Source organism: Aquila chrysaetos, chromosome 4 (assembly GCF_900496995.4).
Source record: "Aquila chrysaetos chrysaetos chromosome 4, bAquChr1.4, whole genome shotgun sequence".
Lineage (NCBI taxonomy): Eukaryota > Metazoa > Chordata > Aves > Accipitriformes > Accipitridae > Aquila > Aquila chrysaetos.
In genome coordinates this window covers 61,206,902-61,329,721 of record NC_044007.1, presented here as the reverse complement: position 1 = coordinate 61,329,721, position 122,820 = coordinate 61,206,902, and the positions used below count along the sequence as shown (strand labels likewise).

General features: G+C 38.0%; 1 protein-coding gene and 1 long non-coding RNA gene across 2 annotated transcripts; one reads left to right on the top strand and one right to left on the bottom strand.

Moving 5' to 3' along the window:
• The first annotated feature begins 9,357 nt into the window (after nt 1–9,357).
• Nucleotides 9,358–64,967, top strand: LOC115340470. The gene is made up of 4 exons (XR_003923066.2): nt 9,358–9,811; nt 57,046–57,120; nt 58,692–58,791; nt 64,532–64,967. It is a non-coding gene; the product is annotated as an uncharacterized LOC115340470 (long non-coding RNA).
• Nucleotides 64,968–86,314: 21,347 nt separating this feature from the next.
• Nucleotides 86,315–87,829, bottom strand: LOC115340467. Its single transcript, XM_030012120.2, has 2 exons — nt 87,712–87,829; nt 86,315–87,643 (listed from the first exon to the last, which is right to left on the bottom strand). Coding segments are annotated over exons 1-2 (1,260 nt in total). The 5' UTR covers nt 87,713–87,829; the 3' UTR covers nt 86,315–86,384.
• Nucleotides 87,830–122,820: the final 34,991 nt, after the last annotated feature.

The window sequence follows — 122,820 nt, the reverse complement described above, 5'->3', positions numbered from 1 at the left end:
TGTTAACTCTTACTTAAAGGGAAGTATCATAGCTGCTTTATTAATCAGGGGTTTTTTTTAGTCTGTTATATATTGAGAATGTTGTCCCATCTAAGTTGTATTTCTGTTTCTTCTGGCTTAAAAAGATATATCTCTTTGCTCATTGCATTCATTCCACTTCTGCTCAACATAGGGCTAACTTCATCTTTCTTTGAATGTATTTTGTCATAATTTCTTCCATTCATTTGAAAATGCAGTTATTATACGTAATTAGACCACACATGAGAAGAGTCAGAGCTCAAAATCTATAGATTGCTCATTTAAATTGCAAAATATTTTTTCATAAAACCAAACCAAAACCCCTCTTTTTTTTTTCCCAAGCTCACTGCCTAATAGTATTAATTTTCAATTCTAACACCATGATATTGAGTCTCTTAATTCTGTTTGCTTCATTAATTAAAGCAAACAATTGGTGTTTAAGCTAAACAGTATGCAAATGAAAAAAACTCATTCTTTAGTTGTCTCATTGTGTTTATTGATTTATACTATGGAAATTCTACCAGAAAGCAGGTCGGATATGTGAACTCATGACCAATCCTCCTCATCCCATTATTCCTTCTTTTGTCACTACAGCCAGACACATATAATAGCCCAATGGAGGCAAGGAACTGGCATTTCTTTTTTGGTTTATCAGAGTGTAAAAACTGAGGTTCAAAAATGTATTCTTCACCTTATATTAATCTTGGCAGTTTGTAGTAAGGCAGAAATGCAGTGCCTTGTTTATAATTAATCCTTTACTTGAAAATAGCCAACTTCCAAACCAAATTCTTTTATGGTCAAGGTAGTCTAGTTACGAATTTAAAGTTTTTGGTATAAGTCATGTGTTCTGTTACAGATATCAAGGCAATGAAAAGTAGGCTGATAAAAACTTTGCGTCATATGTTGCTGCAATTTCCTTCTTTAAAGTTCTCAGCTTTATCAGTTTGTTCTTACAAATGTGGGCAGTGCTGGTATGTAACTAGTAATGCTTCAAGTAGTGATGAAACCAAATACTTTCAAAATAATCATATCGTGAAATATGAACACTGGACTTCTGCAAACATCTAAAATCAATGAATTGGTTAATTTGCATTTAATTTCTACTGATTAATACATGAAAAAAGGTTGAGGTGAAAGCTGGTCAATTTCCATTTCTTTATTTTATCAGTTTAAAATCTGAATAAAAATATATGTCCCTTTTGGAACGCAATCTTACTAGCAATGTCAAATAGTAGCAGTTCTTCTAATTAGGTATTATACAACTTCTGAATATATTAAAATAATTCCAAGGTCATGTGACTCTATATTTAGGATAATCCAGTTTGTGAAGGAATGACAGAACTCACCTGTGATTTGTACCAGTGCAAATTGGATAAAGTACATATTTTACCCATTTTGATACTTATGCCATTAGCTTACACATTTCCTTGCTAGAAATATACAGAACTGTCTAAGCTTGACTTATTTACCTTTTTTCCTTAACTTTTTCTTTTCCTTTTTTTTCTTTTTTATATACTACTATCATTATTTTTATCATTATTTTTATCAGTGTTGACACATTGGCCTGTGTCTAGCTTAATGGAAATATGTCCTTGTAATTTTCAGAATGACTGTTTTTACTTCTGTACTGCTGCTATGAACATTTATTCTATACAGAGTAATCTCTTACCATTAGGTATAACTCATGATAGCTGTTGTTTTCCTCTTCTTTTTTTCTTTATTGTGCTGGCAGTCTCAAAAATCATGTAATTTGTTAAAGTTTTTTAATCTTTTCCCAAGCAGTAAGAAGTTTTTGGTCTTTCATTCTTTGCCTTTTTTTGTGAAGTCTTTGTCTTTTCTTGCGGTACTTTTGGTTCTCTCAGTTTAAGACTGCTGTCCAGACTCTTAGCTTTATTCATTACAGGTTTTTTTTTTTATAACTTAACAGATTATAACCGTTTTATTGATTAGTATAGGTTTTTTTCAGATTTGTCTCCAAACACATTGTTCTAGGTACTCATCTAGAACTCATCTGATCTCATCTGATTTTTAATATGCACATATATTTTATAATCTTATTGTAAAGGATCACTCATACACTTCTTTCCATAAAGAGTGGTACTCCTCAAATTGAGGTAATAGTTTTCAGTGCTAAAAATAAGATCATAAACTTCCCAGAATAAATTCAGTTTCTCTCCTTTGAAAAGTTCTGGAATACATATTTGAAGTGTTTCCACAGTATACCACCATCATCAAACCTGTTTTGACCACTGATGCTTTCACAGTTGACCTTCACTGCCTGGATAACTAAATATTGTTCAAAGTCACTCACACAAGTCTATTTCTGAAAATAGATTGCTATTGTCAGCAGTGTGCCCTGGCAGCCAAGAGGGCAAACTGCATCCTGGGGTGCATCAAACACAGTATAACCAGCTGGTCAATACAGGGGATTATCCCGCTGTATTCAGCGTTGGTGCAGCCTCACCCTGAGTACTGTGTGCGGTTCTGGGCCCCGCAATTTAAGAATGATGCGAAGGTCCTTGAATGCGTCCAGAGGAGGGCAAGCAAGCTGGTGAAAGGGCTGGAAGGCATGTCCTCTGAGGAGCGGCTGAGGACCTTGGGCTTGTCCAGTTTGAGAGAAGGAGGGCAACCTCATTGCTCTCTACAGCTTCCTGAGGAGGGGATGTGGAGAGGGAGGTACTGAGCTCTTCTCCCTGGCATCCACTGGTAGGATGTGTGGGAAGGGTTCAAAGCTGTGCCAGGGGAGGTTTAGGCTGGACGTTAGGAAGCATTTCTTTACCGAGAGGGTGGTCAAACATTGGAAGAGGATTTCTAGAGAGGTGGTTGATGCCCCAAGCCTGTCAGTGTTTAAGAGGCTTTTGGACAATGTCCTTAACAACATGCTTTAACTTTTGGTCAGCCCTGAATTGGTCAGGCAGTTGGACTGGATGATCGTTGTAGGTCCCTTCCAATGGAACTGAACTTAATTCTCTCTTCTCTTCTCTTCTCTTCTCTTCTCTTCTCTTCTCTTCTCTTCTCTTCTCTTCTCTTCTCTTCTTCAGTACTTTACAATGAGTCTTTGGTACAGCTGAAGAAGTTTACAGTGTGTTTTATAAGAATCGCTTAAATATAATAAAAGCTCCATATACCCTGAAGAGCGTTCAATTCAGAAATTAGTGTCTTCTTCAGATCCTTGCTGCATTGTTGGCTAGACACATAATTTAAGTTTTCCCTAACCCAGCTCCCATCCATAGAGAAGATTTGTAAATGAAGTTAGATGACACTTTAAACTTGAGGTAGCTAGTCTAGAAGGACTGTAACAAAGATTGGGATCTCCTGTTAATGTTTTATTTGGTAAGGTACTCAGTGTATAGTATGCCTAATGAAAATAACTCATCAATTTCCAAACTCATCTGTATGCTAATCCCATAACTTTGTGCTTTTATTCTGTCGTGGTTTAACCCCAGCCAGCAACTAAGCACCACGCAGCCGCTCACTCACTTCCCCCCCCACCCAGTGGGATGGGGGAGAAAATCGGGAAAAAGAAGCAAAACCCACGGGTTGAGATAAGAACAGTTTAATAGAACAGAAAAGAAGAAACGGATAATGATAATGATGACACTAATAAAATGACAACAGCAATAATGAAAGGATTGGAATGTACAAATGATGCGCAGTGCAATTGCTCACCACCCGCCGACCGGCACCCAGCTAGTCCCCGAGCGGCGATTCCCCGCCCCCACTTCCCAGTTCCTATACTAGATGGGACGTCACATGGTATGGAATACCCTGTTGGCCAGTTTGGGTCAGCTGCCCTGGCTGTGTCCTGTGCCAACTTCTTGTGCCCCTCCAGCTTTCTCACTGGCTGGGCATGAGAAGCTGAAAAATCCTTGACATTAGTCTAAACACTACTTAGCAACAACTGAAAACATCAGTGTTATCAACATTCTTCTCATACTGAACTCAAAACATAGCACCGTACCAGCTACTAGGAAGACAGTTAACTCTATCCCAGCTGAAACTAGGACATATTCAAAATGTTCAAGAGAAAATAACTCTGCAAAACATCAGAGATGTGCAGAGTCTATTGCCTCTTGTCCTATCACTGAGAACTACTGAGAAGAGTCTGTCTTCCTCTTCTTTACTCCCTCCCATGAGGTATTTATACGCATTGATAAGATCCCCTGAGCCTTTCCTTCTCCAGGATGAACAGTCCTGGCCCTCAGCCTCTCCTCGTAAGACAGATGCTCAAAGCCCTCAGTCACCTTTGTGGTGGCCCTTCATTGGAACCATTCCAGCATGTCCATGTCGCTCTTGTGCTGGGGAACCCACAACTGGACCCAGCATTCCAGGTGGCCTCACCTTTCCTGTGAGAGTGCACTGATGGCTCGCAATGGCTTTGTTGTATCAAACTCATCAAGGAGACAGGCAGGCAGAGCTCAAGTCACATTACCTACTGAAAGTGAGTAAATGCCATTTATAACTAGTGCAGTAAAATACTGTTTTGCAAGCTATGAGTTATGACTGATATGTGATACTAATATAATACAAATAGCAGTAGTAATAAAAATTACAAATACTAGAATTTGATGTTAATCTAGTAACAGTATAATTGAATGGTAAGTTAATGCTAAACAACACCTGCCCATTTATAGGCTATTCCAAGTGCACATGACATTAATTAAAAGTAAAAATTCATGAAATAGTTTTAAATGTGAGAAATTTTGAAAAATTCAGAGAGAAAAATTGTGGAGCTCACAAAAATTCTGAAATGAAAAATCTGTACTGGTATGTGTCTTTCTGTTATTTCATTTTTCCATTTTTGTGATTGGTAACTCTAAGTCAGTTAATTATTTTTCCAAAAGTGGTTTTATGTTTATGACAATTGTCTGTATACTCCCTTTCTTCCTCCAATACTTTGATCCTATTTACTTAATTGGGGGATTTTTATTTTTTTTTTATTATTTGATTTTGGCCTGATTTTTCCCTTTAGTTTTATGTTGCATTTTAGGTTTTTTAGGTTTTTGTTTACCATACATCTGTAATTTTGCTGGTTGACTTTCTTTTCTGGTTGAATGAGCCCATATTCTCTGGATAGATGTGTTTATTGACTGCATTTTATGAAGCATGTTGTATTCTACCTCTGCTATTTTATTTCTAAGCTTATTTTTTTACTTCAAAGCAAATTTGATTTCTGGGCTGACTTGCTGAGTTTGCTGCTGCCAAACGTTGCAGTCTTGTTTCGTTCATCACTGAATTCTCTGAGGCTGCAATGTTGTGTTACTGTATTTACATCTCAGTATAAGGTCTTTTTGTTACTAGTTTCTTGGATCATTTGCCAGGAAGTTCTTTCAATTAAATCTTTGATACTGAGGCCAACATATTTTTGAGAATAACCTTACTCTTGCTGCTGAATCTAGTTTCATAGAACAATTTTCTGCAGAGTTCTGTATTGTCATGCAACTAGTTGTTATTATTTTTTTTATTCTTGAAATAGAACCTATCCTTTACTTTTTTGTTTTGTTTGAAAGTATGAGTTATCTAACTGCTTCACCATTAAAAGTAGGGCACCAGAATAAGAGGATATAGAGTTGTGCTGATTGATACAGTATTATGGGTGACATCTTGCTTTCATGTAAGGCTTCTATCATAGTTTCTTAGTGACTAGGCTGTGTTTTCTTCAGGATTTGTGACCATCATATTGGTGAAAATTTCACTAAAATTTTGTAATTTTACTCCGTTTATGTTTATGTACAGCATTTTCTCTTGTATACTATCAAGTAATCTCTAGCTCATCACTGATTAACATTCAATATATGCACTTTCAACACTCAATTTTTTTTAACCTGTGAATGAAAATAATGGCTTGAAATTTGAATATTATATATCTATTAGCTACACCATCTTAAAACTCCAAAAGGCTAATTTGCCTACTTTTTCCTCATGGGAGGCAACAGCACCATGATTAAATTGTCTGCAGTGCATAAGCTGCTTTATTTAAAGGTTTCTCAGGCATTTGTGTCCTTCATCATTGTCGTGGTTTAACCCCAGCCAGCAACTAAGCACCATGCAGCCGCTCACTCGCTCCCCCTCCACCCAGTGGGATGGGGGAGAAAATCAGGAAAAGAAGTAAAACTCGTGGGCTGAGATAGGAACGGTTTAATAGCACAGAAAAGAAGAAACTAATAAAGATAATGATAACACTAATAAAATGACAACAGTAATAATAAAAGGATTGGAATGTACAAATGATGCACAATGCAATTGCTCACCACCCGCCGATCGACACCCAGCTAGTTCCCGAGCGGTGATACCCCCTGCCCCCACTCCCCCCACTTTATACACTAGATGTGACATCACATAGTATGGAATACCCTGTTGGCCAGTTTGGGTCAGCTGCCCTGGCTGTGTCTTGTGCCAACTTCTTGTGCCCCTCCAGCTTTCTCGCTGGCTGGGCATGAGAAGCTGAAAAATCCTTGACATTAGTCTAAACACTACTGAGCAACAACTGAAAACATCAGTGTTATCAACATTCTTTGCCTACTGAACTCAAAACATAGCACCATACCAGCTACAAGGAAGACAATTAACTCTATCCCAGCTGAAATCAGGACAATCATTTTATTTATTTAAGACAGCCTATCAAAGGAATCATAATGTTGTATAAAAATAATGAAAAAAGTGTTAATTTATTTGGTGAAACATACAATTATTAATTTTAGATACACTCTAAGCCTACTTTTTTCTTTTTCCCTTGAAGAAAATTTTCCAACCAGATCTCTTTCTCTCCCTTACCCTTGAATAAAAGCTGTGATCGCTGAGTTGTTATCACAGATGTGAATTAGAAGTTCACATATCTACATGGTTTAAAGAACAGTTTTCTCGACTATTGCTGACTGGAGCACTTCCTGTGTTAGTGAGGCATCTGCTGAGAAGGTGTGCTGGATCAGGCTCCACCAAGGATTAAATAGTCTTCAGCCTGTCCTCCAGCTCAATATGCTTGGCTGTGAGGTCTGGTCTCAGGGTGCAGAAAGAAGTGCAGCAGCTCTCAGCAGACTCTAGACTTCTATGAGGCCTAACACTGAAATGATGAATTAAAACTATTCAGGTTTAGGCTATAGGCAAATACAGAAATTTTGGCCACCAGCAACAGAATTCATTTGAATTGTGTCCCCCACTTTTCTGTGTTTTATGTTTATGCTTTCATTTAAGAGTAAGTATAAAATGAATTTATATAAACTCAAGCTATAAAGATGGTGTCTGGGTTCTGAATCATTCTTTTACTGTTATGAGAAAATACATGCAGAAGGTTTTCTTGTACTTTCATTGGGTGAGATGAGATATATACACTCCCTTGAATGCTCAGAGAGATTTCATATGCTAATAAGGATGAGTTGTAGAAAACAGCTTCTTTCTCAGCCAAGTACTTCCTCTGCCCAAAAATAATATTATGGAGGGAAGAAGTGGAAGCTGTGATATAAGCAGTTTTTACAGATTAATTTGGGGGGAACTGGTGATGCTGTAATGCCTAGCTATTGTGATGTCATCTGTTGATCCTACCTGATACTCTAATTTAGCTGCAGTTTCTGCTGGGATGTATTTCCCTTCTGATGTGAAATGTTAATCACAGTTGAAGTAAAAACTGCATGTACTTATCTCTTGGCATGAAAAAGAAGGGGAAAAAAGGCCAAAAAACAGATTCTGTGCCTCTCAACTGCTATGCATAAGTTTTCTAGGAAGATGGAGACCACCGATCACTGGGATATTTCAAAGCGTTGTTGCTTACTTCTGTAAACTTGTGTCAATCCCTGCCCTAGACTGTAAATGGAAAGTTATTTATTTCCTCAGTAGGTGTATGTTCAGATAGCTCTGTATTTCTAGGGGTTAGTAAGAAGACAGCTCTAAAATGAAAAAAAAAACCCGCAACTTTTTTTTTTTCACTCTAGAATGCAGTTGTTTTGACAAGCATCAAAGTGGGATGCTTTAACTGAGACAGCTGATGAAACTTGCACATGACTGTCAAATTACTTATAAATTCACTTTCAAATATCTTCCTTCATAAAGTCTGAAATCAAATGCCATTTCCAGCAATACATTTTTTGGAATAGCCGTCTGAGCCCTGCATATTTTTTCAAGTACAAAACAATTCTTTTAATCCTGTAATCAGTCTGAAGGCTTCATATAGAGGTCTAAACCCCCTTTGTGGGTTTAATACAAGTAGGAAAAGTGCTCATTTTTAATTACTAGGTGCATAATTTTTAACGTAGATCTGTTAGTCTTAGAATTGTACTCCTGCAGATGGCTGGCTGTTACGCATTGTGATTTTAATTACATCTTGCCTTTTTGTAGTCAGTTATTGTGGTTATGTATTGGGTTCACATGGCAAGGTGTTGGTATTGGGGCTTGTTGCAGGGGTAGCTTCTGTGAGAAGACACCAGGAGCTGTCCCCATACTCAACAGAGTCCATTCCAGTTAGCTCCAAAATGAACCTGCCACTGGCCAATGTCGGGCGCGTCAGCATTGCTGGTGGTGTCTCTGTGATAACATATTTAAGAAGGGGGAAAAAATGCCGTGCAACAGCAGCTGGGAGCGAGGAGCGAGAACATGCGAGAGAAACAGCCCTGCAGACCCCAAGGTCAGTGAAGAAGGAGGGGGAGGAGGTGCTCCAGGCGCCAGAGCAGAGATTCCCCTGCAGCCCGTGAGGAAGACCATGGTGAGGCAGGCTGTCCCCCTGCAGCCCAGGGAGGTCCACGGTGGAGCAGATATCCACCTGCAGCCTGGGGAGGACCCCACACTGGAGCAAGTGGGTGTGCCCCAAAGGAAGCTGTGACCCTGTGGAAAGTACATGCCAGAGCAGGCTCCTGAGACTGTGGCCCTGTGGAGAGAGGAGCCCAAGCTGGAGCAGGTTTTCTGGCAGGACTTGTGACCCCGCGGGGGACCCACGCTGGAGCAGTCTGTGCCTGAAGGACTGCAGCCTTGGAAGGGACCCACGCTGGAGAAGTTCATGGAGGACTGTCTCCCTTGGGAGGGGCCCCACGCTGGAGCAGTGAAAGGGCAGGAGGAAGAGGGAGCAGCAGAGACAAAGCGCTATGAACTGACCATAGCCTCCATTCCTCATTCCCCTGCCCTGCTTGGGGGGAGAACGTAGAAGAGTTAGGAGTAAAGCTGAGCCTGGGAAGAAGGGAGGGATGGGCGAAAGGCATTTTTAGTTTTTTTTTATTTCCCACTATCCTGCTCTGTTATTGGCAATGAATTAAATTAGCCTTCCTCAAGTAGAAACTATTTTGCCCATTACAGTAATTGGTAAGGGGTCTCCCTGTGCTTATCTTGTCCCACAAGCTCTTTCATCTTATTTTCTTCCCCCTCTGCTGTAGAGGGGGGGCAGTGATGGAGCGGCTTGGTGGGCATCTGGCGGCCAGCCGAGGTCAACCTGCTACACTGGCTATCTATGTTGAATTCAACAAGCTTGTCACTGTTCCTCATTCACTATTGTATAAATATCAGCAGGAGCATGTGTTGGAGGAAACAGAATAGGAGCTGTTGCATAAGACAGAGCAGATCTAATAGGGTGCTGTAGCAATCATCCTGTGCTCAGGAGGTGGGGATCCAGAAGATGCACAGCACTTCATGTAAAGGGAAATTATGATAAAGGGGATGTCTTCCTCCCTCACTGGCACATGGCCAGGGTGAAACCTGAAGAGAGAAACCAGTGGAATGAAAGAAAGCTGCTAAATTACAGACCTATGGGCATTCAGGGTACTGTGCGAGTAAATTAAGCAATCTTGGGCAACCTTCCTGCGCTGAGTTGCTGCTGGTAAGTTAGTAGAATTGTTTCCAATAGGGCCAGCTTGCACTTTTCCAGGCAGTTGTTTAGGCTTGCTTGGGAGCTGACATGTGCTCCAGTGCTTGATTTTTTGGGTTGGTTGGGTTTTTGGGGGTTTTTTTTGTTGTTTTTTTTTTTTTTTAATTTAATCTGCTCTCAACATAAATCTCAGCTTCATGCCTACCTGCATATCTTTCTGTTGCATTACTTTTCACTCTTCTCTTCCTGTATATCCTGTCCCACCCCCTTTTTACGTACCTTGCCTCTTAAGTATTTCACTATATTTTTGAAGTAGCTTCAGAAAAATGAATAAACATGAGCTAACATGATATTTGGTGTTCTAACATTGTCATGTGTAATGTCTCTTTCTTCACCTTGTGTTACGTAGCTTGTAAACTCTGTGCAAAGCCTATGTTTGCATAATGGGACTTCAGTCTCATCTGAAGGCACCTGTGTAATAAATGTGATTAATATAGTGCATCATTGTTAACTGCTAATTATGCAGAATAATAACAAAGGTGCTTTTTGAAAGTCCAGATTCCTTCCCTGGATTTGTTTAAATTTAGTAAGCTTTATAAAAGCTGTAAAATGTTCCTGATTTGCATTTCAGAATGGTGAGAAAGCATAAAAATGGGTTTTTAGAAGTGCAAATTTCGTTAGTGTCTTTCTTTATCAAGGGATGTTCTTGGATTACAGAATCAAACTTGATTCACCAAAGAAATAACATAGAACTCCTTACCTAAGTCTTAGATTATATGAAGAAAGAAAAATTTTATTTTTTGTTAGCCACTATTCAAGGACAATATTACAAACCTATTTTGCGTTTTGGTATAATGTGATACCTCAGGACTTCACAACTGTATTTAATACCAGAAAGCTCCAACCCATCTCATGCTACAAATAAATCCTTTAAGTATTGTATTCATGTAACCTATGCCTATGTATGTATTACGAAAAGTAATACACACTGCTATATTTTATTACTACTTTTGTAACTGTATTTGTCCATTCCTACTAACATTATATATCAAAGATGATTTTTTATTTTTTTATTTTTTTTTTTAAGCTGTAAAGAATTTATCTTTTTCTGTACCTGGTCTGAATTTATTCTTTCCTAAAAAAATGTGGCTACTTTGTTACATTATTTCACAAATTATGGGTTTTGAATGAGGTCTTATTGACCTTGACAGATGAAAAAAATATTTTTCTACCTGTATTAGAAGCTTTTTTTTTTTTTAATTGAAATGCTTGGTAGGATTTTTTTTTTAATTTGTCCTTTGGTCTCTAGTTTTGCCCCATTTCTCTTTTTTACTTGAAGATTAAAACTTTCTTAAGGGGCCATAGCAGTTTTATTCTTGATTCTGCAACTGGAACTCAATGTAGTTGAACTAGTGTATCAAAGTTGAGCATATACTATTTCTATGGGGAATAAACACTCTAAGTTCTTTGGGAGATTGATTCTAAATTAACCTGTGATATCAGAAAAAAAAATGAAGGCTGCTTTTATGCCTGCAAAAATTCTTTTCCATTAAATAGAATGCAGCTAGTTTTCCTCACTTTTTAAAGATTTCTAAACATTAAATTTCAGTATTAAGTCAGAAATAAATGCTCAAATGGGTTCTCTCTATAGCACAACTCGATCACTTCTGCAATCTAATATGGTATTCCTACTGCATTAGAAATTGGTTTTTAGACAAGAAAAACTCATTCATTGCCGATGTATGCAGTACAAATAAACTGCTCAAAATTGAATTCATATTCATTTTATATCCAAGACCAGAGCTAACACCTTTTGTAAAAGTCTGCATGTGTGGTTTGAAAATGGTGACTGCTGTGATGTATCCAGGGTTTTAATTTAACTTTATGGATTATATAGTGATGAGACAAGTGGAGGTGGAGTATAAGGAAATAAATGTTTTTCCTTTTTCCAATTTGTAGTAGATCTTTGAAGTTCTGTTGCATTTAGCTGTCATTTACACTTATTAAATAATGCAAATAGGTGATTGACGTAAAATCAATAAGTACCATCATACAATTTTTTCCATTCAACTCTTGTCACTTGTTTAAGAGCTTCACCTCTTAACCATAAGAGTTGTGTCAGGATATCACCTTGGGGCACTTAGTTATTTTCATAGATAGCAATTACGGCCGTGTGTTTCTGTTATTGCCATTTCTCCTGAGAAAGATAGTTGATAAAATTTACACTGGGAGGGGAGTTCAGTTTTACTGTCAAATTTAGCATTTGTAACATGGTTTGGTAGCAGTTTTCAGTTTGTAAGTGTATTTCTTTGCTGTGGAGATATGCAGTGTTCACCTGCGAAAAATCTGGTGGCAGAAGGTCTGGTAGGTGCTCTTCATGTTAGTGTTTGCTTTTCAGGTGACTCTGGTTAATTCAAGGATTATGTGATTTCTAGTCCTGTCCCCATTCCCTGCCCCCTGCCTGATGGCTCTCTTTCTTTTGTAGTTAGTGGAGATCATATGTCTACATTAATGAATACTGGAATTCATTGCCAAAAAGGATAAGCAACAGACATTTCTTTGTCATGCTTTTTGCATGTAGATTTTTCAGGAGGGGAAAAAAAACCCAAAACAACAAACCAGCCTGCTTTGGAGGATTTGGTCATATTATACAGTATAACATACAGAAACCCAGCATATTTTCAGATCCCATGGGTTTGTATTTAACTTTGGAAATAGTCTTCTCTGGGGTGGTGAGAACAACGATACCTGTATATTCAAATTATTATAACTAGATTAATATTAATATGAGCTGTCACATAGTAAATAGCTTCAGCTGAAAAGTTCTAGAAAATTTTATCTGAGCATTAGATATAAGGGAAGGTCTGAAGCGTCAGTCGTTTGGGCTGTAGCACACAAATTCGGGGCATCTTTTGTGCTGTACTCTTTTCTGATGGGCTTTTCCCAGTTGATACTCTTTGACTAAGACCTGTTGTTAACAGAATGTTTGTTTGCTGTAGGGCATCCTACGGATGAGAGGTTGCTTATACTTGTTCTTTAGTGTTTCTACTTTTTTTTTTTTTTTCCCTGCCTATTTACTCGCCAAAGTGTCTGAACACAAAACTAACAGCTTTTGTTATTGCTTGAATTGAAGTGCAACATTGGTTTAGAAGCCTGTTCATCAATACTTTATTATAAATCACTAGCAGGGTTTCGTAGAACTGAAAGCAAACTTGTTTTTGTAAGATCAGGAGCACTTCTTCTGTGTGGATATATATCAGCTTGAGATGGATAGATTTAGTATGGTAATTAAACTAATTAAGACACAGCCAATTAAGAAATATTACTCATTTTTATTTGAGCAAATTAGCATGTTTTTTGACTTTTTTATAAATGTCATTACATAAAAACATAATTAATGATCTGATTACAGGGCAATTATTTTGATTGAAATCCCCTTGCCAGAAGTCCCTATCTTGAGGCAGAGAAACTCTAAATCAAACAGAGCAGCTCTTCATTAAGCAGAGCAGAGCCTTAGCAGAATTCTTAAGACCTGTAACACATATGTGCCATAAACAGGAAGAGATCAATATCAGCCCTCCATTTGGATGACAGTTATAATTCGCTAACATCGGCTGCTTAAACAATTTAGCAGTTTTACAGTGTAAGAGAAAATTAGTTTCCAGAATCTGTCAGGTATCTTGTACCTCCCATCAAGAGTTGATGGTAATGAGTTCAGTGTGACAGAATAGGGAACAGAGCAGCGTTTCTTCCTCTAGAACCTGACTCATTTGTCATTTAATTCTGTGAAAGTGCCTGTAATTCTTTATTATAACTGAAATGGCTCATTCTCCCTCTCTTCCTTTCCCCTTCCCCCTGTCTCCCAGAAATCTGTATGATCATCCTGTTCTTTAGGCACTGAGAGCTGAAGAATAGTAATTGTATTTGTAGTTCAGTGTTCACCGATGACAAATTGTAACCTTTAAGAGTTCTTGGTTATTGTGGTAGGTGAGTTGTGTTTTAAATACATAGAAGCAGCAGAACAATTTAGCTCTCGAAGGAAGAGGATAGAGGCATTTTGCAACATGCACTTCATTCTCAACGATAGACACATCTTCTGTCTTCCATAGCCTTATCATCATCTACTACTCTACAGAGTCAAGCTGTTTTTCCCCAGTCTGCAAATCAATCCTCAGAGAATATCCTCTTTGTGAGTCATTTCCTGAATTTGCAAACTTGAATGCTAACCGTCTATCTACAAATGGCAATGCATATGATTGCTTATGCAGAAATAGAGTGCAAGGAGTAACATGCTACAAATAAATTCTCTTCATTGCAGATGCAGCCACTGCCTTAATGAACTCTTATCTGTATTATTTCTTACCTTTCAAAGACGGCAAGAGTGGGTTATATTTACTTATTTATCTTTGTAATGAAAATTGTTCTGGATTTCGCATAGTCCATTTCTAGAGAACCACTGGGGCAGAATAATGAATAACATAATTCAGAAGATGGAGTCAAACTGGACATCAGTGAGAATGTTGCAGACAAATTATTCATCCTTCATTCATACACAATCGTATTTGTCTTTGAAAAGGGTGATATATTTGGTTTTCACTATTTTCCTCAGGATGTAATATGACATAATTGAGAACAAGTCTGCAGGTAGCACTTGCTGAGGTAACAATCCAGGTGATGGGAAGATGAACCTGAATATTTTACTTCCTGTAATTTGGTCTGAATTTGTCCTACTGATTATGACTGTAAAAAAAAAAAAAACCCTCAGAATATTCTTCAGCCATTCCTAAGGTAAGTATGGTAAAATGCTGTAGTATTTTTGCAATAAGAAATCTCACAATACTTCCTTCACCTACTATAGTGGAAGTAATTAAATGTCACTTGTACAACAGTGAACTCACACACTCTTTTTGCAACACTCAGGATATGCATCATGATCTATGAAATATATACCATTTGAGTTTGCTCAAAAATCGTTGGTTCTGTCAGGAATCTCAAGAAGACAGCCCAGCAACACTTCCCCATTTAGAATGTTTCTGGTCTACTTCAGTTCTTGCCATTCTGGCATATATCAAATTAATACCAATTTAAAGACTTCTTAGTTGACAATACAACAGTTTGTGACACCAAAATAGGTAAAGCAGTGGTTTATGGACTTGGTTACTGTTAATATTGCTAAGATTGGTATAAGTGCAATTCGAGACATGCAATTTTCAATTTTTGCAGAAATATAAATAAATTTAAAATCACCCAGAAGGTCTCTATGGGGCATATTTTTCCTAGATTTCAAAGCAATGTCAAAATGATTGAATTGCAGTTTGTCAAAGGAGCACTTCAGAAAAAAATAAGTAAGATGCTGAAAGGCTGGGTTTGATGAGTAAACATTATATTTGTTGGATTTTACTGCCACAGAAACAATTATGGGAAACTGGCATTTCAAAGCAAGCAAAGTTTTCACTAAAAAGATTATTTAGATGACTAACATGTGGTAACTTATGTGGAAAGAACATTAGTGTTCAAAAAACCTTTTTCAAAGTTGTTTAAATGCCTTACAGAAAAAAAGTATTTGTAACAAAAGGAAAGGGAGGAGACAGGCTTAAAAAACAATTTTTTAAAAAAGTCTTATACAGCTGTCTTCTTGCTAGTTTTATAGATATATAATGAAAATGAAATTAAAGTCTTAAATTGAATTTTATGAGCTCAGGAATTTTTTTTTGGTGTATGTTTACATTGAACACATCATAGAGATTTTGGCCCATATCGGTGACTCCTCGGCACTGCATGAATGTGTACAAATGATAACTTAATGTTATATTTTTTGTCTAATAGGTAGTTATTCTAGACCATTATAATCCAGAATCAGCTCAGGATCATTGTCTGGAATCCTGGGTGAAAAAATATAGTTGGAAGCTATTATTATTATAATCATACAAGTTACAGGGTATGTTTCTGACACTTTCTGATTTTTGAACTCTTGACTTTCTGATCTTTAAAATTCCTTTTCACCTTAACGTTAACATTATTACTGTGGTAAGGAAATTACTTTTAGATGCTAATAATTTCCAGGTGTTTATACTATATCTGTCAGTATGTTCAATGAGTGCTGACAAGTTATTTAGTTTCAACTCCCCTGTTCCTGAAGTACTTAAAGGGTGAATTTGATTTTCTTGAAATTTATCTCCTTCTATTAATTGTTATTTAATCTGCTTTTGGTAGAGAAAGTGGATTTAGATGTTACGTTAGGACATTCAAGTTTCAGACTCAAAAAAGTATGTTTCTAAACGAAATCAGAATGTCCAGAGAATTACCGTATAGCCAGATTATGTTGATGAATTTGTTCTCATATGTATCTGTAAACTTAAAACTAAGTGTAGCAAAAAAACAGATGTTCTTCATCAATTTGTAATTATGGTTTAGGGAAAAAAAGACAGCTGTTGTTTAGATCTGAGGTGAGATAAATAGAAAGCTGGAAAATATCCATGAACTCTTGGCATTTGCAACCTTATCATCACAGAGTCATTGATCATATGTTGAATGATATGGAAGTGAAGCTGCTGCTTCCAGAACAGTGCGATTGACTGAAAAGTGAGATTACTCATCCAGAGTTTTTGGTATTAATGTGAATAGCATTGTCTTTATCCTTTTTTTATATTCTCTTAAAATTCTGAGGTTTTTTGCCAACACTTTCTTTCATACAAGAAACCATGTGTAATGTAACATAGTAAACCTGTTCTAGACAGTGTGGTGGTTTTTAACTTTTGATGAGACCTTCTTTCTGTACTTCTAATGGCAGTCCTGGAAAAGTACTGCCATTAGTTTACTGGTAAACTATATAGGCATGGTCCTGTGGACTCTGATAATGCTTATTTTTAGCACAGTCAGTAACATAGTCTTGGTGTATGCTAGCTACCATTATTGTAGATGATTACCAGGCATGGTTTGGGATTTGCAGAGGTCAAGACAGGGTAGTGTGATAAAACCACCTTGTTTTGAAGGGGAAAATTCACCTTATCACCTTATATATAATGAGTTTTACATCCCGTGATGGTTTCAAGCATGTTTTATGGTTAAAAGAGCAGTGCATGTATATCTGTACATTTGTACAAATGAGCTGTCATGTTTGTGGTATTGAGCAGGAACTAATAGCACACGCTCTAAAAACCTCATCCTAGCTTTTTTAGCAAGAGGGGATTTTAGCATCATGGCACAAGGTCTTCTTACAGATGTGTTTTATGTAAGTATAATTTCCATGTGTGTGTGTATATATATAAAAATCTTAGAATCAGATTTGATTTCTAATCCATGCATTTTTCATTGTGGAACACAGTTTTTGTGGTGTTTAAGTGATTGATACTATACTCCATAAGAGGCAGGAATTACATGGCAAATTGTAACCAAAACCAAAGAAAAAATATTGGTTTGTAAAACCTTTTAAATTCAAAGAAACACACACAAACATATGACTAATGAAATGGTTGTTTATTGTGAAATGAATATAAGACTGAGGCTGAATAACAGTGGAATATTTACTAATTTTTCCAATATACTCTGGAAAACTTGTGTTAATAGTTGTTATTATATATAGTTATTTTTTGTATGCATCTTTGAAACAGAAGAATGAAACCATGACCCATCTGAAATCAGGAAAACAACTCCATGAGTGTACCTTTACTGTTCAATGGACTTGAGTATACTCATCCAACAACATGACAAAGTGGATTGTCTCTTTAGCTAAAGTACCTATTGTTTTTGCACAAATAATTTCAATTTCATTCTGGTACTGTATAACAAAAAGCAGGATATTTGGAACTTTTATTTAGTAAGGAAGGGGATTTTTTTTTCCCGTGGAAGCTATATAATCTGGAATTTCAGAGCAGGAGTGGTGCTGTTTGCCTACTCAGGTGCTCATCAGAAAATGAAGAATTCATTTTAAAAGGGAAACATATCAAAAGTTCCATCCAAATAATTTTGTATTCTCAGTTTACATTACAATAGCTATGACTATAGTAAGCTCTTCACACAACATACCTGTATTCTCAGATTTTAAGACTAAGATTTTTATTATGGTGATGAATTAATATGAACAATTGGGAAGATGAGCCATGAGGTTTTCATGAATCCTTCTTTTGTCTTTTTAAGGGACAGATGGTTCCATGCCGGGCAATTGCAGAGCTGCATTAGCATAGGAGGAAGGCTAAAGGCAATGTTGCACCTCCTCTGAAGAATACAAGTTAAAGTACAGTCTTTGTAGCTAAGCAACAATCCTGTCTGATGCTGCAGGAGGACATCATCTCTTGTGCCTAACTATTCCTTTATCGTGAATGAACCCCTGGAGGCACTTGGATGAAGACTTGTCTGTGCTCAGGGGCTGCCATACTGCAAAGTTTCAAATATAGTGCCTTATTTCCTTAGTTTAACACAATTCTCCAAACAATCACAGGAGAATTGAACTAGCTCAATAAATGACTGCATTCTCATCAGCTATTTAGAATAATACTATGTCAATCCCTACTTCACTCAAAACAGTTGGGAGTTCTTCTAAATTCAGAGTAGAAATCATGACAACCAGGTACGGTGACTGCCATATGGAGTTCTCTTCTGAGAACCAAAACTAATTCAGTCTGAAGGACATAGACAGCCCTGCAGCTCTGCAGAAGTTGACAAACTAATGCAGTGGATTCTTCCCCAACATCAATACTGTACATTTTGATAAATTATTGAGATTTCTTCAGGAAGAATAGCAATAAAATCATACCACTGAGAATGAGAAATCATCTTTGTAATGTTTCCATCTTTTTAAAAGTTTGAAAAGCAAGAAGATGGTGCATCAATGCATCTTCTAATCAGCATTTTCACTGTTCCTATGAGCTTGAGATGGATGAAATACTGTTCTTTATGATGTAAGAAGCATAGAATGGAGATAAAACTGTTTAAAACAGGCTAGAAGTATTGCCATGGACTCATAAAGGGTTGTTTTTGAAAAATGAACTGGAAACTGTGGCCTAATAGTTACAAACTGAAAGAGTGAGCATACAGATGTGTTATGTGGATCTATGCATTGACAGAATGCTCTGTGAGATTAAAATGTTTTTAATCCTAAAAGTGGTAGTCATTGTGCTCTTCCATGTTGACTTTTCAAAGTTGTAAAAACCTACTTTGGAAGCAAATTTTATATTAAAACTCCAAGTTCCTTTTAGATCATGAGCAGACTGCAAATTAGTGAAACTGGTGCTAATTTTGCTCACTGAGGAAAGATAGAGACTTACTGGCACAAACAGGGAAAAATGTTCTCATTGACAAACCTGCTAGCTTTACTCTGGGCCCTGGGCATAACTGCAGGGTTCATATGAGACTTTAGTTGATAGTGTAGGCAGATACTTGCCATTTTCTTTCTTTGAGCTTTGAGAGGGCAGGGTACTAGAATCTCTCGTTCTCATTGGTCAAAACCATGGTTACCTAGCCTATGTATTATGTCAAGGACAAATTTTACTAATTCCTAGAATGTAGATTTATCTGGGGTTTTTTTGCTTTAATAGCTGAAGAATAGCTTGCTGTAATAACTCTCTGTAAGCAAGTAATTACATTCAGTGCTATGCTCTTGAAGTGAGAAAGGTGTCTGCATCCAAACCACTGCCTGAAATGAGAACAAGCTAAGGAGCAGATGTCTTATTTGTGTAGCCATTTCCCCAGCAACAAGTTGCATGTAATACTGTTAATTAAACCACAAATGTCTATAATTTTCTAAGACCTAATGGATCTATCCTTGGAAGCTATATAATCAAGGATAAAATCAAGATCTGTAAGACATACTAATCTTTCTTTCCTTTTTCTACTATAACAATATCTCTTGGGAGAGCAGCAGCCTTGAAAGATAAGTCTGAAAGATAAGGAGTCAGGTTGCTTTCTGTGGTTGCTGAGCCAGTCTGAACACCTGCTCTGCTCTTGTGTAATTTCTCTGCACACAGCTTCAAATAGTGTTTAATGATCACCCGCAGCATTTGTAATAAAAACTGAATAAAAGCTCCATACAGAGAAAATAAATGCATCTCTAGTGAGCTTGACTGTTGACTTGAGAAATAGAAGAAAACATAGTTCTTCAATATTAAATAAGACTTTCTCCCTGAACTAGAGGTAGACAATTGATTTTCAGTTCTGTGTCCAACGAAGAAATATGGGGAAGACTGGTTTTATTTTGCTGGGACTGGCAAAGGAAATCTAATTCAAGAATGAACAGCAGCCACAGAAAAACAAAAAAACCGAAGCAAAATCATTTTCAGGAGTTCATTTGGCAAAAAGACTGCATCACACTCTACTGCATGTGGACCTTGCACTGGTTATCTGGGGTTTGTGGTCCCCGAGCTCTAAAGTCACAATGGCCAAGCTTAAAAAACAGCTAAGTCTTGATCTGAAGAGTCCAAGAGGAGGAGTACCAGCACAGACAGGGTGACCTGCTTACCTTGTGCCAGTTTGTGCACCTGTGTAAAATTGGATGATTCTACATTCATGGCATTGAGACCCTGTGCTTTATTTGCACTGTCAGTCAGTTCCTGTAATCAATTCAAAGTTTTTGTTTGAGCCTGATGTTTACTTCAAAACCACTTGAGAAAATGGATGATTTTTTTCACAGTGGATGGCCTTGAATAGCAACGGGTCAGAGCTAGAGAGTACTTTTCCAATAAGTAGTTCAGGGGTGAGGGAAGATTAGTGTTGTGTTAAAATTCTCTTCAAAATCGTTTCAGCTTGTTGAGTTTGACTGTCATGGTTTTGTATCACAAAACACTTGCCTACATATCTCATAAATATTTAGATTGCTTAGATGTGGTTTGAGCAAAATATTTTTAAATCTAAGTGTCTTGTATCCCATAGCCAAAACCAGTTTAATTTCTAAATTTGAAAGCTATGATAATACTCTGCTAACAGTATTTAAAGACATTTAGTCCTAAGTGCAACACTCAATACCTGCTGATATAAATAATGGATGATAAATTGAAAAGCAGATATGAAAGGAAACTCCATTCCTATACCAAATTCAATTAAACGGCATCTGAAAGCTTGAAGTATCTTACTTTCTTTAGCAAAAGAATCTTTTTTTTTATTTCAGTCAGAATTTGCTGAACACAATTTCTGTCTTAAATAAAAAGACTATCTTCAACCAACCATGTTTGATTTCTGCTGATGACCTTTATGAGGCACCCCCAACAACAACAACAACAAAAACACCAAAAGACTTTATTCATAGTAGAAAACTATGGTTGTTACAAATCTCTGCTCGGTCTGGTAATATGTATTTCAAATCCCATTAATTAACTGCCTTCAGCAAAACCAATTTGCCTTGTTGGAGTTTTCTGCTAGTCTATCTTAAATGTCATCAACATACAGAAGAGACCTCTGGGCTTTTTGTGCTGCTGCAGCACGCAGATTGTGCAGTGTATCGTGGAAGGGCACTGTCTCACCACAGTACCATCTGTTTGAAAGTGCAGGGGGAAATGCTGAACACTTTCCTGAGTTTCATGCCATAAAAACAGTGAATAGGAGCTCATTAGCCTACAGCAGTTCCCATTGTAATCACATTATATTCATGCAGAGAAAATTGCCTGCCTGAACAGTAAGTCCTTCGTATTGTTTAACACTGGTTGGATGCTTCCTGCCATTTCTGCAACATGGATCTCTTCAATTGTTTTCACTACAGGAAAAATATTTTGTGGATTTTCGACTCAAACAACATTCTGCAATGTCTAATGGAAGTTAGCATTTTAGAGAAACAGTCTAAAATGGAGTACAGTTTCTTAGCTTTCTGACATCGTATTTTTGGTTTACTGAAATAATTGTCTTCAAGGAAAAGATAAATGATCTTGGTAAAAAGAAAAAAGCAGTAGTTCAGATATCAAAAAGTTAATCTTAAATTGTGTAAGGAGTAATTAAGTAGATTACAAACTCTCTGAAGAATTACTCCAGTGCTTTTTTTTTTTCCCCTTGAGTTGCATAATCCTTGTAATTTAAAGAGTTGTTTGACTTTGATAATTTGTGTAAAAAGAGGTAAGCAAATTATGCTCTACAACACTTGAGTTTCATCCTGATAAAGGCTAAACAGAAATGGTGGATGAACACAACCTTTTATTCTTCAAAGTGGTAGCCACTGTTGTCCATAGAGCTGTGCTGGTTTGTTCTAGTTATGTCTCAAACAGAATTATGCTACTGCTTGTATAGGCTGAGGATGGAAAGGCAACCCAATCTATTGCCCTACTAGCAGTAAATACCAATGAATGAGAGGTTAAAAGAGTCTAATAACATTGTTCCATTCTTTCTATTTAAAACCTTGGCCTTTCTATTTCTTCTGCTGTGCTGTGTGTGACCTAAGGATAGGCGTTGCGAAGCATAGTTTGCTGTACTGTGTTTGGCTGCATGTACGCTAATAAGTTGCAGGGAGGTAAATTCAGTTGTGGATTTCTTGCATGTCAGCTATTCCATGCTAACTCTCCTTCTGTATACTCGTTTGTAAATTCAGCTAATACAGTTAGTGGCTCGTACGTTTTGTTTAACTGGGGTCATCAGGAGGCTAATATGTAGAATGTTTCACAGCCTCAGATTTTTCACATTTGTAATGAAAAATAATTACCACGCAACCTGCACTAAGGGTTACCAAATAGGAGGGTTAAAGTTTTTCATTGTTTTATATTTTTTTCCCCTTCTCTCTTTGTATCTCAGTTATAACTAAACTGAGATATAAGAAAGCTCTTCTGTAACCTTGCAGAATCAAACGTGGTGATGGTGGTATCAAATGTGGTGGTTGTGGTGATGATATATAAGAAAAAAATAAGTATGTTCATTTTGTTTCCCAATACGCTCATCCTCAACATCATGCTCAGGTATGTTTAACATCAGTCTTTGCTTGAAAGGGTTTTTATTTTGTTTGTATGCTTTATCAGTGAAACTAGTTACAAAGAGAAAATTTCTGGCCTTACTTGAGTGAAAGAGGGGGTTTATAGTTTTTCATTTGAGACAGAGAATGAATGTCAGTAATCTGATTATTATACAACTTTGCTTATGTTTAGTTTTTTGGTATAACCTAAAGAATATGAAGAGGTAGAAAATATTTAGAACCTTTGGGCTAGGTATTGTACTTCACCCGAGCTACAAGTGAAGTCCAAAACTTCATCCTTTTCTTGTGGTGTTAGGAGAAACAGGGGGGAACATTTTGACCTATGTATTTTTTTCTCCTGCCTTTGGGCCCTAATTTGCTTGCTTTTACCTTGCTTTCCCAGCATTTTCCTTTGAGTCCATGCTATATTAATCCAATTCCTTCTGGCAAACATTTCAGATTGGCTGGAAACAACCTTGGAACTTCATTTGGAAGAATTGCCCCCCAGCTGGACACTGGGTGCATCTAGGGATCCCAGATGTCTCTTACCTGGAGCACTGGGACAGAGCTGGAAAATCTTTCATTTCCATTAAAAGCTACTGTGATGTTTTTTGGTTTTCTTTTGTGGGTTTTTTTTTTTATTATTATTATTTTTATTATTTATTTCAAGTAAAACCCAGTGAAACTCATCTAGTCCTTGAGTTTGAACTTTTTGTGCAAGCTTGGTATCTAAGGTACAAGTTTAATGGAAAGACCTGTTCTCTTCTTAACCACCCCAATTTTGTCATGCATTACGGAAGTGAACCTACCTTACCCTATGTTTTCTGTGGGGAAAAACTCTTAGAGATTCCTCAATATTTTAAGATTTTTTGAAAAGCTTTTTAAAATCTGTTTCACCTTAGTGATATGATTAAACCATGAAGCCCAAATTCATGCTTTTCCAATTTGTATTTGAAAGCAGAATTCTGGACTGTTAGAGGTTATTTATGAGTAATTTTAGCTGTTAGCAAATGCTTTTGTTAGTTAAATTCTTATTTGTTTTCAGTGAAAATAATTGTAGTCATCGATTAGATAAGCTTGATCTGAGTTATTATTGTAACAAACTAAAGGTAAAGATCATGTTGTAATTCCTAAATTCTCATTCCTTGCCTTGTTTGTTTTATTTTAGCAGATATGCTGCTTTTCACAGCACTTTGTGCATCAGAATTGTTTAGAGTCCCATTTTGGCTAATTATAATACAAAAATATTATTGGTTGTGGGTAAGGACAGAGAAATCTACAAGTAGTTAAATGTTTGGAATAAATATGCCATTTTCTTTAATGCTTAAAGACTTCTAATCTCTTATCTACCTTCATTAAATCTGTGAAATTGCTGTAGTCATCATTTGTGGGCATACATGTTAATCTTGATTATAAAATAAATGGGGATGTGGTTTTTAATCACCATATAATTAAGGAAACAATCATAATCTCATGAAAGATGGTAAATACAAATTAAGCTGTTGAAGTCTTAATTGTAAGTGCTAATGGAGTGAAATGTGATTTAAGCATGACCCAGAGAAAAACCGAAGATTTCTGAGACTGTATTTTTGAAGGTTGAGAGTTTTCCCGGTATAGACTCAGTAGAACCTACTTCTTCAGTTATTCAACAAACACTAGACCAATTTCTTCCTGTGTTTTGGTGGTGTTTCAGTGGCCTTTCTAGGGAAATCTATGGAATAGATATATTCAGGGAGAATAGATGTATGAAAAGATAGTTCTTATTTGAGATAAATCTCACAATTATGCTATCTGATAAAATGTTTCATCACGAAGTGAAGGGGCTCCTAGCCCTCCCAAAACAATGCAAACTGTGTAAGCTGTCTTTTTTTCCCCATAATTTTCCATACAGACTTCCACTAGAAGTTTGGATTTGTAACAATACATGGAAAGATGGCTCTGAGTATCTTTAAGATTTATTCACGGTAGAAGTCTGCAACTACTTCAGTTTTGTGCTGACTTTTGAGGTCTCACTGTTTCATCATTAAAATTTTAAATTCTGCTCTTGTTCATCACATTGCTTTCACTTCTTTTTATCTTAGTGTTCTCAGAAAACTTTCAGAGTGTATTCGTTATTCCATCACCTGCACCATCAACGTGTGAAATAGTGCTGGCACTGAGGTTGCTCAAATTGACCTTCTGCTGACCTCTCTTGGAATGACAGCCCAGTTGACAATTCATGTTTATTAATTACCTTTGGAGGGTTTTGGTTTGGTTTGTGTTTGCTTTTGCTTTTAAAAATATGTTTACATTGTCTTTATGATAAATTAGCTAGATGCATCTCTACTGATTACCTTCGAGCATGCTACTGAGACAGTGTCAAAGCATTATAGAAGAAAGATATATGAAGGTACTGGTTGGTAGGATCTCTCTCTCTCTTCATAGCTAACTCTTGGTATATTTAGCTGCAAGAATTTTTAGATGAAAATGTATTGTCTTTTTCCTTAAGTATAATTTTTTCAGATTAGTGTGCCCTTAAAAGATTTATTTTCTTGGTTTTATCTTGTCTATTAAACTAATTTGTTATTTTAGAAATTGAAAGGTGATCTTTTCACTTAATTTTCTTCATTCCTTACTCTTCAACCACTCTCATACAGGGTTTTTTTTCTCTTATGTTTTGTTTTATAGAACAAAATTTTATTTGCTATAAGCAAGTCAGTCCATAGAAAACTGAAACCTTTTTCTGCCAGTAGCAGGAATTAGTTTTGGACAGCCATCTCTAAATTGAATTAGTTTGCAGATGGTCCTCTTATCTGTATGCTTTAGAGAGATTAAAACCTCAGGGTTCAGAGTACTGACTGACCTCTGCAACTTTAAATTTTTCATTCTTCTTTGTTTTAAAGCAATTTATTTATCAGTCCTAATGTCCAGGGTTTTATCCATAAAGCTTTTAAGCTTATTAGGAGCCTGCCATCTGGAACATTATATTAGCAAAAGCTTCTCAGAGGAATCTGTTGTAACGTATTTGTTTAGATGTGTGTACTTAAAAATATATTTCTTCTCAGTAAAGTTTAGAACTCAAGGTGGATTTCACTCCTTTCAACTATGATTTTCTACTTTTAACATTACAATTTTTCCCCCTTTTCCCTTTGATAAATCTTTGCTTTGTTTTCATGTTGGATTAAATAATCCTGAAATAATCTGATGGTGAATATGTAATTTAAAGCAGAAATTGATCTTTCAAAGATGTATATAGAGTGAACTAAAAATTTAGGGGGGCAGGATACATAATCTAAATGAGAGCTGATGATATATTTGGAGGGTAAGTGTTGATCTTGATTTCTATGACACACATGGACAAATAGCAAAACACAAGCTCATCAAGTCTCACAGTTGCTATTATGTAAACACATTCTTCACATTGATACTATATATTTTTCCATTGAGTATAACTTTGATAAATATTAAGCGCAGGTGATTAAACTTAATAAACCTGTACTCTTCTTCAGGCTAAACTTATTTATTATAGTTGATATAACATCACTACCTATCATATTATTAATCCAACCCCTTTTTTTTAATGATAGAGTTAATTTTAGCAATTTTCTAAATTTAAAAGAAAAACGACAGATACATTATTTTACAATTCTTAATTTTTTCAATTATTTCTTTAAGTGAAGAATCTTGGCTTACTGTTCAAAATGTACTTATTAAAACAGTTACATTACAAATGTCAAACAGATGTTAGCATGAAGTTATTAAAAGGAAATGGGAAATCAAGTTTATTTGAACTATTTCCTTTCTTGAACTCAGTGAAAAATCTTTCACATTTTTTTGTTCCTACTCATTAGGGGTTTTTTTCCCTTTATAATATCAGCATTTCTCAAAAGATGGTAAAAGCATTTCTTATACAAGAATGATATTTGCAAATTATATAGTATGGAAAACGAGAGGCCACAATTTTGCAGTAAGTCTGTTTACAATTTCATTCCACATTATGCAGTAAAGTGCAGAAATACCTGGATTTACTTGGAGCAACACTGCTACATCTACACATCCTAGGGCTGCATTGCCAAGATATTATAACGCCACAGTTTGGAAACCAAGTAACTATGTTAATGTGGAATTGGACCCAGATATGTTGACGCTGATTCTTCGGTCTCTTGAATGACTTTGAAATGCTTTGTACTGTGTAAAGTAGGCATATCATCTTCAAACTACTGTAGCTCAGATCGGTGACAAAGGAAGTGACCTGGGGTCCCTGTGGCCTGTTGCTCTTTCTCTCCTGAGTCTGCCCACAACTCAGTCCTGAGGAACATTGATTCTGGGCTACTGGGAGTCTTTTACGTTAAAACTTTGCATCTTCAAGACCATGTTGTCATCATGACTGGAGGATTTTAAAACTCGCAGATCTTATTAATGCCTTCATTCTTTTTTTTTTTTTCAGGGATTGCAGGAAAACTGTTATGTTTATGTCTAAGTATTTTACCAAAGCCTCAGCTTTACTGTAAAAAAAAAAAACAAAAACCATCTAGTCATTGTATATGCAGCCCATGAGAAACAAAATAACAGTTAGGCAGCTAAGAAAAACCTTTTTATATCCAGGCTTAATTTATAAGTTAACTATTTCAAACATGATGCTTAATCTTTAGTGATATTGTGATTTAAGCAGAAATTTAATAATTATTTCGGTACTGTCTATGTGATTTATTTATAAGAGCATTTTGGGAATATTCTATTAATCAATTTTATAGCTTGGTTTATGATGCTAAATATCCCATATTCATCTTTTAATCATTTGCTAGTTACTGCATTATGGAGCTGAGATACCTGTTTCTTGGCTAACAGTTACATTATTTTTCTGTTGGGAACCTTTTTTTCAGAACCCTCCTTTTGGTAGTCTCTGAGCACAAATTGATCGCTGGTGTTCTGCATGCATGATAAGTTTGATAAAAATCTGGAACCGTTTCAAAGCTCAGGGGTCCCTTTTTTGGTCTTGCTGGAAAGCTGTTAGTATAAATTTAGAGGATCATGAGGCGGTTGGAAGCTAGTTTCTAGTGATGTCTGAAGCAGCCCCCAAATTTATTGGACTGATGTTAAAGACAGCTTCTAGAAATTCTTCTAGCTTCTGGCAAACTTGGAAGCTTCTTGCCAGCCCTCTCTAGATAACATGAGAGAGAGCATAGAAACTATAACACTGGGCTCTGTGTTACTGCAGGGTTTCTCCAGCCCTGAGAAAGTATCCACAGGAAAATTCAGTACAACTGATGCCAGTACTCCAGTGGATGAAAGCAAGAGCATTCAGATAATTTCAGTTCTTCAAATTATGAAGGTGATTGTCACTTATATGTAGATGTCAGTGATGTTGAACATCTAGAGTATAAAAAAAACCCCTACATATTTTTTCAATGATGAACAATGAAACTTTTTTTCCCTCATCTCAGGATCCTTTAGGTTATTCAGACCATATTGCAGTGTCCAAATTGTGCAGTAAGTGGTCAGCTGAAAAGAGGTAAACTTTCCAGCAGTTTAAGTCTGACAGAGTATTCCCATGAACAAAAAGTATCACAAAGTGGAGGAAGCATGTGAAAGTCGTGTTTCAGGTTAAGAAACATACATTTTCTTATGATTGCATGAGCTTGGGAAAACTCTATGAACTCCATTGACACAACTATACATTTTTCATAGCTTCCATATGAAGACTTCTCTTTTGAAACTAGTGTATTGTGTGTATAATGTATGAATGTAGAGAGAGAGGCTTCACCTTTCTTAACTGCTTCCAGGCTCTTCGTTTTAAAATGTTAATCTGCTGAGTTATGTTTGTGACAAATATTTTAGAAAAAACTGGGGGAGGGGGGACTTTCATTGTAGTTTTTCTCAAATTTTATACCACTTGAGTGTAAACACTGCTTCATGTGAGTTACAAGAAGGGAACCGTAAGAATTGAACCCTTGAATTATGGTGTGGAACTACAGCAACTTTGATCCTTTTTTGTAAAGTTTAGGGCAAAGAAGAAGCACGAGGTCATGACAGTATGTTCTCTTGTGACTGAAGACTTTAATTTTCATCTACAGTCAAACTGGACTGTGCTTTTAATATTTTATGTCATAAAATTTTTGTTTGATGAGATGAGGAATCTGTCACTCCCCTTGGAAGCTGTTCCAGTGACTAAACAGTCTCATTGTTAATAGAAAACCTTACTTATTTACTAAAAAGAGAAGTGGATAGCAGTTACTATCAATTCTGCAAGTTCTGGAATTTATTTCTAGGTTCACTAGGAATAAAACAAAATCAGTGCTGAAGAATTAAAATAAAAATTACATTAATGGTTGATAAACAAGAAAACCTTTGAGGGGAATGAATAATTTTCTGCCCAAAGCTGGGAAGGAGGCTAAAAAATGTTATTAGAACATTATTAAGCTAGGAGTACTCCAGGTTGCCATTATCCCCTGAGTAAGATTTTTTGTTTCCTTCAGTGAATATAGGGTTCTCAGAAGCATGTCTTGTCTTAAAAGTATCAGTGTTTACTTTTTCTTCTTGTTATTTACTTTGAATTGGTACTTCACAGGAAATCCTGCAAATAATTTAAAAATAATAATAATAAAAAAATTGCTGTCCACTGGAATTCTTCTTAGATCATAATCAGTTATATTCACATCACTAAGTTCTGAACAATCGATAATCCTAAAACAAAAACCCCAAAATCCTAATACAAAAATAATGCTACTCACTCTTACTAATGCACCATTTTTATTATTGTAGTTTTACAAATAGGTCATACTAAAGATATTAAAATTGTACTACGCAATCCACCTGCAGAGAATTTCCTCTTACTGTAGTAAATATCCTTTTTTGTTGTTGTTGTTGGCAAGCAGTCTCCCTGTTGTTATTTTAGTTGCCCTGTTCATGTTTTCTTTGGCTTTCTGAATATTAATCTCCTTCTGAAACCGCCTCTCAATATCTCTCACTGAATGGAATTTCTCTGCACAAACCCTTATACATGCTAATAGATCCTTTGTCATATATAATCTATTCAATGCTCTGATTATTAAATTTTTGGTATTATTTCATGAAACCTTCAGAGCTCCTTGGAGACAAGTCCAGCAGCACTCATAATCACCACGTTGACTATGGTGTCCTGTGAAAATATGAAAAAACCCCACCAAATTGAAGTTGTTTGGAATAGATGTAGTCATAGCAATTAAAAGGATCCACTCCCACTCCCTTAAATTTGGCTAACTTTACAGCACAGGGAATCCTTGTTTTTCACTTTGTCCTTTTCAGACAGATTGCGTAGCATCTGGCAATATTTGTTAGTCAAAATGTTATTCAGCTACACTGATGAGATTGAATTACTCTGTTGGATAAAAAAATGTCTGTCAGTCATACAATATATGAAATTTACAGGAACTGTTGTCCTGTTCAAAAATGTTTTACAAGCTACATGCATATTATTGAAATTCAGTTTGTGTATAATAGAGGGTAGCATCCTAGATGCTTTCAGCCAGCTCCACAAATCAAGCAATTGCTTCTTATGCAAAATTACCCAACACTAGTTATAATTTTCATCCACAGTAGTATGTTATTTGCCCAAAGTACAGAAAGGATTTCACACTGATAGCAAGTACAATTCTTCTGGTAAGTACTATATGGCACAGTTCGGCAAATATTCTCCAACATTCTGATGAAATCAGATCTTTTATTTTATATTTTTGGTTCAGAGGTGGCTATCGGTGGCAAATTGAATACAGATGAGATAGAAATTAATTAAATTCAGTTGTTCCTTCTGTGAAGCCTGCCATCTGATTTATATTTCTTCTGGACCCACACACATTTTCAGAGAAGGTGTTTGTGCCAAGTGAATCTTTTTGAGAGTGCATCGGCAATGACATGTTCTCAACCCTACTGTCACAATGAGGGTTTTCCCACTAACTTCACTGAAACGAAATGAGCCTTTTCATGCAGTGAAGATGGACCAGAGATCTCTCTTCATCTAGACATCAACATCTGCCAATGGCTAACTTCATTAACCACTGATCTTAAAGTATCCCTTAGTGTTTTAAAGGTTTAGATATCTGGTACCATATATAATTTTATTTATAAATATATATATATATTTTATATACACACATGCACACACACATATGTATTGTTACCATGTATCACTATTTAAATTTTTACAGCTGGAACATTATTTGTGGCACTGAAAAATTCAGAAATCTATGCACTATGTGCAGACATTCTGGGTTACAGAAGATGCAAGAAAAATGAGGACCAATGTGTGCGTCTTGACAGCTCTTGATCAGTCTCTTTCAAAAGGGGATGGCTTAAATGCCCTTACAGAAAAGCAGAGCATATCACTCTATGCATATGAGAAAAGGGGCACAAATGTTACTATTTGAACTCACTAATAATGACACTCAGCTGAGGCCACCACAAGAGTTCATGTCCTCTCCAGTCAGCAGCTTTGATTTCCCTTTACCTGTTCTTCCTTGTTGTATGTTACTTTCCTTCCAGATTAGAGTGATTTTTGCTCTAGTTTAATGGTTTATGTCCAGATTTCTTGTCAAAATACAGATGAAGGTAACACGTTGTTTATGGCCAATGAAGAGGGAAGGAAGGGTATTCTCTTAGCTCACTGTTGTTCCTGGTACGCTCCTTGTACTGACAGTACACATCAGCGCTTTATTCCACTCCTTACTAACAAACAACTGTATTAGCAGAAGTTGCAAGGTCTGAACTGTTGTGTAGGAGCTTGCTGCAAAGGTCTTTGGATAGCACACTAAACCAGTACACTAACCTTGTAAGATTAGCAGCATATAGAAAAACTTTTACGTTTAAACTCTTAAAGTTTTAACTCTTGAAGTTATTAAATTCAAAATTCCAATGTGCACCTTATATTTGTAATGCGGTATGTAGTACAATGTAATATTGTTATACAGACCATTTTCATAATCTAGATCAGCACATGTTGTGTCAGCAGTAAGATTCATAAGTTAAAATTCTGCATTAGAAGCCTCCCGACCTGATTAGATCTTTCTGCCATCCAACAAAAAACTATGACAATGACCAAGGTCACCTTCAGCAGAGAGAAAGCCAGGTGAATCCCGTGGGGTCTGAAGCGGGGTGTGTTTCCAGCAATGCAGTAGCCCTGAACACCAGCTTGTGCCTTTGTTGCAATTCAGACTCTCTCTTGCCATGTAAGTTCAGATAGACTTCATCTGAGGCATCCAGCCAGGTGGGAAGACTGTTTGTGGCCAGCTGGACAGAAATACACAGGCAGCAGTGGACTGTGAAGGCTGTAAAAAGAAGACCTGAAGGGACTCTGCCCTTAGGCTTTAGGGTAAGGCTCACATTCCTACATGTAACCACAGCAGGTCCAATTCCCTCATCACATGAGCTAGAAGCACATGTGGAAATCGAAAAGACAAGAAAGGCTGGCATGCCTTGTCAGGCAAACAGCACTTGATTGTTTTTGCGTATCTGTATTCTGCTATCAATTGTCTTTAATTATATATTCAAGGGCCTTTTGGAACTATACTTTTTGATGGCTGGATTTCATATTATTTAAAATTTCATAGCAAGTCTAATAAAGAACCGTTACATTTGCCTATTTTTAGCTGGATCCAGAAGTAGCCACAAAACACATATTTCTTTATATTGACTGGTTACAGTGGGATCTGGCATTTTATCTTTGTGGTTTTGAACAAAATTTCAAAGCTTAGATTATCTGCTCTCTTGGGAAAGCTTATGATCTGGAAATAAGTCCAACCTCAAAGCTCTATTAAATAAATAAAACCTTAATGCTAATAAAAATAATATCAAAGCTCTCAGGTCAGCCAAAAATTATACTGTAGCTTATATTTTTTAATGAAGATAAATAAGAATTACATACAAAACCAAACCAGTTTGATACCTCTTGCTTTTAACAGGCTATAAAATTTAATTTATGTACTTTTAAAGGCGGTCTCTCCTATTATTTTGACAATAACATGAATATTGAGATGACTGTCCATTTATTCTAGAGGCTAAAAGAAGTTCAGATTCCCCATTCATTTAGAACATCTCATTCAATAACAATGTTTCTTTTTTCCCAATGAATTATGGTGATTTATGTGTAGTACTTTTCTGGGAAGAACTACTGTTCACTAGAGACTTGGTTGAGCTCAAAAAAGTACATTTAATTTAGGACTGCAGGTTTCACTTGAATAAGATTGATGTAGCCCAATGTCCACTAGATATGAACTGAGAGAATGAAACCTATTTTCTTCAGAAGTATTAGGAATGCACCTGGGAACATTAGAGACAGGACTGTAAACCCTGTCCTACTGCAACAGATAATATTTCCTAGAAGAAGGGAAAATACAGAAGTTTTCCTACTGTAGGTACAAATGCATACTCAATAGCGGCATATTCACATGTAACAGGTCAATTTGAATGTTCAGTTTACCATGTCGTTTAGGTATACTAATTGCCTTCAGAAAATGTATATTTTTGTCCCTTAGAAAGAACTGCACTAGAGATGAGGTACCAATGAAAAGCTTGTCTTGAGTAACCTGTGAAGCTTAAGATGCCTCTTCCAAAGTTAACGTATGAGAGGTTCTGTCTGGAAATAGTTCCTCTAGCTGCGGACTCCTACTTCATTTTCAAATAGGTATTGGTCACTGGCAAACTCAGCTGAGCACAGATCATACAGTGATTTCCATCTGAAATGTCCATGGTGGCCACATTTCCTCTCTGCAGAAAACAGGGAAGGGAAGAGAAGAAAAGGTGGAGGAACATACCCTTTTGAGGCTTTGGTATGGAGAGAGAAAGCCATGGCAGAATGCACTATGATGTAAAAGCTAATTTTTACATTCCTGCTCATTGTGTGTGTTCCTATTCATACTCTTTCCTGCTTTGACTTAGCACTGCTCCAGGAGTATAACAAGGTGAAGTAAATAAGAGAACAACCTGTGTATGTCTTGTAGGGTCTTGCCATCTCCATGCCTTCATCCACTATCCTGCCCGTGTGTGTGCAGTAAGCTGTCTTCACAAATATCAGTTCTGCTGTGGCCAAAGGATCCTCTATTGTTTTTTCACCAGTAGATGCATTGCAGATATATCCTATGTATTTTCATAATTCCCAAAGTAAAACTGTCAGGGTTTTATAAGGAAAGAGATAAGCATCTTAGCCTGCAGCCTGCTGTGAAAATCAGGAGATGCACTTTCCTAGATGTAAATTACCCTCCATCTCAATAAGGTAATTTCTCTATCTGTTAACTGGGTCTCTGCAAGAAACACAAGATAATAAAATATAAAATTAACATGGATAATCTTAAACCACACTATATTAAATGGATGCTGCATGTATTTTGAGGTATTTTGGGTGATGTTAATAAATTCCAGCTCCATTTGCCACAGGACATTGATGTAGAAATGAGAATACTGCTTTTGGTCAGAAAAAATTCTGTTAAATATAAGTACGAATTTCCATTTGTTTTGGAGCTTATGTAGCAAAAAATGCAATCAATGAGAGTCATTAACAGTCCTGTAAATACACACTACGGAACTGGATGGTTGGAAGTTGTGTTGAAATGGATTCAGAAGATGAGAAATGATGACGGTTCAGAATTTCACAGTTGAACTAGTATATCTTGAAAGAGCCTTTGCTTTTGATAAGAAGCACAACATTAAAGAGTTGCTTCAAGCATTTTAGAGGGTTTTTTTAAATGTATGAAGTTAAAAACAGATATGCAATACTTTTTTCAGCTGCTGAGTTCCTGGATAAATCAGGGGCAGCAATACTGAATGGCAATTTATATTTAAGGACTATAAAAAAAATTGGAGGTGGGGGAGAGGCCTTTACATGGCTAACCCTTCAGGTGAGTTAATATGGATCCCAATTTGAGGGAGAAATTGCTCTCCAGACCAGCGTAAATCATAAACATCATGATTTACTTTGATTCATAACACCTCTTTCTCAGGCATGTCTGCTACTCAGCTCCCTGCTCGGTGTGGTACTTTCTGTTTGAAGCTGTAAACTTCTCCTATACATTACGCACAGTTTCGATGTCCCTTCAGGAGGCTGTTACAGGATTGGAGACGCTGCATGCTTGGGGGCATGCTGGAGTCCCTTAGGTTATTCTTAAAAGTCAGGAGCCCAGCCTTTAGATTCGGTGTGCTGTGTACACATCCATCCCCCGTGTCAGAGCTGAGACTTGGTGCTCCCCTGCACCCCCTTGTCCCCAAAGAGAGCCGTGGTTTCATGCTGCCGGCGGCCTGCTTGGCTGGGTTGCGATCGGAGGCTGTAAGGCATTCAGCGTAACGCAGCAGCCCGTAGCCCGGATGGAGTTCTGCGGGTCTAGCCTCTTCTAGCCGTTTCCATTGACAGATGAAACGAGCAGGCGTTGCTGTGTCACCTCATGTCAGCAGTAAGTCAGGACCTATCTGCATATCCCCCCCCTTGTAATGAATCTAAGCTTTCTAAAACATTTTTAAGCTTTTTTAAAAAATATGCAAGTGTTGAATGGCTTTCCAAGTATTTTACAGTGGATTGTTTTGTTGTTCTGTTTTTCAGTCTCGTATTGAATCTGGCTGGTTTTCTCAGAACCCGGCTGCTAGCAGCTTTCACTTCAGATTGGTGGTGCTGCTGTTTTAGCCAGGTGCTGGCTGATGTTGCCAATAGAAGCATCTCAGGGGTAAAGCTACTCTTTTCAGAAGTGTGCTCTTAATTTTGACTTCTGAGGATGTTCCCTGGGAGGCTTTGGCACTGCTGCTTTCTCTATGAACCTGCTGGCCTGGATACAAATTCTCCCATTCTTTGGTCAGTGTGATTTGAGAAATAACATTTTCATCATCCTCTCCTCTCTTATCTGTATGTAATGACTTGGGTATTGTAGTTTTCCCCAGTCAGCTTACAGGACACATGATTGTGGCATTGCTGTGGTGTGATGACTTTTATGGGTTTCCAGCTGTTTTTGAGGTAAATAGTTGTCAGTACAAATTGCTGTTTTTTCATGTTTGTGCTTGATGCTTTTTTCTTGTGCATACAACAGTATATTATTACCTAAGTATTACTTTGTCAGGCTTTTAAAATTTCAAGTTTGGTAATGTCAGATGGGCAAGTATATTGTTAGAACTTAGCAGATCAGACTCTTTTTAAATGAAATAGCTTGGTCTGGGAGTTAATCTCTCTCCTGTAAATACTGAAATAAATTATGACCTACTTATTGAGAGCAGCTAATGAGCTTTTGGCCTTTCATATCTTATTATCTGCATATCTCCTTTAGGTGCACTTTACATCATGTGCTGAACTTTTCAAACACTGATTTGAATTTTTTCTGTAAGCCAGAAAGCAGCTTTGTCTTCTCAGCTTCTTTCAAATAAAAATTTCCACAGGGAAAAAACATGTGCAACTTCAAGCTCAGTTTAATTTGTCTTCTCATGTTCTCTGAAAACCTACCTAAGCTGTTTATTGTGAATACATAAGGTCTCTCTTGCTCAGTTAAAACATTCTTTAAATAGCATATTTCAGTGCTTTGTAATCCTTCTCTTTCTGTGAGATAGTTCAGGTATGGAACAGCAGCTTAAGAATACATTTAAATACTGTCACACATCTGACATTTGATTTCTGCATGGGCATCTCCCATCACACAGATGGGATCAGATCACATCACACATCAAATCTATGTTTGAATCAAGAAACCTAGCACCCTACTCTTACATTATTCTTCCTGTATCTTCAAAGTGCATTAGTCCCGTTTACCAGTTCATCCCTACTGAGCAGGTTGAACTGAACTTCATATTCTGTGGCAGACTGACTTTCAGGTTATACTAGCTTAGTGAACCTATCAAATCAAGAATCCGTTTAGTCTGGCTACAAAAGATAAATAGCAAACAAAAATAAAAACTCATTAGACGTGTAGGTGTTCTGTATTTACTAATGACTTTGATAGGTTTGATTTAAAATATTTGCTGGAGCTGAAGTGTCTTTCCTGAAAAAGCTCTCCAGATCCCTTTCCATCACAGAACTGCAAGAGTGTGGACAAGAAAATACTGTATTTCCTAGGTTTCCAAGGCAGGATCAAGCATAACCAACTATCTCTAGCAAATGTTTGTTAAACTTCTTCATCAAACAATTAAAGCCATTTCATCAAATAATTAAACGATGCCATGTCTACCTTGAGTAACCTATGTTACTAGTCCAGCAGTATGAGAAATTTTCTTCTTCCAGTTTGTCAAATCCTGTTCTTTAAGATTCTATCTGTCTGTAATCTTTTCAAAATGGTTTTAGAAAAGATTAAACAAGATTTACTATTAGTAGAGAGGCAGATTGGGCTTTTCAAACTCCCAAACTTAGGGCTTTAAACAGTATTTTCTGTGCAAGATGCTCTCATCAGAGAGCTGAAAAGGGCTGTGCTAGATTGTAAGTGCACAAGATAAATTACATTTTCATTTATTGAATTGTTATTGTATCATTTTTATATTAAAAATAAAGCAGTTCCTGTGGTTCAAGTGGAAAACAGTAAAGAATAATTTTGTAATTTGTATGTATATGTATGGAGATAAATCATCATTTTTCATGGCAAATTTCTGAAGTCGTGTTTTATCTAAGAACTAAGGGTCATTTCCCTTAAATGCAATTTCAGATACTGTTTCTTTATAGTATATCTGCTATCTTACTATTTACCAATTTACATTGTCTTTGCAGTGTCTGAATACAGTGTTCGGTCTATAAATGTCACAGATTTGTTGAAAAAAGTTCAGATGTTTAATTTCCTATTTGTGGATATACGTAGGTGGTAATACTATTGGAAAAAATTTTGCTTTGTAAGAGTTTTCTAAATTACCTGATTCAGAGGGACAGAGTCTTCAAACTATCTGTGATAATGTTGGCTTAGATGTCCACTTGTATTATAGTCTCTTTCCTAAGAGTGACTTGATTGAATCTGTTTATAATATTATTCCACTTATAACTGATGTTCTACGAAACTTCAATTGTATAACAATCAGATGTGCAGATGTTAGAAATGTCCAACCTATAGATAACTTTCCTAGTTTCTCACATCAGGTTAGCTGTAGATATGGTAACTTCTTTAGGGTAATTAAGTTCCTATGTTTCCAATAACACTGTGCTGTTGGATTATTTTTGTGGCCGCCATAATTTACAAACTTGGTCATGACTGATAGTATGGTTCCTTCTAGCAAAATAAAGGAGCAGTGAAGAACCTTTTGCACAGTGCTCGGTGAAGCAAAAGAAGTCACCGCCCTGCATGAAAGTCTGAGTAGAAATTAGTGAACCGAGGTGAGCTGATGGACAGTGAATGCAATTGGAAGAAACGAGACTTTGCTAGTCTGCGACAATGTGTATGTGTGCATTAGCCCCAGAAAGCCAGCAGGCACCGAAAGAGCAATCCACAGCAATATACAGCGAGCAGGCAGTATAGCAGACTACGGGCTTGGATTGTGGCCTTCCTTTTCTTTTTTTCTCTCAGCTGTCCAGCTTCATATACAGCAAATACAGCCATTGAAAGTGAGGGTCTGTCACGTTACTTGTTCACCTTTGAATCTGCATCTCATACTGTGGTTGAATAAGGAATTTTATCAGGTTTGCATGGCAGGGTTTTGGTAGCGAGGGGGCTACAGGGGTGGCTTCTGTGAGAAGCTGCTAGAAGCTTCCCTTATGTGTGACAGAGTCAATGCCAGCCAGCTCCAAGTTGGACCTGCCGCTGGCCAAGGCCGAGCCCATCAGGGACGGTGGTAGCACCTCTGGGATGATGTATTTAAGAAGGGAAAAAAATTACTGCACAACTGCAGCTGGAAGAGACGACTGAGAATGTGTGAGAGAAACAGCCCAGCAGACCCCCAGGTCAGTGAAGAAGGAGAGGGAGGAGGTGTTCTAGGTGCCAGAGCAGAGATTCCCCTGCAGCCCGTGGGGAAGCCCATGGTGAGGCAGGCTGTCCCCCTGCAGCCCAGGGAGGTCCATGGTGGAGCAGATCTCCACCTGCAGCCCGGGGAGGACCCCATGTCAGAGCAAGTGGGTGCCCGAAGGAGGCTGTGACCCCGTGGGAAGCCCACGCTGGAGCAGGCTCCTGGCAGGACCTGTGGCCCTGTGGAGAGAGGAGCCCAGGCAGGAGCAGGTTTTCTGGCTGGACTTGTGATCCTGCGGGGGACCCACGCTGGAGCAGTCTGTGCCTGAAGGACTGCAGCCCATGGGAGGCACCCACGCAGGAGCAGTTCGTGAAGAACTGCAGCCCGTGGGAAGGACTCACCTTGAAGAAGTTGGTGGAGGACTGTCTCCCATGGGAGGGACCCCACGCTGGCACAGGGGGAGAGTGAGGAGTCCTCCCCCTGAGGAGGAAGGAGCGGCAGAGAGAACGTGTGAGGAATTGACCCCAAACCCATTCCCCATCCCCTGCACTGTCGGTGGGGAGAGGAGGGAGAGAAAACCAGGAGTAAAGTTAACCCCAGGAAGGAGGGAGGGGTGGGGGGAAGGTGTTTTAAGGTTTGGTTTTATTTTTCATTACCCTACTCTGGTTAATTGGCAATAAATTAAGGTAATTTTCCCCAAGTCAAGTCTGTTTTGCCTGTGACTGTCATTGGTTGAGTGATCTCTCCCTGTCCTTATCTCGATCCATGAGCCTTTTCTTATATTTTCTGTCCCCTGTCCAGCTGAGGAGGGGAGTGATAGAGCGGCTTTGGTGGGCACCTGGCAGGACAGAAATGCTCTGAAATTGAACCAGAGCTTGTAGTAAATAAGGCCATCACCAAAAGAATTTGGTTCAGTCTCCTCAGAAGTGTCACACAGTGAATTTAAGAAACTCTGTGTCCATGATGGTTGATCACTGCCTGGATTCTGTGGCTGTCAATTTACTGTGTGGTGCTAGGAAAATTACATAAACAAAGAGCCTGCAGCAAGTCACTGATGTCTTCCACACATCTGTTTATGGAACTTGGGGCCTGGAATGCATGAATAATTAAACTATTTTAAGATCTGTGCTATGAACATGAAAAGTCTCTTATGTAATTGCAAACTTTAAAAAAAACAGATGGCTCAAATATGTAGACATGTTCAACGATTTTAGCAATAGTTTCTCTATGTCAGCTTCTGATACATTAAATAGGGCTAATAATGATCACAAGTAATTTTTATTTCAGATGGGATTTGTGGTGATAAATGCAGTGGTAGGAGAACCACAGAAAGCCCCATGACAAAATTAATAACTGTGTATTCAGTACAGAGTTTGGATAATGTGCAGTAAATAATGCATGGATCCACACAGTGAATGATAAAAAAACCCCCACTAACAAAAACCCCAAACCCCAATACAGAATAGCTCCACAGTCAGTGAATACCATCCATCTCAGGGACTGAATTAGTTAGGGGCAGTATGTTGGTGACAGTATTCAATTGTTGAAGTGAAACTTGCACCATAAAGCATAAAACACTAAAAGGTAGACTATAATTCTGACATTTTCTGGCTCTCAACTTTTCAGAGTTAATTATGATTTTTAACATGGTTTTTGTGTGCGTATAAAAAGAAGATTGTTATGTTCTAGTTATATTCAATTACATATTTGGGAATGAAAGCACATTACTTGCAGTAATCAAACATGCATTCCAGTTCTCAAAAGAGATAGTACAGTATAACTCAGTGGATCACAGCTAATGCTATGGTAAGACTTTCCAAATAGATTTATCGTTAAGAAAATGAGGTGAGGCATCAGGATACTCTGAGTCATTACAAGTGCTTTATAATTCAGTATTCCTATTCTCAGAGAATGCTTTGAAACTGAAACATCCTTTCAAAGGATAGAACAAAGCAGTTCTTTTGGATTTTTACTTTAAACAATAGCTCACTTAGTAAGCACATTTTCATCTACAAAGATGTAGGCAGAATTTTATATAACTAGATGACAAGCTTTTGTATGTGTGAAAATGTTCACTTTGTGTGGAAATACATTAATATATGGAGTAATGCATCTGAAGAAGATAAGTACATTTACTTTTTGTCTGATTGCTTTTCATACCAAGGTGTGCAAGTGTTTGGTTTCTAGCTATGGTGTATTTCAAAACTTTTAATCAGAAAATTGAATTCCTTTAATCGGTTTGTTCTCCTTATATTATATTATTTTTTAAATTTGATTTGATTTAATTTAATTTAAAAGTATTTTAATTTTATTATTTTCTACAGTGCTATACTGTGTGGAAGACAAAATTTAGATAATCATCTTTTGCAGAATAACATAATAGTTCATCTATTGTCCTAGTTTTGTATCAAGAACAGACTAGTCTTTAAATTGTGATTTAGGTGAAAGTTCCATTGCCCATTTTTAATTTAAAGATTGATTTTATTTATGTGAAGAGAGATTCAGGAAATATATATTTAGGGCCTCACTTTGATTCTTGAACGTGTTGCATCATCCAAGAGGGAAAAAGGAACAAAACAGGGATCCTGCTAATGAAGAAGTCCCTCAATAGCTGAGTGAGGATAGGGGAGGCTGAAGTCTGCGAGGCCAGTCACGGGCCTCCTCTGGAGCTGGTGGAGCACCTGAAAGCAGAAAATATATTTTAATAAAAATGTAACTGTGTCCAAGAAATCTTGCTGCAGGTCCAAGTTTGGCACACTGCCTGTCAACTCATCCTTGGCAACCATTACCTATATAGTAGATTGTGCCTGGCATATAGCATGTTATGACTCTTATTACCTCTGTGATAGTGTGGGTATTTTGATGGTGGGTTTTTTTGCCTAAGCAGTTTTGAGACAGGTATAGCCTACAGGGCTTCTTCAGTCCTTTCAAACGCAAGTAAAAATTTTCAAGCAGTTTCCTGATATAGTTAAATGAACTTTTTTTCTGCAACAGCTAAAAATTCTTTTAATGTGGAATTGTTTTAAATTTGCTACACACATTTTGGATACTATGACCATTATGTATTCTGTATTTCCTATGCTACATGGGATGCTAATGCTTATTCTCATATTTTATTTAATTTCTTCTTTAAATGGCAGGGCATTTTTCAACAATTGATGAAGAATGTTGCAGATATTTTAAATACAAATTATATATTTGGATATGGTTTGGGCCTAAGGATTTCTTTTCCCTTCTGGTAGTATTTTTTAAGAAAAAAAGAGCTTTTTCAATGCATATAAATTGATGAATTACATTTTTGACATTTCTAATTTACAGCAGTTCAGGTATAAAGACATGGAATTTGAATGTCTCTTTCTTCCTACTCTTGAATCTACATAGAGATTAATCTCCTACCTAAGTAATGCTCAGTTATCAATCATTCATGCTTCTAAATGTCAAAGGCAAAGAACACACTATGCAGTAAGATTGAACTCTTTTTTTTTTTTTAAGAAAAAAAAAAATATTCTATTTCTTAAAGAGAAGGGAAAAATATGTTTCAATTATTTTAATCATAATTACTTGAAAAATGCTAAGGCTGGAAATTTCCCTAGATAGTTAAATCCATGTTGTGTTGTTGAAAAAGGTTATTTTAAGAAAGACTGAACAGATTTCAGTTGTACCCTTAGTTTGACAAAGAGGAAAACAGTCTGCTGCCTAATGAGAGAAGGGCATTAAAATAGGAGACTACTAAGAGTGATGACTCAAAGGGGCTGTCAGTGAGATAACAGATGAAGAGGCAGAAGGGTGTAAGGCCAGAGGATAAAATACTTCAAGGTTTCTTTAGCTGTAACACATTCAAGGATGCTGGAAACTTTCATTCCCCCTTTCCACCTTCCTCTCCTCACTATGATGTGCCTGGTTAATGCAGTTAATATGGTGTTTAATGTGAAAAAGAAATGGTTTCAGGCACTTGCACTTCCTGTTGGCCAGGAGGTGAGATCAGAGCTAGTGGAAACATTAACTGAATTATATATAGAACTGAGACGAGAAGGAAGAATCTGAAAAGCATACTGCTTTCTTGGTACCGCTGAGAAAATACTATTTCTGTTTTGTTTTGGGTTTCTGTTGTTTTTTTTTCTCCACCTACTGTGTCTTTTTACTGCTATAACCTCTCTGTGAGAGAGCTCAGAATAACCGGAAAATACTTTCAAGTATGGAGAGTTCAGGTAATATTATGATCCCTCTGTGTGTTGCCTATGATCAGATGCTTTCCTACTTTAGAACTAAGAGAAAAATAGATCTTCCTTTAGCCCCAAAAGTATTTTAAGGTAATGACATTAAAATTTTGAATCTTTGAATGAAATATTCAAGATATTTTGGCCTAAATGCTCTTTTTTGTGTGTGTGTGTGTGTGTGTGTGTGTGTGTGTGTGTGTGTGTGTGTGTGTGTGACATGACAAAGCTTTTTTTTGCAGTGCTTGGAGATATTCCTTGATTGGTATTGTTCTCTCTACCATATTTCTCAAAGTTTGAGTGCATCTGAAATAAAAAAAAAGTATTGTGGGGTCATGTCAAGAGAAAAATCACTCCTTTTTTCAAGATGGGTAATACTTTAACATAGTTCACTGTCAGTCTTTGAAGACAGAGTTACTTTTGTCTGCTCTTTAGTCACTTCTCTCACTACCTTTGGCCCTACAAAGCAAGCAAATACAGCTTTCAAATTTTTGTTTGAAAGGTTGACATTTCTATTAACTTGAATGAATAAGGCTTGGAACTGGAATAACAAGTTGAGTTTGAGGAACTTCTGCTGGTGTTAGAGCTTTTAAGCCTTTTTAACAGCCCTAATTGTTAGATTGCATGCAGCGAGAGATGCTATATATATAATGCATAGTAGATATATGTTTTTCGCAAATGTTCATCACTGGTTGGCTTTTTTTTAACAGAAGTTTGTCTGAAGTGGCAAATAGTATGTATTTAATACGGGGGGGGGGTTGTTGCTGCTGAACACTTTGAGACCTATTAGCTTTGGATCTTTTATTTCCCCCAGCAAATGGGAAGGAGGGGAAACAAAAGGAGGAGAGAATTGTCTTTCATTATCTAATAATATTTATGCTAGCTATAAAATAGAAGCAGGTTTTAAAGGGTTTTGTTATTATTAAAAATAAGGAAAAGGCTAAACATTTCAAAAGGACAGCTAGAAGTCTATATACTCATTCTGAAACTAATTTTATGTAGCAGAACTCAGTGACCAGAAAATGTATATTAGTCACTGTATGCACATACATCCTTCACCTTTATGTACAGCTGTGACAAGCAGAAGTGCAGGTGCATCTATGTGCTCTCTTACTTTCAGAAAGATAAAATGATTTACCTTAATTCTTATAACAATATCAAAGTGCTTCCCAGAATTATTTTTTGCAATAAATGTACCTTATTCAGCAGAAAGTGCATCTTAACACTGATATTCTCTAAAGCCAAACTTCCTGAATGTGTTGGAGAACAGTCATTAAGGTGTTATTTGGAGTCATCAGAATGAATTGGTCTGCATTAAATGACGTTAGAAGTGCAGCCCCCCCCAACACTCTCTGGGTTCACAAGCACACTCACACTCGTGGATCTCTGCAGTACCAGCACGGCCCCTCTGTCTGCCCTGGCACACCTGCCCGGATCCTGGCCCCCCTTACCTGCTTCATGGTCCCTGACTCACCAGCTGGTCCAGCTCGATGCTCACTGGCAAACTCACAGCACTCACACACTCGTCCCTCATGCACCCCACATTCACAAGCCCTCCCAAGAGCATGGACCCCCTCCCCATCTAATACCTCGGCCCATAACTGAGGGTCCAGCTTAAAGTTTGAAAGCAAGTTGTCCATGCACAAGCCCATGCAGGAGTGCAGACACAACTGGTTTGGGGAAGACACAGACACTGCTCAGCACCCAGCAGCCAGCACCAGGCACACAGGCTGTGCCCAGTGGTCCTGCTCCAGCTGCCCACGCAGAGACCCTCTCTCACTTTGCTCACACCAGTCCCCTCTGTAGCTGGTTTTGGGAACACAAGCCGTTACAGCCCCTGTGGCTGGAAGTTAAAGACCCCCCACTCACTCCAGTAGCTGATGCTGAGACCCTACTTGCTCCAATATCTGACACCAGAGGCCAGGGGTCCCTACATCCCCCAGTCTGACTCCAGTAACTGACACCCAGTCCACTCACACCGGTGCCCCCAGCAGCTGTCAATGAGTGTCTGCAGCACGCATACACACAGGATAGAGAGTGACATTGCGCAGCGAGAGAGTTGAGAAAAGATGTAATGAGGTGATAGGACAGACTGGTGAGCAGGCGGAGGGCTCAGCCACACAAATGTATTGACCAGCCCCATTTAACAGGCAACCGGCCCCTTTTATACTCTTTTACATCTACCTCCTCCCCCTGGTTCCCCTTCCCTTGCACATTGCCTGATCAGTTGTCACAGTCCCCCTGACCCCCCCCGGCCCCGCAACGTGCTGGACCCTCAGGTTTGCATCCTTATCAGTTGCAAAGTCCCATTTTGCCTGCAGTTTCTTGGTAGCCCATCAGTTAGTGTGACTGACCAGGTTCATTTCTGGTTATTGTCTTTATTAAGGCTAATTGGTCAGGTTTTATATCTCTATGCATTGGTCTCCCTCCCTGCCCTTATCATCCCAATTTGGCAAGGTCATTAGTCAGACAGTCTTATTGGAGAAAAACAAAACTTTCTCATGCTCCACATATCCTTACCAATCAGTGTGACTGGCTGGTTTATTCTTATCACGACTTCCCTTATCAATTGTCAGTCAGGTTTGTCTCCATATGTTCTTGTTTCTGGCTCCTTTGACCAGATATCCTTAAAAAAGCAGACACTCTCCTTCCACATACCCTTGCAGAGTATTTTGTTAATTAGTAAAAGGGTTTTACAGATAATCATTCATTTACTGCAAGCTTTTATGGCAATGGGTGAGTGCTGCCTAAACAGCTCTCCCTTTGGACTCTCAAAGACCTGGTTCGTTCAGTGCATCCAGTCAGAATGGACATTAACCTGAAATACCATATTCTTTGCAACCACTTTGGGTATATATCTAGGCATATAATTAATTTGAAATGTTGTCAGTGATATACTGAATATGGGAATACAGTTCACTCTGGCTTATATTTTCCTTTTTGCCACAGGAAAAATCTAAAATTATATTTGTAGAATTACTCCATATTTATCAAATGTTTCTGAAACTAGACTGTGCCCACTGTTTATAACCATACTCACTGGAAATTGTAAACCTCACAAATTTGTGCTTCATTTCCAAAACAAAGGAACTTTATACTTTCATGCCTAAAACAGTAGTTGTGTTGTCGGCAACAAGACTGATGGGTGCAAAAAAGCTGTAGGAGACTATTCGGCATCCATATTGTGGGCTACAAGAATGAGAGATAACAGTGAGAAGATAAAAAGATCACTTACACTGGTAATGCTAGATTTAATTCCAGCTTTTGAAGAATGTCAGAAATACTGTCAGACTGAAAAGGCTGAGTGACAACGCAATCACTTATATCTAAAGAACTAAGATGAATTTTATGTCTGCAGTTTAAAAAAGTATTTGCAATTAGAAAAGCATTTATCTTGCTGAGGTAACAAAAGAGACTTGGATAAGATTAGAACAAAAGCTTAGTTAAAAAAACAAAACAAAATACCAAAGCCCCCTACCCACCCCCACCCCCCCAAAAAAAGCCCCACACCAAGAAACAGAAAACCAGACGTTTGAAAAAAAGTTTTAGAGCTTGTAGAAGCAAAGACAGATAATGATGTAAACCCTATTCCTCAGAAGTCAAAGGCAAAATCGTTGCTCTTTTTATTTAGGCTTTTATCTTCTCTCATTTGAATTTAGCTTGCCTTTTTGTCCTGTTCACAGAGTAGAGCAAATAGATAGAAAGGGGCACAGGCACCTCCCAAAGTGCAATGAAGTCTTCCTGCTTTGCACGCTGTGCATATATCTTTGTTCATTTCCATGTTCTGTGTGAGCCTGAACGATGCATATTTCTGTCCATCCAGTGTCTTGCTTTGCCTGATGTACTCAAAAGCAGCATAGGATGACCACTACTTAAGATGTGAACAGTAATTGTGTGCTTATATCCAAACAGTTCTGCTTACTTGCTGAGTATATTCTATGTGCTCTTTCCTTTCACTGACTTTTCTATTTATGATATTGAATAAGGGAAACAGAATTCTCTTCCCAAGATAGTGAGACTATTTAGATAGTAATCTAATTTTCTGGGTCTAAGTAAAATCTAAGCCTAAATCCCTCGGCCCCAAGTGCCCCACAGCCAGCTGTTTTAGACCTTGGATTACAGCTCAGAACAGGTCATTTACTTACTGGAGTCCTGGACATAAGTTGCAAATGGAGCTTCATGATAATCTAGTTGCCAAAAAAGGAAGTCAGGAAGCCTTTCAGTGGGCAAAAATAGTCTTTACTGTTAAAATTTCTTTGGTTTCATGGAAATCTTTGTCTCATGTCATGCTTTTTTCTGTTTTGTTTCCATTTGACTAATTAAGATTCTGAAAGTGGCAAGAAATACAATTTGTAGGATAAACATGATTAGGACTAAGTAACATTTTGGTGAAATTCTACTAAACTAATTGGAGTTATATCCAAAAAGAATTTTTCCCAGTGGATTCCTGTTTGTCTAAAGGAACAAATTTAGCCTAGAGAGATGAGTATTTTTCAATACTCTTCAGTGAATCACTTAATTTTATCAGGCTTTTATATCGCCACTAATAACATCACCCAGAAAAACGCCTTTTCCTTTCAGAAAACTTGGAAAGGCATAGGTGGGTGGTGGCTACAATTCTATCTGCCTAAGTTAACAAAAACAAATGAACAATAAAAGGTGGTATCTGACTTAGCTAGTGAAAAAACAAGGTATTTTGCTAATGTTTCAGAAACAATATTCTGCTGAAAGAGGTCTCTATTATTTTTCTGGCTGTGTACAACAACAGCTAATACGTTCTGTCTAAAGTTTTGTTGCTCTGCTGTGAGATAAGAGGAAAAAAGCCTATGGATAAGGATAAGACCTTAAAAGTTGACTTTAGCAAAGCTTCGGACATGGTCTCCCACCGCTTCCTGTGTTGGGAAGTGACAATCTGGAGGGGAGTAATACAGAATGAGTGAAAAAATGGTCGTGCAGCCAGGTCAGTGGCCTGTGGTTAGTGGCTGGTGCTCTACGTGGAGGTCAGTAACAAGTGGAGCACCTCTGGGGTGTCTCCTTGGAGCTGGCCTGTTTCATACCTTTATCAGTGGCCTGCGGGAGGAAGCAGAAGGTACCCTTTCCGAGTTTAAGGATGACAACAGAAGAGGGGGAGCCGCTGACAAGCTTGGAGGCAGGGCTGTTGTACAGAAGGACAGGCTGGAGAAATGGGCAACGGAGACCTTGTAAAATTGAGCAAGGACAAGTGCCACGTGCTGCGCCTGGGACAGACGAGCCCCTGCGATGGCAGACGCTGGGGATGGACAGTCTGGGGACAGCCCTGAGGGAAAGGCCCTGGGCCTGATGGGCAGCGAGCTGAAGCCCAGACAGCAAAGGTGGCCAACGGCTGCCCGGGCTGTACGAACGGGAGCACGGCCGGCCGACCTGGTGGGAGCAGTTCTCCCCTTCTGCTCAGCGCTCGTTAGACCACATGTGGAGAAGTGTGCCCAGCCTCGGGCTCCCCGGTACCAGTAAAATATTATCCCTGCGGAATGAGTCCTCTGGAGAGGATCGTCAGGGGGTGGGTGCATGTTCCCCATGAGGGGAAGCTGAGGGGACAGGGCTTGTTCAGCCTGGAGGTGAGCGAGCTTTGAGGGCTCTAGACAAGAGAAGGTTGTCAGGACGGAGCCACGCTCGCTCTTGTAGCACGTGAATGAGACACAATTCTCATAAACTGAAACAGAGCGGGTTCCAGTTGGATAAAAGGAGACACCTCCCCACCCTGGGGACGGTCCAGCAGTGGGACAGCCTGCCCAGGGAGGCTGTGTTGTCTCTGGCCATCAGGCTGTTGAGACCCGACTGAACAGAGCCCAGACCAACCAGGTCTGGCCCTGCTGTGGGCAGGAGGTTGGACTAGGGACCTGCTGATATTCACCTACTCAGCCTGGATTATCTGATGGTTTCATGAGCTTTCAAAGTACATAGTGACACTGGGTATTTGGATTTCTGGGAAGTCAGTTTTTAGGGAGATTTGGGTGCATGACCTCTTGAGCTTAATACATGAATTATAAAACTTCCATTGTCTACAATAGGGCAGGAGTTTATTTCTGTGGGGGTTTTTATACAGCAATAAATTTCACCTACATTAAAATTATCACCTTCCCTTTTCTGTCATGTACATCACAACAAATCTTGAGGCTTGTGGAAATTTATAACCATACTTTTGCACTGTTTCATTTTCCTTATATATCTTATTTTTCCTCTGTTGCCCATTGACTTCAATTGAAAAATTAAGACAACTGTTTTTTTAATCATTTAAAATAGGACCTTATTAGTAGGGGTATTTTAATTAGGTAGGGGTATTTAATGACAAGGTACTTGTGTCTTTTATCTTAAAAAGGCCAACTCTTCTCCATAATGATGACAAAAATATGACTGATTTCTGACAAAAGACAAAAAATGATCTGTAACATTATGCATGACTTTCACTGCAAAGAGTTTTCCTTTGAAGTAGAAACTTCTTTAATATAAATGAGAACTGTTCTACTGAAGCTTTAAGATAATAACTCTAATTAGGGTTCATTTGAATTTTTAGTGCCTACAGTCTGAATGATGAAGTAAATGAATGGAATATTTTTCATATTTTTAAAGGGTGCAAGTATGTGTGTGACCAAAAAAAGAATAATATTTTTCCCTTTCTTTATTTAAGGACTTTTTTTCTTTTTTTTTTTTTTTTTAAGTGGTTTAGGTTAGTTTGAAAGGATTTAAATGTACTGCTGTCTTAAGAATTTCAAAAGTATACTTAAAATATTAGCTCTATAAAGCAACATACTACCAAAAAAAAAAAAAAAAAAAAGATGACCAAACAGAAATGTGTAGTGGAAAACTGTGAGTTATGCAAGACTGAATATTGGTGCACACACCACTTAAAACTGATGATAAAACTAGAGGTTGTACTGATCTGTTTTGACCCCTATTTAATTGCTTCTGAAAATTATTCAGATGTTAGATACTCATCTCTCTCCACTGTTTGTGATTCAAGTATGTGGGTGCTTCAGTTCACTGTAGAATATCATGTAAGCATGTGGGCGTCTTGTCCATTGTCTTCCTTTGAAGAAACAAAATGATGGAACTTGGTGATTATTGGTATGCAATAGCTTGTGTTTATTGAAAATTTTCAAGTAATTTAAAAATTAAATTTGCAGTGACCATTTTCAAAGGTCAGTTTATCAAAGTACAGAATTCATCAGCACACTGTGATGACAAAGTCTTGTCCTCATATCCAGAGAGTAAAAAGCCTGAAAAATCAGCAGTGTTTCCACTATGTAATGCTTAGAAGCCTTGCACCTTGCTCTGCTTTTTCATGATTGGCATATGGCAATACATGAGTGGATTGCTGCTGTCAAGGCTTGCTCACCCTTGTGTTTCTCCCTCTCCTTTTCCTCCTCACGCCCATCTCTCTCTCTTTTTCTCTCTTTTTCAGGTGTGAGTTCACACTTTCCTGTGTCAGCTCTAGCAATTGTGTGGCCATCTAATGAGATCAGCCTGTTGATTTGATGGAAGTGAATATTCCTTTCTGTTACTGTTAGGGCGTCAGGGGGAGTATGACAGTATAGTTTTAGCATGGCTTACACCAACCATGGACTCTCTTCCTTGAATAATTAAGTAGGAGCAAATCTAATCTTAGAAACAAGGAGTTCCACCACATTATTATCAGTATGACACATTAAATGTAGGGTTGGTTAAAGACAAAAAATGGTAACAGCAGAACTATCAAGGTATCTTTTTTTTTTTTCAAGCCAGATGTCCTCTGTCAAAAAAACAAATGAAACCCATATACACACACAGGGAAGCAGTACTAGATATGGCAGTACTGACTGTAAAATGTTCACCATGCTCCAGGTAAGTATCAGTACTGCTATCCCACACAGATCTTAACATGGATCTCATGAAAGCAGTATAACTTATTTACACAGCCTCATGGTGCAAGAATTTGGCTTTATTTGGGGGAATATTGCCAGTTTACATCAAAGTACGTTTATTAGAAAGAGTATGCTTCAGGATTGAGGATGATAGTTAATGCTGTTGCAAGTTGAGTAATCATTGTTGACTGCAAAGACACAATTTTGCATCATCTAAGTAAACAACTCCCTTTCCTGCTGAAACACTCTCTTATCTCAAAATAGGATATTAAAAACCAAACAAACAAACAAAAAAATCTGATGAGCTGTAACTCCACCACAAACCAATTTAATTAAATTATAATCCTCTTTATTTTTAATCTAATTCTGTTTACGATCTCCCACTTCATTTCTGATGATTTTAAGTAAGCATTTTTTCTTTACTTAGTCCCTTTCTCTGTACTCCTACTAAGATTTTTTTTGGTGAATATTACATTGCTGGAAGAGTGTTCCAACTGGTCTAATTAGTGTCCAGTATAATGCAATAAAATTTAGCTTTCAATTAGTCATCAGGGTCAAACACTGTCCTCTTGAGTGTGGAGAATAAAAATTCAATACTTTAATCACTTTATTAAAAGATTCTCTTGGGTTACAGAAGCAGATTAAAAATTATGCTATCAAAGATGGTGAGTCTGCCAAATGTGCCTTTGTAACTAACTCTAAAAGGCTGGGAATATTTTCAACATGTTAGGGAATAAAATGAAAGGGGGGGAGTATCATCATTAGAAAACTGCATGATCTGGCATTATCGCAAATGGAAATAATCAGCATTTCCTTCTAGAAAGAGCCTTTTGTATATCAAATTTTCTTTCAGTGTATTTTTTTTTTTAAATGATGTTGCAAGAATTGTTTGTTCTGCTCACATCTGGTCCTTAAAACATATTCATTAGGCATATGTTTTGATAGGAATTAAAGAACAAATGCTGTAGTATTCATTGTCTAATATCAAAATACATGACTGTCATATTAGGATGTTCTTCCTCTGGATCTAGTGCTACACAGGCAAAACATGATTGTAACATCAAAAAAAAAAAAAACAAAGCACAAAAGACTTAGTGGTGGATCAGCTATTCATTGCAAACTGCTGTATATAGTTGTTTCACACTTCTTCCCTTTCTCAGTATGTTTACTTTCCTATGTAAAACTGTGTCTCCTATGATTTTGTTTCTTTATTCTAATATTCTATTGCAGAGCTGGGGGGGTGGGAGGTGTGTCTGCCTTTCTTTCTTTCCTTCTTTCTCTTTCTTTCTTTCTTTCTTTCTCTCCCCCCGCCCTTCTTTTTGTTTGTTTGGTTTGTTGTTTTTTTTTTTTCCAAGCAGGTATATGGGTATGGCAAGTCAAAGTCTTCATGTGAGATACTTGGTAATCACATTGTAGTAGAGAAGGGAGTGGGGTTTGGTCTACAATTTTCAAAATCTAATAGCTATGCGCATCCAGTTTCTCATCTCATCTTTATTTCTATAGGTGAACTAATGCAGTCATAGGATAGGAATCTGTATAACTTGTAAAATATTCCTACCTTGAGCACAACTATAATGTAAAAATAGTCTATTTTAGTTACACACATACGAATGTTTACATATATGTATTTAAATGTCTTGATTATTATCTTAAGCTATATCTAGATCTTATGATTAAGATGTGTATATAATCTCAATTTAAACATACATTTCTTTTTCTTAATCTTTGAAAAGCCACTTTTTTTTTTTTTTTTATGGGTGCACAGTCTCACTTGCAGTGAAATAAGCAAAATCTTCGTCGCAATTATGTTTGTATAAGGGTTTTGATCCTAGATTTTATAGTTAGGGCTCTAAGGAGTGAAGACCGGCATCCTTTTCTTTCTCATGTATAACATCACTGGTGGCAAAGGTAATAAATGCTTTGGAATGGATATGTGCTGGGTTATCTTAGATAGGGAAAAATCACTGTTGAATAAATCTGTCATTTCTCTTTAGTGATAGACATAGCAATATCTTTTTCTTTTGAAATGACTGGGAGGTTCTCATGGTTGAGAGAGAGTAGTTATAGCTCCACCTAAAATAATATTCAGTTAATAATATATTTTGGCTCTATAGTCACAAATTAGATTTCACAGCCAATGTAGAGTGTGTAAAGAACTCTAAGAGGTAATTTTTAATTTTTGCTTATATAGGTTTCTCTTCCTCTTTTTCCCCAAGGGGGATATTAAGTCTTTCTTATCATTGCCTGTAGAAATCATAAAATAAAATTATTAAGTCCTTCATAAGAAAGAGTGGTAGTGGTGAGATACTATACTGTAACCAATAAATCATGCATCAGTAACCTTTTTGTAATTTAGAAGAAGACCATGTCTCAGGAAGAGCTTTTCATACGGCATATTTTGTGCTGAAAAATACTTTGTAGAATCTGTTGTCAGGAAGTTATAGAAAAAAGTTTAATAACAATTATTTGAATATTTTTTTATAACTTTGTTTCAGATACTACCGAGAGATATAGAAAGTTTCACTATATGAATTGTTTGTTTTAAAAATTTAGAGATTTATGGCAATACCTCTTAAAATTAGGTTATTGTTATAGAGTGTATATCCACATTTGAATGTTTCTTCTGCCATCGGTGGGTACCATATCCTGCAACAGAACAATGCAAGAAGAGCACCTCTTGCTGATCATTTTAGCTGGATGTGATTTCATACTTCTTTTAAAAGTAGAAGGCATAAGCTGCAGATACTTTTTGTGGCTCTGTCCAATTTGCAGATATTTTTAAGTCTTGGATCTTGTCAGGGAGGTCGAATACAAAAATTATAAACTCCTGTGCCACAGTAGAATATGGAATACCATTACAGCTTTTGTTCTTTTTCTTCACCTAACCTTTTTGCTCTCTGAATGTGTTATCTCTTTTTATTTTTGTACTACAGAAATATTTACTATCAGAGAAAAATTTTGCCTTCAAATATGTGCAGAAATTCTCATTCACATCAAAGGAAGTTCCTTTCTATCTATGTGGTAACCTCTAGGCCCTCACTTTTGAGAAAGGAAATAGTGAACTGTAGGATAGTGAAAGGTTTTTGTTTTAAATAGGACAGATAGGTGTCCTGAGCAGCAAGTTTGAGCAAGTTTTTAAAATATTATTGCAGAGAGGTTTTAATATATTATCATTCTGCAAAGCTCAACAGAAAGTTTTGATCAAACATTTTGCATTTAATGACAGCAGATATAAGATTTAGAGTTAAAAATAATTCTTCCTATATCAAAATAAACAGTAAAAAATTACCTTTTTTTTTTGGCCCATATTTTAAGTTACACCATTTTTGCCACATAAGAGATCCTAGAAATTTAAAAAAAAAAGCACATTAAAAATTTCTACAACTATTTACCTCATGAGGAGTGAGACATCCCAGAAATGTTCTGCTCATTTCATTCATTTGGGCCAGGTGACATCTATAGCGTAAATTTATATTCCTCTCATTCAGCACCAGTCTTGGTTTCTCCTTACTCACCAATCTGACATTCTGGTAACCAACATATGGTGTTCAATAACGAGATCAAAGTAAATTACTGCATGCTAGTATGACACCGTAAGGTGTAGTCCCTTCAATTAAAAATTGCAGATACTGACTCTATCATACTTTATCAATATGTACTAGTTGCAACACTTATTCATGATCTCTCAGCTATCTCCAGTTGCTTAGCCATACCTTGATTATTGGAATATTTTTACCATAAAATTTTATTGAATTCCAGATAAAATTATCATGTTCTATAATTTCTGCACTTCCATTTTTTTTACACCCATAGCTACTGAATAGATACACCCACTGTCAAAGGATTGACATTGACAGTTCCTCTGCTATTACCCACAAATCGTATCTCCATGAGAGATGATGTAGTCCCTATTAACTTAAAGCTGGACTAGAACGGTGTAATCATCTTCACAGAAATTACAATCCTACTATCAGTTACAAACAAAGTATACAGTTACAAGAAGATACAGTCCCACTTAGATCAGACTGAATTGATTAGCAACAGTAAGTGCACCAACACTTCTTTTTGCCTTCTAGTACCTCAAGCCATGTTGATACATCAAAATAAATCAAGGTGGGAGACCATACTCTAGCTTTGAGACCAAACTATATATTACTTATCCTTGGATTTTCTCTTGTCCTATGTGGTGAGACAGTTGCCTTTAGATGTATAAATATGTCTTTTTGTTTATATTCCTTTCCCTTTTCAGAATGCTTGAAATAGGGTGAAGATGGAACCACATGCTACTTTCATATCAAGGAATGGACGGTATGTACTGAAATCCCTTGTGTGTGGCAAGTGACCAAATGTGGTTCGGAGCAAGTGATGTAGGAGTCTGGAAATTCATGAGTGAATTTAAGTTGTATTGAGCAAACAAGTTTAATTACATGGAAAGTTGCAGTTATTTGTATAGTCTGTTGTATATGATGTCTCACTTGATGACTCACGTGACATACCATGAGGTCTGAGCCTGTGAAAGTACCTTTTCTACTTCCTGACCCCATCTGATCCTTGCTGAGCTTGTGTTAGCTTTCTTGTTGTTAAGCTTGTGTTAGCTTCATCTCTGAGAATAAAACTTCTTTTTAAATAGAGGTCATGAGAAACAAAACAGCCAAAAAGCTATTATGGATTTTTAACGACACTTATAAGCCCTTCTGTGAAGCTGTATGAAGTTGATGATACTTATGTACATCCTTATTTACAACAGTTCTGTACCCACAGAACCAATTCTTATGTGTATGGATTTTTCTACAACAACAGGTTTATTCAATGAGGTCTGAGTCACTGAATTTAAAGTAAGCAATATCTTTTTCTCTGCTGGCCTGAATGAAAATGAATAGAGATATTACTTTCAAGAATATTAACTGAATCATCCATCCTTGTTAGAAAACAAAGTGTTATTTATTTTTCTTTTACGTGGTCATTTGATCTCAGTCATATATGCATTGGTTTTTTAAAGTTATTTCTATCCCTACATCTTTTTTTTTTTTGTGGGATTTCTAATTCTCTCAACTCCCTAAAAGTAAGGTAAAGGTTAGTAGAAAAAATTAGGAAATGCACTAAAATATTTGGCTGACCTATATAAAATTATTCTGCCAAAAAGAAGGTGACTGTCTAAGGATCAGATAGCAGTTCTTCAGCTTTATAAAGTAATATCGAGAATTCTTCTCTAATCTAATCTTATCTAATCTAATTATTTTGAAATATATCACTCTGAAGATCTCCCCATCACTGTGTTTATGTATCCTTCCTGATAGTCTTCTACAGCATTAAAAACGTTTAAAGCTTCCAAAATCAAAAGAGTTTTAGGAAAACTGTAATTCAGACACAGAAATATGATGCATATGCAAATAAGAAGTAGAGTGTATGCAAAAAGGAAACTTCATTTTTAAAGGGAAGGAGTGATAATCACCTAAAAGGAGATACAAATGGATTTAAAGTTCCAATCTCTTCTGCAAATCCTTGATTCTGCCCTTATCTAAATATGAAGGATGAAGACATGGTATAGCTTCATAATCGTGATTAAATCACAGGACACAGTAGACTGCACACTGATCAATATTAATGTTGAAATTAAAATTTTGTTACTAACCTAATTAAATCAAACCTGAATGCACAGTAGGACTTTCTGTCTGAATGCCACCTATCTACCAGTTCTTTGGCAGAGAAAGTTGTCTTTCTGTACATATTTACCAAAATTGCACAGGAAATGGTTGTGAACTGGTACTACAGAGATCGCCACTGAGTGCGTGTCTCTATCAGATTCATTGCAAGAGTAAGGACTGCGTGGCTGGGAGCTCTAAAAGCAGGAGAATAATTATTCACTTCTGAGAGTGAATTTTTCTTCACCAAAGAAAATACAAAGGTCTTTTTCCTTTCTCGTCCTTTGCTTCTTTTCCTGTTTTTCCTCTGGATGTATTTTAGACATTTTTGGGGGTTGCTTGATATATAAATCAAAACCCAGTAACTTGTGTGAACACAGTTAGGCCACGTGTACTGTACTAACTAGCTTATTACTTTTGGGGACCTCCAAACTATTTTTATGCATTATGTACTGAGACAATTGTAACTAATATCTGGTCTATGACAGTAATTAAAGTTAATTAAGAAGTACTTCACTGAGGGTATTTTGAGAATCTGGTTCCAGCGTTTTGAAACATGTTTTCCCCTGTGTGTATCTCCCCCACATTAAAAGACTTGATTGAAAACCAATCCAAACAAAAAAAAAAAAATCCCAAACCAAACCTTTCTATCTACTTTAGTCTTCAGGAAAATAAAGGTATTTGAGCACATACTAGACTTGTCCTTTATTATAAATTACACTTTATAGTAATATCCCTTATCATTGATTGATCCAGCAGCTCACCAATGTATAAACTGAAAAAAAGCTGCATAGTTGAAGCCCTAACTACAGACTGTCTTTTTCAGGGTGTTTGGAAACAGTGCAGGTCCAGCAGTGTTGATGAGATGAGTGCGCACTCTGTCCCACTGTTTTAAAATCATGTAGGTATCACTGGCTTACTTTTTGTTGTAAGAGGCTGTGAAAGTTCTGTTATGTTGATGTTTGTCCCACAGAGTCACCACTGGAATGATTTAAACTAGTTTTACTTCTGTACTGGGGTCAGTTCTGTGATGTAAGTCCACTAGTCTTTTTTTCATATATGTATTGCACTTCTTTTTTAGTTCTGGTATGAAAATTTAGCCATAGAAGAAACAATGCTTCCTCTCCTCAGATGCATGCTAGGAGCACTTTATCTGTCAAATTATATTTTCTTATGCATTATTCTTTTCTGAAGAGCTTGACATGAGAAGATTAGGGTATGAAATCTCCTTTATGGAATGCTCTCTGAGAAATGTCATTGCTTGTACATGCCAGAAACATTTCCAGTAGTGCAGTTGCTATATTTGCCAAACCTGGTGTAAAAAATATGTGACAAAAATCCAGAAATTGCATCTTGTCGTTAGCAACCTGATTTTTTCCATTGTTGTGACTTACATATTTTATACATACATACATACATATATATATATGTATATATAAAATCAGCCACAATATTGCTAAGCTTAAAATTCCAATATTCCACGAATTCCAATATTTGGCTTCATATGTGAGGGCCATATATAGGTGACTGAAATATCTGGAAAATGAAAACATCTCGGTCAAAGCTGAATAGATAACTTATTTTGTTCTGAAATGCTCTAGGAAAAGTATAGCTAGAATAGTGGAAGAAAACATTTAACATGGAATAGGGAATAATTACTTACTATTTCTCAGAGTACAAGAACCAGAAGTATCAAATGAAGGGGTCAAGTCATGGATTTAGAGCAAATGCAAGCAGGGACTTTTTCATACAGTGTGTAGTTAACTTGTTGAGTCATTACTTTATAGACACCAAGTTTCTACTTGTTTACTGAAAGTAGTTCATAGAAATTCATAGGGAAAAAAGACCAAAGGACAGTAAACATGAAAATACAATGCAGGAAGTCCACAAAGTATAGTGCTGCAAACTAGTGGAATATACCAATGAAGCAAGAAGAAGAGACCAAGGGAAGGACCACTGATATACTTTCTTCCCACATGCTCCACCAACGTACCTTATCAAAACCAGAACAGAGTCTGTTAGGTCTTTTTTTCTGATATAATCTCTGTATTCTAAATTTTCCTAAGAGTGTTAAATCCCCCCTTCTCTTTCCCATTTCACTTACTTGAAATTGTGCTTTTTCACCCTGAACTCCTACTATTTTTTCTGTTTCACATCCTACCCTATGTCATCTACCATCACAGAGTATTACCAGTGATCAATATCCTCTCCCAAGATATCTCTTTTCCCTCCTGCATAAACTCCTAAAGCATTCATCACTCTGCTTTAATCTTCTCCGCCTGGTGATGTTTCTGTCCACTCATCCATTCAAGAGGCCTATGAAGAGGAGTACTGACATTTCTTATTTGCTGCATCTACTTTACTCTGAGCAATGCCGTGCAGGCAGAACGTGGGTGAAGAGCGGGAAGATGCTCCACTGATGGGTTATGATGAGCAAGCTGTTGTCATCTTGTCCTTTCTTTTTTGTTTCAGGTGGCCCAAACAGAGCAAAATCCAGCAAGGCTAGAAATGAAAGCTAAAGCAGCGTCTAAAAGATCTGTCATTAGACCTGACCTGCTCAGATATTAGCAACGTAAGAGTGTTTTGCTAGCTTTCTGTCTCTAGATGGCAGAGTATACATCACATAACAAGGCCATGCTAGAAACAACTGCTTAATAACACATTGTGTATCATGAACTGAGTCTCATCTATGCATTAAATGTAAAGTATTTTAAGATATCTATCTCGGTTGCAGTGTCCCTTCTTAACTGTGTTCTCCTCTTGATATAGGATTTTACCATTTTAAAATGGTCCAGGAGATATTCAAAGCACCTCAGAATTATAGAGGGCTCTTCTTACCAGTTGTTTCCTCCAACGGATTCCAAATTCCTCAAAACTGCAGTAGAAAGAAAATATAAGGCATTGTCAGTACCCAGTGATAGTTTGTATATTAGTGACTTTGGAACTCCACTGCACACTTTCTTAAACACATTTCTTCTATACCACACCACTTTAATCATGTAATTGTGTTTCAAGAGAAAACATTTGCTAAGTCCAAAGGCACTCATCAGGCATTCACTAGCCAGTACACAATATCTTAGCATACACATACATACACAAATGTTTCCTCTCAGCTACAAAAGCTATAGTAATCAATGGTTACTCTTAATTAACAATTAATCTGAACAAACAAAAAGGAGAGTGAGAAAACACCTTTTAGCCTTTTATTTCTTAAAGTCACTTATCCCATGAATCTTATCATACTGTGTTTACTGTTAGGCTTAACTTGTCACCATTTATTTTGATTAAGATATGTTACATGGCCTTTTTAAATGAGAAGAAATAAATCATCCTGTCTGCATCTCTTTCTACCCCACTAAGACCTGTGGGGGGAATGGTGCTGTAAGCTTCATTATGTGGAGAGACAAGTTGATCTTTAATAGATTAGACACTCTCCACAGAGCTACACTATACAGCTTTTGCTCGATTTTACTCCCCCTTTGGTAAATCTAATTTTAGATGTGAAGCTTCAGATCAAGAAATAGGTATATCATGAAACATAGACTGTAGAAATGTATAGTATTTGTCACAAACTTTCAGTGTTTTTTTATGTACATTTTTTTTCTACTGGTCAGGTATGAGAGACTGAATTAAGTATAGTGTGAGTTGAAAAGAAAGAAAAGTGTTAAGTGAAAATAAATAGTTGCTCATGTTCATTAAGCTGCATTATTTCAGATAGTCTTTTCCTTTTTCCTTTTTCCTTTTTTCTTTTTCCTTTTTCCTTTTTCTTTTCCCTTTTTTCCTTCTCTTCCTTTTCCTTTTCCTTCTCATTTTCCTTTTCCTTTTCCTTCTCCTTTTCCTTTTCCTTTTCTTGAAACTATTGCAATATACTAATACATTTCAAATGGAGGTGTTTTTCTACTGGAAAAGTTCTTGTTTGCTAGACTATGATATATATAGTCACAGTCAGCTTGAAGTGTAGCTTAAATAAAAAAGTAGTCTTTCAGAGACGACATCTAGAAAATGTATGGCCTTACATTGTTGTGCACTTGTATTCTTTACACATGGAAAACTCAAAGAAAGAAATTGGGAAATAGCTTGAGGAAACAATCAAGAGGATGATACATACATGCAGAAAGCTAACATGAAAATGGGAGTTCATATCTGTCAGTGTTCAGCGTACCATAAATCACAGATATTTATGTGACGGTTTTTGCCCAGAGCATCTCTTATGCCATGTGAGCATCACTCAGTATCTTATAACAAGCTTAGGATCTTTGATATAGAGGTGGGTGAAGTAAACACATTATCTACTTTTGTTCAGCTCAGTTGTTCATGTAGTCCTTACAGTAATGTTAAAAAGCACCCAAATATTGCCGTGGGCAGATGGTGCTTGTGCATCTTGAGCTTAAAAGTAACACCTTTTTTGTTAGACTAATATGATTACTCTCACACTGTACAATTACATCAAGAGACCATGTGGAAGCAATCATCAGGCAAAAGTTATAATATTAATTCCAGATTCTGAAGACATAACATCAAAACCGGAATGAGCTAGATGTTGAAAAGTTTTTTTAGTAGCATCTTGCTGATATTACACTAAAAGTGAATCCTTTCTTTGACCAGGAAGAAAAACAGTTTGTGAGATGACTTAGAACACACTTTTTTCTTTTGTGTGGCTATTGATATATGTATTTCCCCTTGTAGAAAATTTGTTTGCATTTTTTTAATGTATATGTAAAGAATACTAGTATGTAGATTCTGGTTTTTTACACCTCACTCAAAATCCCAAAGGCATTTCAAACAACACCTTTCTTTTAGCTGAACAATACAAAGATTTTTAAAAACATGACAGTGGTCCAGGTCCCAGTAAAAATGGTTTGATACGCTTTTCTGTTGTATCAAGATGATGTGTAGATGCAGATTTTCTACATTTTTTCATCTATATTAGTTAATCCTTTTTCAAGGAAAAAAAAAACTTATTCAGAACATCCTTCAGAATCTCTCACTGATGAAAATAAAAAGCCTGTTGCCTTGTCTAGTAGTATAATTCCTAGTGCTATAATTGGACCATCATATTGAATAGACTTAATGTTTGCATATGTTAACAGATATTATTTTTTACCAATGCCTGAGTATGTTTGTGGGTATGTGTTTGCCAGAGTTTCTGAACCGTGGGTTTAATTCCCCCCCCCCCCCCCCAACTTTTTCTCCTTTCCATTTCTTTATTTTGGTCTTGGTTTTGATCTAAGATGCATTGTGAGTAATAGAAATATTTTCCTTGAACTCTCTTCTGTAATAAATAACGTCACAGATATTTTCCAACTCAGTATCTTCTTTTTCACTAGAAGTCTAAAATAGGAAAGACTTTAACAGGTCTACCATTAGTATATCCACTTTTCATATCCTGACATTTTCCAATACATATCATGTGGTGCTGTTTTCATAAAAGGATAAGCATTATGGTCTGTTAGACATTCATACAAGCTACTACAGAGCACAGCAATACACTTGCTGGTATTTTTGTTTCTTAACTACTGATCTTGTAACATTTTCCAGTTCCATCATAGCTTTAACTGTAATATGTATCTATATCACGTCTTTTAGTGCTCTTCTTTTGATCATTTAGATCTCTCTATTTTTTCTTCTTTTTTTTTTTTTTTTTCCCTAACAAATTATGTTTGATGCTCTAGAATGCAGGTTAGCACCTGCAAGTTGTAAAAGCATTATAAAATAAAAAGTGGAATAAAAACCCCCAAATGACAGCAGGTCAGTTCAAGCCATGCTGATAATTTTGCCAATGGCACTCTCAAATATGGTGATGAGATCAGAAGCTGATATAGACAAATTTATGTTATTGCTAATACAAAAAGATCTTTGAATTTCTAAATGTAGTTATGGTATTATATGTAGGGATTTTTTTCTTTTTTTTTATAAAGCTACCATAGTTTTTTTTCTCTTTTTGCAATGTGCCTGAAGGCTATCACAACAGGCAGACTTCTTCATGGACAGCCTGTAGCACATTTATATCAGATAGTGATTGTTTTGCTCTTAAGTCTATGAGTATGATCTAACTTTGAATTTGGATCTAACTTTGAGATAGATCCTGCTTTGAGTAGAGAGTTAAACCAGATGACCTCCAGAGACCCCCCCTTCAACCTAAATTATTTTGTAATTCTATTTAACTTAGTCAGTGGTGTGCTATTTTTCCTCTTCTTCCTCTTGTTCCTCCTCTTCCTTCTCTTAATCCTCTTCCTCCTCTTCCTCTTTCTTGTAGTCATCTTTTTTGTGTAATCTCACAGTCTCTAAAATAAAGTAAGTAAGTGCATTTGCTATCTTTGTTTTCCAAAGAAATTGAGACCTTGGAGAAAATAGATACATGTTATTTGTCCTAAAAAAGGACCAAAATTATTCATTATGTTACAGTGAATTTACTGATTTAACTTGCCACTTTCAGGGCAGAAGTACAATAGTTTGCATGATTTAGCTTAGATAATAAGCCATAATTAGAACAGCCCAAGTTGGAAGGAAGGGACTTTGAAATTCTCATGAATACTTCTGAATCAAAACTGAGCTGTACACAGTCAGTTCAAGTAATTCTGCCCTGTGTTTCACTGGGCTTCTACTTCTTAAGTAAATAGGCTTTAAGGCACTTTATGTCAGAGTTTGCTTCTGTAAAATGGAGATATTGGACTTCCAGTCTCATAGTGTTATGTACCTGTTGGTGTTTATAAAACAATAGGCCAACTTTGCTGAGATCATCATTAAGATTACCTCAGAGGAAACTAATAATTTATGTTCAGTACTTGGTTTGAATTATACCTATTTTGTAAGATAAAACATGAAAAAGATATCAGGAAGGTAAAATTAAGTATTTAACATGTTGACGGAATCAGGGACTTCACTGCAAAAGCACCATATTGAGAATGGGATTGTAATGAAGACGCACAAGAGATACGAGTTACAGTGCACAAGAAATTCTAAAGACAGGATCTATAGGTCATGTAAATTAGTGTAATAGCACTGAAGTCCACAGGTTACATGAGTTAACTGCAGCTTAGAATTATTAAGTTATAGCAACAGACAGCAGGTGTGAAACAAGCCTATCATTAAAGCATATAGCATTGTCAGTAGGCTAATGAAAAAAGATGACTTGGTTAGTATATAGTCAGCTATGATTCTTTCTTTGTATTCTTATCTGCAGGCAATTGGCAAAAGGCTGCCTAGTTTTTTATTAACTTATTTGAACAGATTTCTGGTCCAGATGCACCTCAGAACACTTTTTTCACACTATCATCCTACCACTTTTAACTATAAGAAAAAAAATTTAACATAGATATGTATGACGTAATAAAAATTCTCCATATGTTTCTAGATGGCAATTTCTTTTTTCCTTACCTCCCCCCACCTCTTTAAGCTTTGATACATACTATTATCTATAAATCCAATAAAATATCTTTGCTGAACATGTAGATACGATTATTTAAGAGAAACTTAAAGAAAGAAGGAAACTCCTGGTTCAAACAGTGGAAAGATTTTGTTTGTTTGATGCTGCCTTTCTGTACTCTATATTACATTGTTTTCCTTCCTTTTCTACTTGTGCTTTAGCTACTGTACTATTTCCAATGTAATTTATTTACTTTTATTCCATATTGTATGTGTCATCACTGCTTAAGGTGTATCTACTTAACTGTCTTAGTTTAGATCAGAGTTGTACTTGTGGAGTAGATAACCTGATAATTCCTCTTAACTGTCTTTAGTTTATAGCTTTGTAGCTTGGTGTAGACTTGGAGAGTGCAAAGTGGATTTTTTCAAGATGGAACTGAACTGAAAAATGTATTGCAGCAGCTCATAGACATTTAGTTCATGGGACCAGACTAAAGATACTCTAGCTTCTGAAATGTGTGTGGTGTAGACTAAGTATCATCAGCACCAATTGCTTTATTCCACAAATTTGCTCCAATTTGGCCACACTTTTACTGAAGAGGACTTAGCCTTAGCCTCTTGAGAGCTAGTGTTATTCAGTGAAAAATAGTGCTCCCACGCCTTCACCAGTTTAACTAACTTTTGTTAGTTAAACCATGATTATAAAGATGGAGGAAGACTGAGTAATTGAAGGGGTATGATAAAAAGTAAAGTCCTGGGTTCTGCCCAGGTAGACATTTCCTTTTAAGGCTGCTATTTGTATTCAAGTTTCCTACTAAATTAGAGATTCGTGTTTCTCAATGCTGCCTCCTCTAGAAGAAGAGATTATTTGTTGTTTCTTTCATCCAAATACAACACACATTGTCTGAGGTGTACTTGCTTTTTTTGTTTCTTTTTTAATTTCTTAGGTGCTGCTATGGATGGTCCTGCTTCAGCTATCAACCAACCCAAGTGCCTACAAAATGAAACTGGATCATTTATGAAGCTATGTGCTGCTGGTGACATATGTATGTGTGTGCTTTTAGAAAAACTTGATATGGGGAAATCCAAGCATCTCTATGGAAAAGATGGCTAAGTGGCCAGCTTTAAGGTGATAGGAGTCTTGAATAATGATGAGTGGTAAAAAAACTTTAAGGCCTTTTATTTATTTCATAATGAAACATAATGTTAGCAAGTTATATTTGAAAGAAATTATTAATTTGCCAGTTCTTTTGGAATTTGAGAGCATAAATTGAAAGTTTCCTACCTCCTGTCCACTGAGGGGAGGACGTGTTTTGTTTTCATTTCCATTCCAGTTCTGAGAGTAATATTGATGTATGTGTCTTGGTTTCTCATAGAATAAAGATAAATTTATGGACAATTAAATCAGATTTCTAAAGTGGTTTCACTTTGTAATGTCAAAATATTATTATGAATTGATTTTTATATTTACTGTAGTAACCATGCTGTAATGAATTATTTGCTGCTTATAATTAGTTGTAATTTATACTTGTGTAGTATATCCATTTATCAAACAATACTATTGTAGCTTTCCTTCTTCCTCTATTTACTGTGCAAACTCATGCTTAGTGGTTATCAGGTCTTTTTCTAGAAATATATTCCTCTTCATCTAATTTCTTTCTTACTGAGTGACTGAGAACCTTCTTCTGTAATCCCAGTTAAATATAAGCAATGCCCATCTGAATGGTTATGGGGACAAATAGCAAAGTAGAAAGGAGCAATGGTGTTGGCTTGTCAGATGGTGCAGGAATATGCAGGCAGCATTGCCCATGAAGAGGCTGGGTCCACTGCTTTCCTGATGAACTCATGCTCGAGACTAGGGCAGCTTTAGGATACAAACAGCAGCCAGTGGCTAAAAATAGGGCTTAGTGTGATGGAATGGTCAGCAGGCAAAGTCAGATGGTTTTGGACTCCTTTGAATGAACAACCTTGAGGGATCAAAATCAGCTTGTCTAATGTCTGGGTGGGCACAGCTTGCTCTGACTGAGGTTGTAATTCCAGGCAAAATGATGATTTTGCTTCATTTGAAATGTATTTGATTGCATTTGCTCTATTTGAATTATGCATAAATCTGTTATAATAGAGTAACATCCCAATGCGTGTGAAGACCCTGGAGGAATTATGTGTGGAAACTGAATTGAAGACCTCTGGATCACAAAACATAAGGTTTTTCTGGTGAAACCACCGCTTAGGTCAGGGTAGCATGTCTGCTATTACCATCATATGCAGAGGCTATCTGCTAGTGGGAGATGACAAAGCTACATGTTGTTTTGTGGAGCACACAGTTGCCCTTAAGCATATGGTCTTCTGCTGGTGTTCACGGAAGCTCTGCTTGACAGATAATTAGAAACTTTGTGATGAAGTCTCTGCTTTTTAGGCAAAATAATCATAAAAGTGGTGAATTAACTCCAGCAGCAGAACATCTAGGGGAAAGAAATACTGAATCTTCTGAAACAGTCTACTCTCTATTGAAGTGAGTATTAACAGTGAAGTAATATATTATTTGCTAAGGAAGAGACTTATCATGCCATAGACAAGGAGAAATGTCCGTTTCTCCTTTGAAAAACAATAGTTCTCCACCTATTGAGATAATAATGTCTGGGGAAGGTTGGTATCAGCAGTACCAAGTAGCCAGAGATATTCCAAGTTCATTTGTGAGACATGGTTTGTAAAATATTTGCTGTTCTTGATTGGTTTGGCTTCAGAGTCTTAAATCTTAGACATATATATTTCTTTCTCCTCTTCTTAAAATAAAAGGACAATAAGAGACAGTAAACCCCTGATTGCTTAATGTGAATGACTGCTTTTCTCATCAATATTGTAAACTCGCTCTAATGCTCTGCGTGCACCACTGATAACCGAGGTTACTGATGTTTTCTAATGAAAAGCATTTTCTTCAGTTTCTTACAATAAGAAAGAAGAAAGGAAATATTGCCACAGTGTCTAATAATAAGAATTATCTTCTCTTTGCTGAAGAACAGGAATTTGGAATTTGTCAAACATTTGCCTTCTTGCAGATGTAATTCTTGCAGTTTCAGCTTCAGTTTATTTCTTAAATAGCTGAAATTGTATGCAGATAAAATTCTGAACACACCACTTGCAATCAGCTGGCCTCCATTGCATCTCTGGTTGCAGTCTACACCACCCTTTTGGCTGAGCATGTTCCTGTGTAAATGAGGCATCTATCTGCACGTGATGGTTACATCTGGACTTGTATATGAGGAACTTGGGTGTCTCTGTGCCATTGGTAACTTTACTCCCCCATACTGCTTGAATGTAAAGAGGAGGGAAAACCACTTGTCTTAAAAAGCATGGTTGGAAAAAGTGAAATCTTAAGAGATGAATGTGGGAGTGGATACTATGAGGGAAAACTTAACAGAATAATCTGAAAGTGAACAGAGAATGATAAGGAAGGGAAAATCTGTCCTTGCCACTTTTATTAAGCATCCCCTCACCCAGTAAAGGATAGTTAACTGCTGAGCAATGGGGAAAACAGTAACTGCCAGTGACTTTGACGCTATGCTAATAAATGCAAAGGAAAAGACTATAAGAAAGCTGGCAAGTGTTTACTGTGCCTTGAATAAATAAGCCCTAGCCTACTTTTTAAATAGTTGCTTATTAAGTGAATTTTACCCATTTTATGACTTAAGCAAATTGGGATTCCTGCTGGCAGTGAGAGGAGAAATAGTAGATTTAATTATGTAGTTTAAGGAATAGGTCTTGTCTCCTTCATACTGGCATGTTTTAAGTGCTGGATATGAAATGTTGCCTCAGCTCCTCTAGAGAAAAGGCAAAAACCCTGAACCTCAGAAAAGGATAGGACAGGAATTATAATTTGAGTTCACAGTGAACACATTTATTTTTATTTGTATAGGGTAATTGTTTAGGAAACCTCCAGGGGTAAAATGGACTCGTATGCCACTTCTGTTCCTGTTACATTTAGTAAGACAGCTCAACAATACTGGTCTTTATATAACATCCAAAATAAGCATTGATATCTCTCTATTAAAATATTCTATATTGAGGATGCAAGTTTCTCCTTAAATTTCATTAAATACTCACTGATTTCAGAGATTCCTAGTATGGTCCATCTTAAAGTGCAATTTCCTGACTGTTTGCATGTGTAATCTGAGTAAAAAGTGGTATTTTTAAACCACAGTTTAAAATTTAAACGTTCAGTTCCCTGACTCAAATGTTGTGTAACTCTGCAAAGAACTGTAGCAAGGAAGATACTGGTGCTTTTTAAGACAGCCTCCCCTGGATTCCAAGCAGTAAGACATCCCAGGTCTAGCTTTGGCCCTGCTGTGCATACAGATGCCATTCCTTCTTCCCAGCACAGCTCACTGCGAGGCCATTATCCTGTCAACAGTGCTGGCCCTCAAAGGGAAAGGTAGCCCTTAAAAATCACTATCAAAGTGAACTCAAACCTTTCCAAATAATTGCATTGTTAAGAGTCTTTGTAAGCCTTATTAATGTTTTCAACCTTCAAGCCTTCAGCTGAAAGAGCATGCACATGGAGTACTTATGGGATGCAGGCTCCTCTCTGCAGTGGAGGAATGTGCTGTGAGAACATGTGTGGAAGAGAGGTGGTCTGGGTACTCACAGCCAGTGAGGGACCTCGGTTTGTCAAGAGGCTTAAGCGAGAAGAATGGAGGCCTTGGAGGTAAGAGGGGCACAAGAAAACTGGTTAATTTTCAAGGATCACCTCCTCCAAGCTCAAGAGTGGTGCATCCCAATGAGCAGAAACTCAGGCAAAAATGCCAGAAGGCCTGCATGGATGAACAAGGAACTCCTGACCAAACTCAAACATAAAAAGAAAATGTACAGAACGTGGCAGCAGGGACAGGTAACCCAGGAGGAGTACAGAAATACTATCTGAACATGCAGAGATGCAGTTAGGAAAGCCAAAGCCTACCTGGAACAAGTAAGCCTTCTGTAAGTATTTAAGTGGTAAAAGGAAGGCTAGGGAAAATTTGGGCCCACTGCTGAATGTGGCAGGGGCCCTGGTGGCACAGGACATGGAAAAAGCTGAGGTGCTGTGGCTTTCTTCATCCCAGTCTTTTCTAGCAAAACTGGTTTGCAGGAATTGCAGGCCCCAGAAGTCAGGGGGAAAGGCTGGAGCAAGGAAGACCCACCCTTGTTGGAAGGGGATCAGGTCAGGGGATACATAAGCAAACTGGACATACATAAATCCATGGGCCCTAATGGTATGCATTCAGAAGTGCTGAGGGAGGTGGATGATGTCATTGTGAGGCCACGCTTGATAATCTTTGATCAATCATGGCAACTGGGAGAGATGCCTGAAGACTGGAGGAAAGCAAAGATCACTTCTATTTTCAAGAAGAGCCAGGGGAGGACCCAGGGAATTACAGACCGGTCAGCCTCACCTCAGTCCCTGGGAAGGTGATGGAGCAGGTAGTCCTGGAAACTATTTCCAGGCACATGAAGGTCAAAGTCATCAGGAGTAGTCAGCATGGATTCACCAATGGGAAGTCATGCTTGACCAACTTGATAAACTTCTATGACTAAGTGACTGGCTTGATAGAAGAGGGGAGAGCAGTGGATATTGTCTACCTAGACTTTAGGAAGGCTTTCAGTACTGTCTCCCATAAGAGCCTCACAGAGAAGCTGATGAAGTATGGGCTGGATGATCAGACTGTGAGGTGAATTGAAACCTGACTGAACAGCAAGGTGCTGAGAGGTGGTAACCACTGGAATGAAGTCTAGTTGGAGGCCAGTAATCAGCAGTGTACCCCAGGGGTCAGTACTGGATCCAATCCTATTTAAAATCTTCATTAATGATCTGGATGATAGGGCAGAGTGCGCCCTCAGCACCACCTGGATTTCTGTGTCCAGTTCTGGTCTCTGCAGTACAAGAGGAATATATATGGAGTCACAGGAGACAGTCCAGTCAATAAGATGAATAGGGGACTGCAGTACCTGTCATATGAGAGCAGGGACTCCAGCCTGGAGAAGAGAAGGCTCAGGGGGAATCTTATCAATATCTATAAATACTTGAATAGATGGTGCAAAGGAGATGGAGCCAGGTTCTTTTCAGTGGTGCCCTGTGACAGGGCCAGAGACAATGGGCACAAACTGAAACACAGGAGGTTCCATCTGAACATCAGGAAACATGTTTTTAGTGTGAGGGTGACCAAACACTGGCACAGGTTTCCCAGAGACGTTGTGTAGTCTCTGTCCTTGGAAATATGCAAAAGCCATCTGGACACAGTCCTGTGTCCAGGAGCAGATCAACTGGCTCTAGGTGTCCCTGCTTGAACATGGGGGTTGGACCAGATAATCTCCAGAGGTCCCTTCCAAACTCAACCATTCTGTGAGTCTGTGTTTCTGTGGATGTGTTCTAGGAAATCTGAAAAGACACAAGACCAGCAACAGAGGAGTTTACAAGTGTAGCTAAAACCAACAGCTGCTTCTACCTCTCTAGGGCAATTTCATCTAACTCACCATAACCACACATCATATTTCCCCAGCCTGGTCCCTGCTTCTCTGCTTCTGTTGGACTACTGGACAGCAGAGGACAGCAGTAACTTGAGCGAGTTACTTGAGTAAGTAGTGGTCCTCCTGTATTGGTCCTTTATTCTTCAAAGAATTTGAGGTTCATGAAGCTAATTCAGTGCTTACAGCTATAGGTTAAAGTTTATACTCATTGAATTTGCCATCTCTGAAGATATTCCAACATCTGTGATTCTTGCTTGTTTGATAAAACCAGCTAGTCTCTTTTTTTTTTCTTCAGTTGTTAATGTCAAAAGACTAAGTATTCATATCCTTGTTTCTTTTTCTGTTGTTTTAGGCATTTTCCTCATTTATGTTGTGTTTTAAAACTATTCTTTGTTAACTGTATTTGTTGCTCAGATACTTTTCAGCCCCCTGCATTTTCCTCTGGTACTTGCTTCCTTCCTCACACTCTCTCAAGGATTTCCTCTCCAGTTCACGGTATTATTTCCACTAATTCATAATGTCTCTATTGCATAAAATGTCAGGGTTGCCATGTTAAATTTGCTTACACAAGCAGTCTTTTAAAGGAAAAGTGGGGGTTTCGGGCAATGAAGGTCAGACCTAGGCTAGGGGCTTTTGTGAAGCACTAAGAAAAGGGGCAGGACAGGGGGCAGGGAGAAGGGGACTGAGTTATTAGATCAGAGCAAGCTGAATTCTAGCTGTTCTTAGAAATCCACTCAACTACCAAAAATCAGTAACAGAAAATTAACTATTAAGAGTTAGAAATACACAATGAACCAAGCATAAAGAATGGGGTCTCTAGGAAGCAACTGGTCAGCGACTCTCTCAGGGAGCAAAACTACTCTCTGTTGTCAATGGATGGCCCATGGAAGCAGATGCTGCCAGTGTCTCTGGTGCTCAAAGATGCAACTTCACTGCCTTCTGGTCCCCTCTTCCAATAGGCTCTATGGACACTGCCTATTAGGTCTTCTTGAAAGCTGGCCTCAAGTCCAGCCTTTGTAAATCTCTCTCTTGCATCCTATTCTCAGTTGCTGCGCCACAGGTGCTCAAGGGGTGGGTAAGAGCTTCTGGTGAACGGCTTTGAGCAAGAGGCAATCGGCAGCATCGCCAAACTGCGCAGGTGGTGCCGGGCTGAACCCGTCACATTTATAAAGAGCTGTGCTTGGCAGGAGCAGGTGCTGAGCTGGCGGGGACTCTGTCGAATTTAATTTACTGGATGATCTGGCTCGGCAAACATTCAGCATAGATGCTTGTTTTTGCTTAATGTTAAGTAGCTGAGAAAACACAATAGAAGATCCCCACAAGTGTTAAATAGCTGCTGAAAAATACAAGTTCTTGAAACGTCCAAGTGCAGGAAAAATATTTTTACTCATCTGTCTGTCAATGTGTATAATCTGCACAAGATGTCAAAGCACCATTCTTTCCGGATTGTGCAGGAACTTGAAAATTTCTTAAATGTCTTTGTGTATATTCCCAAAAGGTCAATTTGTGTACAAAAATTCAAGTGTGAGCCTAAAAGCCAAGAGTTTGGAGCAAGGTTTCTCCTAAATTTTTGAAAATAATGCTATCCAGCAGCTAAAAGCTGCTGAGAATCCTTAAACCTGTGGAGCTCTTTGTAGAGTATTTTTTACAAAATAAATAAACCAGGATAAAAAAATGTTTATTGGGGGGGGAGGGGGGAAGCGGAGATTTATTTAAGATAAAATAATCAAACCATAGCTGTACTTGTGAAGCCACATCATCAAGCTGTGAATATCTTGTCAGTCACCCTTGTATAGCTTAAATTTATCTCTGTGTAAGTTGATACATGTTTATTGTATAAATAACTTAAAATGCTTAGCTTTATTCTATAGTAGCATGGCATTAAAGACTTCCAGTTTACCACTTTCCAGTAGATGTTCTGTCTTACTCAAAAGTAAAATCAGCTCCCAAGTGGCCTGTAAGTTAATTTTCTCAAAAAGTTGTCTTATTATTTAATTTCTAAATAACTCCTCCCTCCTCCAGTTGTATTTTCAGTAACATATACATTGATATGAGAGATGAGAGTCAAGTACCATTGTTAAATACTACCAATGCTTTGAAGGGAACTTTAGGATAGTGAAGGGGATACAAAATTACAACAGTTCTGGTTTGAAATAGTTAATCTTGATAGCCTTCTCCTAAATTGTATCTTCTGACTCTTATCTGTCATTTTTGAAGAGTGAAATTTAAATATGAGGCATCTCTACTTTTAGATATTATTGACTTGGGTTTTAGCAGCCAGATGCAGATGTTGCGTATGAAGAGTATCCCATCTATTACATCAGACGAGGAAACTATCTGTATTATAGATGTGCTGTGATGCAATATTCCATGTTTGTCAGATGATTGCAATGATGATATTTAAAATATATCACAATGCTAATAATGTAGGCATTCTTAGACTGCGTGTTATGATCAAAATAGCAAATCTTCCTGTACCTGGCTATTGTAATGCTTTTAAATGATATAGCTCTTGAATACTTGAAGTGTTTTTTTGGCAGTTCATGTGTGAATGTGTGCAGGCATTCTCTTCCAATCTCCTCTTTAATAATAATAATAATAATAATAATAATAATAATAATAATAATAATAATAATAATAATAATAATAATAAATAATAACAGCAACAATAATAATAATAATTTTAAACACTTATTTTGTACTTTTTAAATACCTTTTTAACACCTTTAAAAGGAAATTGAGTGGTACAGTTTAATATTGTAAATATTTTACATTAGTAATTCATGGTTATGTATCTGCCATTCTGCTATGGATGATGAGAAAACTCAGTGTTGTTATTATTAAAGTGAACAATTGAATAACATTTCTTTCCAGTTTAAATATGACACTTCATCATGAGGTGTTTGAGAATGAAGTTGTCATACCATGCTGTCATTCCCTGAAAGATAACAAATTAGAATTAGATTGTTTTAAGTCTGGCTTTTGGGGGTTTTTTTGGTAAAAGTAGATCCTCAGTTCATTGTCCATTACATAAATCTAATTTTTGCCTGCAGCACATGTTTGGTCCTATTAACCACTACACACTCATTTAACAATTAAGATACTCCCAGTTGAGTATAATTGGCAAAATTATTTCTGTCATTGCTGTCCCCTTTATATTCATGCTTCTGATGGTCTCTAATAAATGGCTGTTGAAATTTTAATAATCAAGTTATCAGTTTTTTCTATGCATATGGAATGATTAGCACAGTTTGTATTAATAAAAAAAGCTAATCTTTAGACTCTTTATTAGTTTCACCTGCAGCACTAGCAGGTAAAACATAGCTCTAAGTCATTAAAAAAATTTAAAAAATGAAATTTACTTTGCATGCCCACGTGATTTCATGTCATGTTTTTTTTCACTGTTATGTAAGGTGCCAAACTGTTGCAGATTCCTGCTTTGTCAGGAGTTTCTTGGGATAACTATTTAGAATTACATTCTAAGTGTAACCATTTTCCAAAATGCTGCTTTTGAGTGTGTTGTCTTGTTACCTCTCTTTTGTTGTTGTTTGTTTTAATTTGTTTTGGAAAAATCACTTGGGACAATCTCTGGTGAGATGTAAGATTGGCTACTTGGAAAAGTCTTGCACTTGACCCTCAGTAGAAGAATTGATCTGTGTCATTAGGAGAAATAGATCTGAACATATCTTGCATGAATTCCTTACTAGAACATGTTTTGGTCACCAATGGGTAGCTACCTTTGCTGTGTTCAATAAGTAACTCTTGTAGGCTCAGATTCACTAGACATAAAAGTCCCTTCCTTCCAAAATCCTGCCATTGGACTTTGCCACAGTTTTAAGTGCAGTATCTCTTGGCTAAGTCTGTCACTTCATGAAAATGTCATCATGCCTGACTGGCACGGGGAGGAAGCTATCATTGGTGGGAGGTATTGGTGAGGAAGCTGGCAATAGGCTGCCTATTGTTTTAGAAGGTCAGAGAACACATATTTTCAAGAAAAGTTTAAAATTCCCTGTAAAAAACCTAGGTGTATATTTCTGGCTTTACACAAAATATTTCAAAAAAATACTGCTGCTCTTTACAAGTTCATGAGGGAGTTATAAACTGGGATTTCTGTCTCTCAACAACAAAATCTGCTTTTTATTATAATTTTTTAAAAGACAAAATATAGATGCATTTTTTAGTGATCTAAAAACATGCTACAGTTTAGCTTAAACTGGCAACCCCCTGTATCAATACAGGCTGGGGTATGAAGAGATTGAGAGCAGCCCTGCTGAGAAGGATTTGGGGGTACTGATGGATGAAAACATTGACATGACCCAGCAACGTGCACTCGCAGCCCAGAAAGACAACAGTATCCTGGGTTGCATCAAAAGAAGCGTGGCCAGCAGGTCAAGGGAGGTGGTTCTCCCCCTCTGCTCCGCTCTTGTGGAACCCCACCTGGAGTGCTGCGTCCAGCTCTGGGGTCCTCAGCACAGCAAAGACATGGACCTGTTGGAGTGGGTGCAGAGGACAGACACAAAGATGATCAGAGAGCTGGAACACCTCTCCTATGAGGAAAGGCTGAGAGAGTTGGGGTTGTTTAGCCTGGAGAAGAGAAGGCTCCAGGGAGACCTGATTGAGGCCTTTCAATGTTTAAGGGGGACTTATAAGAAAGGTGGAGAAAGACTTTTTACCAAGGTCTGTAGTGACAGGACAAGGGGTAATGGTTTTAAACTAAAAGAGGGTAGATTCAAACTATATATAAGGAAGACATTTTTTACGATGAGGGTCTGAAACACTGGCACAGGTTGCCCAGAGAGGTGGTAGCTGCCCCATCCCTGGAAACATTCCAGGCCAGGTTGGACGGGGCTCTGAGCAACCTGATGGAGATGTCTCTGCTCATTGCAGGGGGGTTGGACTAGATGACCTTTAAAGGTCCCTTCCAACCCAAACGATTTTATGATTCTATGATTATTATAGCATTTCAAGTATAAAATTATATTCATCTCATGGTACAATTAAGATGTAGAAGAAATACAGAAATATTAATACTGTAGCTCTGAAATCTTAAACTTTGCTCTTCTGAGTCTTGAAGCAAATATTTCATCAGATAATTATTTAGATTAACTCTTGAGATAATTTGGTTAGCCAGCTGTAATGGTTGATACCTTATTCTAACCACGAGTTTCTTGCAACAGGCCTTGAGAATGAAGGGCACTTAGCAATGTGGGTTCTTATCATAACCCTACGTTAAAAGCAAAGCCAATCTAAGGATGCAGTCTGATGGTAATAGATATCATTTATCTTGATGGGTCTGAATGTGGCATGCAAACATCATACAGCAGAAATGACAGACAGATCATTTAGAGTGACAATATTATAGCAGTCTTTATTGTGAAATCTCCTTAGAAAAAAGAAAAAAAATCTCTAGTCTCATATTCAGCCAGTTTCTTGTTGCGTTCCTTATAACGACTATATAACTCTCCAGTTCCATTGCTTTCTTGTTGTTGTTGTTTCCTTTTTCAAGTATTCCACTTTTACAGCATAGTGTACAAAAATCGTAGCTTGTTAGAAACAACTTACGCATGAATAACATGAGGAGGTTATTTTAAAACACCTGAAGAACTGAAGATCTTGCCTCTACTAGGTAAACACTTGCAAACAATCCATTTGAAAGATTTTTTTAGCATATGGTTCCCTCTTTATCACACACCTTGAGAGTCTTCCCTAAGGAAACTGACTTCAAGTAAATTGTCAATGTGCTGCAGATATTCTTACACATGATGACACGTGCTTCATAGACACTTATTTTGAGAGACTAAATTCTTTAAAATGTGGCCTAAAATGTCAGAGGGTTAAATAATCACATAAAGCAATATCTTGCCTTCAGATGATGTAGTATTTGGTCATCTTTTGTTTTCTTTTTATTAAACTTTTTATATCACCTAAAATATTCTCACATTGTTATATGAATAGTTTGCGTAGCTGTGACAGCAAAGATGCAAGTTTAAAAAAAGGTTAGAGACCACTGTAAGAACCTAAGAGACCAAAGTCTGTGATACAAGGTAATTCATTTATTACTGCTATGTGTCATTAAGGCCTGATGTGTTTGATGTTGAGCTGTACTGAAAATGATTCTCATGTTTGTATTGGATCACTAACAGATTCAGTCAACTTTGTGAGCTAATGGAGAAGGGTGATAGTGACCAAAGCTCTTTCTGGTTTTAAACTTAGTAGCTTCTACAAAATCTTTCACCTCTAGTGCTTCCATGGCCTGCTTCTGCCTTCCTAAAGGGAAGATGTTAGAGTAGGTGTAAGACAAACAGATGCATCCTTTCTCCAGTGCCTCCCTGACTTTTGGACCACAGAAGCAGCAGGGAGCAGCTCTCATGGCTCTCTGGAATGGACATGTGGTGTTGTGTAGAGCCGCAGAGGAGCATCCCTTCTTCTCCTGTGCACTCGGGAGCATTGTGAGGAAGTCAGCTGAAAAGTCAAAGCTTTGGATATGTGTCTAGGAGTTTCCAGAGGAGCCTGGGACTGTCCCGGGGAAGAGTTCAGTGTAAAAACCTATTCACTGTGGTCCTGTTTTACCAGATATTTTTATCTACAACAAGCATAGCAGTAGGGGCCTGTGGAGATGTCTTTCTCAGAGTTTCTCAGCTCTGTCACACTGGGAGAGTTGTCTTTCAAGGCTTTCCAGAGAATGTGACGTTATGTAGTTACTCTCAGAAGTGAGTTGTTGCTGGGGATAATCTCTATTTTGTTTCTTATAGGTTTCTCAGCTCTTCCTGACTGTCTACCTTCTTTTTTGGTTTTTTTTGGAGGGGTGGGGGAGTGGGGAATGTCATAAATTAATCTCTATGCTTTCTCAAATTGTTTCAAACTGCTAGGCAGCTTCTGGACAGACATCACACATACATAGAGATGTATGTATCTGCATCTCTAAAAACAAGGGTAAAAGTTATTTTGGGTCAAATAAACAAACAAAAGAAATCCTATGATCCTAGTTAATGGCAACTTCTAGCAATATATGTTGAATTCTCAGACGGTATTCATGAATATGTAGTCTAAGTTTCACTGAAAGTTCAAATGAAAGTATATTTTTAACTTTAGTTTTAAAAGGTACCTTTTGCCTTCTTTTTTAAGCAGTTCCCAGTAACAGTATCTCTCGACAAATATTCTGACAAAATGTGGCTAACTAAAAAATTTCCATCTCTGGGATTGGTCTATTTCTGCAGTTTTTCCACAAACAAAAGCAGCCGAAGAAAAAGTTTACAAAAAGAAAAAGTTTACAAATTATTTTACTTGGGGAAATTCTTAAGAAACTTTGTTTGAATTTCTTTCTTGAGCAACATATATATTAAGACTGTAGCTGCTTTATCAGATATGACAAGTGAAGGACTATTTGAAATTGCCCCTAACCGGTAACTTCTAAGGGAAGAAACACCTCTAAAATGATTTCTCACACAGTTTGCTTCCTACCATACAATAATATACCAAAGCTTCTGTGGTAAGGTCTTCATAGAAGGCCAAAGGCAGACCCTTAAGAAAAGTAGGGAATCTGTATCTCAGATAAAAGATTTTTGCTCACTAGTCATGCAGCATTATCAGTGACAAAGATTAGAATAAAAAGTAGGAGTTACAAAGTTGGTTTGGTTTGGTTAGGGTTTTTTTCCTTGCTGTAAAGACTATTTTCTGTTGAAATGTGAAGATCCAAGAAGGCACAACGTCAATCATTTACTCCTTTTTATTAAATTAAGAAACAAGGTGAAAAAGTAGAGAAGAATGCCAAGATGTCCTGGGAGGAGTATGCTATAGTCAGGAGGAAGCACCTTCATTACAAGCATCAGTAACTCTGGCATGCATGCCTTCAGTTAACATTCAATCTGGGAAAAAAAGATTTAAAACTAATATTTTATATTCTTCTTCTTTTTTTTTTTTTTTTTTTTCCCCTGCTTTCACACAATCCATGCTTATCTGAGATTAACAGCTTATGTCATTGCTAGGGGATAATGAGTTTCTACTGGAACCAGACTTGGACTCATATAAACCAATGCCCTAGCTGTTTGTGTTTTACACACAAGACAAAACAGTATCAACCTTTTCTGTTTACCAGATATAGAGCTGCTAAGTACTTAGAAAGCAGAGCAAGTTGTAATTAACACTGTTTACCAAAATCAGGCTTGTTTCAACTCATAGATTTGTTTTGAGTTGTGTTATTGACATTACTTTTTGCATAGCTGTACTTGCAATTTCCTTTCTAATTAACTCCCATTTTTAAAAAGCAATCACTTATGCTAAGAGAGGAAATCCTTGTTTTTATAAAAACCTTCTGTCAGTAGAGGTGACTTCCTGAATATAATGTCTAGAGTCATTTCATTGCCTTTAATCACTGTTCTCACGGGAAATAATTACATTGACACAGGAAATCCAAAGAAAGTGTCCTAATTGTTGAAAAAGGAAATGACAGACATACTAACCTTGGGATGCAGGCATAGAATAGCAAATAAGGCACTAAACTAAGAAGCCTGGATTTTATTCTCAATTTGGGCACACTTTTCTCATCATCTTTTTTCACTGCTCACTTGTGTAAACTTTAAGTTCCCAGGATAATGTAAGACTTATTACTTAGAGGGCTGCCTACAACATTCTCAGTGACAACCTTTGGATCCTAGCACTGTTAAGTGACTCTTTTTCCCCCTCTATGTTAATACAAAAAACCCCCCAAAAGGTCTGAATAAATGTCTTGTGTAATTAAATGTTACTGTTCTCTATTTTAGAAAATAATTACTTGATTTCTTTATTTCAATGCATTATGTTCACCACCTGGTGCTTTTGCATGCATTCTAGCAATGTAGAGTGTATAATTTTAAAAAATGTTCTTTCTGAGGAAAATATTATGCTGATTTTCTGATAGATTTTGGCAAAAGGAAAGCTGTGACAAAGAACTTGCTCTCATCTTTATAGCTCTGCTCTCAACTTTATAGATTGAACAACAGTCTAACCTAAAAGCAGAGTTACTACATGAAAACAAGATGTTAGTGTATAATTGTGTATGAAGAGATAATTCTTTTGGACAAATAACAAACTTAGTGATATGAGCTGCATTACAATCACTGATTGTATCAGTAGTAGAATTGCTATTCAAGAACAGACTTCTTACAGTACCTCAATAGCATCTCCAGTTTTGGGACCCTGATACAAGACAGACATCAATAAACTGGAGTGACATTAGCAGAGAGCCCCCCGGATGGTGCGAGGCTGGAGCACTTGCCCAGTGGGGAGAGGCTGGGGGCTGGTTCACCCTGGACTGGGGACAGCTTGGGGGGCACGGAACAGCAGCCCCCCCAGTGCCTTCAGGGATGTAGTCAAGGAACCGGAGCCAGGCTCTTCACAGCTGTGCCTGCTGGGAGGAAGACGGACTATGGGCATACACTGAGACAAGAGGTGGTCAGGCTGGATATAAGGAAAAGCTTTTCCTCCCTGAGGACAACAGAGCCGTGGGACAGGCAGCCCAGAGAGGCTGCGCATCATTGGAGCGCAAAACCTCCATCATCGGAGGTTTTCAAGACCCAGCTGGACAAAGCCCTGATCAACTGGAGGTCTGACCTCAGAAATGGTCCTGCTGTGAGCAGGAGGTGGGACTGGAGACCTCCCAAGCTCCTTCTCACCTGAGTTATTGTACTGCTCTAGAACATATTCCACATACTCTCCATGCCATTTATTGTCTAGCAGATCATTTTAAGCTTTGATGTCTATTGTCTACCTCAAATTGCTCAATTTATAGAACAGATCCAAAATATAATCTGTTCAACACAAATTATTTAGCAAAGGTCTCTTTTCTGAGGGAACAAGAAAATAGTCATAGTTAAATAAGATTAAAACCTGCAAATATTAGGATATTTTCAAATAGTCTTGTGACATTGGACCACTGTCCTGCAATTTCTGTACCGTAATTTGAGAAGTACCTTGCAACTTACACTATTTTGAAAATTATTAAAACAGAAATTTCAGATTTTACATTAAAGTTATGTCACTTGTATGGATGGTGTATCCTGTGGGATAGGGAAAACAGCTTTCAAACAAATCATATAAAATTTGTACTTTAAACAAGCAAGGATTGTTTTAGAAATACAATACTACCTCACAGGATAAAATCTTTTCCATATTCTTTTGCTTAGGTTTTTAGACTTTTTTTTTAAGGCATCCAATGATAATTCAATTTCTTTACAAAAACAACTGATTCATAAGAACAAAATTGATCTAGAAAAGCATGTAAAATTATTTAATCATTCTTTATGAGTAAGATAATTTTTTTTAATGTTTTGAATGCAGATTCTTCTTAGTCCTCTCACTCTTGGAATTGGTATAATGTCTATTTTTTTCAATATGACCACTTTCTGCACTTTCTAATATGGGTAGTATCCATGAACTAAGCTAGCAAGTGTACTAAGAATTAGTTCTGTCTTTTTAAAGATAATTTGGTAGAAGGTACTATGGTAAATGCAGTCAGGCACAGTTCACAGCTGGGCACTTTTGGCTTGTCAGAACAAATAAAACTGAATAGAGGCAGGAATGGGAATACTCTGGACATGCAGCTGTTAGTTATAGTTATTTGCAACATATCCCTTAGATATTGCTCACACAATATTTTGGTGTTACAAAATTTCTGTATTGAAACAGGAATGTTTATAAAATTCCAGAAAAATACAGATGCATCTTGTTCTTCCCATGCTCTGTGACAGGTTCAACTGTATCTAGGTCTTTTCTGGCAGAAACAGTAAGGATAATTAAGCAATGGCGTATTAAACTTTTTGTGCTGCCATCTTTGTTCCCACCTAAGTTAATTGCTGCCAGTGCTGTCCAAAATGAGCACGAAGGACTGTCCTGTGTCTTCTTCCTTTTTGGAAAAATGGTGTGTCTTACGTCTCACCTCTGTCATGTCTCAGCTTCAGCTCAGTCTTCCTCCTGCAGCACCACATTTAGCACCCTGCTCATTCTAGCTGTTCTCTTGTGTCCTCCAGTTGGTCATCATTGTCTTTGAAGTGCAGCACTAAAACTAGGTGAGGTGCTTGAAATGAGTGTTTGAAGGTCTGCTGAGAACAGAAGAGTTACTTATAACTTTTATGGACAACGCTTCTCTACATAGATACTATACATATGTAAATATATATATATATTTATATACATACGTATCTCCAAGCATATCTTTGCTTTTGTGCAAAAGCATGATGTTATCAGAGTCCATTCAATTAATGAACCGTAAAATCTCTTTTATGCTGCTGCTCATCTATATTTTTGAAGTCTGCCTTCTGATGATGAGAAACGTAGCTTGTTTGACACTATTTGTTCTGGACTGTGAATGGTCAGGAGGAAAACAGCCATGCTTTTTTATTTCTCTCTTCTCCAGCAACAGGTAGAGTACTTTGAGTTCATCAGAATCTGAACTCAGCTGTTTGAGCTGTGGTTTTATTTGTACTTTAAAACATAGTAATTTAACCAACAAAGAGGGAACACGTTTTGAAACAAACAAACAAAATTAATATTTATCCAATTACTTTTTGGTATGGATGGGAACCAGCCTTTGATACACATTTTTTTAAACCTTTTCTCGGTTTGTTGCTTTCAAGTTTAGTTTTCCTTTTTGAATCTGACGTCTCTGGGACCTATGTATTCTTATCTCTGTAGGACTGCGTATCAGACTGTATTACTAAAATGAAAGCAAAGTATTTTATCCCCACCAACAGAAAAGCCATATGTCCCTTCATTTTCCTAAATCTGTAGTAACTTCCTTTCATATTGCAATACTTCTTCTCCCACAGCAAATAAGTTGCTTTCATAGCAATAAAAGGAGGAAGAGAGAAGAAAGGAGGAAGCGAGAAAAGAAAGTTTTAATTGAATATATAGGTGTATATGTTATATTTATATGCTGATACTAATTTCATGTAAGGCCTTTGCTGGTTTAGCACACTAAATTGTCACTTGAAGTATATAATTTCAGGTTTAGTTTCAAGAAATATCCACTGCCAGTAATATTCAGTGTCAAGAGCGCCATTGGTGTCAGACATTTCATTCTTATATTGAACGTGTGGGTTACAATTCAAAATGTGAGACTTCAATAGATGAACTTGCTACCTGCAGCTGTGCTTCAGAATTTCTGTAGGATTTTATGCAAGCACTGCAACCTTTCCATGAATCCATTTTTTCTGCATACAATACAGTACTTTCAAGCGGTGGGGATTAAATCAAATTGCCATAGTTATACTATTCACAAAAGCTGTAGGAACCTCTAATCTTTCCAGGCTCTCATAAAAATGGATCCACCTGGAATTCTCTCCAAACACTACAGGGTTAAGAGATGCTTCAAAGTCTGGTAAATTATACCTTATCCCAGCACTTCCTGGGTATCTGTCAGCTCTGGTTTAAGAGTATGTAAACAAAAGGAAGCTACACAGAGAAATGAGCACTGTCAGATAGAAAATTTGGAACCAGTCTCAGCCTCAGGTAGAAACCTTGAGCTTAGAACGTGATAATTGCCTTTTTCCTATTGTCGCTCACGTAGGTATGTGAACTTACGTATTTATACACTTCTACATGTTTATAAACACATAAAATATGAGTTTAGGATGCAAATATGATACATTTAAGAATTTATATCACTATTGCTCATTATGGTCAAATAAATGCTAACTGTTATGAAGATTATAGTAGTGTTCAGAGAAATAGTTTACTATACTATTGTGACAGCTTTGTTTTTAATTACTCTGTGGATTGTCTTCCAGTGCTTCCTGTTACTAAATGTGTGAGCTGTATATTCATAGGTTGGTTGGGTTTTCTTCCACTGACTTCACATTCCTGGACCATGACTTTTATTTTTAACAAAAGTATGAAGAGTTGCCAGGATGAATCTTTCCAAGGGAAAAGAGAAGCTGAAGGATTTTAGAAGAGGCTTTAAATTTTATCCTCCTCTTGTCAACAGAGACCTTTCCAAGGTCTTCCCAGATGAATTAGGCTATTTTAAAAAGTATCAACTGGATGAAGTATTTTAAACTTTTTCAAAATACCAGGGGAAAAAAACTAAAAGAAAAAAAACAAAACACCAAACCACTATTTCTACGTGGTATTGGTAGAACAAATCTTAAAGGGTAAACAGATTTCTTTCAGAATTTGCTTTGTCATGCCAGGCCCTTGTGTGTGGCCTTTTGGAGAAATCCTGCCTCCCCAGAATATTAGTTGTTAACATGCCACCCATATGACAAAGATGCTGTTTAGGTATTGCTTTTCCCAAGTTTAAATTTTTATATCATGAATATCATAAATGTCTTGTCACAAAGAAACTTGATTTGTTTATAAGGCTATATCATTTTCTGTTCCAATTAAGATGCTCATAAAGGTTTTGGGAATCTGTTCTCTTATTCCAAAAAAATTTCCTTTTTGTTTAATTTAAAGTGTATGTGGAACTGAATGCACAACAAAGAATCCTTTGTGCCCCTCCCCAAATCATTTTGATCAAATGGACAAATCAGATGTACAGTTTGATTATCTCAGATCACATTATTCTTCTGTGAATGTACTTTGTATAAAATAAGATAATCCTGTTTCTAAACATTGCATTCAAATATGAAAACTGAATTGTGTATTCTGTAATTTTACTTTTAGACATAGCTGTGAACAAGGCTCTATGACAGAAGTAGTCAAAGAAACTGATCATTAATTTGGCATAAACATGTTTCAGTGAAATAATTTTTAAATTCCTCTGAACCCAACAGGAAAGGCAGGCCATCTTCAACTTTCTCAGTTCTGCAGTGAATTACAAACTCTTTCATGCCCAGTCTCCATTGTCTTGATTTACTTCACTTTGTACAGTGTTGCAGTCCCAAACACTATTTGAAACCCTGTTTTTAAAAAGTGGTTAAAATCCCTAGATCTTGGAGTGCCATTAGAAAATATGATGTTGATATATTTTTGGATTGCATTGGATGATGTTAGTTATTGACAATGGCTTCATCCTTTTGCACTTTGATATATGAACCCACAGTTATAAAAGCACTTCTACAAAGGTTTTTTATTTCCTGTTTCACTGTTATATGCCTTAAAACAACTGTTTACTAAGGTGACTTCTCTATGAGAATTCCACTCTTCCTACGAATGAGATTTTCTCCTTCCTAACCTAAAGCCAGATATGCTCATAAAAATCTCTTTAAAGGTTACTGTTAGCTGCCAGCAGTCATGACATAACTCACAACCCTCCGAAGAAAACTATTACAATGTATTTCTCCTCTAATTTGAAGAATAAGGGATTATGTATAATTCTCTCTATTCTGTGTGTAACCTAAGAAAGATTATACCATTCTGCATGTGTGTTTCCTGTCACGCTGAAGTACCTTGGGGCTAAATTCACCTACTGAGAAGGAGTTGCAGACTGAAGACCTGCTTAATTGCTCATACTAAATAGCCAGATTTGTAATATACATGTAAGAGATTTTCATCAGACAAATATATATGGAATCTTTAGCAGAGTTTGTAAACCATCGCTATCAATTACTAAAAGTCCTTAACTGATACAAAGATGCTACATCTGTTTGATGTGAGAGAACAGGGCTAAGTAGCTTTTACCCAGCGTGTACAACAGGCTGCGTGAAGGACTTTTTGCCAGTATTTGTGAGAACCTGAAGTGTTCAGTGTGTACTTTACACCTTAGCACTTCATTGGTCAAAGTCATTTAGAGGAGAGGTAATAATCCACACTGTTAATAATGTAAAAAAGAATTACCTAAGGGGAAGGCAGAGAAAGTTAAGCTTACCATTGAGACCAGAGACCTGAGCGTGAAGGACTGGAAGAGTTAATGTCTCAAACATTGTGGTGGGGCAAGTTCTGCTTAAGGACGAACTCTGCATAACAAGGAACCCTGCCCAGCAAGGAACCCCAGGTGAAAAGCACCCATCAGCACCCATCAATCAACAGCAGGATGGGGAGGCCGTGCTGGAGGGTGCACAGCTCCCGGTTCCAATACCACTGTTCTGATGCGCTGAGCAGGACAGCTCACCCTGCCGGGAAGGGGAAGTGACTCCCCAACACACCCCCAAGTCCCAAAGGCTCACAAAGCGCTTGTGACACCTAATTAGCCTAATGCCCACCCGAAGGAGGAGCAGGGATGATAAAAGGACACAAACTGAAGCCCCACGTGTGCAAGGCCACTGGAACTGGAGCCCTCGGCTGACTGGACCAACACTGGACCCAGGTCCCATGAGATCTTTCTCTTCTCTCTCTCTTCTCTCTCTCTCCTCTCTTTCTCCTCTCTTACTCCTCTCTCCTCTCCTCTCCTCTCCTCTCCTCTCCTCTCCTCTCCTCTCCTCTTCTCTTTTCTTCTCTGTGCCCTCCTCCCTGTCGCGTCCCAGAGTTGAAGCGACTCAGGTTCGTGGATTTCCTTTGTCAGAATTAAGGTGAAACGACACCAGGGGAGTTCAAACAACAATCAACATTTATTCAACCTAGATAACCTTGCCCAAGTACAAGTGAACTTATCAATATGAACCTTGCAACATGTCGTTAAGCCGCTGTTTGAGAAGAGAAGGGAAGTATAGAAAAATGAAATGGAAAAGGGAACATGAAACTGTGTCAGAAGGAGAGCCCTCCCGTTGAGTCACGAGGTTCAGAGCAGACCCCCTTGCTTTCTGGACTCCTTCTCAGAGAGGAGCCCAGGGGCGGCTAGGTCCACTCCTAGTCTCAGACTTGGTCAACGGTTTATGTTTAAAAGGATGAGGTGTAGGGACTGTGGAAAAGAGAGAAGAAAAAGAGGGAGGGAGAGAAAGAGAGAAAGAAAGAAAGAAAGAGAGAAGGAAAGGGTTTCACCAGTCCTGGGTCCAGCGTTGGTCCAGCCAGCGTAGAGATCCAGTTCGGAGGGCGCGCGCTGAGAATCGTTCTCCCTTCTTTTATAGCGTGTTAGTCGATGGTCTCGACATGCGCAGTCCCATTCCCGGGGTTCTCTGGAATCGGTCGGAGAGCTTTGGGGGGGGTTCATCGCAGAGTTGCCTCTCTTTTTCTGCTGGCATGACCGCTTAAGATAGAAGCACAGTCCCATCCTCCGTGGGGCCTCCTCCTCCAGGCGCATATGCTGTGCTCCTTCTCCTGGTCACTTAAGATAAGGAATTGCGGCTTTGGAGAAGCGCGGTCCCACCCTCCGGGGGGCCCTCTCCTCCGGCCACATTGTCCTGTTCACAAAACTCCAGCATTTTTACAGAGGCCTTTTTCTCCACCAAAGTTCTTTAACGAATGTTTGAGACATTGACTATAATTTGTCCGACCGTCACACCACCCCGTGGCTCAAACAGTCGCTGTACTTTGATTCTCGTTCATATCATCTTCTTCTGTGGTAATTTTAACATAGCGGACAGTAGGAGAAGAGAGAGAGACAGCTGAGGATAGCAAGCGGCTAATCATACATCTTACTATGGCAAGGCCTGCTATTAAACATGTAAATCCAATTAATATCATAAGTCCAATATTTACAAGCCATTTTCCCCATCCCGTCAGTCCCAAGGATCCCAAAATGGAATGTAGCCATGAGTTGGGACTCCAGCCATCAAACCAGTCAGCTGGTTGCATTGCATGGAAGAGTTCCCCCGTCTGGTCGGCAATCTCCTTCATCTTTGCCCGGGCTTCTTCAATTGAGGTCGTGGCATTATGAATGGTAATACAACATTCGGATTCAGTCAAGTTTAACATACCACACACACCTTGTTCTTTTAACAAAAACATATCTAAGGCTAAACGATTCTGTAACGCCATTTTTGATACTTGTTGCACTTGCAGATTTAGTTCCCCAAAGGCATATCGAGTCCAATTACTTAATACATGTACTTGCCAAGTTAGGTTTTCTAGCACCCATTGGTGCCGAACAATATACCCAGATGGTGCAAAGAATGCTTCTAGCTCTAACGATACTTTCTGTCCCCAGGTATAATAATCAGGTTTTAGAATGCTTTGAATCCACTTCTGGGTGCTACTTGGGTCATCAAGTTCTCGTTTTTTCCTGTGAATAGGTGGTGTGGTATATTTAAAGATTCGCCTGGGACACATAGTAGGAATTCCCAAACCACACCGCAATCCAGCCTGTTTGATAACATTCAAGTGCGAGTACATTTTCCCATCTGAGCACCCCCAGACGGTCCCCTCAGGGGCGGCATACAAAGCGTTTTGACAAGTAGCTGCGTCTCCCCGGGGTATTTGATTATCCTCTCCCACCTTATGTCTTGGGAAGTGGTTAATGGGAATTCCACATTTTAGCCAGATATTAACATTATTGGTGATCTGATTACATTGGTTGTCCCGGTTTCGGTATCCAAAATTAGGATATCCCCAACAGGTGCACATATCTCGAATTAAGGTTCTAACTTCCAAACTGATCCATGTTTCGATGGGATTGCCAGCGCCTGTGGTACAATCTATAATGTGGGTACAGTTTAACAAATGGGCATCATTGGGGTTGGGCGTGCCCACAAATTCTTTCTTTAATAAGTGAAGAGGTTGGTTTTTTAACATGTGTTTCACTGACCATCCCCAAGCAGTGTGGGCGCTATTCACTGAAGGATATTGTCCCTTCCTGTCAGGTATGTGAACACACCAAGCTGAATCCCATCTTACATTATACTGTAATTCAAAAGGGGTAATTTCCGGGGAAGCAGGCCAAAAAGGCACTAAATTACAAGATATATTGTGATAGGAAGGGCATCCTGTTATTCTCCACCAGGATGGAGAAGGTGGGAATCGTCTGGAATAGGCTTCCTTGAATCCTGGAGGACACGGCGGGCTATGACTAATACCAATTTCACGACTGACCTCCAATCTCCATCGCTTACAAGTTTTGTTTATTAAGTCAGGCCACCCCGTGTCCCGAGGGATCTCATAGAAGGCTGCTTCATCTCGCCACCATCTGCCAGAGGAGGTATAATCACTTCGATATTGATACTCAAACGGAGCATCTACTAACCCTATAATGCCATTGCTCATATTATATTTTCCAATATTGAGCCTCATGGGTATCAAACCGAATCTAATCCCCTGCTCGGCAGAAGTAGGAATCTGAATACAGATCCCCTGATCCGTTCTATTCCAGACATGTATGAATCCTTGTATCACTTCCCAAGCCAAATTGGAGGCCCTTTCTCCTTGTCCAGATGCACCAAAAGTAAGAAAGGCAAGGAGGAAGGAGTTCCAAACCATCTTTCCCTGTTGTACCATAAGAATATCACAACCAAAATCAAACAAACAATACAGATAATGGCCCACTCATCAAGTGAAAACATAAGTCCTGCCGTGGGCTTCTGATAACCTGCAAAATATATACAAAAATAAACAATCATTAAAGGGATAGGATTGGAGGAGATGTCAAGCAGTGTTGCTAGTGGTTGGGATCCATCCGAGAGGCTGAGGTGCACTCTCCGAGGCGCTCGTGCAGCTTCTGTAAAACAACCTCCTACAGGCCATGTGCAGGATGTGTTGCGTATTATAGATGCATACAAACTAGCCTTAAATTTCAAGCTCTCTTGACTGGAATTGCTCTGATTAAAGTATCCGTAGATCAGCAGAATGTGTTCATTGTGCGTAAAAAGGCTAATAAGTTTATAGCAACCTCTTGTTCTTACGTGGCGTAGGTGCCGCTGCAAGAACTCCAACGTTGTCTGCTGCCAAGCTCTCTGTGTCCTCCCCCCAACTCAGGAATTCTGAGAAGTCAACACAGCATCGCTAGTCAGAGTAACAAAAACATAAGCAGGCCATCAAGCAGCTATGGTTTTAGTACTATAGCAGAGGGTTGGGGTTATATTGTGCATCTTAACTGATATGCTTGTTAGAATCCAGCCAGTGGGATACAGAAAAAACATATTCTTATCAGCCATTTAACATCGGAACAACTTTAATTCAGGACATGAAGGTCCACTTAGAAGGATGGGACAATCCATCGGGTATTGATACGATGCTCTTTCCCATGGGCATCTGTGGCTACCCAGGAAAAAGGTTAAGGGGCGTCTTTAGGGTTAGGGGTACTTGCCCCACAGTGGGCAGTTCCACTAATACTGGTTGTCCAGCATAGTGGAGCAAGTGTGCAGGGTCTTTGCCACTTTTCGTCCCTGGAACAATAGAAGGAGGTGTGGGACAGAATGCTAGGAGTCGGGGGCAGCCATTTGCCCCCCACCGGCTATTGACTCGGTATACTGCTTCTGGTACTCGCAAGGCCCACCCTGGGTCATGGGGCCTCAGAGCTCGTTTTAGAAGTCCGTTTGTTCTCTCCACAATACCATTAGCTTGAGGGTAGTAAGGGGTGTGAAAAACCCACTGGATTTCCTCACCCTTAGCCCATTCTTGCACCACTCCAGCAGTGAAATGGCTCCCATTATCAGATTGAATTGATTGAGGCTTGGGTAAGCAGCTAAACCATACTTTAAGACTTTTCACTGTATTTTCTCCTGTGGCTCTGGATACAGCTTCAGCTTGTGTTAGTCCTGATACCACCTCTACTCCTACTATCGTTTTCCCTCTGATACCCGAAAGGGGCCAATATAGTCAATTTGCCACGTTTGCCATAAACCTTTGTTTGTCCTTAAATGTAGGGGTTGCTCCTTTAAAGGGTTATATTTTTCCAAACGAACTCGACATTGACCGCATGCAGAAATAACAGTATTACATAATTCTCGTGTAACAGCCCATCCTCTACTAATAGCCTCTTTGTACAGGTCTTTACTTCCTGAATGGCCACGCTTCACGTGCAGCCACTCCAGAAGGTGTTCCCATTTTTCTGCTTCACCATCGATGGCAAGACTGGCTAGACGTGTTAAGGAATCTACTTGGTTATTTAGGAGGTGAGCCGGGTTATCTCCTGCCTGGTGTGCAGCAACCCAGCCTACCAAGAAAGATCTCTGCTTGGCGATATTTAGTATTTCTTCCCATTTGTCTCGTTGCCACACTGGCACTTGGTTTACTTCCCATTGGTTTTGTTCCCAAAATGGTAACCATTCAGTACATCCCTTAAACACCGCATAGGAGTCAGTATAAATGTATACTGGTTCTGTTGTCTCAGCTTCCTTAACGACTACACTCCACACAGCAACTAACTCCCCTACTTGGGCACTACCCTCTCCCTCAGTTATCATATGCTCCCCTGAATCAATATGTAATGCTACTGCTCGATACTTCCACGTCTTTCCTTCCCTTTTTGCAGAAGCATCAGTGAACCATACATTTGTTAAATGGGGTTTAAAATGAGGAGCCACTTTGATGTACGATGGAGGGGGTTCTGTATCTGGGTGATCAGAAGGGGGATCCTGTATTTGCAGCATTTTGGGTGTTCCCTCCTCTATCTGTCTAGTGTGACAGTAGTGGTCTAACTGGGCATACCACTTCCTTACTGTTTCTCGTTGAGCTACTCCTACAGGGGGAGGAGTTCCAGCCAATATTGGTTTCAGGATCTTAAAGGGTCCTCGTAAGATGATGGGCTGCTGTCGTATAATTCTCTCGGCTTCCTGTAAGGCTAGGTTAACCACAAAGAGTCCTTTCTCCCAAACTGAATACCGTTTTTCAGCATCCTTAAAGCTACGCGAGAAAAATCCTATAGGACGGGTAGGACCTTCAGGGCCACGCTGCCACATATGTATAGATAACCCATGAATTGCAAAACCCCATTCTATGTGGAGTGGGTCTGTTGGATGTATTGGTCCTAAGGCCTGGTAAATCCCTGCTTCAAAAATTAATAATTTCAGAGCCTCTTCATGGACAGGTGTCCAGTCCCAAGCAGTTCTTTTACGGGTTAAATCATATAAAGGGCGAGCTATGATAGAAAAGTCAGGGATGTGTTTTCTCCAAAACACTAGCAAGCCTAGGGCATGCTGCAATTCTTTCTTATTTTCAGGCATTTTCACTTGTTCGAGGGTGGACAAGGTTTCGGGTGGTATACACACAGTCCCTCCTTTCCACCAGATACCTAAAAATTTTACTTCAGGTGATGGGAGTTGTACCTTTTCGGCAGGAATTTGGAGCCCTAAATTCTCCAAGTGACTAATGATTTCTCTCTGGGTTTGTCCCACCACAGTGGTATCTGGTCCTCCAATTAGCACATCGTCAATATATTGATATACTTTTACTCCATCTTTAGGAGTGATCTGATTTAGTTCCTGGGCTAATGCATAGTGAGCAATGGTTGGTGAGTGGCAATAGCCTTGGGGAAGCCGTGTAAATGTATATTGTACACCCTCCCAGGTAAAGGCAAAGCGGTCCCTATCTGCTTCTTGCAAGGGAACCATAAAGAACATGTCTTTCACATCAATGGTTGCTAAAATCTGGTGACCCTGTTCTTGTATGGTTGCAATTAATTCTGCTATATTGGGGACTGCAGCTGTTAATGGGCCAGTATTAGCGTTCAGGCGTCGATAGTCAATTGTCAGTCGCCACTTCCCATTTGGCTTGCGGACCGGCCATACTGGGGAATTATAGGGTGAATGAGTAGGAATAACTATCCCCTGTTCCCGTAACTCAGTTATCACTGAAGTGATCCCTTCCCTTGCTCCCAAAGGCAAAGCATAAGGCTTGACATTAACTATCTTTGAAGGGGGAAGAGTTGGTGCAGACTGCAAAAGCCTCACAGAGATTGCGGGACACCCAAATTTCCATTCTCTTCCCTTAGAGTCTACCCATGACCGGCCCTTTAAGAGGTCAAGTCCTAGAATATTGGTGGGTAGAGGACCTAGTATCATAGTAACCTCAACAGGGGATGAATCCCCTGGCAGCCAGCATTTAACTTTAGCTGTCGGCTGTGGTTGGGAGCTTCCGAAAACGTCTGTGACCCATATCTGCTTCTTATCTGCAATTATTCCATTGCGGTTAGCAACATCCGCCCGGAGTGCTGACATCTGAGCACCCGTGTCAACTAAAAAAGTTACTGGGGTCTTAAAGGGACCAAGGGGAAAAGTAATCAACAGGTCTCCTGTCTTATTTTCAGTGAGCCTCCTTAAATAAACCCACTGGCCGTCCCCCGGCTCACTTACTGGGGACGGCCTGTCTAGTTTCCCGTCCTGCGGACAGTCATACCTTCCTCTGGGGCAGTAGGCGTTTGGGGAGTGGGAGTTGCCAGCAACTGCGGATTCGCCCCTTTATAGCCTGAATGTTTAACTCAGTATGGGAGGCTCCTTGTTCTTGTCTTTCCACCCTAGGACCAACTTTTCTAGGACAGAGGTGGGCAAGCCATCCATCACGTCCCGGGGAATTCCCTTTTCTATCCCTTCTGCCCACAACAAGTTCCGCTGACCCCCATACAGCTTTTTGGTGTTTACAGTCTTAGATGGGGGAGGTGGCCAGGTCCTTCTATTCGGCGGATAGCAGGCTTAGCCCTGCTTTCTTCCCTTGTGAGACCCATTCTCCGGCCGTAGTTAACCAATTCCTGTGCCACTTCTCCCCAGGTCAGGACCCCTCCTGCATTCCGCCTGCCTCCTCTAGGTGCTATCGCATCACGTAATCTATCCTGCAGCTGGACAGCATATAATTTCAAAGAATCTGGTAAACCTCGGATTAGAGGAGTCATTCTATCGGGATTGGCATTTAACAACATCGGAGAGGGCTGTTGTGGCACTAATCGCCTATCATGCATTAATTGGAGACAAGCAGTTTTCTGTAAGCTCTCAGTCAACTGATTTATAGAAGGGGTGTCTATCCGTGTTGGTTCTCCTCGTTCCATTTGGTCTATTCCCCCTGCCCAGTAAGCTGCCCGCTGCGTCAGAGACCATGGTTCCCTAGGATCATCGGTAGTTAGGAACACTCCAGGCCCCCAATATCCTTGGGCTTCATCTTCTGACAATAAAATCCGGTCGCCACCAGTTAATGACACCCTCCACACATATTCTGTTTCAGTCTCCTTTGCTAGTCGGATATACTTTTCCTGAATTTTAGATAATTCAGTGGCGGAATATGGTATCGTCTTAATGGTCACGTGTGGTGCTCCGCCATTTTGGCCATTGTCTATGGTTTCTGTTTTAATTAATGGCCTCATTGCTATCTCTTCATCCTCAGGGTAAAAAACTTTTCTGGTACCTTCTAACTCTTGATTTGGGTATAAAGATTTTTGCTGTTTCACCTGAACTACCTCTAGACCTTGCAGGTCTAAGTCCAGGTCAGATCTTTCATCCACCTCGGCTCGCAAAATTCTTTCGTGATCTAATGCATCAGACAAGGCAGCATGAAGCCGCTGTGTTGTATTACGCTCAGCAGTTAATTGCTCTTGCAGGACTTTAACTAAATCCTGCAGGGACTGAATCTTCTCCTTATCTGCCTGCTCAGCTTTCATTGTTTCCTGTCTGTCTTCCTGGGCTGCTACGAGTGCGGCCCCTAAAACTGCACACACTACAGCCTTCCCTTTTCCCGGGCGAAACCTGCCTTCTTTGCTAGCTTCTCAATTCTTCCTACAATGGCTTTTGAGTCATGCCAGTGGTCTCGTGCCCAGGCTACTCCTTGTGGGGAAGGGCGGGCTTTATATGCAATTAGCTTCTCTAAAACAGGGGAACAGTCAGACACAGATATTTCCCGGGTCACCATGCCTGCCACTGCTCGGATCTCTCCCGACTTATTGTTGAGAGATCCTTCCCAGATCCTCCCCGCCCGTTCTCCGGGTGGAGGTCCGGTATCCCGTTAGAATCTCCCTTCCAACAAGGGAAATCCCCTATAGGCAGTTAGCCTCTCTAAAACAGGGGAACAGTCAGACACAGATATTTCCTGGGCCCCTGTGTCTGCCGCTGCTCGGATCCCTCCCAACTTATTGTTGAGAGATCCTTCCCAGATCCTCCCCGCTCGTTCTCTGAGTGGAGGTCTGGTATCACATTAGAAACTCCCTTCCAACAAGGGAAATCCTGTCCGTGACGCCAATTAAGATGTCGCGTCCCAGAGTTGAGGCGACTCAGGTTCGTGGATTTCCTTTGTCAGAATTAAGGTGAAACGACACCAGGGGAGTTCAAACAACAATCAACATTTATTCAACCTAGATAACCTTGCCCAAGTACAAGTGAACTTATCAATATGAACCTTGCAACATGTCGTTAAGCCGCTGTTTGAGAAGAGAAGGGAAGTATAGAAAAATGAAATGGAAAAGGGAACATGAAACTGTGTCAGAAGGAGAGCCCTCCCGTTGAGTCACGAGGTTCAGAGCAGACCCCCTTGCTTTCTGGACTCCTTCTCAGAGAGGAGCCCAGGGGCGGCTAGGTCCACTCCTAGTCTCAGACTTGGTCAACGGTTTATGTTTAAAAGGATGAGGTGTAGGGACTGTGGAAAAGAGAGAAGAAAAAGAGGGAGGGAGAGAAAGAGAGAAAGAAAGAAAGAAAAAGAGAGAAGGAAAGGGTTTCACCAGTCCTGGGTCCAGCGTTGGTCCAGCCAGCGTAGAGATCCAGTTCGGAGGGCGCGCGCTGAGAACTCGTTCTCCCTTCTTTTATAGCGTGTTAGTCGATGGTCTCGACATGCGCAGTCCCATTCCCGGGGTTCTCTGGAATCGGTCGGAGAGCTTTGGGGGGCGGGTTCATCGCAGAGTTGCCTCTCTTTTTCTGCTGGCATGACCGCTTAAGATAGAAGCACAGTCCCATCCTCCGTGGGGCCTCCTCCTCCAGGCGCATATGCTGTGCTCCTTCTCCTGGTCACTTAAGATAAGGAATTGCGGCTTTGGAGAAGCGCGGTCCCACCCTCCGGGGGGCCCTCTCCTCCGGCCATATTGTCCTGTTCACAAAACTCCAGCATTTTTACAGAGGCCCTTTTCTCCACCAAAGTTCTTTAACGAATGTTTGAGACATTGACTATAATTTGTCCGACCGTCACACTCCCTCCCACCCCCCTTTTCCTTTTCCATAATCCCTACACCTCATCCCTTTAGATATAAACCTCTGACCAAGTCTGGGATGGGGATAGGATCCAGCTGCCCCTGGGCTCCTCTCTGAGAAGGAGTCTAGAAAGCAAGGGGGTCTGCTCTCAACCTCAGGACTCAACGGGAGGGCTCGCCTTATTGTCTGCCCTCAACTGATTCCCAGATAAGCCAGGCCTGTAGTATATGTTTGGTGATGTAGGGTTAGCACGTTACACCGTTTACTGACATAGTTTCATGATATTTTTGTTGTGAGCACACCAATTTTTGTGGTGAGCATGCCAATTCTTGTTGTGAGCAAATAAAAGTTGAATTTTGTGAGTTAAAGTATCCCTGGTGTCATTTCACCTTAATCCTGACCTGGGAATTGGCAAACCTGAGTCATCATCCTGAGAAATTGGGACATGACACCAAGAATTCCCAATCATCTCATAGGTTTGCGTTCTTTCATTTCTTCTCACTTAATTGCTTGTTATGCTTCTTCAAATCTTTGAAAAACTCATAGTTGTTTTTACTAAGTACCTTACATCGTTTTATTTCCTTGTTTTGTACTAATGTATAAGACGGCTATTTTTCCACTTCATTAAAGAAGCGTAATGTCTAACGAAATCTGCTGGTGCATGTATACAGAGAGCAGGCTTTTAACAGGCTTAAGACTGCCTGCGAAGTTCGGCGTTCCTCAGCACCTGGATAAAATAACGGCAACCTGTTTTCCACGTTGTTCACCATAGGTACAGGTAAAAACCAAAAGGCTTTCAAGAAAATTTAAAAAAAGGATTAGACTGCAGGTGCAACTGGGGTGATATGGTATAACTACTTGCAATTTGTTGTGTCATTTTGTAAAAGAAATAGTTTAATCATCAGTGGGTTTCTCCTTGAAAAGTGCCTGTTGCAGAAGGAAACGAAACCAATCTGAGAGTATCTTTGCCCAAGTTAGAACTGTAATGAAAGTTCTTATATAAAATAATTTCTTCTATTTTTATTTTTTTTTTATATACGGGGACTGTTACTGAACAATTCCTTGCCTTTCTATAGGTACACACATGGAGGACTTCTTGTTTTGCCACCTAAACCTCAACTGTTCTCCAGTGTTACGGGTTCCATGTTTTCAAAATAATTTGCCTCTGCTAGGCACATACATACCATCTTGATATTTTTCCTTAACTTGTGCTGCTGTACCCTCCCAATTCTATTAATGGAATTTCTCATCTGTCCCCATTTCTGGGCTTTTTCCTTCATGGTATGCATGACAGTCTGAAATGGCTTTATTTGTGTGCCTTGTGTTTGGAGGGATTTTTACAGAAAATTTCCTTTCAGGTTAATATAATATAACTTTATTTCAAAGTTTTAATTTGTGTGAAGTGTCTTTAGTGATCTGTAGAGTTTAAATAGTCCATTCTTTTTTTTTCTTCTTAACTACTGTTAAGAAAGATAATTTCTTAAATTATTTAATTTGCATATCCTAGCACATTCCTTTTTTATTCTGTCTGTTTTCTAGATGTATAGAAACAAAACTTGTTAGTGCTCAGTCTTTACTGGCAGCTACTGCTATTTTAATACCCCAGATATAAACTACTAATTTGAATTAGAACTTGTTTTACATTGTTGTAATTAGTGATGATGTAGTTATCAGTAGAATTCGATAGTTTGTGCTCCTGCTGGTTCCTCTTATACAAACCAAACAAAACTAGAAAAAGGAAAAAGAACTGCGCTTGCTTGATACATCAGTTACTAACATCAATAAGGTTTGCAAGACGTGTTTTAATACTTCTGAGTTCTGTTTTGCCAAACACCTTCAGCACAGAAACTGATTATCATGTCAAATGTCATTAGAACTTGCACAAATGTTGCAGACTCTGCAAAGACGTTTTGCACTACCTCATGCAAACTATTTTTATTGAGAGCTGGTTAATTTAACTTATTTCAGACTGATTAATTGCTAGATATATTAACATTCCAGTTAGATCTTTGCTGCTGATGTGGAGATTTAGTTGCACATTTCTTCTCAATGATATAGTGATATAGTGATATATAAAGTCTTAGAATGACTGACAATTCCAATTTTCTGTTAATTCGATTCTGGTGTGTTTAGGGATTGTCATATGATAGATATGACTAGGTGTAATAATTCAATTTATTCTTATATACACTGCTCTGTTTCTAAGCTGGGAAGGTTCAAATTTTATTAAAGCTCAGAAAAAAACATTTTAAGAATTGTGTCTGCTTTGTGAGTAATCTCTTTGGGTCATCAGTTACTTTACTGAAGTACTACTTGTTTTCTGTTAGGTAGAAACATGAGTATTCAATGGTCCTTTTGTGTGTATTTCTATCTTTGGTGTATCCTTAAGTGTGTGTAATCAAGCACAGATGTACTGTCTCATGCTTCTGAGAGTTGTGGCTTGGGTAACAATCCTTACTTATTTCTAGAGCTGTTTAACTGCTGTGCAAATCAAAGAATCATGTTTCAAAATAGTTTTATTTACTTCTATCCGGTTACTTAAGACAGTACTTATTTAATTTTTCTGCTTTGCTTTATAAATATTAGCTATAGAAAGCATGAGTGAATAACTTTCTCAAGGTGACAATGGAGGTGCTTCTCTTTTTTGACATCTGTTGACATAATACTTACTCAGAAGCTAATAATTTGGGCCTCAGTTGAAAAAAAAGAAGCAATAAGTACACAGAATTAACTTTTTTACAAGAGATCTTTTTGAATTACATAGCACATTTAATGCATTTAGGCCATAAGCATTGACTAGTTGTCAAGCACATCATATGACACACATTTGAACAGCAACTGTTTTAATGCTTTTTAGCTGGTGGAGCGCTTTCTCCCTCCTACCCACTGATAGTTACAGTGCAGGTACAGGATCTTCTTGTTCTGGTATATACTCCCTCTTTCAGGGTGCTGCTGATGTTAGTACATTGCCACCTCAGTGCAGCAGAGAAACAGGACTCGGAAAGACTTTACTAATGTTACACAGTTTGCGGGGAGGGCCATGGACTCCAGTGTCCCCAGGATGAGAGCCACCTTTGGAAAAACATGCATGCTCTGTTGACAGGTCTTCTTTGGTGGTATAAACTAACAGAATACTAATAAATCAGGCAACAGAAATATTATGTCAAGGAAAAAGACAGTAACATTGAATTTCTAAACTAATGCATTTCTGTTCAGCCAAGGGGAAACTGTTTTCCTTCTGCACCACTTTTACTGATGGCCTACTTTAGTTTAATGTTGCCTGCTCTTAAACATCTATGTTTCAAGGAGTGGTCCTACAGAGACAGCTTGATTTTTAATAGATGGTCTGGAAGTACTGCTGCTAGAAATATCTTCTTGCTTACAGTTCAGGGAAAGCTGGTACACAATACCCTGACTTCATTCTAAATCTGATTTCACACTCTCCAGTTCCTATTCATTGTTTTTCTTATTAACTTTAGATAAGATAGGAACACAAACTGGAGGCACAGTATTTTCCCCAAGATTTTTCCCTCTGGATGTAATTTACTGAGTTTAATAAAAGCTAAATGTGAGAACAAATTATCGTATGTCTTTCTGTTATCGAGTCATCAGAAGTTTCTTGGAATTTAGCTTTTCCCCATTGTGTGTTTCAGATGTACTTTTTCAAAATTTCTGTTCTCTCTTCATGATGCGAAGTGGGTCTGAACAGAAACTGTGGAGGCAGCCCTGAAAGCTTCCCTTGAGGGATGTCAACATCAGGTGGTAAATCTAAGTGTGTCCCAGTGTTGCCAAGGGACACCACAACACCTACTTGTGCAGGAGGCTGATGCATGTGTACGGCACTTCACAGAGAGGGGAGAACTTTGCTGCTTTATGCAGGATGCTGTGGGCAAATTGACACACTGTGAATTTACCCTGCGTGGCGATTAAGGCAGTTCTCTGTTGTGTAGTATCGCTCTTCTCCAGAGGAGCACTCTCTCAGAACACACGGAGCAAATGTCACCAAGCTCCTTGTACTTCTTGTTCCTTTTTGCCTTGCTCATACCAACTAATTAATTGTTCCTAAGCTCCTTCCCAGTGACAGCCTGAATGTCTGCTTTGAAAGATACTGCTTGGGGTCATGCTTTTGACTGGTGTGGCTCAAAGACCATCCTCTATCTCATTTTCTCATCTTCAAGAGTGAATCTAGGCCATCTCAGATGCATCTTTCAAAAAGTACCTTCCATGCAAAAAGTTTATTTGAAAATACAGAGTAAAAAAGCAAACATCACTAAATATCACATGCAGCTTACTATCTGGATAACAGTCTCTATTCGTGTTAGTCTCACAGTACCTATCTATCTATTTGGCTATCTATCTTTCAAAAAAAAAAAAAAAAAGCTGTCATGCATGTCCGTCTTTGTCAAGGCTACCTTTCAGTAAGAACTGGACACTCATGAGGAGCCTCTCTGCAGTAGTTCGGAAACTTTCTATTTCACAGCCTCAGGTAGTCTCGACATAATTGGCCCAAGTACATGAACAACAACAAAAAGGTTTTTGTTTGTTTTCACTTTGGAGGGCACCAGTGCTTCTTTTCTAACATAGTCTTTTTTGTGTCTCTCAATATCTTAGCAAAATGCACACTTTCTTTAGGAGGATTTTTGCTCAAATGCTGCAAAAACATTAGTAGCAGTCCTTTGTTTATTTATACCAAGCACTTAGTTTAATGCTACCTTCTATATTCAAATCTGATGAAAAGAGTAGTTCTGTGTGTTCCTGTTTTTATTAGGTAGCTATTTAAATCTTCCTCTTTTTCTTATTTACAGTTGCATTATACTTGCAGTGTTTATTTTCCTGGCTATTAACTGAACACTTTTGTGCTGGCAGCCAAGGACTAGTGGATTATGGGAACACAGAAGTGGAGAAAACCTTCTGAAGAAGTCTTTAGCAACCAAATTGTAAATATTTTTTTTCATAAACTGAACAATTTTCAAATTAAAAATAAGCTTTTTAGACTCACTCTTTCTGATGGGAAGCCGATTCAAAAAACTCCCTTGTCTGTTATTAAACTGAACTTATCCATGCTCAGTTGTGCCAATCCCGCCTTCAAGTATAGTTAAGTGTCTCATACCCTCGTTTCCCATCTCCCAGTTTTCTTCATAAGGAATAATCATATTTCCTTTGCTAAACTCATGTGGCAAATGCAGCTGCGTGTGAGCTAGCCTGATGCCAGAGATCTGTACCTCTTACCTCTAGCAGAGGGGATTACTAGCCTGACCATGAGAGAGGTTAACACAACCCTACAGCTTCCAGTACCACACAAGCCTGTACAAAAGTACCTCTGAGCATAGAGCACATCCTTCTGCTAGCTGGATGTCCCCTCAGACCGTGCTCTCTGTCATTTTCAGCTGGCAGCATCTCTGATTCTTGACTGCAACCCGGTTGCCAACTGCTTGTTCTCTGCCTTGTGTCAGCAGAAGAGTTCATACGGACATTTCCTACTCTCATGCGTTCCGTGGCCTCATTAACTCTTATGCCTCATCAAAAGAAGCGAGAGCAAGTAAGAAGGAAGAAGGGTTCAGTGGGAAGGGTTTATTTGGTCTCATTGCCAGTTTATGGCAGGTTAAATTGACTGTGAAACTATGACAGTAAGACTGAAATCAACTGAGACAGCTAAGCTGGTCTGATAGCAACCTGCTGCCACCATTTTTTTTTTGTTTGTTTGTTTTTTGTACAGCCATCCTGTTTGAGTGCACCAGAGCTTTGGGCTGCAGCGCTCTTCTTTTCCTGCCTCTGTAGAAAGAAGCAGCTGAGGCCAATATTCAATTTTTTCACTGGGCAGTAGTGACAAGGGTGGCTCATCGTAACCTCTTAAACAAGAAGTATGTGTTTGTTGTTCTCCTTTGGTTTTTCCAGGTGGAAAAATTAGATTTTTAGGTAATTTGAATGTATCTGATTTTACCTGTCAGTTCATTGTTCTCTTCTGCTTAGCCAGAAGTGAAAATGAATAGCACAGAATCTTGTCATCTTTTAAGCCAGGTTTCTATTTTCTATTGCTAGGGATTTCAGGTCCAGGTGAGCCTAAAATTGGCAAAAATTAATCTGGATCTGGAAAACAGGATTGAAAGACTTATTTGGAAAGAAATTTTGGTTTATTGTATTCCACTAGCTAGATGTTTTTCTGTTTTATTTCTGCCTGCATTAAAATAAGTTGAAAAACAAATGCGTTTCAGTCTGAGCTGTGTAAAAGCTGACTGAAATGTCTTGCTCATTAATTTTTTGGTACTATGAGTTCTGAACAGTAATAAAATATACGATAAAGAGCAAAAAGGGAAAAAGGTCAGGACACTACTGGTCAGACAGGTCTGTCACACACTTTCTGCAAGACCCTGTCACTATTTTCCATTTCCTTGCCTTAGCTTCCTACCTGTTATGTTACAATATTAAGACTTTTTACTCCAATTGCTCACTGAGGATTGCCTTTCCAGAGAACTGTAGTTCTAAAGTTCTGAGTCTCACAACTCATGAAATGTGAAAAATCATAGTTAGGAAAACTTCATGTGGAAATAGGACCGCTTGTTCAATCCCTGTCTGTCTGTCTGACAGAGAAGTGAAAAAAACAATTCCTTATTGAATACCCAAGATGCTGGTTGCCATGTTATTTCTCAGTGAGCAGGTTTGTGAAATTTTATAGCTGTCTTGGTTTGGCAAGGAAAAAAATAGGTTCGTTGAATAATTCTGACTGAAGCTAAACTTGCCACTACCATGAAGAGGCTGTTTGTTTGCTGCAGTCATCTATCTGAATAATAGCTAAAGTAACACTGCTTCTTTCCTTCATGTTGGAAAAAGGTTAGAATTACACAAGTGAAAAGTGCTGTGTGTTTGGTTTTTTTAAGCTTGTTGTAAAATATCCCTTCTCAGTTGAAAAACAAAACCAAAAGGACTTTATAGAGCATTTCTCTCCTCTTTTCCACAAGATAAAAGGCCTTAAGGACTTTGTGTTGGTACTTTCCATTAAGATGACAATCGATATAATTTGCTTATTTAGCAAGACTCAAGGGAAGGCAGAGGATTGTATTTCCTGTAGCACACAGCGCATCAGTGAGATTGTGATAATTGCTGTGAGATAAAGTGAGGCTAGTGGATTGTGTAAATTGGATGAGTTCATTTAAACTGCTTAGGAGTGACAGTTTATTACTTTTGCTGATTATTTGGATTGTTCTCTATTTTCTTTATGTCTGTTGCGCCTTCCTGTAAAATCTGGCATGGTGGTGTTCATTTTTACATTCTTATTACTGTCTTGTTTTGGGTTTTTTTTTTGTTTTGGTTTTTTTTTTTTTTTTTTCAGTGTAGCTGCTATATAGTAATAAAGTAGGACAGCTATGTCATAAATTAATATATTTAATCATTAGAATATAATCTTGGGCAGTAGGTTGTCTTTGCTATTATACTCCAAATCTGATTACAGAATGGCATTACTAAAATTTTCAAGACAAAGAATATAGAGGTTGATAATTAAATGTAACGATAACATAATAATAATCTTTGATGACTTTATAGTCCTTCACAGTATGAAGACTCTTTAGAAATTATAGGGCAAATTACCTGCCTTTATAGAATAACCAATAAGGGAGAAACTTCAAGATACTGCTTTGCTAGGTTTCCTGAATAAGTAGTTAAATACCACAACTACTTATATGTAATTAGTTTAGGTTTTACTTTCAAGATAAAATGAAAATCTACCAGCATTATTAAAATATATACATATACTGCTATAATAAAAAAAAAATAAAAAAAAGAAAAACTGAACTGCCAGATGAACTTGAGCTACTGGAGTCCTGTCCTCACCCTGTAATGCATGCCCACAATATTGTGCCAGCATGTCTCTCATGAAACTGGAGTTACCAGTTCAAGAAGAAATTGATTTAGCTGTGTTTACGTTTTGGCCAGATTATTTGTTTGAAACAGCTGATCATCTCATCAGTTTCACTGTGAAATACAAAACACAGTCCATTCAAAAAAATTGTTAATTTTAATAATAGGTACAGTTCTAGTGTTCTCACTCACTAAAATATGCTGTGTGAAAAAGAAACAAGGATCACCAAATGAGAAGATAAGAAGTGGTTAACTAAATAGCAATGGATAAACTCATGATTCTTCTTGAGTAGATATTGCTTCAACAGAATTGACAATATCTCAGTTTCTGAACTTGTCATACCTATGTAAATTATGTCAGGAAAATTGCAGGCAGAACAAATAAATACATATTTTCTAAAATTTGAAGGAGAATAAATCAAATTGACTAACGTTTTGATACTATGTGATCTAGATTGCTTGTATGAGCAGCTTTTGAACAGCAGTTGCACCTAAAAAAATAGTTTAAGTGAGAAAACAGTTTCCTGGTGATATGTGCAATTTCTAAAGAAAACTCTTATCAGACCAGATCTCAGCTATTTTTGTAGTATCAATCTGACATGCAGGATACTTGCACAGAACTGAGATTTCTGAGAAGTTTTATAGTTTTGCAAAAGTAACAGTCATCCAGAAGCATTTAGGGCCAAATTTTCAGATAGAAGTTTCCGATTGCGTGTAACACCTTGAGATACCTAACAGCATATTTTTGATCAGGACACCTCCTGACGTGTGATGGAGGTACAGTGTACATTTCCAGGTCCTATTTTTAAGGGTGGTTGTGATCTGCCTGTGCCACTCCTGAGGGTAGCACATAGTAACTTGCTAGGCAAAGCTGTTCCTTTTCAGAAGGGTTTTATGCAGCACATTACAATTTATCTTCAATCCAGGATAGCTCCATAGCAACATTTATAACTTGCACTTATGTATACAGGTATGCATGTGTGCACACAACCACTTTGGTGTGATTCTTTCCTTTGAAGCTCTTTGGCCACATGTTCTTTATACGTTAGAACCTGGTGAAGTTGTAGTTTGTTGTCTACATGCTTTTATATGGAAATATGACTAATCAGGTAGACTCATTTCTGCAGGTATCTTTACTGCATTTTTTTTTCTCTTTCTCCACTGTAAGGATGAGTGGAGGAAGGGATGAGACCTGGTTCAGCTTTGTTTAGCTTTTTCCTACTTCTTTTTCCCTTTTTCTTTAGAAAAATAGGCAATGATGTGTCTGGGGTCTGAAACGAATAGGACTAGAATCTATTGTTTTATCCATCTTCTAGCCTCTTCATATATTGTTTTATTCACAACAGTTATGGAAACCGTATCATTAGAACATGTTGTCATTTCAAAATATGGGTACATTGTGAGATGGAGGTAGACAATCAATACTACATGCTGATTGTGAAATACAGTTCAGAGAAGCTTTTATTCTTAACACAAATAAAATTATTTTGTTTGTCACAACTTGCCAAAGGCAAACGATTGTTATTATCAGAAACCATGAATTGAGATGACACATTAAGAGCTGTGACTTTACAGTTTAATTATGTGTGACTTTTTAATTATACAGTTTTTTCCTATTTGCTCTGTACCTTTTCCGTAAGGTCCATTTTTTCTCTAGCCTATTCTGTTGACTTAATGTTGCATCTGTGATATATTTTGTTGGGAAGTTTTAAGAACTGAAGTCCAATTTCTCCTTTGTGATTATGGGTGTCTGGTAGCACTTTGAGATTTAGGAAGCCTGACACTCAGGAAACTGATTTTGTCCCTGCAGCATCACATGGTTGTTACGGGAACCACAGTTCTAAACTTACTGATTTTTCATTATTAGTGCTACATCACATTCAAGACCACTGGATTCTTACAGTACCTTGATCTTCTTTTAATACAAAGGAAAGTAAGGAGGAAATAAGATGCACCTGTCTTTTTATAAAAGCACTTGTTAGAATACCTCATTAGCAGTCTGTGTTCTCAGCTGTCATAGTATGTTCCACCCCAGAGCATTTGAGAATTGAAGCTGGAAGGACTAAGGTAGCTGGTAGAAAGCAGAGTTAGAAGGAAGAGTTTCTGTGGGTGATGGAGAGAAACCTAGAAATTTGGAGTTGAAAGTGTTTCGAAAAGAACATCTAATCGATTTTCCTGCTCTGAAGCAGTCAAAATGTGTCTGGAACTTCAATAGTAAGGCTTTCTCAGTGTAATGTATTACAATGTTTTTCTTTTCCAAAGGTTAAAGTATCTTTTTCCACATCATCTAATTTAAACTGCTCTTATGTTTGATCAAACATGATCTCGTTCATCATTATGAGTATGACAATACTTCTACTTTCTCTTCTTCGTAGCAACTTTATTTGGAGACTGTTCTGTATACAGCCTCTACCTTCTCTCTGTCTTCCCCCCCGCCAAAACAAATCAGAACTTTTTAATAATCTTTCTCACAAGATCTCTTTCCAAAACTGCTTATAATTGTATCCCCTGCACCTTCTCCCAGCTGTATGTATTCTTATTGAAATGTAATGCCCCAAACTGGACACAGATATTTGCTGAAAGCTTGTGTTTCATGAGTACAGTGAAGCAATTATTATTTCCTATGTATCCGAATGACAGTTCTGAAAATCAGTATCAACCACTGTTTTGCAAAATCACTCTATTATATTAACAGTTGCTATTCAGTAGTGAATTCCTGTTCTATGTTTACACATTTATTTTTCAACTTCCCCTGTTCCCAACAGCTTCATTTTATATGCATATCATGGTGTTGCTTGCTATCTTGGTCTGTTCTGGCCATCCTTACTTCAGCTAGTGCAGAGCAGCACGAAGAACTGAATCAGGCAAGACTGACTTTACTTTGAGGTGAGGTCCCTCCTCACCTCAATCCCATACACTTTGCTAAAATCTTCCTTTGCCATTCTGTCCCAATAGCAAAATGCAGTGGTGATGTAATGCAAAGCTAACATGTAAAAAATTGTTCTGTGTAACAATTTTCCATAGCCTTTTGTTTGTTCGCTTTTATAACAAATGTTGACATGCATTACTATTTACCATTACAAATTTTCAGTTGTGGTCTTCGCCAACTGAGAAGCCTTAGAGCTGTTCCTAGAATCAGGAGACTGATTCTGGTTTTAAAACCAACCTTGCCAAAATTATGACTTTTAATCCAGATCAGCTCACTATGCAGTCATACACCTAGCTCTGAAATACAAGTGGAGGAAGAACCAGACTGAAGCAAGCAACTAGGGTTTAGTAATTGCTTGAACTGGCCCTGACAGAAATCTGGGCAGCTAAGCCTGAATGTAATAACTCTGTGCTTGCCTTAATTGATCTTGAAATGAAGAAATTTTTCTGAAACCAATGTATTTTCAAGATCTTCCCTGTTTTACTGGTCATTCTCCAGAGGGATCTGGCTATCAAACTCATGTACCAGGAAAAGCCAAGCTCTGTTCAGCTATTGTTATTTCACTGCATGGTATTTAATTTAATAAACAGTATAGTTTGTACTTTGTTGTTTAGAAAGTCCCTTCAAAATGTATCAATGGAGCTGCAAGAGCAGCTTTCCATTACCAAATGAAAGGAAAAAACATTCTTCCTCATATCATCCTCTATTAGCCAGTGTTAGAAAAAGGAAGGGGCTGGGTAAATCTTTGATGCTATTCAAGGATCTACAGGGAAAAAAAAAAAAAAAAATCTTGCTGAAATGATCTCTTAAGAGTGACCTATCAGGGTTAAATTAGTGCCAAAGGAATGTAGCGTTATTTGTGTAAATCATGGGCAGTGTGAAAAAGGAGCAAGGGAGCTCCACTTGCCACTTACAACACACCTCTGTAAAAGTTTCATTGTAATATTTATGGATTGGCTATCTTCTCAAAATCAATTAATTATTTAGCATTTAGTACCTCTGAAAACTATTTATAATGCAATACAATCACGGTTGACTCTTTCCTTAGACTAAATAGGAACTTCTCTTTCAAAATTACCTAAGTATCAAAGCAAAGATACCAGACTCTGAAGCATTCGTACCAAAAAGTTCTCCATTTTAAACAAGTGTGGTGAAATATCATTAGAATTTGTGGAAGGAGGCTGAGAGAAGGTCCAAACACCAGTATTTACTGGTGGTAAATGGTGGTAAAAGGAGGCTCTGAAAATAGAATACTTTAATGTCATACTGATATTTTTTTAAGCCGGGTTGTGTGGGGGTTTTTTGTGCCAAGTAGAAGGGAAAGACTTTATTGAAGGCTGACACAGAGGAAAGTGATGGAGAATAAATAACATCACAAATGCCCGTGGAAGAAATGTAATAGAGTAGGCATTGCCACCTATTGACTAAAGTACACAACAGCAAGAAAGGCAATTTTATTCAGAAAAGAAGAGGTACTAGGCAGCAGCAAGAGGTACAAAATGTTAGTTTCAGATACTCGAAGAATGTGTCCTGCCAAGTGTTGTTTGCTGTTTTATCTGTGACTTTAATAGGAATACAGCCCAAATTTTGTTGCTGATGAAGAGTAGGGTTGGGGTTTTTTTGTGGGTTTGTTGGGGTTTTTTTTGTTAGTGTTTCATCTATTAGATCTTCTTACTTGTAGACCAGAAATCTCAGAGGATTGTTCCTAAGGTAATGGAAGCTATTGACTCTAGGCTGTTTGATCCAACTTGCTAAAGGTCAGTAGAACAGTGGCAGACGGTAGTTAGTTATGGCCTGATGACAGCTTAGCAAACTGTACTGAATATGTTGATGATGTCCTTGTAGCAGGCAGGTATTAAGATCCTAAGAGTTCATAATCACATTGTTTGAAGTAGCAGGAAAAAAAAAAAAAAAAAAAAAAAAAAGGAGTTATGGATTTGTGGACTGAGTGAAATGACCTGTTACCTTGACTCTCTTTTGAACCCTAGATATAAGATAGACAGTGATTGTCCGCTACTGTTTAAAAACAAAAAAGCAACAACAAAAAAAACCCCAACCCAAACAACAAGAAAAACCACTCCTGTGATATTTTTATACTGTAGAAGTGGAGTTGTGATAAGTCAGGAAATTATTATTTATTTATCATGCATTGTTTCTTTATTTCTTATAAACAGATAGGAAATTTCATTTCATACTTACCTTTACGCCTTTACTTATCACTGCTAAAGAGAGACAACAGTTTTATCCGATTAGTATTTATTGTAGAAACTACTGAATTCATTTTAGTTTGAATGCCCATATTCTGGTTTAAAGTATAACATTATATGGTGGTAAAATGACAAACGACTAAACTAAAGTTTATCTGGATTCATAAGTCCTTGACACTGGAGACAACAGATTTGCACTAGTGTATTGGGTTTGTGTGCAAGCTGTTGGTAGCGGGGGGCTACAGGGGTGGCTTCTGTAAGAAGCTGCTAGAAGCTTCCCCCATGTCCAACAGAGCCAATGCCAGCCAGCTCCAAGACAGACCTGTCGCTGGCCAAGACCGAGCCCATCAGTGACAGTGGTAGTACCTCTGGGAGAACAGATTTAAGAAGAGGGAAAAAAAAACCTGCTGCGGAACAGCAGCCGGGAGAGACAACTGAGAACATGCGAGAGGGACAGCCCTGCAGACCCCCAGGTCAGTGAAGAAGGAAGGGAGGAGGTGCTCCAGGCGTCAAAGCAGAGATTCCCCTGAAGCCCATGGGGAAGACCATGGTGAGGCAGGCTGTCCCCCTGCAGCCCAGGGAGGTCCACAGTAGAGCAAGTATCCACCTGCAGCCCATGGTGGACCCCATGCTGGAGCAGGGGGATGCCTGAAGGAAGCTGTGACCCTGTGGGAAGCCCATGCTGGAGCAGACTCCTGGCAGGACCTGTGGCCCCATGGAGAGAGGAGCCCACGCTGGAGCAGGTTTTCTGGCAGGACTTGTGACCCCGCGGGGGACCCACGCTGGAGCAGTCTGTGCCTGAAAGACTGCAGCCCGTGGGAGGGGTCCACGCAGGAGCAGTTCATGAAGAACTACAGCCTGTGGGAAGGACTCACCTTGGAGAAGTTGGTAGAGGACTGTTTCCCATGGGAGGGACCCCACGCTGGCGCAGGGGGAGAGTGAGGAGTCCTCCCCCTGAGGAGGAAGGAGCGGCGGAGACAAGGTGTGGGGAACTGAACCCAACCCCCATTCCCCGTCCCCCTGCACCGCTGAGGGGGAGGAGGGAGAGAAAACCGGGAGTAGAGTGGAGCTAGGAAGGAAGCAGCGGTGGGGGGAAGGTATTTTAAGGTTTGGTTTTATTTCTCATTACCCTACTCTGATTTTGATTGGTAATAAGTGAAACTAATTTCCCTAAGTCGAGTCTGTTTTGCCCATGACGGTAATTGGTGAGTGATCTCTCCCTGTCCTTATCTTGACCCACAAGCCCTTTGTTATATTTTCTCTCCCCTGTCCAGCTGAGGCAAGAGTGACAGAGCAGCTTTGGTGGGCACCTGGCACCCAGCCAGGGTCAACCCACCACAACTAGCTCATTAACGTTAAAATCATGCAGGTAAAATGTGAAGAGGTGTCAATTACTTTTTTCTATGTGATGGATTTTAGTTCTGTGGAGGCAGACTCCTGCAGTCAGACAATGGCCCATGTGAGATAGAATGATAATTTACTGAGTCGGAATCGAACTCTGCTTATTTTGTACCTACTCTAACAACGTTGAAGGTGTAACACAGCCTAAAGAAGTGTAAGCCAAGTGGAGAATTTGATTAGACATGTGGAAAGAGAAAGAGCAATTACATGCCTTGAACAGAGGCTGCCTTCAGAAAAGATGCATTCTAAATGAACTCTGTAAAAGTACAGTAATTTATGCCTTGTCCCATAGAAATCTTTCTACAAAAATGTATTGCAAAACATAAAGTCTATTTTTTTTTCCAATCAAAGTAGTGCACATTTTCTTAAAGTCTTGCAAATTTGAATTTTTTTTTTCATTTTCAAAAAAACCAAACAGAGCTTTTCCTTGTTTCATTTTGTTAGTCAGAAGTTGGTTGGTTGTGGTAAGGAGCTTACCTTTCCTGGTTTAAATTTACGTCAAGTATTGGCTATCATCCTGACTGCCTGACATATTTTACTTTATCAGTGATATATCCTAAAGAATGAGGAAAAGGCTTTCATTTTGTAAGAAAGAAGAAAAGCCAAAAAAAGAGAAAGAATGTATTGCAGTTAAAGTCTTGCAAACATTTAAGGTTTTTTCTTACGTCAGCCATGGCCTCTAAGCCCTTTGAAAAGCAAAGCCTAAATGTCAATATATATAAAGGGCAAAGGTAATCACTACAAAAAGCATGGTCAAAGATGAAGTAACCAAATTCACTTCATACAAGAGAGAGAGGACAAAAGCCTTATTAATAAATGTTTGTCATAGTAATTATGTAACTTTTTTTTTTTTAAAGTTTGACCTGAAAGTATCACTTGGCTGGACACCGTTAAAAAACAAATAGAAAAGCTGTCAATTGATATGTTCAAATTCAAAATGAAAGTGTATATTAAATTACTTAAGTATTTATAATATCTATTTATTGTGGTAATCATTATTTTCTTCCTTATTGAATAATCACTTCTATTTAAAGTGTCATTAAAAGTCCAATTGTCAGTAATTAATGATAAAATTTGAAATGAACTGCATCATAATACATTATTTCTTCATAAGCTTCCTCAATCTTAGTTGTGCCCTTAATAATAAATGATGCCTTTTAAACATAGAAGTGTTACAGGACTAATGTTTTTGAAGTAGAAGGAACTGAAAAATCATGTTTTGTGATAATCTTATGTAATATTTTCTCTCTAATTGGTCTCCTTTTTTAAATTGATATCATCTATACACTTCTTGCCAGGTATAGATAGGCTTTTGCACTACTTCTGGAGATAATTTTTTTTCACTGTTTTTGGTTTTACAACATCCTTTTCTTAGTTTCTGGTTTACAGAACTATAAAGGGGAGTGTTTTTTCTTTGCATTAACTATGTATTTCTCTTCTGTGGAAAATGGCCTTGAAAAGGGATGTCTTTTTTCCCAATGCATTATAGATTACAGTATCAGGATTCTCTAAAAACCTCATGTGGAGAACCATGTGGACAGCATTGACAGCTCTCATATGTTATTGGGCTGCCAGCTGCTCTTCGTGCCTTTCTTGCTGGCATGTTGTTTTGCTCTCAGCAGGAAGGGACTTGAAGCAAGAAGCAAAGAAGTGTTTCAACCATGTTTTTTGAATTCATTCTAATTGCTTTTTTTTTTGTTGTTCCTCATGTTAGATTTTTTTACTAGCTCACTTCTGGCAGAACACTATAATTAGTGGCAACTGTCTTCTGACTTTGTTCATCCTGTTGATATTGTACTTTTTTTTAATACCTGCTATTAAGCCAGGCTTAATAAGATGGCAGCATGTTAGGTTACAAATGGGCCTTGACAAGATACTTGTGATTTCATTGACTTTAAACTTCTTTATAGTATATGCTTTGATGAATTTTTTCATAGACAAATACAGTTTACCATTTCCCTCTTTCTGGTCATTTTTGTTGCAGATAAATTTGAGATTTTATGGCAAAAAATTATTAATATGAACAAAGCAAAGCTTGGGAACTACAACATTGGGAATTTCCAAAGAAGTGGCCATTCTGATGTAGAATTTCACATGGAATTTAGTTGGGGTTTTTTTTCATAGCTTCATTTATAAATTATGCAATGTACTTGTATGATAAAAATACAATTGAAAGGTCATATCATCACTATGTCACAAAAAAAGACTTTGTCCAGTATTAATTTGTTATCAGCTTACCCCAGAGAGTAGATTTACAGTGACTAATCACACTGTGCTACAGCAAGAGAGGAAAAATTATACAAGTATTATAAAAATTTCTAAAGCCACTTAATAAAAAAATAACTTCCTGTGGGAAGAGGGAAGAGACCCAAGAGGTTCTGATATAAAATTCTTATTATAATTAGAAAAAGACTAAGCATAGATATACATGAAAGCTAAAATCGCTTGTCAGCTATTTATAAGCGAGTGTATTCCAGCAACATGTCTATCTCCTTTAACATCCAGAAGCACAGAATAGTTTAAAAGAGAGGAAAATGCAACTAAAAAATAAGAACTTGCCCACCAGTGACAAAAATGCTTTGCTATTTTTTTTATCCTCCTCCTCTTGCCATCTGAGGAGTCCCTATCTGTTGTGATAAGTTGAGTCAGCTGTGCAAGCACAAATTTGGATTCGTACTTCTGAATCCCGGAGAAAAGTGAGGGAGATCGCCATATAACATCCTTTCCAGCACTCATTGCAAGGCTGAGTGCCAGATCTTTGCACTACTGTATAAGCTGGCTCACGCCAAGCCAGAGATCATGCTTTAGGTGCCAGAGCTCACCATGCTGTGTTGCTGCAGGAAGATGGAAGACTCCTGCTTCGGCTCAGCCCCTTAATTCTGCTCATTCGACATCTATGAGCACACTTGAATCAGTGTGGTGTGAGAATTGTATTGGTGCATCATGTAGCTGTGGCTGAAATACAAGGTTGTTTTTTCTGGGCTCCCCATTCAGTCAGTAGAAACCACAGAATGTTAGTGATGTGAAAATCTTCCTATCTGTATATTTTTATGCAGCTGTAAACTAATTTTTTTTTCAGGAAACTCAGGGCAAATTTTTATTACATATTTGGACAGTTTATAATAACAGTGGGCCTTTGCCAAATATTTTAGGCAGAGATTTCAGAGAAATAATAAACTGAGTGAAGCAAGCCTGACAATATACAGAATAGGGAAGGATAGATAAGTGCCTTTAACTAAATTGTGTTTTTTCTATGTTGGTAAAACTGATTGGTTTTGACAAAACTTTCCAAAACTTGACTACCTCCTATTTTAACTGTGATGGCTCTCTGGAAAAGTAAATTATAAACCAGAGTACCTCCATATTTGTATATCAGAAGTACAATGCTCTTAGGTAACTGGAGAGCACCGACAAGGAGAGGGGAACAGAACTAGTCTAAAAGTCTGGACTTGGTGGACAGTCTTTGGATAAAGATGACATTTGTCTTGTACTCAGGACATTCGCTGGTTAATTTTTTTTGTTTAAAGCGGTGTGTATTTAGACCTGAATAACTTTTTTTCTTCTTAATCTCTAATGACTATTCATGTATCCCTGACTCCGAATCATTGGCTTATCTTAGGGTTTAAAATTATTGTAAATTGCAGTTAAATTATTTTGTGCTTATGTGAACAATGATTATCCTGAACATGCTGTGCTCTTTCTTTAACCTTATAAATTTTCAATCAGAAGAGGTAAAATCTTTATCTTGCATTCAATGTGTAACTACTCTGGAAAGAAAACGTTTAAGAAAAGTTGAAAACCTTTTTGCAGTCCTTTTAAAAATAAATGGAAGCCACCACTGAAGTTTGTGAATATGGACCAGATATTCTCTGAATTTATTACCCAAATTAGGTAACACAGGAAGCTTTGCTAGAAGTACATCAGTTGAGTACAGACCTGAATTTTGCAGTTCAGCCCTCCTAAGGTGAGAGTAGCTCTGGGCACATAGAAATGCATGTTGAGGAAACATGGCAAGACTTTTGAAGGTTAAATGGTAAAGGAGTGAGACAAGGTTTCAGCTAGCTCATTACCTCTCATCTCTTCTACCTGCTCTTTCAGTACGTATTATGTTGGGGCTGGTCACTGAAGCTCATCACTGGCATGCTTGTATTTAAAGGCCACAATACTAGTTGTCTTAGCCCTCAAGCTTTAAAATATGAGGTGCTGTATGCCAATATATAATATTGTTCTTATATGAAACCTGCTGTAATTTGATATGGCCAGGTGCATTAATATTATAAGGAATTAATATTGTAAGGAAACTTTCACCAATAATGTGTTATAGTGTTAACACAAGAAGGAAAAGAAATGTGGAAGGTGTGAGGATATAGTAGAAGGAGAAGGAAAAGAGAGAAAAGATCAAAACTTAAGAGCCCTTTGGGCAAATACAGTCCACTGTAGCTGGTGCAGCCTAGGTTTCATTGCTTCTATATTTGACTGACCACTCTTCATCCTTCTTGACCTCTTGATTTGCATAGAATCAGCATGCTGTAAACAATATTTAGACCTCTATGCTAAGAAATAGATGAACTTGAAAAATCAGCTTTCTCTCATCAATATCTAGTAGGTGGTTTTAATTTTGCTTCTGAACAGAAATCTGAGATATCTGAAGTACTTAATTTGTTTTCTAGTATTTCAAATTGAATTAGTTTCATTATGGCATGGCTTCCTTTAGCAAATGGAAGTGGATGCTGTGAGAGAATTATTTACTGTCAATTACAAAGTCTGAGTGGCATTACTGGGTAACCCACACAGCTAGTGAAGTCCCCAAAGTAGGAGAACATTATATTAAAATTGGCATCTGCCTGCACTGGATTTGTTCTCTTCTACTCTTCACATTAAAAATACAAAAGCACAGATGAATCCAATGAATTAAAAATAAGCTGCTCATTTGGAGTCAGAATGCAGATCCAATAGGTAATAAATTTCAAGAATAATTAGATGAAATTTTGTTCCAGTTTAAAACCTTAAGAAGATATTTCATGTTTGTGGTTATATGGCATAAGGTATCTTAACTCTAGCTGCTGTCAGATTAATCCACAAAACACCTCTTAGAGAGAAAACAAAAAACCTGGTTGCTTATAGAAATGCTTTTACTTTTCTATTCATTTTTCCACTTACTGTTTTAGTTGTGTCAGTGGTATTACCGTGATGAATGATTTGTCATCAGCAATGGAATGTTATGCATAAAAAATCTGATTGTCAGCTACAGGAAGGAAAACCACCATTTGATAGTTTAAGTTTCTTTTCTAGATTTGGATTAATTCTTAGTTACAAATTTCAGCAACCTATAAAATGGGAATGATAGCATTTTATCCAAAAAAAAGCACCACCACCACCCCAAACCCACACCAATCACCTCCCAAAAACCAGAGCCTGTCTTGATTTCTGAGGTCAAGACAGTGGCAGTTCCACTTACCTGTTTTATTCTCTCTGATCCTCAGAGACAAGAAATCTGCATGAACATGTTAGATTAGGGAGATGCAGTCAGAAGGGATATACAGTCAGCTTGCTAGTGCATAGGCTATGGTTTGTATTCTTGTGTATTCTTGACCAAGGAAAATGCACAGCACTCAACACATCTGATCAGCCCAGATCAAATAGGGGCAAGCTATGCCTTATAATTTAAGGGATAGTCCTCTTAGCAACACTGAACCTAACGTTGAACCATCTACATAGTTTTGTCGGATGTTCTATTCTTATTTCTAGGCCTTAAGCACATGATATTAGGTCATTAAGATATAATGGAAAGATAGTACCACAGTAGAATATTCTAAGAATAAGAGCTATTAAAAACTAGATTGTACTTGAAGAAATAGTATTTACAAATCCAAAACTGCTTTAGTTTTTTTTAGCTAGTGTTTGAGTATAAAGCTGGGTAAAGACTAAACTTTAATTTGTGAGTGACTGACCTAAAAAATCAGGAACTATTTTTAAAATAGGAGGAAACCTATGGGTTTATAGGATTGCTCCTGTGTTATCCCATCTGAAACTAGAAAATAAACTTTCAAAAGCAGAATGTAATCTGGGATGAGATTTATACTATAAGGACATTTGAATCACAGTGCATCTTCTCTCCTTGAAATTGTATTATTTCAATATGAGGTGCTTGTTCTGGACTGAAAGCAAAACGTAAACTTTCATTTATTTTATCCATATCCACTTTTTCTTTTTTTTTCCTTTTTTTTCATGTGAAAGTCAACTGTTTCATCAAAGGTGGCATGGAAGCAAGAAATGTGCCATCATTACAGATGAGACACTACATTCCTAAGCCAAGGTAATAAAGATAGGTAGCATCTATGAAGCGAAGGAAACATGCTGAGTTTTTGTCACTGAGTCTGAGTTTTTTCCACTGATTTCCTGGTTTTGGAAGCTTTGCATGTGTATTAAAAATTGGATATTTTTGGTTGGGTATTTTCTCCTAATATATTCTAGAGAGTCAGATAAGATGGAAATAAAAAGTATTTAGAGATACTGCAATTATGCATTTGCCAATTAATACCTGAGAAAAACTCTTCTTGTTTTCATTTATAAAATTCTGAAGTTATGTCTTGCATGCTAAAATTAGTGCTTTTGAATCATGTTCCCTTTGACTTGGAAAAGTCAAAAGTTAAACAGAGAAAGACCCATAGATAAATTCTAACAGAATCAATTGCAAAGTTGAATTCAAGCAAACACAGAGGCTGTGATTCAATAAAAAATGTGTAAATATTTTATTGATTTGGAACCTTAACTTTGGAAGGGAAAAAATTGAAACTTGAGGTTTTGAGTTCTGTAGACAAAATCCTTTTAGGGATATCATAAAATATAAGGCTGAGGAAGGAAGCAATCCTTTGTACTGTAGAAAGTAGACAAATAAAAGTGGAGCACAATAATTGCAGTTAAAATACTAAGTGGGGAATGAAAGCTGGACTGAAACTCATAACTCAAGATATGGGAAGTATGGTGGATTCTTTATCTCTGGAGATTTTTTTAATTAAGACTGATTTAAAAGATGTTATTATTCAAAAAAGAAGCTGTACAAAATCACTATGGGCTTCATAGCTGCAGAAAGTCTAGATGATTATAATGGCCCCTTCTGGCTTTAAAATCTGTACTCATGAAAAAAAGAAAAGAATTTTCAAAGGTGCAAGAGTCACTTATTGTCATTTATCTGTATAAAAAATGCCAAAGGGATTCATTGAAGTTAAGAATTTAGATTAAAATTAAAAAAAGAGATTTAATATTTATATGAATCTCAGAAACATCAGGAATTATACTGGAAGTTAATAATAAGACGGAAATGTTAAGCCTTAGAAACACATTTACATGTTGAAATGTAACTCTCTGAGCTCAGGATAAGAATAAATTTACACAGCTAAATATATTTATCCTTTGCCTTGAGGAGTAGCCGAAGAACAGTGACTGGTGAGTTCTAAGAATACACATATGCATATATGTGTTCATGGAAGAAAAAAAGAGACAATAACTCAAGGACATTGCAGAATTCTTAAAGATTTTTCTTTTCTTTTTTTTTTTTTAATGAATATAGAGCCAGATATTGCCAATGACAAGATCCTAGCTTTGATTAACCTTGAATCTTTTCCAGCCAATTCATATTTTCTTTCGACAAAGTTGTTCCATTCATCAGATTACAAATGCAGCAACTGTTGCTTAACCCCAACTCCTATGATTTTAGTCAAACTGATTAGAGTCTAACAATAAATCATTCTGATAGGCTGAAATATTTAATTAGCCAAAGAAACCATTTACTTAGTAAAGGTTGTGAACCTCTTTAGCCCAACTTACATGACAGCATATTTAAAGCTTTAAGTAAAGGGATGAAGAAGTTGATATTAAAAAAGAAAAGCTACAAGTATGTTACAGTCATTTATACTCTTGTTTCCAAAATAGACCATAACAAATTAAAAACAATTTTAAATGTTACATGTGAAAGCAGTTGAGATACATTTACTTTTTATTTGAAAGAGCCACCAATGAAAAACAAGCGACAAGATCTAAAAAGTTCTGTGGTGGTGTTGCAGTACTCCAAGTGAGCCAGAGCTTTGATATATGTCCTCCTGTTTGAGGGAGAACTCCTGAAACAGAGAACAATGACCTTTAGGAAAGATGGAAGAAAAATACAAAGATTTCACACCACATCTATTCACTGCATAGCATGTCCTCCCAGGGTGGGGTCTTTCCATCATTCTTGCTGTCACTCCATCAAGTTTTATTGGCTTTCTGGGTTATAATAAACTACAAAGCCCCTCTGGAAACAGCCTTCTGACAGAAATCACCCGGAGTCTTTGATAACGCTGCTCTGGAAAGCAGGCTGGGCAAAGCAGGGAGGCAGCCCTCTTCTTGCCACTGTTTTGGGACCCAACTTGCAGTAACACATGGCAAACGGGGTGCAGAAGACAAGACTGGTATACATTTGTTTCAATCACACATATTACATGGAAGGGAAGCGTTTATATTTCTTCTTTTTGTTGCTTAGTTCCTTAATATTGACTGAATCAGCAGATCAGTGTCTTTAGATTATTGTCCTGCTCAGTTTGCAGCTGGGTAGCTCTACATTCAAAAGTAGTGCCCTTGTGGACTGAAACAAAGAATTGATTTATCTGGATATTGATGGTTTACAATGCAGGTAGAAACATTTTGAATGATGGCTAAGTTTCTTCACACACGTATATAAACTGTAGATCTAGGCTATTGGCTAACATTGTAAAGTGTAACATTAAAGAATGTCAATACAGTTTTGTTTTGGTTTGGTTTGTTTTTTTTTTTTTCCCCAAAGCTTAAAGTAACTTGGACCAAACACTTTCTCCTATGCCTTTTGTGGCAAAACACTGGAAGTCATTGGCCTCTCGAGCAGCAATTGCTACCCTCTTTCTCCTGCTTACGCTGTGGTAGTAACTTTGGCTCAATAGTGGCAAGTGATTGCCATGCCTCCCCTTTGCCCTGCTCCCCAACAGAAGCCTACCTGTGCATAACAGGAGTAGGAAACAGTGCTCTCGGTCTGAGAAAGCAGAAGGCGTGAGTGGTAGGACTAGAGTGTTTCTGTGAAAGTCAGGGAGAGCTGGGCAGCAGATTTGGCCTGGAGGTGACCAGGAGTAAGATTGAGGATCTTGGTCTGGGCCCCAGAGATGTCAGGCCACTTTGAGTGATGTTGGGATCCCTTCGGTCTCTCCTCTGACTGGAAGGAATGGGTAAGAAATCGTCACTTCCAATGCAATGTGCTATAGCGTAGAGCTACCGAAATACTAAGGGAGGTATGCCTTTCTGGCAGCAACTCTTGGTTCTGCCTCCCTGTACAAAAATATTTAACTGGATAAGGCGCAACCTTTCCCTTCAACTGAAAAAAAAGAACTGAAGGTGAGTATTTCACAAAGGAGTGAGGCAGTTACTGGGCTCTTTGATGCCAAAACATTACAGTCAAATATTGTGTGTGGAGTCTGACTCGGTAGGCATGCTGCCAGAAAGCTTCACCTCAGAGGGTTTTTTTGTAAGCAGAGGAACACTTGGTTTAGGATTGCTCCTAGGGCATAAGGCCCTAGCTTCTTGTTGGGGATGACATCTTTTGCCTTCAGATGCTCAGAAGCTGGCCTGTAAAACTTCTCTGGCTTTTCCCAGTAGTGTGAAGGAAAACAGAGGTTTGTTTCTTGGAAGAATTCAGAATCCATTTCAAATATTCGTTATGCCTTATGAAATTACTTTGTTCATTGATATTGGAAGTGACCTTGCTCAGTGTTTAGTATTCAATAAAGCAGCAACACATATACAGCTTATAGAGCAGTATGCTTTACATGCTAATATGCTTCTAGATATAGCAAATCTTTGTATCCGGAACACCAGGCAAGCAGAACTCCCAAAATCTTGATACATTTAGTAGTACCAAAGAGGAAATAACAAAAAACCAAAGTATTTTAAAAGAACTTCAAGAGTAATTAGAAATTGTAAATGCAAAAATGAGATGTGTACAAATAGGGTAAATATTTCATGAGTTTTTGATAAGTATAAATAACTTTTTTCAGTAGGGTAGTGGTTAAAAGACAGCAATACAAAAAAACAAAGCCTACAGCAATGTTTGCAATAAAACTTAGTTTATATATAGTGTTTTAACTATTAATTTCTTTGAAATTAATAAATGTAACCTTTTTTTAAACCAAGATATTTATGAATTGTTGTCACAATTTAAAATGGTTTGGTTCATTTTATCAGAAAAAAATGTTCCTTATATGCTCATCTTTTTTTAGACTTACACAGTTTCATTTTTATTTCAAATTTATTAGAATGATGGTGATGGAGCTACATTTTCACAAAGTAGGCAACACTCTGAATAGGTTATTTTTGGATTGCTCTGCTTAGTGCTATAAAATGTGCGTATGCTTATTAAAATTGTTCCTGCTTATTCTCAAAATTAGTAGCTCACATACAGGGCGGGAAGAGTACAAGTAGCAAGCAGATTAACATTTCTGGGAACTGTGGCTGTGTAAAGTGAATGTAATGAGGCTGTGAAGGCAGCTGGGTAAAAGTGTATTAGCACATTGGGCTTTGATCACAAAGAAAACTTATTAAGTTACTCTTCAGTTAACAAAAACTAAATAAGTGTTTAAATATACTGATTAATTGGTCTGACATTTACATTTCATGATGATATATTAAAGTAGGTGACAGGCTCTTACAAGTTGTTTTTGAGTTTAGGCTGCTCTGGTTTAGGTAAGACATTTCTACTGTAGCTGTGATGGTGTGATAGTGTAGAAGTGGTGGTAATGATAGTGTAGCAGTTCTAGAACCAGATACTCCAGCTGTACTGTGGAAGAGCTCAGCTTCCAAACTTTTCCCAAGATGTATAGTTTTTCACAGGAGTTTGGTCATCTTGTTCTTCAAAGATAATACTGTGAGTGAAGGAGAGCTGATAAAAAATCACAGCAAGCTCTAGTTTTGCAGGACTGTTTCTGTTACAATAATAAAAAAATAAAATGCTATTTGCCCCTTGGTTTCTGCTTAATAATCCCATGAACATGGTGGTGTTTCATGAGCACTTCAGCTGCTTCTTACTTGATCCCACTGTGAACCAGCTCAGGAGGCTAAACAGCAAAAGAAAACCAAAATGAAAAAGTGAATAATTTTCTGCTGCTCCAGGTTTTTTAACAGCAATCAGATGTGCAACAGTGCAAGAGAGAGGATGAGACCATATCTTTTCCATAGTAATTCTAATGTGACTGTTCAGTCAAACATAGCTAAAGTAACAAGCATTAAATGGACCTTAAGTATTCTGATGCCCGACTGCTTAAACTGTTTTTGGGCTAGGGTGATGGATGAGTTTTTAAAAGGGAACTGTTGCATGCTTAACATCAAGAAAAATATTTGTTGCCTATTTTATTTAACTAGAATTTAAATTACTGCATTATTATTGGGTCAATATTAAACAAAGTATAACTCTTAGTATAGATTCCTAGTAGAGCAAAAGGAAATCTAGTATAAGAATAAAAACATCTTTAGGTGAGAGATGGTTTGGGTGAAAAGTACAAAAATCAGTATGGAAAACTTGTTCAACTACAAATTAAAAAAAAATAAATTGTGATTTCCTTTTATTTCACAGCAGTAACAAGATGACATGGTTATAATTTTTTTAATTTTTGTTTTAATTATTATTTTTTCCTTTCAGTGACGTCAAGTTAACTACTATTGGAAGAAAGCATGTGCAGGTTTTCTGTTTTCCTTGTTTGTTATTCTTTCATTATAGGAGCTTAAAATATATTTTAGCTTAATGGCTTTCCTATGTGTCTGGACTTTAAAACTGCAAATTTTTTAAATATAGTCAGAATAAGAAACTATTAAATTAACTGGCTACCAAACTTAAATGGGTCTTGTTTTAGATCTTACCATAAAACAAACTGGACATTTAGAGTTGTGTATCAGTCTACCACTTCTTACTGATGCATTACCTCAGACGGAAGGACTCTGCTCTGAATTAGATGAAATTGCATTGGCCTTGAAATTACATACATCTTAGCCTTGAACCATTCACTGTTGAAGGCTCACTGGCTTTGATATACTTGCACCAGCAGACTCATGGTAGTCTGCTTCAGAATTCCCAGTACTTTACATGCAGAACATAAAAGTAAATTAAATCCATCCATATGGTTATTCTTAAAACAAACAAACAAAAACCTGTATTTTTAAAAAAAGTACTGTAAGTAAATTTTAAGTTACTGCTAGATGTGCCACTGCAGCATTGCAAAATAATTATCAAAATACTGTCTGATAGTTAGTGTATATCTTTTAGAGGGGTGAGGAATGAAAACAAGTGGTTTTTCCATTTTAGATATTCAGATTATTTTTTTTTTAAATAGTTGTATGCACTTTGCTTCCACATAAGAGAATGCCAATTGATGTCAATTTGATGGTGAGATTAAAAGATCAGTTATTCAATTCTAGGTTACCCATATTCTCAGGATTCAGGCATACACTTCGGAAGAATCGGGGGGGGGGGGGGGGAAATTGCACAGCTTTCTGCAGTAAATTCGTTTAAAAGGGATAGATTTGTCATCTGTCAGAGATGACAGTGATTAAGGTCCTCCAGTCATTTTAGCTAGAGATGTTTTTTCTTCCCACTTACATTCTCCCTGCCCCCACAAATAAATATACATGTGGAAAGGCTGAAAATGTTATTGCATGAGTAATTATTTCTTATCACAGCTACTTTTTCCTAGCAGATGGTTTTTAAGAGGAATTTTGTAGCCAGTATCTGAAACTCTCTTTGGATTAACAACATTCATGGAATTGACTTATAAAGACTGTGCTTGCTTAAAGTAACACCACGAGCTAGCAGGATATCAACTGGAATGACAAAGAGAGAGAGGATGTAATAGATGACCCAGTTGCACTCCTTCCTTTACACAAAATTGCATCTAACTTGATCATGCTGTACTGTGGAAGGAGAAGTACAGTTTTCCTGGTTTTCAGCAACTAAAGGTTAAAGTATATGTATTAAATTAGAGGCAGACCTGTACACTCAAGAGTCCTACATTAGTTCAATATGTGCAAGAGAACTGTGTGAACTTTTTCACTCTCGCATGTGAAATTCGGGAAACTCTCCTTATCCAGGAATTTGGAACTGCACCAAGATTCTGGAGGTTGTCATCTGAAATGATTTATATATGCCTATTGAATTTAATTCCACTACCTGGAAGTAGCAAAGGATTTCCATCCCTCACTATGCTACCTGAGTCAATACAAGTTAATTACATCCCATTGTTATAGGTATCATAAGATGGTACCAAAGAAATTATAAATAGCAAAACTGAGATAGTTGTGTATCCCTTATCTCTATTCCCTTCCTGCAGAGAAGACTATGTCCCAGCCAGAACAATAGTTTGGAAATCAGTGGCACATTGTGTGGCTGCCATGAGAAGTGCCTTCCCCGGACAACAGCAACATTTAACAGTCCTCTGCAGTGGCTTTCCTTTTGACACAGATTTACAGGATTTTTTTCTTTATCT